The sequence below is a fragment of the Larus michahellis genome, chromosome 12 (assembly GCF_964199755.1).
Source record: "Larus michahellis chromosome 12, bLarMic1.1, whole genome shotgun sequence".
Classification (NCBI taxonomy): Eukaryota; Metazoa; Chordata; class Aves; order Charadriiformes; family Laridae; genus Larus; species Larus michahellis.
The window spans coordinates 16233069-16367159 of record NC_133907.1 but is presented as its reverse complement, the minus strand read 5'-3'; the positions used below and the strand labels follow the sequence as shown (position 1 = coordinate 16367159).

The 134091-nt window shown below is 55.9% G+C and overlaps 8 protein-coding genes across 15 annotated transcripts; 7 read left to right on the top strand and 1 right to left on the bottom strand.

Annotated features, from left to right (window-relative positions):
- The first annotated feature begins 13957 nt into the window (after positions 1–13957).
- On the top strand, positions 13958–18753 carry SRSF6 (serine and arginine rich splicing factor 6). The gene is made up of 6 exons (XM_074604840.1): positions 13958–14262; positions 14545–14693; positions 16090–16217; positions 16449–16657; positions 17004–17093; positions 17213–18753. Exons 1-6 carry the CDS (start codon positions 14156–14158, stop codon positions 17574–17576), a joined length of 1047 nt encoding a protein of 348 aa, XP_074460941.1. The 5' UTR covers positions 13958–14155; the 3' UTR covers positions 17577–18753.
- Positions 18754–26607: 7854 nt separating this feature from the next.
- L3MBTL1 (L3MBTL histone methyl-lysine binding protein 1) lies at positions 26608–52865 on the top strand. 4 transcript variants are annotated; one of them, XM_074605076.1, is made up of 24 exons: positions 26608–26742; positions 27134–27215; positions 32023–32180; positions 32432–32594; positions 34583–34806; positions 35466–35610; positions 35734–35872; positions 36569–36692; positions 37329–37416; positions 39607–39698; positions 40334–40438; positions 41321–41456; positions 41971–42071; positions 43996–44147; positions 45112–45188; positions 45622–45707; positions 46283–46393; positions 46667–46781; positions 47037–47136; positions 48682–48879; positions 49184–49230; positions 50183–50340; positions 51181–51243; positions 52228–52865. In XM_074605076.1, exons 4-24 carry the CDS (start codon positions 32459–32461, stop codon positions 52360–52362), a joined length of 2532 nt encoding a protein of 843 aa, XP_074461177.1. In that variant the 5' UTR covers positions 26608–26742; positions 27134–27215; positions 32023–32180; positions 32432–32458; the 3' UTR covers positions 52363–52865. The 4 variants fall into 4 exon arrangements, with proteins under 4 accessions (XP_074461177.1, XP_074461178.1, XP_074461176.1 ...); XM_074605077.1 differs by lacking the exon at positions 27134–27215 and having other exon boundaries at positions 41980–42071; XM_074605075.1 differs by lacking the exon at positions 27134–27215.
- A 3867-nt stretch (positions 52866–56732) lies between these two features.
- LOC141750278 (osteoclast-associated immunoglobulin-like receptor) lies at positions 56733–59083 on the bottom strand. 2 transcript variants are annotated; one of them, XM_074605080.1, is made up of 6 exons: positions 59027–59083; positions 58750–58924; positions 58623–58658; positions 58177–58446; positions 57648–57929; positions 56733–57000 (listed from the first exon to the last, which is right to left on the bottom strand). In XM_074605080.1, exons 2-6 carry the CDS (start codon positions 58781–58783, stop codon positions 56885–56887), a joined length of 738 nt encoding a protein of 245 aa, XP_074461181.1. In that variant the 5' UTR covers positions 58784–58924; positions 59027–59083; the 3' UTR covers positions 56733–56884. The 2 variants fall into 2 exon arrangements, with proteins under 2 accessions (XP_074461181.1, XP_074461182.1); XM_074605081.1 differs by having other exon boundaries at positions 58750–58944; positions 59027–59077.
- Positions 59084–65525: 6442 nt separating this feature from the next.
- LOC141750308 (sacsin-like) lies at positions 65526–83288 on the top strand. The gene is made up of 7 exons (XM_074605192.1): positions 65526–65620; positions 65999–66086; positions 66268–66370; positions 66716–66862; positions 67223–68555; positions 68792–68880; positions 69506–83288. The coding sequence occupies exons 1-7, from the start codon at positions 65598–65600 to the stop codon at positions 79645–79647; spliced, it is 11925 nt and encodes a 3974-aa protein (XP_074461293.1). The 5' UTR covers positions 65526–65597; the 3' UTR covers positions 79648–83288.
- A 2705-nt stretch (positions 83289–85993) lies between these two features.
- On the top strand, positions 85994–103013 carry LOC141750100 (uncharacterized). Its single transcript, XM_074604682.1, has 19 exons — positions 85994–86032; positions 86498–86679; positions 86761–86866; positions 87769–87835; positions 90896–90964; positions 91144–91263; positions 93261–93412; positions 93883–94031; positions 94535–94700; positions 95043–95149; positions 95648–95779; positions 96466–96610; positions 96871–97101; positions 97337–97530; positions 98585–98712; positions 98910–99079; positions 100921–101076; positions 101503–101616; positions 102444–103013. The coding sequence occupies exons 1-19, from the start codon at positions 85994–85996 to the stop codon at positions 102483–102485; spliced, it is 2469 nt and encodes an 822-aa protein (XP_074460783.1). The 3' UTR covers positions 102486–103013.
- A 2012-nt stretch (positions 103014–105025) lies between these two features.
- Positions 105026–109975, top strand: LOC141750380 (zinc finger protein 541-like). Of its 2 annotated transcripts, none has more exons than XM_074605370.1 (7): positions 105026–105242; positions 106276–106418; positions 107374–107449; positions 107615–107703; positions 108121–108249; positions 108665–108840; positions 109375–109975. In XM_074605370.1, exons 1-7 carry the CDS (start codon positions 105074–105076, stop codon positions 109499–109501), a joined length of 909 nt encoding a protein of 302 aa, XP_074461471.1. In that variant the 5' UTR covers positions 105026–105073; the 3' UTR covers positions 109502–109975. The 2 variants fall into 2 exon arrangements, with proteins under 2 accessions (XP_074461471.1, XP_074461470.1); XM_074605369.1 differs by lacking the exon at positions 107615–107703 and adding an exon at positions 106838–106941.
- A 4771-nt stretch (positions 109976–114746) lies between these two features.
- On the top strand, positions 114747–125689 carry LOC141750192 (uncharacterized). 3 transcript variants are annotated; one of them, XR_012589603.1, is made up of 14 exons: positions 114747–115300; positions 115743–115799; positions 116270–116346; positions 116922–117087; positions 117908–118014; positions 118513–118644; positions 119571–119715; positions 119976–120206; positions 120442–120635; positions 121681–121808; positions 121879–122175; positions 123381–123533; positions 123960–124073; positions 124892–125689. XR_012589603.1 is itself a non-coding variant. In XM_074604886.1 (10 exons), exons 1-10 carry the CDS (start codon positions 115202–115204, stop codon positions 121856–121858), a joined length of 1386 nt encoding a protein of 461 aa, XP_074460987.1. In that variant the 5' UTR covers positions 114747–115201; the 3' UTR covers positions 121859–122020. The 3 variants fall into 3 exon arrangements, 1 of the variants encoding a protein (XP_074460987.1); XR_012589602.1 differs by having other exon boundaries at positions 123378–123533; XM_074604886.1 differs by lacking the exons at positions 123381–123533; positions 123960–124073; positions 124892–125689 and having other exon boundaries at positions 121681–122020.
- Positions 125690–126658: 969 nt separating this feature from the next.
- LOC141750099 (uncharacterized) lies at positions 126659–130040 on the top strand. Its single transcript, XM_074604681.1, has 5 exons — positions 126659–126951; positions 127985–128127; positions 129087–129162; positions 129328–129416; positions 129834–130040. Exons 1-5 carry the CDS (start codon positions 126783–126785, stop codon positions 130038–130040), a joined length of 684 nt encoding a protein of 227 aa, XP_074460782.1. The 5' UTR covers positions 126659–126782.
- Positions 130041–134091: the final 4051 nt, after the last annotated feature.

Sequence of the window (134091 nt, the reverse complement as noted above, 5' to 3'; positions counted from 1 at the left end):
TTTGGCGTCATCCTGGTTTGAGCGACACGGAGTTAATTTCCCGCTCAGTAATTTTACTTTGCAGTAAGGTCGCTTCTAACGCTTGGGGAAACTGCACTTTCAGAAGATTCTAGAGCCTGAATTTGTGAAAATATTTCCTCAAAGCCAGCTCCGGTGTGCGGGTTTCAAGGTCTCAGTGTTTTCGAGCCTCGCCAGGTGCGGGGATGAGGAGGAGCGAGACCCGGGCACTCGACCCAGGCTGCCAACGGGATTAGTTCATACCATGAACGCCACATGCAATATAAATTAGAAAGTTTGCTGCGTAGTTTCTCTCTCTCCCTTGATGCTGGCAGTCCAGAGAACTCCTTGCCCCGGTGCCGGAGCCCTGAGCCCTTCCCTTCCTCCCGAAGCCGCAGCGCTCGCAGTGTCCCACATTTGCTGGGAGTCCCCTGCCGGGAGTGCACGGCTTCTGCTGATGGAACGGGCTGGGTATAATCCTTGTGCATTTTATATTGATGTTGGGATCAACAGTGGGTCTTTAGTATCATTAATGTTAATTATGTTGTCTTATCCTATTAAATCTATTTATATTTCAACCCTTGGGCTTCCTTGTTTTTTCACAATCCCCCGTCCCGGGTGGGGAGGGGTCATCGGGGGATAGAATAATTGTCTAAATGACAATAAATTATTATGGGCTCTTCAAGTCATAACTGGCAGGAAGCGCGTGAGCCAGATTTGTGGAAGCAGGTTGAGATGGATCCCGGGGTGGGAGGCAAAGGGGAGTCTGAGCAGGGCACGTCCTCGTGCCTCTGCCCGAGGAGGAGTAGCTGATCTGAGGATGCTCGCAGGAGACAGCCATGGATGGAGGCGGGATGTCAGAGGAGCACCTCTGGGTCTCTGGTGAGAGCGCATTACGCAGAGCCAGGCTAATATTAGCAACCAGGCAAGCTCTTTGGCGTGGAAAGGAACGGGCAAAAAAGCAGACCAGAGAAACCAACCTGATCCCAAACCACTCCTGAAGAAGCTGACACCTCCAGTGATCCATCCACAAGAATAAACCCAGGGAAATCCCCTGGATTGCGATCGGCCTTTGAGAGACTGGATCTGTAGGCAACGACAGCAGGGACTGAATGTGTCATTGGGACGGGACAGACTGAGCGGCTGGTTTATTTCTCCTCTTTGTCCCTACACAGGGAAAATTTACTGCAGCTCAAATAACAACACAGCAATTAATTCTTCCTGCTTTCTCCGTTTGGCAAGTCACTGCAGCAGGGAAGTGATACTGACATTTCTGAAGGTCAGGAGCAGCGCTATGGGAGGAGAGAGCTCACGTCTGCCAGCTGACCATCAGGTTTCTCCTACTTACCTTCCACAGCAAACATCTTTTTGTCCTGAGGTTGTGTAGAACTGTGGGCTACGAAGTCCCAGCCCATGCCTGCTCTTCCAGCATGCTGCCGGCATCCAGGGAACCCAGAAGGAGCGCGGACAAGATCCGCAAGTGTGAATTCTTTTGCACTAGTGCCTGTGTCAAAGTGGGCCAGCCCTGCAACCGGGGCTGCTGCCGGGAGGCAGCCCAACGTGCCAGGAGCAGCACAGATTGCGGTCGCTGCCGGCCCAGCTCCCCTGGCGCCCGCGGGAGGACTCAGAGCAGGAGGCTAAATGCTTGCAAATGGGGCAGTGTCAGGTCAAACAATCTGTTTTCCATCCCCTCCCGGCAACTCCAGCATTATTAGAAGGTGCTGATGCTTCCAGATTGATAAACAAGAGCAGAGGAGCTGCAAGGGAAGGTCACTGGTAATCACATGCCAGACAGACTGATTGCTTTTCCATTCTGCCGAGTGAGGCGTTTTCCTTTTGAAGTGTCACCCTCCGGGATGAACTTTACCCTTATGTAGACTTCAGGGGTAACTTATCCCGGAGAGGGCACGTGCGGGGTCCAGGCCAGACTTGCCCAGGGGCGGGAGCGTGGGGCTGAACGCAGCCGCTCCACTCCAGCACCCACATCGCCTCAACAAATTCAGCCTTCCTTTCCCGCCGTCCCAACAGACACCTTCATGTGCCTTCAGCTCTGATGCCACCGCATCTCACCCTGCGCACTCGCCTTTTCTCCTTACGTCCCTGTGTCTGCCTGGCTGTTTCCGCCCGTGCAGCCTGTTTCATACAGGGACCATCAGCCAGGGCTGCATTAAGGGCTGGCCTGGGGCGGCTTTAAGGGCATCCTGGGAGGTCAGACTTGCTGTAAGGACTTGAAGGCTCAGATTCATCTGGCCAAGTTGCACCTAAGTCTCTTACTAGCTGCTCAAGGCTTCATTCCCCAGGACAACTGGTGGAAAACAAGTCATTTGAGAGGCTTTCAGAAGTGGGTGGTGGGTCAATTCCCCGATAAAGTTACCGGCTTCTTTATAAAGGTTGTGTCTCTGCCCGTGGTAATCAGGCCTTTCCCAGGACTCTCATGGTGATCACCAACGCAACGCCCCTGTTGAGAGAACCGCGGGAAATCTGGCTCCAGGGCTCAGCCCGGCTTATGACAGCTCCCTGTTGGAGCAGGATCGGATGCTGGATGCAGTGGGAAAACCCCTGCACCCCCACACTACCATAGATATAATGCGCGGCGAGGTCACCATAGAGGTAGCAAAAGCCTTTCAAGGTCTTCTGTGCCTCCTCATGGAAAATCTCAGATTCACCCCTGGGTTCAGCTGAAAGCCACGGATCTGCTGGCCATGGCGCCGAGGAGCCTGGGCAAGTTCTCTGGCCACTCTACACCAGCACCACCATGGTGCCGGGAGCGCAGCCAGCTCCAGCGTCTTCACACCACGTGGCAAATGCTACAGGTACTGTTGATAACCCAGGGTTTTTTTATTCTTCTGGAACAATGGATGCATTTTAGGTTTTACTGAAATGAAAAAAAAAAGGCTTATTAAATGACTCCCAAACAATCTCCTACCTAGGTTTGTACTCAGTGAAAACCAAACCACGCCTATAAACAGCCTTGTCAGCAAGGCAGCAAGTCGTGGGAAAAGGGTAAAATTAAGCCATGAATGCAAATCCATTTTGATATGAAAATCTGTAATGCCTTCAAAAGGGAAATAAACTAAAAAACCATCAACTCAATAAAATCCGGGGAGAGGCAAATTAATGAACTATGCTTACAGAGGTTACCCTTTCTTGAAAAAAATCCACAAACACGCTGATCTCGTACGCTGCGTTATTTAAAAGGTACAACAATGTTCTCGTTTCACTAGCACCTTCCATCCCAGGCTCCGTTAAGCGCAACACAAACGATCGCCCAATTGTGCAAGCGGTTACCTGTCCCTCCCAGAGTCATTCTTCCGTTTAGTTACGTGTGGCATTAAATCTCTCTCTCTCACACACATGGCACAGCCCAGAGTTGTTTTGCTGGATTTACCAGGTTAATTCTGAAGTCTGATCACGTAACGCTGTGGCAGAGAAAAATAAACTTAAGACATCTTAATTCAAAGCCAATAGATAAAACCTTCATGGAAAGCACTTTGCACTGCTGAGAATAAATCTCTATCTCTGCTCATGTATAAAGACGTAAGAATAAAGTATTTGATAATGTTTAGCCTTGCAACACGTGTGAAAGTCTTATTCATTAGATGTTTGGCTTTCAGGATGAGCAGATGAGCACCGGCTGCCAGTCTCTTGACTCGATAGAAGTGCTCTGAGGTCCTACAGAGTGAATGAATTACTCTTCCCCTCTCTGGACAGTAAGGGCCACTGCCTAAAAGCCACTGCCGAGCCCAGCCCTGCTCCCGTGTGCCAGGATGCCTCCGTTTGCCCGCCAGCCCTGCCCCGGGTGGGTGGCATCACCTCATCCACCACCACCACCGTGTTTCCTGCCTGCTCTTCCCCAACACCTCTGCTCTGCTCCCCAGATCTCCTGGAGCTGGGGCTCCTCCGTACTTCTCCAGAGCCTCCAACAGCAGGGTCCTCCCTCTCCTCTTTGGCTTCATGATGGTGCTCCAGCTGAAATCCCTGCCGGCATCACAAGGAGAGAAGAGCCTCCCACCCATCAGGCCAGCACAGTTGGGCAGACCAAAGGGCGCATGTTCAACCTCCACGTGCCACCAGTTCCATGGCAGCCCCACCAGCAGGTCAGGCGTTTTGCTGCCAAGCCTCAGCCCTCCGCTTCCTTCCAGAAACATTTTTATTCATCCTCCCTCTGCCGCAAACCCTGCTCCTTCCCTGGGGTTTGGAAGGAGCTCTGACAGGTTGCTTCTCCTAGGGAGATCATCTCTTTGAATTTCCAGCCCATAAGGATTTAGATTTTATTAATACTGTTGGGAGTGGGATTTTTAATGCTAAATAAGTTTCAGCCTGAGCCAAGGAGGCCAAGTATCATGGGCAGCATAGAGAAGGATTCACAGGAAGGATTCACAGAAGTTTAAGAGGTTTATTTTTTTTTTTTTTAAAAAAAGGGCTGTGATTAATCTCCTTAATGCAAAGAGCATTTTCTGTGACGTCAGTTTAATGAGTCAACACTTCTGCCACGGTGCTGCAAAGTCCCTCCCCTCATTCAGCTCCTGGAGTCCAGAGAATTCCTGCGTTTTATTCAGAAAAGAGGCGCTGAACCCCAGGGGGAAGGAGAATAACTGGAGAAGGGGACAAAACCCCCCCAGGATGGCATGCAGAGGGACTCAGCAAATCACCACTCTCACACCAGACTTGAGGTTTTGGAGCTCCATCCACGCCCACCTCTCAACCTGTGCCTACACCAGGCTCTTCCCAACCCCTCGCCCCGAGACCCAACGTCATTGTCTCTGCCGCCTACGAGGAGGGCTGGGAGAGCCGGGCATGAGCCCTGCCACGGGGCTGCGGGGCTGCCCGCCTCTCAAGCACAGGGACACGGGGGCCGCCTGCGGGGACAGGCAGGGCTGGGTGTGCGCGGCGGTGGCCAGGCGGTGATACCCATACGGGCCACGGGGCTGGCAGCGGCACCGGCAGCGTTGGGGATGGGCAGGGAAGTGCTTATCAGGGCGTCGCAGTGGGCTCCTTGCGCTGCGCCTCCAAAGAGCCATCCCACGGTGACAAATGTCAGCCAGGCCTGACACGAACGGAGAGCGGGTGGACAGAGGCTGGAAAGCAGACGGAGAGAAGAAAATTTGGACATAACTTGAAGGCCCCGAAGAGTCTCGTTAAGAAAACACACCTCACGGGCAGCTGTCTGAGCAGCGGAGCAGCCCGCAGCCAGCCATGAATGCAAAGGTGGAGCGGAGGCAACAGGAGGCAAAGCACTGCTACAACTCACCAGCAAGTCACCGGTGGGGTTGAAGGACAGCCAGAGCTCCCGAGAGATACCACACACCTTGCCTCAAGCTTGCTGCCTGCCCAGGTGTGGACAGAATTGGCGGCTTTTCTCAGCTCTTTAAGGTATCCAGCCCACACCGCTCCAAAGCAAACCGAGCCAGGAAAGGCTGGGACATCCCTCAGCCCTGAAACAGCCTGCCTTGACCCCAGGCACCAGCAGAGCACTCCCGGGGGTTTCCTTCACCTCACGCTCTCGGCCAGGCTGGTGTCTTGTCCGTGCACTGCCTGCGGCACGGAAGCGACAGGAGAGGCACATCCCCAGCGCTGCGCCCGGAGCAGGTCAGTGGTACAGGGCCACAGCACCACAAGCTCCTGGGTGGCTTGGCAGGCTTCTTCTCGTCTCCTCCAATCCCTCCCCTCCCTGCCTTCTCTCTTCCCCTGACACCCTCACACTGGCCCCATGGCTGTCTGCAGGCAGCAGGGCCAGCTCCAGACCCATGGCTCGGCAGAGGCATCCCGCAGGGTCCTGCCACTCCGTGGTCATAGAATCATCGAATCATAGAATGGTTTGGGTTGGAAGGGACATTAAAAGGCCATCTAGTCCAATCCCCGCAATGAGCACGGACACCCCCCACCAGCCCAGGTTGCTCCAAGCCCCGTCCAACCTGGCCTTGAACCCCTCCAGGGATGGGGCAGCCACAGCTTCTCTGGGCAACCAGGGCCAGGGTCTTACCACCCTCAGAGTGAAGAATTTCTTCCTTGTTTCTAGTCTAAATCTCCCCTTTCGGTTTAAATCTCCCTTTTCAGTTTCCCCTCTGTCCTATCACTACACTCCCTCATAAGGAGTCCCCCCGCATCTCTCCTGGAGCCCCTTTAGGGACTGGAAGGGGGTCCAAGGTCTCCCCGGAGCCTTCTCTTCTCCAGGCTGAACCCCCCCAGCTCTCTCAGCCTGTCCTCACAGCAGAGGGGCTCCAGCCCTCCCAGCATCTCCGGGGCCTCCTCTGGCCCCGCTCCAACAGCTCCGTGTCCTTCTGCTGCTGGTGGCACCAGAGCTGGAGGCACCACTGCAGGGGGGTCTCCCCAGAGCGGAGTAGAAGGTCCTCAGCCCTGCGGCTGCCATGGCTCAGGATGCTGAAATGAGGGCCGGAACTGCCTGCCAGAGAGCAGGATGGGAAAACCCGGGAAATGGGAGCAAGTTTGCCGTCTTTATATTGGTTTCTACACTCCTCTGCTGGGCAGGCAGCACAATTGCTGAATAACGTGGCAGAGAATCACAGCAGCGGGCAGGAACAAGAGCTGGCAGGAAAGGGAAAAACACCCAACAGGTTTTTAAAATGAAAATGCCAGTGAAAGAAAAATAACTTCATCCAAATTTCCCTGGGTGAAAGATCTGCCCCAGCCCTACGGCCAGCCAAACCGGAGTGTGTGCTAACATCCCCCAGCCATGGTCTGCCTGGGGGGGACAGGATCAAATCGAATTTTCATCAGGAGAATCACTGAAAGAAAAATAAGCTGGGAATCCTTACCCTGATCTTCTAGATATCTGGACATCTAGAAGAGCTGGATAGGAGGCATATAAAAAAAACGCAACTCACTCATCTTTTATATTCCCGTACGGCAGCACAGGTTGGGGATTCAGGCTTAGAAACATCCCAGGTCGCAGGTTTTTTAGTCTAAGCTCAGTCAAAGGTTTCACACGCATTCTGTGACACGTGCGTCACGGAGTGATCCCAGTTGGCAACTAAACCCCATGCAGCCCATGGCAGGATGGGGGAGAGAATCAGAAGGATAAAAGTGGGAAAACTTGTGGGCTGAGATAAAGGCAGTTTAATAGGTGGAGCAAAAGCCGTTCACGCAAGCAAAGCAAACCAAGGAATCCATTCACCGCTTCCCACGGGCAGGCGGGTGTTCAGCCATCCCCAGGACAGCAGGGCTCCATCACACGTAACGGTGACTTGGGAAGACAAATGACATCACTCCATATATCCCCCCCTTCCGTCTTCTTCCCCCAGCTTTATATACTGAGCGTGACGCCACATGGCGTGGAACATCCCTTTGGGCGGTTGGGGTCAGCTGTCCCGGCCGTGTCCCCTCCCAGCTCCTTGTGTCCCTCCAGCCCATCGCTGGCGGGGTGGGGTGAGGAGCAGAAAAGGCCTTGGCTCTGTGCAAGCCCTGCTCGGTGGTAACGAAAATATCCCCGTGTTATCAACACTGTTTTCAGCACAAATCCAGAACACAGCCCCATACTAGCTGCTATGGAGAAAATTAACTCCCTCCCAGCCAAAACCAGCACATGTTATTAACCCAGCAGTGTGCCAGCTATATCTAGGCACTCATATAGATAGATCAATTGATTTTATACAAATATACATAGGATCAACTGAAATGGCGGGCCTTTATATACAGTCTCCAAATTGAATAATACAAGAAATTTGGGTTCAAAGTGTAATTAGTGCTTTGTCTGGGCACAGAATGGATGGTCCTCCTGCGACCTTCCTCAGGGGCAGGCAGGACCTCCACCCAGAGCGGAGAGGGAATTTTTGCTGGAGTCCGTGACCGTGTAGGACATGCAATAGTCCACATAACTGAGGAGAAGAGCAAACACTTTCACAGCCCAAGGATATCCAGTTCTGCCTGCATGTGTAAGTCCGAGCCGTACAAACACCCGGGTAGACCCGTGCTGTGTGCCCCTGCTCAGATGGAGGGTCCATGGGGGAATGAAACCCACGTGCAGAATAGACGGCAAGAGAGTGAAAGCCACTAAAGCCCAGGTGTGTCCCTGCTCGGCCGCTGTCCTGAACTGGGCGCTTCAAAGGCTATGTATGTGCAAAGGGGGCCCACAAGGCATCTAAGGACATTTACTCATATTGCAAAGAAAAAAAAAAGCGGTAGGAAAAAGTCACATCCTAGCCACTACAACACAAAACCAGTCATGGTCAGTTCAGCAGTTCTCTACGTATGGTCCAAATTTTGGTCCAAAGCCCAGACTGCTGCTCGTGAGTCAGTGGCTGGCCTGACACAGCGTGGCGGCTCTGAAGGACCTGCTAAGGCACAGGAGATGAATGAGCTGCTTGAACAGCAGCTCCTGGGAGCTGTTAGCGTCTCCCGTGCCTCAGCTCACATAGATATTTGTTAGCTTGTGCTGCGACGGGACGACGACGGCTTTCAGAGCTCTCCTGTTTTAACAGGTTGGTGCAGCTGGAGGACTAAAATTCCACTGGAAATAATCCATTTAAAGCATGGTGATTTGCAGTGGCTGTCTCTGAGACAGCACTTCTTTGTCAGTTTTCTTTCTTCCCTCCATCCTATGGAAGAGAACTTTATCCCCTGCAACGCTCCTTGACCCCCAATTTTGGGGAGGAGGAGGCACGTGCGAGAAGAAGGGACCCTTGTAGGCAGGGCCTGCCAGAGAGCCACGGGGAGGCATCACGCCCTCTGGTCTCCCTCAGCCTCCGTTCCCCACAGTCAAGGTGAAGATGCAGGTACGGCCGCAGCGAAATACCCAGTGAGGACGGGTTGTCCTGCTTTGAGCGACACAGGACTAATTTATAATGCTTGGGAAAACTGCACTTTCAGAAGACTCTAGAGTCTGAATTTGCAAAAATATCTACTTTGCAGCCAGCTATGGGAGGCGGATTTCAAGGCCTCAGTGTTTTCGAGCCTCGCCAGGTGCGGGGATGAGGAGGAGCGAGACCCGGGCACTCGACCCAGGCTGCCAACAGGATTAGTTCATACCATGAACGCCACGTGCAATATAAATTAGAAAGTTTGCTGCGTAGTTTCTCTCTCTCCCTTGATGGCTGTGATCCAGAGAACTCCTTGCCCCGGTGCCGGAGCCCTGAGCCCTTCCCTTCCTCCCGAAGCCACAGCGCTCGCAATGTCCCACATTTGCTGGGAGTCCCCTGCGGGGAGTGCACGGCTTCTGCTGATGGAACGGGCTGAGCATAGTCCTTGTGTATTTTATATTGGTATCGGGATCAATACTGGTTCTTTAGTATTATCAGTGTTAATTATGTAGTCTTATTCTATTAAATCTGTTTATACGTCAACCCTCGGGTTCCCTTGTTTTCCCCAATTCCCCTTCCTGGGTGGGGAGGAGTCATGGGGTGATAGAAGAATTGTCTAAATGACAATAAATTGTTACAGGTTTCTCAATCCATAACACAGGTGTGATCACAGCAGCGGAATACCCAATGATCACAGTACCCAGATACACCTGCCAAAGCCCTGAACGGAATTTGCCCAGGTTTGGCACGTGAATCCAGACGTGCCCTCCAGTGTCAGTGCCCATGGGGTGCACACAAAGCAGCTGTGGGAAAAAGGGAGAAAACCAGCCAACCTGTCCATTTTCCCTCTTGAGCAGCACCCGAGTTCAGGACTGGCTTCTCCATCGGAGAGATGTGACGAGGACAAGGTGATGGGAGAGGGAAGTGTAAGAGAAACAGTCAGACACTTGGCAGCAGCATCCTGAGGCTCCAGTCTTACAATAAACAGCTGGTGCATAATAAATTCATAATATGCATATTTTATACTGTTTTCACGAGACACTCACATATGGCCATACCCGCTGCTGGCAAGACTGGAGAAAGAACATGAATTTCACACCGAGGGCTCCTCTGACAACAGATTATAAGAAATAATCACTAGCCAAATATTAGCCGTCAACAAGACAGACAAATTACATGTGATACTTTTTATTGGACGAACAATAAAAGACCTGTAAAAGGTTACCAGAGCTCTGCTTCATATCTCACAGATTATGATTAATTACAGACTTCAAGCCTTTGTACCGAGAGATTAGAGCCTTGCGCCCTTAGGAGGAAAAAAGATGAATTGTAATTTCTTTTTATGACGCTCCTCCCACCTTCCACTGTGGAAGTGGTTACGGAAAGACTGCAATACTTGCCTTTCTCCATTTCTCTCTTTGTCTTCAGTGCCCAGGAAAAAGCACCAAAGGTTTGAACTACAGAGTTGCGATTTCCAGTTCTGCAGCACCAGTTGATTTGGCAGATTGGGCCATAAAACTAATGCATTTGAGATGTTTATCCCAGGTTTCCAGGGGTCAGGAACACACGTCCCTCTGTGCGCGAGAAAGGCTATTGATTCAGGCTGAACCTGCCGCTGCGCGTGCGCTCATGTACGTCAGGAATAGGACTGTTAGGTCACGGGCATAGAAATAATAGGACACGACAGAGACAGGTCAGGGAAATAGCCTGGGACCACTGATCCAGAAGGATGAAGAAGATAATTGGATCTTATCTGCATCTGCTTTGAGCAACATCCACCATCCTGCCTGGACTCTTAAGAGGTGAAGTTCATCTCTGGTCACTGTGTCACTGTTTTACAGCCACTTCTTGCCTTCAAGGATTACCAACAGACCATAAGAGAAGGAGTAAGACAGGACAGGGCTAAGGCCGTTCTAGTTACAGCCAAGGCTGGTCAAGTAGGTCCCTTGGAATAGGGGGAGCCATCAATCCCCCAGGGTGGGAGAAATAGAGGAGGAAATAGAAACAACGTGAAAAATAGGCAACTGATCATGGGAGGCAAACAGTGAACGAAGCGCAGGGGTATGAGAATCAAGGATTTGAAAATGGCTTGAGGGGGCACTGGAGGAGAACTCGGAGCATGGCACCCAGTGAGGAGGCACCTTGAAGAACCTTTATCCCTCCTCAAGTATAGGAGCAGAAAAAGAAAACAAGGATGTGAGATCCTAATGTGAATCCTCCCTCACTTTCCATGTGGCCTGAGCAAATGTCTCTCTGTTGACACTTGCCAAGAGCTTTGAGATTGCCAAGAGCTCTCAGAGAGGGCCATCATATAATGGGGGCCCTTGGAAGCCTGAAAGACACACCAGACAGCGCTGGTGTATCAGTATCCCACGGAACATGGGACTTCATATCCTGTATGGTCACATCCTCTGCGTACTTCTAGAAAGCATATGAGGCGCAAGCACACGATATTTCTTTGGAGAAAGGGGCACTGCGCGTGTGGAGATACCCGCATGGCTTCTCTGTCACTGGATGTGCTCAGCACGCGTACAATGGAGAGCTGCTCTGCACGGATGCTGTACCGGTCCCGAACTTGGCGCAGGCGGCTCTGCTCACCGCATCAGCAGGACGTACTGTTGCCGGTAATGAGCCAGACCAAGCACAGACGGAATCAGGCAACCGCCTCTCCTTTCCCTTCCTAGACACAACCTTGACCCAGCGAATGCATTCCTGGTGCCATTTGTCCCCTTCCCGACCCCTCTCTCCTCGGCGCTGCTTTGTTGCTTACTCGTTTGGGGATTTTTTCCAACCCGACGTTGCTTTTGGGAGTGGGTTTGTCTCATTGCCTGACTACAGGAGGACCGACTCACTCGTTTGCTTTTGTTTGCTGCTGCTCGACTCGCCGGTGCTCAGGATGGGTCGGTCCCAGGCTCCGTTCTTTGCACGCATGAAAACAGGCCAGCAAGCGCAGGGACTGCCTGTGCTTGTTCATGCTCCGTACGGCCCTGAGCTGAACAGGCTGGTTTTCATCCATTTCTAGGGCATCGTGCGGCGATATTCTCCCCAGCAAAGGCAGCGATATAAGCACCAGCTGAGGCCTCAGAGCTCAGAGGATGCATGGACAGCGCTTCCGTCATGAAGAATTTATTTTTCCCTGGTGGAAAGGGGAAAGAAATTCCTTACACTAAGAGGCAGAGATGTTGAAATGAGTGCCATCACCTACGAGAGAGCAGCTTTTACGGGCTGTGAGGGAAGTACAGAAGTGCAAATCTTTCCGGAAAGGCAGTTATTTAAGGCTCTGATCCTGAAGAGCACCCAATTGCAGGGAAGCCCTTAAGAACAGGCTCGGCTTTCCTTCTTATCCTTGAACTTCAGCACAGGCTTACGCACTATCTTCACCGAGCACAGGATGTTTTAGCAAGCACTATCTAATTGGGTTGTTTCCAGCGAGTCTTAGCATGCAGCTCTCCTACTCCAGAGGTGCCAGCACTGACAATTTCAGATGAACGCTCATACCCAAGGTTCTTAAAATTTGGGACAGTAAATCGTTATCCTCTTATGAGAACGGGAGTGGAAAATAACAGAATATAGATGTAGTGGGGAGAGGACCTTTATGATCAGATCTTATAACCTGCAGTTATCTCAAAGAAGATACAAATTACTTAAATAATTGGATTTTTTTATATTGTAAGGTTTTGGTAGGAGAAGCCATCCCTTAATTCTGTCTACAACACTCAATGCAATGTTATTGCTGCCCATGGGAGAGGCTCAGAGGTACTATTACATTTTAGCAATAAATAGCTATAATACTTTTCCCAATTACCTGTTTCTGAGAAATCATTGGTGCTTCAGAGCTTGCTCTCTAAACACCTCGAAGCTGAAGATCATGAGTGTGAGACACATCCCAACTCTTTCAGGAGAGCTTTGATTTCAGCAGGCTCAGGGCAAGGTACAGCGTATCTTGTGCTGTTCCCCTCTGTGCCGGACGATTCAGTCTAAAAAGAACCCTTTTGAATTCTCTACACAGAGCTGACGAACACCACAGCCTGGCTAACGCTTAAATTTACTCACAAGTCAAAATATCTCCTGTTGATATTGTATGAAAAAACTACAGCAGGCCCGTAAGTTACTGACTTACCTGCGTAAGTCTTTCTAAAGCAGACAGAAAACACTGAATGAACTCATGAAATCTCCCAAGGACTGCCCACAATAATGGAAGAGAAAGAGGTCACTCATTGTCTGCTGTATTATATGAATCAAGCTTGTATTAAATGAGAAAAAAAAAAAAGAGACTCCAGAGGTTTCCCCCGCTTCTTCAACTCAAAACTCAGCAGTTGCTTCGTTACAGATTAACTCAGGGCAAAACTGAAGGCAGTGATGGTGTCTTCGGTGGGTCACGTTACCGTCATCGATGCTCACAGGACTGCAGCACGAGGCGAACACCGGCTGCTGGGAAAAATCCAGGAGCAGATGTGGCTTTTTCACCTTAAATATTTGAATTATGTAGTATACAATATAAAAAATGTTGTAAGTATTAGAATATATGTTATATATATAAAATAAATACATTTGTACATTCATAGTTTATGTCAAATATACAAATCGTGGCATACATTATGTAGTGTCACAACTTAAAGCCCAGCAGATTGAAACAGTGGTTTTATGGATATACCGGGAGGACTTCTGCAGTTCAGAACAGATATTAAAGGGAACCAGGACACAGAACTCGGGTGACTTTGGGCTGGCTTTAGGGATTGCTCCCCTGCAACCGTGCCTGGAAAGCGGCTCCGCAGAGTTCCCTGGCCGTCCCGGCCTGCGAGGAGCTCTCCCACCCCAGGGCTTTGCTCTGACTGACCCCGGCTGATGGCAGAGGGGCTGCCACCGGCCAGGCCGCCCGCCTTCCCTCTCAGAGCCCGCTCCTGCAGGCCTGGGTGAGGCGTACCCGGTGGGGGCTGACTGACAAAGCCGGTCCGCCAGCCGCCGGGCTGCGGCCAAGGGCCCGCCCTGGGCCTGCAGCCACGAGGCCGACGGCGGCAGCGGCAGCAGCGCCCCCTCGGCCGCCATGAGGCGAGTCCCCCCGCCCACGGCCGGCGCCACTGCGCATGCGCCGCGCAGCCCGCCAGCGCCCCGCGCCTGCGCGCAGGCACCCTGCCCGCCTCGCCCTCGCCCGCTCGCCCGTGCGTGCTGACGTTCGTGCCGTTACGTCCGCCACCGGCCCCGCCCCCCGCTATAAAAGCGGCGGCGGGCGGCGGGCGCCATTGTGCTGCGGAGCAGGCCGCGGCGGTGGCAGAGTCCGGGCCTGGCAGCGCCGCTCCCTTCTCGCCGCCTCTCTCTTTTTTTCCTCTCTCTCCCTCCTTCTCTCTCTCCCCCTTTCTCTTTCTTCTCCTCTCCCTCCCCCTTTCCCCCCTCCCGCCGCGGACATGCCGCGCGTCTACATCGGCCGCCTGAGCTACCACGTCCGGGAGAAGGACATCCAGCGCTTCTTCAGCGGCTATGGCCGCCTGCTCGAGGTCGACCTCAAAAACGGGTGAGCGCCGGCACGGGGCCCGCGGGCTGCCCCGCCGCCCCCTTTCCCCCACCGCCCCCGGGCCGCGCCCGCCGCCCCCTCCCTCCCCCCTTCTTTCCCTTCCTCCCTCCCTCCCTCCCCCATGTTGTCTGCCGCTGCCGCGTGGCGCCCGGCTCAAGATGGCGGCGGCGCGGGGGGAGCGGGGGCGCTGCGGCGGGGACGGCGCCCATTGTCCCGCCGCGGCTGACGGGGCCTCTCTTCTTGTCCCGTGTGTCCGTTTCAACCCCCCCCACCCCGCCCCAGTTACGGCTTCGTGGAGTTCGAGGACTCCCGAGACGCCGACGATGCCGTTTACGAGCTGAACGGCAAGGATCTGTGCGGGGAGCGGGTGATCGTGGAGCACGCCCGCGGGCCCCGCCGCGACAGGGACGGGTACAGCTACAGTAGTCGCAGTGAGTACGGGCCCGTCTTCCTGCGGGGTTACCGGGGTGCTGCGGGCGAGGGGCAGGAGGCGAGGCCGTGCCGGGGTGATGGAGGGGACGGGACCGAGTCCCCTGGGGCTGGGGGGGGGGGGGCGCGGGGGGGTGTCGCTGTCCCTGGGGGTGGGGGATGCCCGGTGCATCGCCGGGAGCAGGCTGTCTGCCGGCTTCGGTGCCGCGGGCCTTTTTTCCTGGCACCGGCGTTGCGCTCGGGTATCCCCTAAGAAACTTAGGAGGGCAAAAAATGTGAAGCGATTCCGGCTGCAAATCTGTGGCCTTCTAGAAGGGGTTTCTGGTTAATTAGAAACGATATGCTCTACTAATTTAAGGGCTCCAGTGTTCTTGGGAGCATTTCGATGAAACAGTGATGTTGCATCACTAATGTTAATGAATAAATACCGTTGCATAATTGGGGTAGAAGCGCTCAGCTGTAAACTTTCATGCGAATGGTTTCAGTTGAATATATAGAAGGGGTGGGGGGAGGTTTTCGAGATGGAATCGGTTGTACTGAGTGGGGGATACTGTAAATATTTCTATGTTCAGCTAACTCGTATAGCCTCTTAAGCTGAACTATATAGAGCTTAACGGGCCTAGTACTGTAACTAAAAGTACTAAGGTTCATCTTTTGAGTAATCTGTGGAAGCTTGGTGTTTGGGGGGGGTGGGTATCTGTCTTGAAAAAAATCAAATGTATGTTGTTTAAAATTGTTGCATGTTCAATTCAAACTTTTTAACAAGTCCTTGATGTTTCAATTTAAAAGTGACCAGTGGGGCTGAGGCTGTGTCCACTGAGGCTAAGATGACTGCCTTTCCTGATTGGCCATGGCTTTTCCATACATTGTGTGACCCTTGCCCTATGACCCTTTGGCTGACCTTACCGGAAGCCATGACGACAGCAGCCTTTTGCCATTAGACGCAGGGTGATGGTGAGGATTCCAAGGGTTAGACAAAACTGGTTAAACTGAACTAGGTGACTGTTACCTTGCGTGTTTTGTGGCCAAACCACCACCAAAAACCTCATACTGTGATGTAAGTACTTAGTGTAACTAGTAAACGTTTTTGTAAAATGTAGAAATGCATGTAATCAGTTAAGTTTTATATTTTACAATGTTCTGTAAAATAAAACTTAGCAAGGTGAATCTAATAAGGAGCAGTCACTCTCTAACAGATCTTAGGAGCACAGACTTGTAGGATTTTAGTCTGTTTGATTTGCCATTAATATAGATTATGGCAAAATTGCAAAGTTTATTGGAGGCATAGAGAAATAAAGTCCTACTCCAGTAAATATAACTGTTTAACTAACTTTTTCAGAACATTTAGTTTCCTTCATGCTAGGAGACCATCTAACTTTATTTCTTTGTACAATCAAGGTGGGGGTGGTGGCGGATATAGCAGTCGGAGACAATCTGGAAGAGATAAATACGGACCGCCTGTTCGTACAGAGTACAGACTGATTGTTGAAAACCTTTCCAGTCGCTGTAGTTGGCAGGATTTGAAAGTATGTATTAATGTTCTATCACAGAGCCTGTTGTGACTAGCGGGAAGCAATAACTTCCTTTAATATCAATGTTCACTTTGATTTAGGTGGAAGTAATTGAGAAGTATTTGTGCGTGAATGCTTATATGCAATTAATGCTTCTTGCATTTGCTCAGACTTGTCTTAAGTGAATGTTCTTGCAGAGCATAAGCACGTGGAATGCTTACGTTATTCTTCATCTACTCCCTCAAGGATTTCATGAGGCAAGCTGGTGAGGTAACTTACGCAGATGCTCACAAAGAACGTACAAACGAAGGAGTAATTGAGTTCCGATCTTACTCGGACATGAAGCGTGCCCTGGACAAACTGGATGGCACAGAGATAAATGGCAGGAAGATCAGGCTGGTTGAAGACAAGCCGCGGTCGAGCCATAGGCGATCGTACTCTGGCAGCAGGTCAAGGTAACGTTTGGGACACGTTGGTCTCTGTGTGAAGGCTACTTACACTAAGAATGGGGATGCCTGCAGTGGTTATCTTCAGTTGATACTTAGGAATAGGAGGATGCCTGGGAATGAATGTAAACGGAATTCTTTTATGTCATACAGCAAAGCCAGGTTTGAGAGTTTTTCATGTGTGAGATGTCAGAGGTAATTCAATGGTATATCGAACCTGGGTGGATTAAGAATATGTCTTCATGTGGCCATACTTGTTTTTGAGGAGTTCTTTAGCAGCTTTTCTCTGTTACATAGCATAGGAGAGCACACCAGACAAAGAATAAGCGACAAATTACATTTTTACTGCTTCTAGGTCACGGTCTAGAAGACGGTCTAGAAGCAGAAGTCGTAGGAGTAGGAGCAGCCGCAGCAGGTCCCGTAGCGTCTCCAAAAGCCGTTCCCGGTAAGTGATACGTTGTTTTCTGTTAGTACAGGAATTGCTACTTATTAATTGATAGATCTTTACAACTGCTATAAGTACAGTTCAGTTCATGCAGAATAAACTCTGTCTCTTTTTGAAAGATCCAAATCCAGGTCACGAAGCAAAGACCGCTCACGTTCCAGATCTAAAAGCAGGAAGTCTAGATCAAAGAGCAAATCGAAACCGAAGTCTGACAGGGGTTCCCGCTCGCACAGCAGATCCAAGGAGAAGTCTGAGAAGTCTCGGTCCAGATCCAGGTCCAGGTCTCGATCTCCCAAAGAAAATGGTAAAGGAGATGCTAAGTCTAAGTCCAGGTCAAGGAGCAGGTCCCGTTCCAATTCTCCGCAGCAGCAGCCATCTGCCAAGGCTCGCTCAGAGTCACCACCCAAAAGAGCTGCATCGAGGTCCCGCTCCAGATCTCGCTCAAAATCTCGCTCACGATCAAGATCTAGTTCAAGAGATTAAGACTAGAACTCTCCTCTTACATTGCACACTATTACGGAACATTTTCCTACTTGTCAGGCCATTAGTGTTATGTTAGTACTTCAGAAGTTGGTTTTCTCTCTTGCAGGAGTGAATGGCCTAACTGAGGCATAAGGGTTTAATTTGTATCCCAAATTTGAAAACATGAGATCGGATGGTGGTACAAAGCAGGAAAAGTCCCCCTTTTGTAGAAATTCAGCTAAAAGTTTGATTTTATAGCATTTCCGCAGGAGTAACTTAACTACTCTTAAGTGCAAAGTGGTTTTTATATTAAAAATAAACTGAATATAAACAGGCTTAAATCTGGGCTTTTTTGAAAGTATCATTTTTTCCTATTTTTTTTTTCATGGATTTAGAACTATGGGTATCATTAGCTTAATAGGTTACAGCTTGCTACCAAAGGCAGGATTGCCTTGCTGGGCAGGTCACATAATTCTCTGGTTCATCTTAATTTGTGGAAGCAGGCTGCAAACTATATAAACCGGTAACAATACTAGAAAGATTTTAGACCAGCAATAAACTCAAGTTGGAGCATTTGTGTTGCATCTTAACTTGCCAAAAGAACATTCCCCCCCTGCCCCCCCATACTGTGACTGTATTAAAGGTAATAAGGGTACTCGGGAACCTGTATCATACAGTATTGCTGAAAAATCCTACGTTTCAAACTTGAAAGAATGAAAGCTTTCCGACCTTTTTTTTTTTTTTTTTGCTTGAATATCAAGTGTCACTCAGTTGTCGGACACTAACGTGTCTCTTGGATGTGGTCCAAGTCACTAGTATGTTGTATGGTTTGTCAGCCTCTAAATACCTATTGGATATGAAAAGTAGGTAAAAAAAAAACAACAACTTGTCTTCCCTCCCTTTTGACTCGTTTATGTTAACGTTTTGCTTCAGACTAGGAGAACTATAATCCTATTGTGTGTAAGTCTGACCTTTATTGGAAATGTAATCTCTTGGAGCTAGAGTTCTAGTCTTAACAAAGGCTTTGCTAAACCACAGTTGCCAATTCACTTAAAATTGTGGAATAGGACTCATCCCAAAAATTCCCCTTTATAGCTAAATTGATTTTTGTAACATGCAATAGCAAACATTAGAACTGCCTTGTACTCTTTATACAACGTGTAGTTTGACTTGTATAAAATTAAATTGGTGACTCAAACTCTTGTGTTTATTGCAGTGTAATGGGATTGGTTTTCTGCCTCTCATGCTGGGGAAATCACAATTTATCCTACTTAACCTCTTTTGCTGAAGTAACTTCTTTGGTTTAGTAAGAGACGTGGGGAGCCCTTGAGCCCAGCTAGCCAGCCGAGCACCGGGTGTCCCGGCACCTTGTCCTTTCTTCCAGCGTGGCTTGGATGTGCAGCAGCGCCTCTGGTCAGAATTTAACCCAGCTGTTCAGCTGAATTGCATCAGGCACAAGGAGCACATCAAGTGCATGATCAAATGCAACCTAATGCCAACTTCTCATTCCTGGAATTGTTTTATGATCTAAAGAGTTCTCTTGAAAATTATTATTTGGTTTCTTACCATTTTCTGATCATATCTAGAAAGCTGGTTGCCTGTTGCATGCGAGTAGCTGTGCTAGTACAAGAAGGGATCCCAGGAGGAGTGAAGTTGAGCCTGATGAGCTCCCATTCCTGATGGGACCTGAGTGGAAGCGGTTACGTGGTGCGTGTTGCCATCAGATCGCATTACTGTTGCTCTTATATTGCGCGCTTCTCCATGCTGTTTCTATCCCGAGCATGGAAAAGCGGCTGTGTTTGAGCTGCTGAGCCAGGCTTCCCCGTGATTGTATAACCGTGGAGCTTCACGGATGCTTCTGGCATGACTAAATCCACAGTTCCGCGGGGTGCACTTCGAACTAAAGTTTTATTCTTTGCACCTGGAACGAGGTAGACTCCTGTGTTTAGTTAATTTGTGATAAGTAATTTAAAAAAAAAAGAAGCTGTTTTAAGGTGTGTATTAGCGTAATGACTAGTAAAAAAACCACATGCTATAGTTCCGATCGCTGCAGGCAGCACCTTCCCTGCATCGGATTGCAAAGGTGGGGGAGTGCTGGGCGCTTTCTGCAGAAGTCAGACTGCGCGAGAATAGTGTAATTCAAGTTTACAGCCCTTGTGGAAATACTCGCCTGCCTTAAACTTGACACAAAGGCATTTATGCCCCCTTGACTTTACGCAGATGATGGAGTAGGTCAAGACTTCATGGAGAACTGCTCTTCCTTGATGAGCCTCCAGGGCTTGCCAGTAAAATACGTTGCACTCCTCGAAACAGGAATTGAGCTGGTGGCTCGGTTAACCTTTATTTTTTTGCACGTGCTTGTAGGTATCAGTAATAGCTGGTTTCTAAAACCAGTTCTCAGTGCCAGGATGAGAATGGCTTGGCCTTACAGCAGCCGGTAGCCCCCCAGTCTTGGTTAGCAATGTGTAACCATGGCTTTTGCCATCTATATTCTCAGCTTCCTGATACGAGGCTCTTAATGGTTATGTTTGAAGTCATCTTTATTCATGAATTACTTACAGGGAGGGCTTAGATGGGATTTAATCAATTTGCCTGTAACTCCTTTAAATATTGAAGATTTCTTTTTCTGTTTCTGGCGCCACATGCAATGTCTCCCTTGGCTGCTCTGCAAGAGAGAAACGGCCCTTGCCTGTGTGAATGAAGCAGGAATTCCTTGGCATGGCTTGCATCCTTCTGGATTTGTTTGCCCTGGAAAGCGAGTGGGATTTCAGTAGTGCCAGCTACCGAGCCAGTGCAGCTCAGCGCGCGGCTTGCGATAACTCTTTATAAAGAACTCACCAACAAAACCCAAACACCGTCAGCCCTCTGGTTCTGGCAGTGCTTTTTTTTTTTTTTTTTTTTTTTTTTTTTTAATGAGTGAAAGACTCAGTCTGGTGTGGATTTGTGATCACAAATGGGATTATTTCTGAGCTCTCTTGTAGGTGTTAGGAAAGTGCGGCTTGGATGGGTGTCTTGAGCTCCGTAGAAGAGTGAAAGCCCGCGGACGGCTTGCGTGGGCGCTGCGCTTTGCAGCTCTTGCGTGGGCTTTGCGCTGGCCCGCAGCAGTAGCAATAGTCGGTGGCAAAACCGTCTGGCGTTGCCATCATCTCAAGTTTTTAACCTAACTGTGGAGCCATCTTTTCAGAGATGTGCTTTAGTATTAGGCATCCCGACTCTCCTTTTCTGCATTTGGTATGGAAAATATAAATTTGTTCTTAAAAAGACAAAGAAAGAAATACGCCTTCTCGTCAAAAGTGGAGTGCAGGATTGACTTAAAATGTTAGTGTCCCGTAGCAAATTGTGAAGGAGAAATCAACAGTAACATTTAAAAAAAAGCAAAACTTAGAATCTGGGGCTGTGTTTGGAGTCTGTTCCCAGCCTTTTCCTGTATTTAAAAAAGCATCCCTCCCTGTACGTTGGTGTTCGACAGAAATGCAAGTTCTGTCCTTAAATCAGTGATGCCTGTGAGGTAAAATACCTGCTTTAAAGTTAGATGGTGCAAACACCTTTTCGCCTTTAGCGTGTCTCACTTCAACCCCGGCAGACGGTGGGCGAGTGTTTCTGCATCGCTGGGGTGGCGAGTCCAGGGTGCTTTTCCTGAAGCCGCCTGGAGCCTTGGAAGCAAATTGGAGTCTTCCTTGGACAGCAGTGGCACTGGCTGTCACACCCAAATGGGGAAAGCTGGGATGAACCAAAGTTCACTCTTGCTCAGAATTTCTGCGTGACCCGTCATTTGTGCGCTTGGAACTTAATCTCCTTGACTGCCCCTGCCAGGAGGTCATAAAAGAGAATTCTTTTTCTCAGCTCAAAAAGGTGTTTTCTTCCATGCGGTGGCTTCTAGCCCAGCGCTTTGAGGGGGAAGAGCCGAATCCCTAATGCCGCTGGTCTGGTGAGGAAGCAAGCTGCAAAACGGGATTGTTCCTGACCTAGGTGGGTGACTGGCTCCAGCCCTGAAGCGTGACACGGGCAGTGCTTTGGGGCCTGGGGGCTACCGTGAGCATCTGGCTGGCGAGGATGGCAATTTGCCAGCCCACAGAGCCAGTGAGGGGGGCAGATGAAGAGAGATGGTTACCTCCTCCGATGCCGCGGCCCAGAAACGCTTGCTTTAGCTTTTGCCTCCGCAGCGTGGGGTTTTTGGAAGCCGGTAACACCGCTATTCGAGCCCCTGCAAGTGGTTCTGCGTCAGCGAGTCCCTGTGCCGCTGTGAAGAACAGCACGCTCCAATAGGCAGGTGGACAGGCCTGTTTCAGGCCGAGCGTAGGGAAATCGCTGCTTAAAAAAGAGCAGGAGGTGGACTAAGAGGAGGATTTAAAATGTGCTGTCACAAGACAGGCCTTTTGAAAGGGCCATTGCCGTTGCGTCACGAAGGGAAAGCGGGTACAGCGTGTCGGTTCGCTGTAAGGAAGAGCGCAACTTTTGTGTTTGATGCACGCCAAAAGACGTGTCTCACCTAGCGATATTGCTGTGCTTGGGGCAAAGCTGTGAGGGGGTAGAATAGACAACACTCCTTGTTTCTACTATAACATTTCTACCTCTTAAATGTTGCGGTTTTCAAGCCCATTTACAACGGGGAGATTACTCTGTCCCAAACAGGATTTGTAACCCTCTTTGTGGGAGGGGCATTTAAAGCATGATTTTTGGGTTTATTCTTCACACATGGAGTAGCTTGAACTGTTTCCAGTTCGTGCTCACACCTGGCTCAGGCTGGGATTGTAACAGCCGCGGCGCAATGACCTAAATCAAAGAGCAAAAGTAGGAATTTGGCTCAGGAGCCTGGAAATCCCCAAAATTTAGCTGAGCTGCCATTCGGTACGTCCTTGAGAGATGATGCAAAATGCCGTGGTCGTTTGAAAGATGCGTAGTGCAAACGTTCATCAGAAGGTAAAGTTCCCGCGACGAAATTGGCAGGTCTTTGCCGCGTTTCTCGTGCGCTTTGTAACTGTCTATTTAATGGGAATAGGAATGCATTACTTGGAAAGGTGAGAAGCAAAACTACCAGAAATGTTGCTTTGCGTAGTGGTGGCTATTAACGGTTCAAGAATTTTAACTCTCTGTTCTTGGTTTCATGATGGTATCTGTTAACGTTGCGCTGGGCCCTTTTCCCCCCATGTTTGGTTTTGTGGTTAGGTGGAAAGAATCAAATGGCTCTTAACTCTCACAGCTTCTTCACGCATTATTATTTTTGCTAAATGTGGATGCGGGTGGCAGAAGGGAAGTTGCAGCTGTTTCATAATCCAATAAAAAATCGAAATAAACTGCTCTGAAGTGGCTCATAAACTCCGACCCTTTTAGCTACATCTGTCAAGAACGTGTCTAAGTCGGTTGGGTGAACGTAGGTGCTCTCCTCTGTAAGAGGGAATGGATCGCAGCAGTTGGTATGATCCGCTCCGCTGACAAAGTAGTGGCATCGGGAAGGCGTCTGCAGCCAGCGCGTGCTTCGGGATGTACTCCACAACCGTTCCTACTAATACTCTTAAGTTTTGGGCATGACTCTGGCTGCTTCTCTGTGATTCTCCAACTCAAGGGCTACATCCTCCTCCTTTTGTTCACAGAGACTGACTTCTGCGGGGTGGTCTGCTTCAGTTTCGAATCTCTCAATTACTCGTTCTTAAAAATCAGTATTTTTACTCCTTTTCAAAGCAAAAGCTTAAGTTTTGCAGCAATGTTTTGCCTTTGGGGAAGAACTGGGCGAGTTCAGTCCAAAATACTGCAAACAGCAGAGGGAGAGCTCTGCGGGTGACGGCGGGGTTGGGGGTGCCGGGAAGACGCAGCCTGTGCTCTCTTGTGGATGGAGCTGTGGGAGGAATGAACTTGGGGAAATTTATTGCCGGTGCGTGCAGCTCCCGGGAACAGGGTTATCCTGTAAACGTGAATAAGAAAAGTTAGTGCCGTTAAGTCAGTCGGTGTAAAACAGGTCACATCTCACCTGCTTGGTGTAATCACGACGTACAGTTGCACCCGGCCGAAGAGCAATGTTTCTCCTAGAAATGGGTGAAGTGCAAAAAGCTTTCCCCTGCGCAACGTTTCTTCCTGGTTCTGCTCGGTGTCGGCAGCAGAGGAAAATACAGCAGATCGTCTCTCGTGGTGCCAGTGGTGCCCAGTGATGCTGTACAATGAACGGGGAGGGGGGGGCAACGGCGGGGTGCGGCAGCTGCCCTGGGGCGGCACCTCCTCTTCTGCTCAGCTCTTCGTCACGGACGTGCCACCCAGCCGGGAGCAAGCGCTGGCTATCTGGGGAGACAGGAGAAAACATTTGGAAAGAGCCTCTCCATTTGCCTCGTCCGGTTCTGTTTGCTGACAACTAAAAATCATTGCTCTTTGAGCTGAAAGGGTTAACCCACCACTGCCATAATTCAGGTGTCACCTATGTGTGTTTGACTACCCAGAGCAGAACTGTTTGGTCGTTCCCCGTACACGAAAACCCCCTAGAGAGCAGGAAAGGGAGGCACGGAATTGCAGTCACTTGCCCAGCGGGAATAAAAGCTAGGGATGCCGCTTTGTACTTCGAGCTTAGTCCTCTTGCTTCATGTTTTGTAAGGTCTCTTTCGGGTCAAATGAGCGTGGGACGTGACTGTGGGGGAGGACAGGAACGGCGGGCACAGCCACCCTGTGAACAGCAGAATGCGCGGGGAGGAACCCTGGCCTGACGCGTGCCAGAGCATCTCTCGGAGAGCACAGCCCTGCTGCAGCCCGCGCTGGTAAGGTCTAGTGGTATTCGTGGCAGAGCGGAGTCAGAATAAATTAAATAATGAAAGCACTACTAAGTAAATAAACAAAAGTTCATAGAATCACAAAAGAGCTCAAGTTGGAAGGGACCCGAAAGGATCATCGAGCCCAGCTCCCTGCTCCTCACAGGACTACCTGAAACCAAACCCTACGACTGAGAGCATCGTCCAGACGCTCCCTGAGCTCTGACAGGATCGGTGCTGCGACCCCTTCCCTGGGGAGCCTGTTCCAGGGACTGACCACCCCCTCAGTGAAGAACCTTTTCCTCATGTCCAGCCTGGACTTCCCCTGACGCAGCTTCATTCCATTCCCTCGTGCCCCGTCGCTGGTCACCAGAGAGAGGAGATCGGCGCCTCCCCTCCGCTGTCCCCCTCGAGGAAGGCGCAGGCTGCCATGGGGACACCCCTCAGCCTGCTCTTCTCCAGGCCGAGCGTGCCAAGCGACCTCAGCGGCTCCTCCTAAGTCTTGCCCTCGAGACCTTTCACCGTCTCGGTCACCCTCCTCTGGACACACTCCAATAGTTCCATGTCCTTCTTCTATTGAGGTGCCCCAAACCGCGCTCCGAGCTGGCGGTGGGGCCGCTCCAGTGCGGTGCAGAGCGGGACAGTCGCCTCCCTCGCCCGGCTGGCGATGCTCTCCAGCCTCTCGTCCCCCGGTTTGTATGTGTAAATTAAGATGCATTACAACAGAGATCGCGGAAATGGAAGTTAAGGCACAGGAGGGAGAAATGGTCTGGTATCACATCAGCCAGAGGGCTTGCTCAGAAGCCACAGATGCCACCTCTTCTTTGCCATTCCCCAGGAATTCCTGATTCTGAATTCATAATTTTTTTTATGGCAAACATAGCCGGGAACAGGGAACCGATGGGAGAAGGTGAATCCCGGGTTGCTTTTCAGGTATCCGAGTTTCACTCTGCTCCTGATTCGAACCTATCTGAAGCCCCCACTACAGCATAAAAGGGTTTATACGGGAAGGCCTTTTCCCATACTGTGCCACCAAAGGTTTATTTGAAAAGTGTGAAGGCGGCGGCAGCAGCAAAGGAAATTCCTGTTAGTTACTTCCTGATTGTCAGGAACTAATTGCTTCATCAGAGTCGACTTCAACTTTTTTTCACGTATTAAAAATTGTTGGGAGTACAAAACTCAAGGGGATAAAAAACTGGCAGGTCCTTACACTAGAAACACAAAACTGCCCTCCCCGAAGCAAGAGTGGCCCTGGCCCTGGGCTGGCTCCGGCAGGGTCCCGAGCTGGCCATGGGGCGAGCGGCCCCTCGCCTCTCCCCGGCCGCCCGACAGGCACCGAGTGCTGTTCTCAGCTGCTTTTTGTTCCTTGTGCTTCCAGCCTTGGCTCCTTCCACTCCCACCTTCCGCAGGTAAGTGGGACCGACATTGCGGAAGTGTCTAAAAGGCACGTTCCTCGTGTGGCCATAAAAATACCAACTGGGTGGCAGGTAAAGCTGCCCCAGGTTTTGAAGCACAGCGCAGGAGCAAGTCCTGCCTTTCCTCCGGAGGACTAGTTGGAGCGATCCTCTCGCTTCCCGCAGATCCTGGGGAGTCGTGTCCGTGTTCTCTGGTTGTTCCTTGAGCCTGAGAGGCTGCTCCACCTTCGCCGGGTCAGCCCGTGCCTGTCCCTGTCGGAGAGGGCCCGGAGAGACGGTGTGGTCTCCGGGGAGCCAGTTTAGGCTGCTGAGGAGAGGAGGACATGTCGTCATCCCCCCGACCTCCCTCCGAGGGGGATTAGGTTAATATCAGTGATTTTAGAGAAAAAGCAGCTTCTGGCTTTCAATCCCCACACACACACATCCCCATCCCATCTAACCCCAGAGAGAAAAAAGCAGTGGAAAAGGGTGTTTCAGCCAGTGTGGGCAGCGAGGACACTGGCACCCCGCAGCCCGGCCTGTCCCGGGGTGACCGGTGCCACCGGGGGCTCCTCAGCGCGGCGGCGACAAGCCCAGGCCGGGGCGAGGAGTGTGTGTGTGGGGGGGGGCGGCCCCGGGGGCCCGGCCTGGGGGGGGTGGGGTGTGGGGGGGTGGTGGTAGTGTCCGCGGCGTCGCCATGGCGACCCCCCCCAATCCCCGCCAGGCAGCTCCCCGAAATCCTGCGGCGGGATTAAACCACCGCCACTGCGGCGTGGAGGCACCCGCGGGTTGCCATGGCGACGGCGCTCATTAAGTGCATTGCATTTTCACCCTGCCCAATTACCGCCCGCCCCCCCCCTCCCCGCACACACCCGCGCCCCGCCCGGCGCGGCCCCGCTCCCTCCCCCGCCAGCCCCGGGCCGGGCCGGGCCGGGCCGTGCGGGCGCCGCCGCGGCCCAGCCGTACCGCGGGGCTCCGCGCAGCGCAGGCCGGGCCGGGCCGCCCCCGCTGCGCCTCGCAGACAGCGCCCCGGCCGGGCCCCCGCCGCCGGGCCCCGCCGCTCAGGTAAGGAGCGCGGCCGGGCGGGCGCTGCCCCGGCCCCGGGGGCCGCCTCCCCGCCTCGGAGGCGAGGCCCGGGACGGGTGAGCGGGGCCGCGGCCTTGCCGGGGTGGGGTGGCCGCTCCGCGCCGCCCCCTGCAGCCGGGGCGGCCCCGGGCCCGGTGGGGGAGGGACGCTCCGCCATCGCCGCCTTTTATCGAAAGCCAGCTCGGGCCGGGGCAGGGCGGCCCGGGCCCGGCGGGGTGCTGGGGGGCGGCCGGGAGCGGAGCGGGCCGGGGGCTGCCCGCCCGGTGCCCCGCGGGGGGCGGCGGGGCGGCTGCGGGTCCATTTAGGGATGGAACGCTGATGTGCAGCAAAGTGGTTTGTGTTTGTTTGTTTTTTTTTTTTTCCTCTCAAGGCAACCACTGTGCCCAAAAGTGGGAAGATAGCTTACTAAAAAAGAAAAAAAAAAATAAAAACAAAAAGAAATGGAGGTGCAGGTGCGTATCTTCTTTGAAGTAGTCCCTCCCTGGAGGGGTTCAAGGCCAGGTTGGACGGGGCTTGGAGCAACCTGGGCTGGTGGGAGGTGTCCCTGCCCAGGGCAGGGGGGTGGAACGAGATGATCTTTAAGGTCCCTTCCCACCCAAACCGTTCTGTGATATGTTCTGTACTGGTGTGGCTGCAGGTCCCGCTGGGCTGGCTGGTCCCAGCTCCGTGTGTGTGGCACGAGGCCCTGCCCAGGCATGACCCAGCGGTGTCCAGCAGAGACAGGGAACGGGACTGTTCTTCCCTAGCTTTCCCAAGGGATCCTCTCTGGGGGACACAGAGGTTGGAAGCCCCTTCCAGGGTGGCCACCTGACCTTCCTTCTGGTGTTTCTCAAACACCGCGTGAGCACATGCTGTCCTGGAGGCTGACAATGACACCGCTGCCGTCCTTGCAAGGGTCCTGCAGCATGGCGGGCATTAGTCCAGCTTAGTAGGACATGCAACACACAGCCCAGGCTACGGAGAGGATGCTCCATGTGATCTAGGACAGGTTCTGGATTTATTTCTTCATTAGTTGTTAAAGACCGGGCATTTTGAAATATTTCGGAGTCATGTATTAATCCTCTTTGGATGTTTCTGCCTGCTTATAAGTGTAACTTGTACTTGTGGAAAAATACCCTGTGTTATGCCCTAACTCTGTGCGGGGCTGGGTGCTGCAGCAGGGCTGGCGCTCCCGAGAGGCAGTGGCTTATAGCAGCAGAGCGGAAGGTGGGATGCGGGTGTCCCCTTTGTTGCCCCTCTCAGTGGTGGCTGGGGGTCTGCGCTCTGTCGGAGCTGCCCAGGCTTCAGGCTGCCTTCTGGCTTCAGCCTTGAACTTCGGTGGTGTCACCTTGAGCCATTTGGGGTGGCACATGGATCACCGGTAACTGCTCATTCTCCCCATGTGCGGGTCTGAGCAGATCCACAGGCCCAAGAGCAAGTCCCGGTGTCAGTGATGCTCCTGGGGGAGGTAGGTGACACCCAGCCTGAATGTCTCAGCTTTGATAGCTGTGTCTGAACCTAAAGCTGAAGGCAGCTTGCTGCTGTCTTGCCCTTCTCTCACCGATCTCTATCTTCACGGAATCTATTTGCTATTTTGAAACGTGCAACACGAACAGCTTCTTACTGCATGGAAGGACGTTTCATCCTGTTTTGAGATATTGATAAATCCCGTGGTCCATTCCAAACCTCACCCCAGGCTGCAGCAGAACCTAGGAGGGCTTTGTGGCTCCTGATTTATTCCAGAGGAGGCATTGCCTCCTGGGTTTAAAGCAACAGTCAGAGTTGGAAGGGCAGAGGTGTGTGTGCTTGCCTTTCTCTGCTGGGCCACCTACCTGTGCAATGGGTGTTACTGAGTGTGCTCCTGTGTGTATGTGGAGCAAATACTTTCTGCTGTGCCGATAGCCTGCCCTGGGCAATGCCAGAAGATGGGAAGATCCAAGGGAGCAGCTCGCAGTCCATCGTGTCTCTGCAGTGCTCTGGTGTACCACTTGCAGTTTTAGCATGATCCCTGTTGGTGCTTTTTCTTAAAGGCTCAATTTTGCTGCTGGAGGTAATTAATAATCCATACCTCAGCTGTTGTTAAGGATGAGGAAGTTCTCTGTTATAGCTGAGGAAATTCCTGAAAAAATAATTTGCAGAATCACAGGGTGGTTGAGGTTGGAGGCACCTCTGGTGATCACCTCGTCCAACCCCCCGCTCCATCAGGGCCGCCCAGAGCCAGCTGCCCAGCACCGTGTCCAGGAGCCTTTTGAGTATCTCCATGGATGGAGCCTCCACCACCTCCCTGTGCACCCTGTGCCAGTGCTCCGTCACCCTGACAGCGGAAAAGTGTTCCCTGGTGTTCAGAGGGACCCTCGGTTTGTGCCCATGGCCTCTGGTCCTGTCCCTGGGTACCACCGGGAAAAGCCTGGCTCCGTCCTCTCTGCACCCCCCCTCCAGGGGACGAGCTCCCCCGGCGCCTGCTCTGCTCCAGGCTGAACAGCCCCAGCTCTCTCAGCCTCTCCTCGTAGCAGAGACGCTCCAGTCCCTTCATCACCTTCGCTGGACTCTCTCCAGTCTGTCCCTGTCTCTCTCGTACTGGGGAGCGCAGCGCCCGACCCAGCACTTCAGGGGTGGCCTCAGCGGTGCTGAGCGGAGGGGAAGGATCACCTCCCTCCACCAGCTGGGACACTGCTCCTAAGGCAGCCTGGGACACCCTTTGCCGCCTTTGCTGGCTCATGGTCAACCTGGTGGCACCAGGACCCCCAGGGCCTTTTCCATCAAGCTTTATCTTTCCAGCTGGGTGGCCTCCAGCATATCCCAGTGCAGATTTCAGGAATATTTAGAAATCTGAGAAGCCACAAAGTCAACAAACATGTTAATATTGTTTGAAATACAGTTATTTGCAGCCAATTTTTTGATGAAAAGAAACACATTTTGACCAGACTGTACTTTCTAACGTGCTGATGGGGCTGTACAGCATCTCTGTGCTGGGAGCTGCTTTTCTCCGTGCTCCTCTATGGCCTGTTGCACACAGCATATCCCTCCTCTTTCCAAACAGAGGATCATTCCCTGGCTTTGCCATGGTTTTGCGAGGGGGCGGGTGTGAAACTGTGGCAGAGTTTGAGGCTTGTGTGTATGGCAATTGTAGAAATGCTTGCTTTCCAAGCGCCTGTGCCGCTGGTCCGAAGCACTGGTGTGCCAACACCCAACGTTTCTTGTTTGATGAACTAGAAACTTTGCGAGCAGCAGAACCAGTGAAGCCCGGTTGCCTTAAGTTGTGTGTTTCGCGTCCAGTTGCCTTTGCACGTGTGAATACGTGTGTGGATCAGCTGTCCCCAGCCGCGGTCTGGTGCTCGGGAGGTTCAACCTGTGCCCTCTCCTGCAAGGTGAGGGGTGATGCGGGGACCCCGTTCTCTGTCCAGGTCCTTGGTTTCCCAACTTGAAAGTTTTGCTTTAGTTCTTCTAGTTTAAGGAATAGCGCCGCAATCTCTAGTCCAAATTCATTCTGTTCAGCCTGAACTCACAAGGCCCAGGAGAACCAGTCTCAACAGCATCGTCAGGCAGCCCCACAAGGCTTGGGAGAGCGTTTGACGCGTGATAATTACTGCTGGTTATTTCCTGTGCAATTATTTACTATTGTATTTATGTCATAGGCTGCTGTACAGAGATGAGTTTGAGCATCACCCAGCTTTGGCACTGGATCTAGTTATTCCTCTTCCTTTCTAGGCACTTCCAGTCCCAAGTTCTCTTTAAATAAAAAATAAAAAAATAAAAAAAAAGCCGACAGCTCCCACAAGATGAGGAGTTGTACTTGAAACATTTGACCCGAGTGAGGAGTCAAGGATAAATATCAGATTTAAGTGCCTAAGAAAGCAGATAGGTTCCTAGGTGGTATTAGGAAGCAGCGAGACAGGTTGGCTTGCCCAATTCGTTTTGGCTTTCAGTTGGAGTCTGGTGTTCAGCTGAGTTACTCATTTCCTTCAGTTCTCCTGACAATTAACAGTGTGTTTCTGACGTTGCACCTGGAGGGCCTTAAAGTTCCGTACTATTTGTCAGTTGAACATCAGGTATTTCTGATCAGAAACCTGGCAGCACTGTAAGAGAGAGGAAGAAGTAGAGCACACTGTCCCACCCTTTACCCGTTGGTTGTAACACCTTGATATTAATGTGTCAGGTTTTAAAATTCCAGACTTTAGCTTTTGTAGCCAAATTCTTATTTAACCGTGCTTCACTGAAACGGTTATCCCGTTTCCCACATGGCTGTCTTCTCTTTCAAATTCACATCGCATCAAAAGCACCCAAGACGTGAGCGTGGTCCCCTGCTTAGCCCCATAGCGGCCCTGCCTCCATCCTGGTGGCAAGTGCTTTGAAGAGGGTGTGGGAAACAGGGCAGGTCCAAAATCCTTCCCCAGCCCAGTGTCCTCAGACTCCAGCAGTCTCTGGGACACTCAGACCATCATTTTCAGTGGGCATGGAGAAATCTGCCTTCCCTGAGTGCATCCGATTATACTGAATCATAGAATGGTTTAGGTTGGAAGGGACCTTGAAGATCATCTATTTCCACCCCCATGCCCTGGGTAGGGACACCTCAAAGCCCTGTCCAACCTGGCGTCGAACACCTCTGTGGATGGGGCATCCACAGCTTCTCAGGGTAACCAGTGTCTCACCACCCTTACGGTGAAAAACTGCTGGTTTCCTGCTTAGCTCTGTGTGTCCATTGCGTTTTTCATGAGGGCAGGAGCGGCACCGAGCGCCCTCCCTCGCCGAGGCACCCTGGGCACCGGGAGGCAACTCTGGTCTTCCTCCCGGCTTGCAGGCAGGCCCTGGTCTGGGGACATGCTGGTGTAGGCACCATCCTGCCTGCTGGGGCACGGCAAGGGCCAGCTGCTGCCCTAGGGACAGGGAACCGAGGAAGACAGCCAGCAGGGCCACTGTGGCCAGGTCCAGCTAGGAGCTCAGGTCACCAGACAAGGTCTGAGATCAAGCCAGGACAAGCTGGCCACTCAGGTCCTGCTGCTGCCAGACAGCAGCTGGACACCAGCACTGCTGCAGCACGGTGTGGACAGGTTGAGGGTCGGCTGACGTGGGGCCCCTGGGCCCGTGGGTCCCAGAGGAGGCTGGTCAGGGCCACTAAGGCCCAGTAGTGCCCTCAGGGCCCTGACACTTTGCCTGCTCCTTGAAATTCATGGCTAAATGGGTTGAACATCACCAGTTCTGTGAGAGACTCAGCTGCATGCAGTGGACTTCATGTTCCCCACCACTACCACCCCGGTTAACTTGTGAAATTCTCTCTTACAGCCACTTAGAAGATCAGGGACCTCCATCTTCTCCAGGGTAGGATTTGACAACCCTCAGTCATAGTCTGCGTCAGAGTGGTGTAGGCCCCAGTGGGAGCCAAGAGCAGCCATCGCTTGTGGGGAACCTCCTGTGCTCAGACCATCTTATGGTGGGGCCAGGTAAGAAAAAACCCTTGGCGTTTGCAAGACTGAGCTGGGATCTCACAACAGGGGCTTTACTAGGTCATGTTGGTACCAGCTGTGACCTTCATGCAGTTCTCTCTTGGGTTCAATGGGCCTTTAGTACGTCTTACAGGGGTTTCTACTGGGAGATGGTGGAAAGGGAGGGACCATCTTCCACAGTCTCTTTCTCACTCTTTTGTCATGTTTGTACTTGTACCCAACTCGATTTCTTTCTTGCTGTCTTCCAGTGTCTCGCTCTGTGTCCAGGCAAGGGGATGGACAGCAGAGCAGAGATGGAGGTTGTGAGAAGCACGAAGGGGAATGCCGCTGGGGAGGTCAGCGTCCATGTGGTCACCACCGAGAGCACTGTGCAGAGCACCCACCTGCCAACGACTGCCTTCATCATACCAGGTATGCATGGTGGTATGCCTTCTCCCCCACATTGACACCTCACAATCCTTGTATATCTGTGCTCCTCCAAAACCTTGGCAGCACAGTGTGCTGGGTGCCTGCTTTGCAGGGCATGTGGGCTCCTGGGTTGCTGCATTATCATAGTACCGTAGGATATCTCGAGTTGGAAGGGACCCAAAAGGATCATTGAGCCCAACTCCCTGCTCCTCGCAGGACTACCTAAAACTAAACCATGTGACTAAGAGCATTGTCCAGAGTCTTCCTGAACTCTGACAGGCTTGGTACCACTCCCTGGGGTGCCTGTTCTACAGATCGACCAGAAGAACCTTTTCCTCATGTCCAACCTGGACTTCCCCTGAGGCAGCTTCATTCCATTCTCTCGTGCCCCGTCGCTGGTCACCAGAGAGAGGAGATCGGCGCCTCCCCTCCACTGTCCCCCTCGAGGAAGGCGCAGGCTGCCATGGGGACACCCCTCAGCCTGCTCTTCTCCAGGCCGAGCGTGCCAAGCGACCTCAGCGGCTCCTCCTAAGTCTTGCCCTCGAGACCTTTCACCGTCTCGGTCACCCTCCTCTGGACACACTCCAATAGTTCGATGTCCTTCTTCTATTGAGGTGCCCCAAACCGCGCTCCGAGCTGGCGGTGGGGCCGCTCCAGTGCGGTGCAGAGCGGGACAGTCGCCTCCCTTGCCCAGCTGGCACGCTGCTGACTCCTGCTCAGCTTCCATCAACCCAAACCCTCAGATCTTTCCCTGGGGCTGCTCTCCAGCCTCTGATTCCCTAGTTTGTCTGAATAACCAGGATAACCCCATCCCAGGTGCAGAATCCATCACTTGCTCTTGTTAAATATCATACAGCTGGTGATTGCCCAGCTCTCTAGCTTATCCAGATCTCTCTGTAAGGCCTCTTTACCCTCGAGGGAGTCCGCCGCTCCTCCTAATTTAGTATCATCATCAAACTTACTTAATGGACATTCAACTCCTGCATCCAGATCATTTATAAAAACATTAAAGAGCAGTGTCCCTGAAATTGAGCCTTGGGGAACCCCACTGGTGACTGGCCGCCAGCCTGATGTGCCCCTGTTTACTGTAAGTCTTTGAGTCCAACCCGTCAGCCCATTGTTCACCCAGCGTGCCAGGGACTTATCCAGCTGTATGCTGGATGTTTTGTCCAGAAGGCTGCTGTGAGAGACAGTATGAAAAGCTTTGTTAAAATCCCACACCCCCACATCTGCTGGCTTCCCTTGGTCAGCTCGATGGGTGACCTTTTCATAAAAGGAAATTAAGTTAGTTAAGCAGGACTTTCCCCTCATGAACCCATGTTGGCCATGACCAACGACTGCATTGTCTCTCAAGTGTTTTTCAGTAACTCCCAGAATAACCTTCTGCGTGATTTTACCAGGCACTGAAGTGAGACTGACAGGCCTATAACTACCAGGGTCATCCTTCTTGAAAATTGTTCTTGAAAATTGTCCTTGAAAATTGGGAGAACAATTTTCAGCCCCACTGACCAGCGTCTTTCAGGAGGTGTGTGAGCAAAGCGTGGATATATGTTAGGTGAGATCAGGGGCGTTCTGTAGCAGAAAGTCTCCCAATTTTTCCTGCTCCCGGTGCCTTCGTTCCCATTGTGGAGAAGCCCTGGGCTGCACAGCGTGTTCCTTTGAAATGTAACTAGAAGATGCAGTCCAGGAGCTCACCAGCACAATCTTGCCACATCAGGGCATCCTGGTCATGGGAACAGTCTGAGGTCAGACTGAAGTAGGAACCCTTGAATGAGGATATTGTTGGTGCCACCCTCCAGCACAAGCCATTGCTGGCTGCAGATCTTGTTGGGTCACGCTGCCTGCTTGTGGGTGCTTTAGCCCACAGCGCTGAGCTCTTGGCTGGGAAACCATCCTCTCTGTCATTTTGTGCTGCCTTTGAGCATTGTTTGCATCAGTTAAGTGTTCTGTGTATGCCTCTCGTTGTTTGTTTCCTTTCTTCCCTTCTCAAGCAAATGCCACTACCATCAATCTTCCCACGAGCACCTTAGAAATTCAGCGATTCCCTCGGGAGCCACAGAGGAGCACAGGGGCCGAGAGGCCAGAGAGGGGAGCGGGGAGCGAGCCCATCACAGCTACTGTCATTCCCCAGATCAGCGGAGTGCAGACCTGCAGCACGGTCCGTGTGCTGGAGTGGAAAGACGGGGTGGCTACTTTGCCTGGGAGTAACCTGCGGGTAAGTGTAGCCCTGGGCCACTGTGTTTCCTCCCCAACCTTGCCACTCCCCAAAGCCACTTGTCCTTGTAAGTGGCAGTCCCCCAGCCTGTGGCAGGCAGGGACCACCAGGATGTGACATGGCCCCTGGCAGTACCCACACCCCAGCTGGAGGATCCCTCAGCTGTTCCAGCTCTGCGAGGCTCTCCTTGTGCCCCATCCTGTGTCCCTGTGTCCCTCCCATCTTGTGAACTCAGCAGAGAGAGCACACACATGGTGCCCCGAGGGGCTGCAGCACATCTGCCCTGCACAGGGACGCAGAGGGATGCCCAGAGAGGTGGTGGAGTCTCCATCTCTGGAGACATTCCAAACCTGCCTGGATGCATCCCTGTGCAGCCTGCTCTGGGTGACCCTGCCCGGGCAGGGGGGTTGGACTGGATGATCTCCAGAGGTCCTTTCCAACGCCTACTATTCTGTGATTCTGTGAGGGGCAGCAGGACAGGTGACTTTGGGGCAGTGCTTGCCTCTGTCATCGAAAGCACTGTCCTCTTGTTGGATGCACTAACGACCAGACAATGTCCCTCTCATTTTCAGAGCTCACATGTACCCACTAGCTATCAAGTTAAATTTCTATCCACCTTTTTAACTATTTTTCCTTGGTTTTTTTGTTCAATAACATAGTTTCGAATAAATGAGTATGGAACGCTGAAGGTGGTGAGTGCTGATAAGGTGCCTCCAGTGGAAGCTATAAAGGAGGGTCCCACAGAGAAAGATGGGGAGTCAGAGGTGGCACCCACCAGCAGGGACAATCCTACTGTGGCTCAGGGTAAGGGCACCATGGTGGCACTTTTGGGGTGGGTACCATCATCCAAAGCAAATGTCTCCTGCATCCTGCTCCCCTTCCTTTGCTGCACCTTGTGCCTCACTGCTCTTCTCCTCTCTGACTCAGATGTGCCAGAACAGACCAAGCTGCCACCAGCAGAAAGCATGTGCCACTGTGATACCTGTGGCCGGAGGCACGTGTCAGACGGAGCCCGGGAAGGCAGGGGCTTCTGCAGCGAGCACTGTCACCAGCAGTTCAAAGAAAGGTAAAGGAAGGGGAGTCTGCTCCATGCAGAGCCATCTCCATCCATCCGTCTGCCCTCCCTCCCCTCGTCCGCGTGCTCCAGCAAGGGATGCAAGTGCATCTGTCTCTGGCAGGTGCTGGGGACCCCACTTATTTCCCTCCTTCCTGTAGGCAGGGCGCCCTATCTGCAGAGGCGCGGGGTGAAGACTTATCCCAAGGGACAGCAGGAAGCACGGGAGCCAGACTCTCTCGTGCCCAATTTGTGGCCTCATAAACACATATCTGCTGGAGCAGGGCTGCAGCGGGAGGTTGCTGCAGTGGGTGCTTCCGGGCTGAGCAGCACTGGGAGGCGTGGGTCATGAGGGCATGTCTAGCCCCTCTGCTTACTAATGTGTGACTCCTGGGACTCGTTTTCCAGCATCTCTGTGTGACTCTGATGCAGCTTAGAGGCCTGCTACGAAACTGGATCGCTTTTGATCCATCCCTGGGTTCAGGTTTCTGACACCCGAGCGTGTGAGGGTGATTCTGGTCTGTACCCTGGTTCTAATCTCTTGCCAACTTGTGCGCTGAGAGGAGTGCATACGTTAGTCGTGGGGTATGGGAGCATGTGTGAGTAAGAATGGGGTGACAGTGATTCTCCAGCACCTACCTACTCCCTTGCTGACACCCCAGCCATTGCCACGTGCCATAGTGGTTTACTCTTCCTTCCTCTGTGCAGGTCTGTCATTGTGGAAAACTCTGCCAGCAGCACCAATGCCGCTGAAATCCTCAAGCCGGTGAAGAAACGAAAGAGGAAGGACTACCAGAGCCCTTCAGAGGAAGAATACGAATCTGAGCAAATGGTAGGAAGAGGGCAGGGAGGGCCCATGCGTGCGCGTGCCAATGTCAAGGGTGGGCCATGGGCCGCCCCTGTATGCACTGCGGGTGTGCGCAGTTCTTCTCAGTGCTATGTCAGCTATATGTCAAAGGGGTAACCTGTTGGCTGTTAATGCCAAAAAGACTTGAATGTGTGGAGCGTCAGGGCTTCTAGCCGCTTGGCTGGCTGTTTGGCATGCCGAGCGCCTTGGATTCGGCAGTGCTAGACACATCCTGATTGGGCTGTAGGTATCTAACGCTCTCAACTGCTCTCTTGAGTCTAGACCACCAAAGTAAGTGTTGAAGTAAGAGAGTGTCTGTGTGATGTGTATCCCGGGGAAGGAAGAGTGACTTTGACAAGGCAAGGAAGCTCTGCTTGCCAGCCCTGATTGTAGCCGATCCAATCCAGGTGTGATTGCTACCACTCAGCACCAAAATCCCCCTTGGGCTCCCACCATCAGATCCTCTTGCCCAGCCATTTCTGGGCCAAGCATCAGTCAAATCCTGGATGTTGCGGAGGCACAGTGTGGCCCTTGGCACCAGTGTGAGGGTACAACACAGCATAAACCTCTGTGCAGACCTCCAACATGATGGGTTTCTGTTTTGTCTGCTCTCATGACTAGGAGGAAAAGCAGGAAGAGAGGAAAAGCTCTGCAGGAGACGCTGCCATCAGCAATCCAGAGGCCAACGCGTGGAATGGGAGCCAGCACGGTATGTAGGGGCCGGGTGGGTGGTGGGGTGGGCACTCCTGCCACGGCTGTGGGCTCCCACTGCAGTGCTGCGGGGCTGGGCCAGCATTTTGGTGCTCCAGCAGAGTCAAACGCCCAGTGCAATGCGCTGGTACATGTTCCTTGAAGGCTTGTAAGCTCCTCTGCTTGCTTGATCCTGCTCTCTCTGTCTCTTTCCATTTCTCTCCTTTCCTCTCTTTCTCTCCATGGACGGGGCACCCTTACAGATACGGCTGTGTCTTCTTCAGGCATTGGGCCGTACTGTACAGTGCTTTCTGGTCCCTCCCCTTGGGAGCTGATTTTATTACATGCTCGTGGATACTGTGTTTGTTCCAAGAGGCACTGTCCTGAGCAATAACGTGGTTCTGCGCCGCATCTGGCTTTGCCCCGGCCTTTGGACAGTCTTATGGGGAACTCCCCTCAGGTGATCGGGAGCTCACAAGTTTGGGAGGTGCTCCTGTAGGTCTAGTGCCACTGAAGCCGGGTGATTTGGGGTTGTCTCATCTCTTGGGGATCTGTTCCTGGGCCATATGAGAGGAGATCTCAAATGCAGAGCTGTCGACACAAGAGGGCAAGGAGACAAGCTGAGGGGTGCAGTGTTTGCTTGTTTGGTTTTTTTTTTCCCTGCAGCGCGATGTGGGCGAGGGGGAAGGAGAACATGGGAAAATACTGCAAATAAACACTTACGGGAAATCTTTTGTCTTTGAATAGTGAATGGTCATACTCAAGGTAATTTTTAAATGAAACTGTTCCAGCTTCATACTCCTCTCCATAGCCAAATGTAGGGACAGTAACAGGGGCCAGGTGTTAACCCCTGATGTTACACTGAGTTAACCACTATTAAAAAGGGATCTCATACTCACTTGCCAGGTCCTTTTCTCTACAATATGAGTCCTGAGCATGTAACCTTCCCTGTTGCATACAAGTAAGCAGTGTTGAGCCTTGTTATTTCGGCATTTTATTTCCTCTTACTGTAGAAGTACATCATCAAACAAAATGCACAGCTGGATGCTTCAATGCAGCAGAGTCGATGTATGCTCTATCTCCAGGTGTATTTGTCATTCTCCAGAAGCGCGGAGCTTGTACTTAATGGATTCCCCAAACATGCCTTCCCCTTTTTTTCTATGTCCTAAAGAATAATAAAGGTGTTCATCACTCTTAAGTGTGAGCAAAGCATCTAGGTTAGTAACCTTGCTCATTGAAGCTCAGCTTAATTTCGTCTGTAAGTTCGTATTTTTTCCATCTTCACTTCCCCTAAGCCCATGGGAGGAAGGAGTTGGTCTGTTTTTCCCCTGCATTTCTGGCCTGCCCTACCCAAGGCTCTCTGCCATGGCTGACCTGTAGCTGTGAATTACTCGGTGCTGGATTAGGCACAGCATTCCTGGAGTCCCTTCAGGCACTACGAAGCAGGGAGAGAAAGTGGCTGGAGAGCAAGAGGCTTGGGTTGTTTCTCATGTGCCTCGGACAAGGCCTTTGTGGCTGTCCCAAAGGTGTCGAAGGCATGAAGGATCACCTCCCTGCCTATGAAGAGACCACACTATCTTCTTTTTGTGAATACCACGGGGGTAAATGCATCATCTGTAGGGCATCAGGGTGGCCCTGGTGCGCCATGGGGAGATGATGTGGTTGTCTTGGAGCAGAGCATAGCAGAGCTGGTGCCTCTGGAGTGGCGGTGGGAGGTGAGCCCACTGCTGGTTTGACTGGCCGGGAGTCCCTTGCAGCTGGGAGTGATTCCCAGACATCTGGATGGCTCCTGCTCGCTGTCCCAAATCCATCAGTGGTGTGGCCTTTTCAGATGTACTGGCTGGAGGAGGACTGGTTGCAAGAGGTGTCCTGATGCTTTGCACAGGATGGCTTGTCCCTCAGGCTCCTTGGGTGCCTTACTGGGGCGTTGTACAGCAACAGAGGACATCTAGGTCATGGGGACCTGTGTGAGAGGGGCCCTCTTGGCTCTGTCCCTCCTCAGACAGCCAGCCAGGTTTGCTGGAGAAGGGGCTCTGGTAGGATGGTGCTGAGCTTTGCAGGGATGCAGGACTGTGCGTGAGAGCAGGATGCAGCCCCAGCGGGACCCATGCACTCGCCTGCCCTCCACACTGCCCCGAGGCAGGCAGGGACGGAGGCTGGAGCGGACCCTCAGCAGCGCCTCTTGTGTGTGCGTTTGTGCTGCGCTCAGGTGCCAGTGAGGAGAAGAAAGAAGGCTGGTCTTGGGCGTCCTACTTGGAGGAGCAGAAAGCTGTCGCTGCCCCTTTAGATCTCTTCCAGGATGTGAGTTGGGATTTTCCTGTCTTTTTCCCTCTTCCATCTTCTCTTTTCTTTCCCTTTTTTTTCCCACCCCTCCTCCTTCGCCTCTCTTCCTTGCTTCCCTATGTTGCGGGGCTCTGAGCAATAAGCAAGCTCCCGTCTTCACCTGGAGGTGAAGATCAGTCAGCCTCCAGTTTTGATTTGCCCCGAGTCCCCAGCGGGGTGCTGTCCCCACTCCCAAGCGCCCCACATTTGCCTAGGACACTCCTGTGGCTCTGGCAGGGTGCTGGAGCCTTTCCAGCCTTTCCTCAAAGCCAGGTGTGGGATCTCCTGAGGCCACCTTGCTGCGCTGCACCCCTGCTCCCAGGCCTCTGACTGCCGGAGCGCAAGAGGAGCCAGGCCCATGCCCCACTCTCCCCGGCTGCAGCTGTTAGCCTGGGGACACCCTGCCCTACCAGTAGCAGGAGACGCAAACCCACAAGGAGGTGGAAGAATGTGTTTTCCTATGGGAAAAGAATTAACATTTGGACAGAATAACCTGTGGCCCACAATCTCCTGGTCCCAGCAGCTCCCATTGCCTGATGGTTGCTCCTTGGGATGCTTCTGGACCCAACTACCCGTGTCGTGTTTTTACATTGTAGTTTATTTTTTGTTTCCAGTACCAAGTAGCTTCCCAGCACAAGAATGGCTTTAAAGTGGGGATGAAGCTGGAGGGGATCGATCCGCAGCACCCATCTATGTACTTTATCCTGACAGTGGCTGAGGTAAGGCGGCTCCGGTTCCCATGTTCCTTGGTTTCTCCTTGCGTCTGCGCAGTTGGGAGGCTCCATGGGAGGGGAGGTGCTGCCAGCTGGCCCATGGAGGAGATGGGCTTTGGGCCCTCGCCTGCATGTCACTGCATGAGATGACCTCAATCAAGCAAATGGGGGGTTTCCTTCCAGTTCGTAGGGGCAGGAGACTGCTGTGGAGCAGCCGTCATGCCTCAGCCTAGTTGGTCTCTCCCTCCCCCTGACACAGCAGAGCCATGGGGGGAGAGACTGTGGTGACGGCAACAGCTTCTTATCTTTGAGCTGATGCCCCTCAGACAGGTCTGAGCCCTTGAGGTGGAGGGTGTGGAGGCATACCATTGCTCTTCCTTGTGTCTGTGGAGGCCCTCTGTCTGTGGAGCTCTCCGCTCAGCCATGTGGCAGCCGAACCATCTCCCCAGCTCCTCACAGTGCTCCTCAGGCAGCCAAGGAGATCAGCCATACAACAGTGGCTGCTCTTCTTGCTGCTGGAGAGATTTCACCAAAGGAGAATGGCATTCAGCCAAAATCCCTGCGCCAGCATCTCCTCTGGGTGCAGAAAAAGGAATCCTTGGTCTTGCTGGACCCAGCAAGGTGCCCCACTGTGGCATCTCATGCACCACCCTGAACCTCCCTTCTCAGGGCTGGCTTGTCGTGGCCTTGCACTTACCTTGTTCCATGCTGGACATCTTCTGAGACTGGCGTGTGCCTTCCGATTTGGGCACTGACCTATGATTGACCCTTGGCTGCCCTAAGTGGTACTCTGAGATTGCGTGCGGGAGGGGAGGTGCGTATGATGCTCAGCCAGGGACAGGAGGAGGTTTCCATGGTCCTTTCCTTTTCCTGCCTTCCCTCTGGTAGGTGTGCGGTTACCGGATGCGCCTCCACTTTGATGGCTACTCTGAGTGCCATGATTTCTGGCTGAATGCTGACTCCCCCGACATCCACCCCGCTGGCTGGTTTGAGGAGACGGGGCACAAACTCCAGCCACCAAAAGGTAAGGAGTTAGCGAGTCTCAGTTGGTGGGTTGAAGGAGGGGGACGAGTAGTGGGCCCCCAAATGTAGAGCTGGAGATGGGGACAGGGTGGCTCCATGAGGCCCAGGAGAGGATGCTGCTGTGCTGGGGGAGGTTCTGCACGACAACCTTTAAGGCACCCATCATGCTAAAGGTCTCTGCTTGCTCCCATTTTGGGGCAAAGCCCTGACAGCCTGGATGTCCCCGTGCCAGGTGGAAGCCAGCAGCTGTGCCCCAGGGCAGGTGAGGCTGATGCTCGCCAGGGAGGAGCTGAGCTCTGGATTTCCACTCCACTGCTAACGTTTCCTAGCACCACTTCAAAATCAGCTGTTGGGCCTAAGCCATGGGCTTTGGGTTTCCCAGGGCTGCTGTGGACCCCATCCGCCCGTGCAGGATGTGCCTGGCAGGCTGAGGGCTGATCGGGGATGGCCGGGCTCGGTCTCACGACCTCCTGGTTCCTCTCTGTGAACTCGCTGCTCTCATTTCTCTTCCTGAGGGGTTGTAGGTTATAAGGAAGAAGAATTCAGCTGGACAAACTACCTGAAGATAACAAAGGCTCAGGCAGCTCCTAAGCACCTCTTCATGGTCCGAAACACTGTGAGTAGCAGCTTGTCCTTCCTGCCAGAGCCTGCAGGTTCGTACAATCATAGAATCATTTTGGTTGGAAGAGACCTTTAAGATGATCAAGTCCAACTATTAACCTAGCACTGCCAAGTTATCACTAAATCATGTCCCATAGGTTCTCAAGGTATCGCTCATTACCTGCGAAAAGAGACTGACCCCCCCTCATTACCCCCTCCTTTCAGGCGGTTGTAGAGAGCAAGAAGGTCTCCCCTCAGCCTCCAGGTTGAACACCCCCAGCTCCCTCAGCCGCCCCTCACAAGACTTGTGCTCCAGACCCCTCACCAGCTCCGTTGCCCTTCTCGGGACACGCTCCAGCACCTCAATGTCTTTCTTGTGGTGAAGGGCCCAAAACTGGACACAGCGCTCAAGGTGGGATCTCACCAGTGGTGGGGGGGACGATCACTTCCCTAGTCCTGCTGGCCACACTATTGCTGACACAGGCCAGGATGCTGTTGGCCTTCTCGGCCACCTGGGCACACCGCTGGCTCATATTCAGCCAGCACTCAACCAACACCCCCAGGTCCTTTTCTGCCAGGCAGCTCTCCAGCCGCTCTGCCCCCAGCCTGTAGCATCCATGGGGTTGTTGTGACCCAAGTGCAGGACCCAGCACTTGGCCTTGTTGAACTTCACACCATTGGCCTCAGCCCATCGGTCCAGCCTGTCCAGATCCCCCTGCAGAGCCATCCTGCCCTCAATCAGATCAACGCTCCCACCCAGCTTCTTGTCGTCTGGGAACTTACTGAGGGTCCCCTCATCCAAATTGTTGATAAAGATATTAAAGAGAACTGGGCCCAATACTGAGCCCTGGGGAACACCACTTGTAGCAACTGCCAACTGGATTTAACTCCATTTGTAGCCCTCCAGCCATTTTTTTTACCCAGCGATGCGTACACCCATCCAAGCCAGTTTCAGGTGTGACTTCCTCCCCTCCAGCTGAGCAGAATGCCTCCATCAGGGCTGAGCTTTTTTCTGTCTACCCCATGCTTCTCAAGTCACAGTGCAGAATGATGAGATGTGGCATGCTTTGCCGCTGAGGATCTGTAGCCAGGACATTAGTTTGGTGTGCCCAAAAATTGAGGTTGGTCTGATTCACTGTTTCATCCAGGTCAGTCTCATGGACAGTTAAATATATTGCAAAAGTACTGGTGAGGAGAAGTAACCGCTACTCTCAGTTATTTTGCCAAAACCTCTCAGTTAATGATTCTTAAATATAAGTCTTTTGTCTCTGTTTTGTATCCTCATTGTTTCTGCCTCTGCCTTTATTTTTCATACGGCAGCTTGGGTACAGAAAGTGGGAATACAGCGGAGCTCAAAATGCTGATGGTTTCCTTGTCAGCTGCAGAGGAAACTCAACCTACTGATAAATCAGCCTCTCTGAGTTATTTATTGTGTCTAAACCCTCCTGTTCATTGCTGCAACAATCCCACTAGTGTTGTGACCCAGCCTTTTGCACAGATTTTGTGTCCAAGAAATCAAGGCAAGGTAGGATGAAGAGCCCCATCCCAGCTCCTCCTCCCAAGCCTAGGGCTTTGTTAGCTGCTAATACTGGAGGAGCGTGACCGCGAAGAAGTGTTTTGTGGCAAAATGTGAATCAGTGTAGGTTGGAGGCTGTTTTTCTCTTGGGGGTTACTACTTATAGAAGGTCCTGAGGGTCTGAAGATTTCTTTTCCTCTTTCTTTGCATGGCCAAGCTGGGTTGCGTGCCCTCTGCCTCTTTTCTTATATGCACAGCAGGGCACTGCCCTTCTGGGATCTTAAGTGGTCCTGGGCCTGCCTGGAGGCCAGGGAGGATCTGGTTTTGGGAGGGTTTGGGCAGGTCCCTCCTTGCAGCAAGGGAAGTGGTGAGGAGGGTGCTGGGCCCGCGGCTCCGAAAGAAACCTGCCCCTCTCTCCTCCCAGCACGAGGCTTCCCCAGGCTTCGAGGTGGGAATGAAGCTCGAAGCTGTGGACCGCATGAACCCTTCCCTCATCTGTGTTGCCACAGTGACTGACGTGGTCGACAATCGCTTTTTGGTGCACTTTGACAACTGGGATGATACTTACGACTACTGGTGAGTGCACAGAGGCTCCTGGGTGCCAGTGCTGGGGAGACACCCTGCTGGTGCCTCAGCAAGAGTGACGGGGTGCTCGCGAAAGTGTGGGATGATCCCAGCATGCTGCTGCAGACAGGCCACCAGTGGTCCCGTGGGGCAGAGGGTCGCCTCCCTGTGCTGGGGGACAAACCTTTACCTGTTCCATGTCACCTTCTGGGAAATTGCCATGGCCCTATAGTTAATGTGGAGCAGAGACAGATGTGATCACCCTGAAACCCACCTAGGGGACAGGGCCACCTGCGATGCAGAGACTGAAGGTCTGATCTTAAAAGTAGCTCCTGGGTCTGTCGCAGGGGATTGTGGCCGGGGTGGGGAGGTGTCCCAGTTAAAGCTAGTTAAAGCCAATTAAAATGGCCAGTTAGCACAATCAGGGTCCTGAGAGCAATTCTGTTTTCTTTGTGGCTGGAACCCTCTGACCTTCTCTTACTTCTTGCCCTGAGGAGCTATGGGGCTGCAGTGGTTTCTGTCCCCAACTGCTCCTCTCTCACTGGTGCTGGGCAGCTGCCTGCTCTGTCCCAGGGCAGAGCTGTGAAGCAGCAGCACCTGAGTGTGCTGTGACCTTCTGGAAGCTGTGACCAGGACATGAGCCCCCCCGGATTGCTCAGGTCTCACCTCTCGGAGCTCTGAAAGGCACAGCCTGTCTCCCCGCTCACGGCAAAGGATTGCTGTTCCCCTGGGCACCTCTGCGGAAGGGCTTGCACGGGGGGCGCGTTCGTGTCCTGCCCCTCTGAGCTGGAGTTCCCCTGCTCTAGCCCTTCCCTTGCCAGGGCCCGTGGTTCCCTGGGTCACTCAGGGACAGGAGTGCTGTAGAAGAACTTGGCTTCAGCAGGGGCTTTTGCCCCGGGCCCCCTCAGCCTGCGCTGCCTGGTGGTGATGAGCCGGGTGTCTCAGCCCTGTGTAAGAGTTCGGGTGTGTTTTCCAGGTGTGACCCCAGCAGTCCGTACATCCACCCAGTTGGATGGTGTCAGGAGCACGGCAAACCCCTCACACCTCCTCAAGGTGAGTCAGTGGCCCGGGAGCACAGCCTTCGCTGGCAAGTCCCTTTGGGGACAGGCTTCCCAAAGTGGCATGGGGATTCAGGGGGTTCATTCACCATGCAAGCCCAGGTGGTTTCCTTCAGCAAGGCCACAGCCAGGGAGGCAGCACGCTCCTGACAAGGCTCCTGTACATGTGTTCAGGTGCATCATAGTGGTTGTGTCGGGCCAAGTGGAGACACGAGGAGGACCCAAGCTGTCTGTGCAGGCCCAGATCTTTCTGCTTCCTGTACCCTGGATTTCAAGGTCCATGAGAAAATAGTAGTACTCCTTGAGGTCTCTTAGGCTCCCGTGTGTGTGGCGCAGACTTGCTTGGTCCTTCAAGGCAGTAGGACATTCTAGGGTACTTGCCATCTTCCTGCAAGGGCGTCTCACCTTCTGCATCTTGCCCTTTTTAGATTATCCTGATCCTGACAACTTCACCTGGGAAAAGTACTTAAAGGAAACCGGAGCATCTGCTGTCCCGGCTTGGGCCTTTAAAGTGGTGAGTGCCACATCATCTGCTCCACTGTGCCTGGGCAGGAATTCAGGTTTTCTCTGTTGTCAGGTCTTTGCTTTTATGAAAAGTCAATTGATGTTCAGTATGCTCCGGCCACAGGCCCGGGGTTCGGATCTACACTCAAGGTTCAGAAGTCAGGGCTATCCTGGGCAAATAGTTCAAAACTGGGAAAAATGGGAAGTATGACCATCCCCTCAGCTAGACAGGAGCTGGATGATGGGGACCTGTTTAGGCTTACTTGATAGTTGTCGTTTCCAACTGCAATAACATCAGCTGTGTCCAGCCAAGCCTGGCTGCAATATAGATCCCCAGAATATGTCTCTTAGCGACTTTCTTCCCTTGGGCACCGCTTTCCCATCTTGTTAAAACACGGCTCACATCCGGGAGGCCTGTCCCCACTCTCTCCTGTTGCCACTGTGAGCTGGGATGGCTCTTACCCAGACAGGCCGGGGCTGGGAGCTGGGCTTCAGGAGCACACGCTGCTGGGAAAGCTGCCGAGTGGCACAGGAGCCCGAAGCACGTCCCTGTTCTGTGCTAACCTGGGTTCTTCCTGGCCCCAGCGCCCACCCCATGGCTTCCTGGTCAACATGAAGCTGGAAGCAGTGGACAGGAGGACTCCTTCCTTCATCCGAGTGGCCAGTGTGGAGGACGTGGAAGATCACAGGATAAAGGTGAGTGCTGAAGTCTCGGTGCTGAGCCTGTGTCCAGGCACTGTGCTGGCTTGCTCCTGCACTTCCCAGCTCACTGCCAGTTGTAGAGGCAAAGTGTGTGGAGGTCTGTGGAAGCACACCATGTGGAGGATGGCAGGTCCCAGTGCCAGGTTCCCGGAGTGGACCAGATCCTTGTGCTGCAGTTCATCTCTACCCTGCTGCTTGGAGGGCTCCAGAGCTCCTCAGGGAGGTGCCCTGAGGCTTGAAGTGTGACCTTTCTACTTGTCTCCCTAGATCCATTTTGATGGCTGGAGCCACGTCTATGATTTCTGGATTGATGCGGATCATCCAGACATCCACCCCATAGGCTGGTGCTCAAAAACTGGACACCCACTGCAGCCTCCTCTCAGTAAGTCCTGCGCCTGGGTCAGTCCCTCATACCAGGGGCAAAACATGCCAGGTCCCTACTGCCACCATCACCTGCCCATGCGCAGAAATGGGAAGGCATGTGCTGGCTGAGGATGGGCAGGGAGGAAGGGCTTTTCTGTGGAGTTATCAGTTGGAAAAGGTGTCCGTGTTTGGTGCAGGCAGGGACCCTAGAGCCCTGACTCTGCCTGGGGCTACAGCCGTGACAGTCTCTCTCCTGTTTCTCCTCCTTGTCTAGGGCCAAAGGAACCAGCCTCCTCCGCTCATGGGGGCTGCCCAACCCTGGGCTGCAAGAGCATCCCTCACACCAAGAGCTCCAAGTACAGCTTTCACCACAGGTGAGCTCCCAGCACAGCTCAGAGGGGCACAGCTTCCCTCTGGCCCTTCCTCCGCTCCTCCACACCCGCCACCCCCACCAGCAGCCACCTCTTCCCTGCACCCACCCCACGCCTGGCTCTTCCCCCTGCTTCGGGGCAGCCCTTGCTCTCCCCAGGCCAGGCCCCAAGGTGGCCCAGAGCCTGTGGCTAGTGTAACTCCTGTGAGTTCCTACCCTGCGCCTGTCCTGCAGCACCCAGAGCCCCTGGGGGTGCCCTACGTGCTCATCTACCTGTGGGGACATGTGGGCTGTGTAGGGGACAGTGCCTCTAAGTTGCTGTTCACTGATACCGGCTTCGAGGGCAATGTTCCTCCTGCCCCTCTTGGATGCCCTTCACTGTGAGGTTGTGAGCTGGGAAGGCCCGAGAAGGAACAGTGCGTCTCCCCCATCTCAGTCAGTCACTTGCGTCACCTTTTCCAGCAGAAACCGGGCACGGTGTAGTGCCGACCCCAGCACGGCAGGCTGGCATCCAGAGAAGCGAGTATGGTGGAGCATCTGCGAGGATGGGGAAGGCAGGTCTGGCTCCCAGGGGTTTCTCTGCTGGCCACACTTGTCACACTTGCTTCCTCCTCGCTCTGAGGCTAGTCTGGATGCCTGCGAGGGCAAGGAAGGGAAGATGGAGACTCTGTGAACCCGTGATGTGCTTCATCAGCACTGCTCTGGTGACTTGGACAGTGTCGCTGTGACAGCAGCAGAGGTGGGATGGGTGTTTGTAGAAATAGTGTGGCCAGCAGGACTAGGGGAGTGATGGTCCCCCTGTACTGGGCACTGGTGAGGCCCCACCTTGAGCGCTGTGTCCAGTTTTGGGCCCCTCATTACAGGAAAGATATTGAGGGGCTGGAGCGTGTCCAGAGAAGGGCAACGGAGCTGGTGAGGGGTCTGGAGCGCAAGTCTCATGAGGAGCGGCTGAGGGAGCTGGGGGTGTTCAGCCTGGAGAAGAGGAGGCTGAGGGGAGACCTTCTCGCTCTCTCCAACTCCCTGAAAGGAGAGTGTAATGAGGGGGGGTCAGTCTCTTCTCCCAAGTAGCGGGCAATAGGACAAGAGGAAACGGCCTCAAGTTGCACCAGGGGAGGTTTAGATTGGATATTAGGAAAAAATTTCTTCGCCAAAAAGCTTATCAAGGTTTGGAATGGGTTGCATGGGGAAGTGGTTGAGTCGCCATCCCTGGAGGTATTTAGAAGATGGGTAGTCGCGGTGCTGAGGGACATGGGTGAGTAGTAACATGGCAGTGCTGGGTTAACGGTTGGACTTGATGATCTTAAAGGTCTCTTCCAACCAAAACGATTCTATGATTCTGTTCTATACCTGGAGGGTATCTAGACCTGGGTGTGCCCTGCCCGTGCACCCAGCGTCCTCACCCCTGGAATTTGTTCAGCACATCTTTACTGTGCTTTTCATGGCCAAGGCTATGGCTTCCTGTGCTCAGGAACGGAAGGGCGGACCTGATGGCTTGCCTCCCGTGCTGCTCTGAGCTGGGTCCGACGCTTGCCTCCCCTCTGTTCTCTAGGAAGTGCCCCACACCGGGTTGCGACGGGTCAGGACACGTGACTGGGAGATTCACGGCCCATTACTGCCTCTCAGGGTGCCCGCTGGCAGAGAAGAACCAGGGCAGGCTTAAGGCGGACTTGTCTGACACAGAGGCCTCAACTCGCAAGAGGAACCTGATTGGCTTCCCTCAGCGAAAGAAATCTCGGCACCATGGGAGGTAGGGACAAACCCCGTGAGCCCCGTGCAGCAGCGCAGGGCCCCTGTGCCATGACTTCTGTCCCTGGGAGGGATGGCCAAGCCAGAGAGGCTCCTTGACCGCGGGGGAGCACAGTTGCTGGCAGCTGGCGTTTGTCCTTCCGGCTCTGTTGGGCACCTCTCTTGGTTCTTCTTACCATGTTTTATATCTTTAGCTGTCAACCCTTTGGGTCAGGGTCCGAGAGGTAATCCTTGCTCCCGCTGCCAAGGCATTGCCCTCGGGCCAGTCCCAACCCAGTTGGAAATTAGTCTTCCTGTCTCTTTAGAGGGCGACCTCCAAAGTACCGGAAGATCCAGCAGGAAGACTTCCAGAGTAAGTGCCATCCTCTGCCGCGGTGTCATCCCAGGGGCAAGGCTGGAGGAACTGGGGTGGTGGCTGCTTGAGGCAGGTCTCCCTTGGCTCACTCGGTCAGACCTCACGCAGGTGAGCACCAGTGAGGAGCTTGTGGTCAACTACCAAAGTTGTGAAGAACGTCCCTGCCTCTTCCCAGAGCTCTGCTAGGACCCTTGTCATGTCTCTTGGTTTATGTCTGTGAATCCTTGAGTGCGTTAGGGCAGAGAATTCAGATCCCCTCTCTGTGGTAGTGTGTTTTCCCTGGCACTTTGTCCTCTTCAGGCAGGGGTGCTGTGCCTTCATCCTGTGGCTGCCGTACCCCGAAACATCAGTGTGGTTGTGAAGTGCCAAATTATTGCTGCAGCCCAGAGTTTCCTTGGCATTTAGTTCTGATGACTGACGTAAGACGAAGACTGACATTTATTTCAGCCAGTATCTGTTTTACCGTGGGCGGTCCCGCTGCCTACCCCAGCGCTGGGGGTGAATGATGAGGATCTCTTTTTGGGAGCCATCCTTGACTACTTGGAGCAGCGAGCAAGGGAAAAGCTTTGTTAAAAATGTGAAATGAATGGAATGATGTGCCATGGGATGGCATTCTGATGTGAAATTTGACATTGAAATCTAGTTCAGTACGGAAAATGAAAGACTGAAGGTGGTGAGAACAAGGCAAAACCAAGCTTGTCTCTAAACATCTTCCCCCGTCATCCCCAATCCCACCAAACTGAAGACTTGGATACACTTATGTCCTATTAATTCAAGGGACAACAACTAGCTCTGGATTCCTGGACCCATGAGACTATCTGCTGCCAGTCCTGGGCCCTCCCCAAGACTTGTGGGATGGGATGGGATGGGATGGGATGGGATGGGATGGGATGGGATGGGATGTTCTCATCCTTCTACCTTGTATCGCATCTTGCTTTTTTATTGCCAGCTATTTCTTCAGACAATATGCACCAGTCGCTCTTCATGTCTGCCCTGTCTGCCCACCCCGACCGCTCCCTGTCGCTCTGCTGGGAGCAGCACTGCAAACTCCTGCCGGGGGTGGCTGGCATCACAGCAACTACGGTGGCCAAGTGGACCATTGATGAGGTAAGATGGTTTTGAAGGCCGTGTGCTGGCTCCTAACCCACTGGCATGGCTGGGAGCACTCTTCCTGGCTGTGCAGCACCATGGTACATGCACCAGGCACGGAGGTATTCCAGTGGCGACTTCCCTGGGCTAGTGAGAAGGCAGTCTGCTGGACACACTTGTAAGGCCCTCTGGGGACAACTGCCAGACATGAGCCCTGATGGCAGCTTCTGGGAAGTATGTGCAGAACTACCAGGTTCTTGCTTGGCTTGAATGTGGCACTAGCCCAGGGCAGGCAGGTGAAGGCAAACAGCAGAATCTTCATTTAGCATGTTCCAGTTTTCCAAATAAATCAGTTTCGTCTTTGCCATGTTAAAAAAAAATTAAACCATAGACTCTGCAGATAAGAACTCACTCCACTGTTTCTTTAAAAAAAGAAATTTTTACCTCAAATTCTTCATTCACTTTCTTGAGCATCTGTGATGGCCCCTCTTAAGGCCTGGGTAGCTGGACCTCTGGCACCAGCCCCAGCAGCCAGCCCTGCCTGATCTCCCCATTACCCTCCTGTGTGCCCCTCTCCTGCCCCCACCCCTCACTGGGAAGCATCTCGCTGTGCTGGAGGTGGCTTGTTGGAGATGAAGCTGCTGTAGCATTTGCTGCTGTGGGGCTGGAGGAGGCCAGCGCCTGTGCCCTGGTCCGAGGGTGGTCTCTAGGCATGGGAGGGTGCTGCAACTGCAGCCTGTGCCCTGACAGCCACGCCGTTACCTTACAGGGTGCAAAGTGCGTCTCTGGAAGCGAGGATGTGGGCTCACGGGAGGTCTCCTTGCTTCTGTCTTGACATTTTTCTCTGTTTGTTCCAAGGTCTTTAGCTTTGTTCAGACTCTGACGGGTTGCGAGGACCAAGCCAAGCTCTTCAAGGATGAGGTGAGAAGGGCTGGAGGGTTGAGTGCAGCTGGCCAAGGACAGCTGTTTGCCAACGGGGTAAGGAGGAATGGGCTAGTGGCCTTCCTGTAGCGGCTTGCCACTGAATGCGGAGAGCATGTCCAGCACCTGGCAGCGATCCCACCCTGCAGCCCTGGGGGCAGCAGCCCCACTGCATTCGAGTGTCTGCCCGTGCAGATACGGCGGCAGGAGGGGAGATGCCGACCCCCAGGGAGCTGTGCTGCCCCCTTCTCCCGGCGCGGGTGAGCGAGGGCCCCTCTGCGGAGGCCGGGAGCGGGGAGCCAGGGGGAGGATGATACTGCAGCCTTAATAGCACCATCACCTCCTGAGGGAAGCAGCTTGCTCCTCACCTGTTCATCCGTCCCCACCTGCATCCTCTCACCGGCACAGCGGTTCGGTGGCGTTGCTGTCTGTCAGCCAGGTTCATTGTTTTTAGACTGCTCTGTGGGCAGACGCGCGGAGGGGCTGCTTTCCAGCATGGGGGGTACGCCCGGGGCAGGCTGATGCTGGGGACGGCGAGCGTCCCAGCCTGTTAGTAAATGACCCCTGCGCTTTAAGGGTGCTCAGGCAGGCGAAGCTGAGCTGGGGTCAGCTTCCATGTGTGCCGGGACCTGGAGCTGGGAATGGGCAGGTGTTTGCCCAGAGCGGGTTGCCCGCTGGCCGTGTGCTGTGCCCGTTGTGCTCTGGCACAGAAGCCCAGGCCAGCTGCAGTGCGAACTCGTGGGGCAGCCCTGGGAAGGGCCTTTCCCTTTCTCTACCCTGTTCCTGGGCACGCCAGCTCCCAGCTCTGGTTTATCTGGGACAGCATGGGAGTGCTGTGGGTGCCCCTGACTGGGATCATCTGTGGTCCCTGGCTGAGGGTGAAGGCGACTGTGCATGTCCCCAGGTTCTGGCCGTGCTGGCTGTCCCTAGGAAGCCACAGCCTGGGTTTTCGGTGACTTCCTTTGTCCCTGCTCTCCTCTCCAGATGATCGATGGCGAGGCGTTCCTCTTGCTGACGCAGGCTGACATCGTGAAGATTATGAGTGTCAAGCTGGGCCCAGCACTCAAGATCTACAATGCCATCCTCATGTTCAAGAATGCTGATGACACCTTAAAGTGACTTTTCTTGGCCCGATCGGGACCCTCCCTCAGCACCGGTGCTGCCAAACTGTCTGGTCAGGACAGAGATTCCCCCCGACCGACCGCAGCTTGTCATGTCCTGCTCATGTCCCCTCGGGTGCCGCATCTCCTCCCTCCCACCAGTCCATCTCCCATCCTCTCCGCTCCCCTCCACACTGCCCTTCTCCTCCGGCGCTGGCTACAGGCTGACCCCAAGCCTCGGGGGTGGCTGCAGGGACAGAGGGTGGACGTGGGACCAGCCTGTCTTCACGTGACAGCTGTCCCCCATGTCCTGCTGTGACCGCACTGCTGTGGGGGTTGTGTTGAGGGCCAGGGGAGCAGTGTGGCGGCTGGGGGCTGACACCACTACTCAATTCACCCAGATAAGGGAAGGGACTGGCTGCCTGCGCACGTGCTTGCACCCGTTTAAAGGCTGGTCTTGGCTTTGCTCAGCAGCTGAGAGAGATCTATTTTTTTTTTTTTTTTTTTTTTTTTTTCCTGTGATGTGTTCCTCTGGGGGGGGGCTTGTGTTAACATCGTTTCCAAGGGATGCTCCTCAAGGAGCTTCTGCTCGCTTTGCCTTTTTCTCTGAGTTCCTTTGACTTTCCCTTTTAAGGCCAGATGATGACTTTGCTTTGCCCCTTCACCGCACTGGGAACCAGTGGCCGACCTCTTGTCCCTTCCAGGGACCAATGTGTCCTGGCTGCTGCTCTGCCCACGGCCAGCATCTGCGCTTTATCTGCAGCAGCCCCAGGGCCCCGCGGGGCCAGGGCTGGGTGGATGCAGAACAAGCTCCATTTCCTCTTCCTCTGGGAGGAAGGATGCTTGGTTAACTTCTTCCCCTTGCAGCAATTAAAAAATCCTCTGCAAAGGAGAGTCAGACCCTCTTTGGTCCACGTATTAGGAGGAAGGCCCTTTCTAGAGCGGAGACAGCTTCCAAGGACAAGAAACATCCATTCCTCTGCAGGCGGATTCACAGCTCGCTTCCGAAGGCATTCCGGAGTTGGCTGACTCGATCCTGCCAAGCCGCCTTCTCCCCCTTTTTTGCCCTGGCGAGTCCCCCAGGTTTTGCTGCCAGAAGAGCAGGATCTTTCGCTGTCCCTGGATTCCTTACCTGCAGAGCTAAAGGAAATTCAGCAGTTAACTGTTTTGGAGGTTTTTTTCTGTCCTTTTAGTAACAGAGCACCTTTTCAACAAGGGTGCAGGCACTTCGGGAATGCCCATGTAACGCTGTCCCCCGTAATGGAGGAGAGGCCGAGTAGGCTAGGACATGCCAACATGCCTGGGGGCTGCTGGCAGAGTCCCTGGCAGCTTCTGAGAGTCCCTGTGTCCCCTGGCAGCACCCGTGCTCCCCTCGCCGTGGTGTGTCCCCGTCCCGTGCCGCCTGCCGTGGGTGCTGTTGGAGCAGCGGTGTGGCAGTGCAGGGCTGGAGGGCGGCCACCTGCCCCCAGGGCTCTCCACCGTCTGCAGCGATGTGATCTGAGTCCCATGTCCGCTTTCTTTCCCGTTCCCAAGAATGACATATCAGTAGCAAAACAATTTTTCCCCCTTTCCCAGTGCCCAAAGACAGGGATGAAGGGATCTGAGCGAGTGCACCAGCAATGCGTCTTGGAGCAGCACTGCCTTGGGAGCCGCTGTCACACCTGAGTCAATCTGTTCTAGGCTTCCCATGGAAATGTAGCATTTTGACTCTTTCTTATTGAATATTTGGGGTCACATTTGACCCGCTCTTGAAATGTCTGCTGCTTGCTCTTCACGCAGGACTTGCAATTAGTCCGTCTATTTGTTTTCTCAGTGCTTGGGTTTGATTTAGGCAGCTCTCCGTCTCCTTTCCTGTTTTTATTTTCTTCTGTCTCTTCAAGCACTGCAACGTGGGCAGCTGTGGAGAGAGGGGCAGTGGGTAGGAACGCCACGTCCCTGGGTCCCACAGCCACTCTCCGGGTTACCCTTGATCCGCAGTGAATGGTCCTGAAGTTGGTCTCTTCAGTTGATGGGGAGTCTCTTCGGGGCCACGGTGTGCTGGGGGAGAAGAGGAGCCCTGGGACCTTCAGCTGTGAGACTCTGCGCGACCGGTGCTGAGACCTCTCCAGGCGTGATCTGGAATGGAACGGCTCCTCTGTGGCTCTTGATACCCTTGCACGGGACATGGTTATTGAGCTTGTGAGGAAACATCTTAACGAAGGCGTTCTGTTCTTGTCTGCTCCATTCCCTCGTGCTAAGTCATTCCTCCTCTTGGGCAGGGGACCGAGCACTGCCCCGGCTGCCAGGAGAGGAGTTGCCACCCAGGGGTCAGATCTGAAACTAGCGTGAAGGACGGAGAGCCTTGTGAGAGCGGCGGTGGTGGTGAGCTCAGAAGATCCCTGCTGAAGGGGAAGAGGAGCCATGGCTGGCCCACAGGCCTGGGTACGGCCAGCACCATGGGCTCTTGCTCTGCAGTTGGGTGCAGTCAAGCCGTGCTCTGCCTGGGCACCAGCAAAATGGGCAGAGGGGCATGATTCAGACTGTGCCAGCCACGGGCAGCAGCGGGAAGCTGTGGCCACGGGCTACTCCTCCTCTGGGCTCTTTCGACTGCCAAGAGAGCAGAGGGCAGGACTGCCAAGGTGCTCCCCCTTGGCTGTGGCGCGGGGCTGGAGCCTGGGTCTCTGCTGGATGCAGGAAAACCAGCCCCACTGGAAGGGTGATGGGAGACACGAGGGTCTCTGTCACACGCACTTAGTGGTTCCATGAGCATCGGTTCCTCAGCCTCTCGGGCTGACTCAGCCGCTGGGGTACAAAGCTTCTGGATTCATCTGGGTTGAGAGAGTTAACGGGGTTTGCAGGTGGTCAAGGGCTATTTACTGTTAAAACTTCTAACCTTCTCCTTGTTTTCCTTTCGAACCAAACCCGACCCAAAGCATTGTGTGTGTACGTGTGGATGGGTGTTTGTGGAAATACCACAGCGCCTATTTCCTCTACTGTTGGTGTGTCGCTGTTTTAATGTGGTGGTTTCTGTGGCTGTGGAGGCGGCAGGTTCTGGTCCCAGGCAGGGTCTCGGGTGCTGTGTCCTCTGCGAGCAGAAGTTGTCTCTGGTCCCAGCAGGGAAACCAGGAGAAGGAAGGATTGCTGCACCCTTGACCTTGCAGGTCCTCCGTCTCCACAGAGTATTGTTTGGGAGTCCCCCCTCAGGGAGCATCAAGGGCAGCTGTGACCAAGGCAGAAGCACCAAAGTTTTTCATCCTTTCCCTGTTGCCTGACCAAACTCCTCCCGGGGATGTCCACCGCTGTGTCACTAGGAAGCTGGAGAGGACAATGGGGCTGTGTCTGGCCCACAGGTTCCTCTCTGGGGTCTTTCTGAGAGACGTGACTGCAGCCAAAATTTCGAAGTCAATGAAGAATTTTTCAAGTCAAATGTTTTTTTGGAGTGGAGGCCCCCAAGCCTGCGCAGGTGTCGTTCCTGCCCCTGCTGCTGCAGATGGTGTTGGCAGGGCTTAGCGGGAGCTGTGGGAGATGTCCCACCACGCGCTCCAGCCTCGGGCACGGAGTGTCTTCTGGGGCGGCTGGTCCGCAGGTGACTCTGGGGGCGTGGGAGCAGCCGGAGCCTCTCAGGAAGGTGTTTCTTCCTCCTCGTGGAAAACAGGAGGTGGTGTGCGCAAGGTCGAAGTCTCCGTTTCTGTGAGAGCAGCCAGCCTGGAGCTCAGCGAGGAGGACGGCCATGCCTGCCTCGCCGGAGCGCAGCTGCCTGCCGCTGCCATCCTCCGGTGATTCCCGCGTCCATCACAAGCACTTTTAGTAAAGAAAAACCCTCCGAATTGTCTAGGAGAGCTGGGGGCAGCTGCTGCCTGCGGAGGCAGATCTGGGGACGCGAGTGCAATGAGGGGCGTTGGAGAAGAGGAGGCAGCGTGAGGACGATGTGACTCGGCCGCTTCCGTTCCTCACTCCGTGCCCTCCGGAGGGGACCCCGCGGTGCAGAGGAGAGGGAACGACCTGGGGGCTGCAGCCGGGCTCCCTTCCTCCAATCCCCCCCTTCACCTGGGGCCTGAGGCTCGCCCGGCCTCGGGGGGCAGAAAAGGACGGGGCGGGGGGGGGGGGAGGGGGCGTGTTTTGGAAGGAGCGTTACGATAACAAAAGCTTTTTTGCACTTTCATTCATTTTGCACTCGTTTTTAATTTCTTTATTCTGCGTTTTTTGATATTCGCACCTCCTCTTTGTGTTTTCATAACAAGAATACTTTTGTTGTAGCCGGTGAAGCTATTCTGGAACTTTGTGTCCTGAGTATACAGAGGTTTAAAGGTCCTGTATATATAAATTTATACCTGCATAAAAGTAAATTTATATATATAGGTCACGGTGTGATGTGTTTCGTCAGTGTTTTAAAATAATAAACGAATGTGAGCAATGGAAGGCTGCGGCTGGAGACTGGTTATTCAGCCCCGCTGCCTCCCCCGGGGATGGGTGCTTGTCCCTGCTGGGGACAGAAGGACACGGACACGGGTGGGGGGAACGGGGCACAGGCCGAGGAGGAAGGGGGGGCTCTGCGCCCCCTCCTAGCGGGGCCCCGTCGTGCGGCGGGGGGTGCACATGGCCTCGGCCATGATGAGCCCCAGCAGCAGCAGGACCCCGGCCCCCAGCACCAGGCGCACCACGTTGTTCCAGGTGTAATCTGCAGGGGACAGGAAAGGACAGTCACCGAGGGGGGGCCCTGGGAGGAGCCCCCCCCAGAGCTCCCGGACGGACCAAAAGAGTCCCATGGGGGCAACAGGGGACCCAAGGGGACGTGGGAGTCCCAGGGCAAACAGACACGTGGGGAAGGGGACACGCTGGGGAGCTCCTGGGCTAAGGAGGGATAAAGGGAAGTTCAAAGGGAGCCCCAGGGGCTCCTGCTGGATCTACCTCCCACGTCCCAGGCCCCTGGGACACCCCCTACCCACAGTCTCTGACCCGTCACCCCACGCAGTGGTACCGAAGCCAGGGAGGAGGACAGGAACATGGAGCTGGCCCTCATCCGCCACTGCCAGCCAGCCCCTGCCGCTGGGCTGCAATGCGACGTACAACTGTCCTGGGGCTGGCGGGTGTCCCCTCACCCTTGGCCCCCCGCTGGTAGCCTAGCAGCCCTGGGTCTATAGGGCATCTGTAGGGGCTCTGAGGAGCTGGCAAGGCTCAAACGCATCTGGAGGAAACTGTAACCCTCTGCTTGGCCCCCAATTACAGCCGCTTTCTTTCACCACATCCTCCTGCCTAGCTCTCTCAGGACATGACAGATGCCAGGGAGGAAGAGAAGAGTAGGCTGTGGGTGGGGGGACATCTCACCTCTTACCACCAAATCCAGGGTCTTGCTGACAGCAGACCATTCGAACGAAACATTCCTGGCGAAACACTGGCAGCTGTAGCGGCCCTCATTGCCTTTATGCACGTGGGAGAGTTTGCAATCTTCGTCCTTGGGGATAAATTTGAATTCTTTGACCCAGCCCTCCAGGTAGAGGAAACAGCCAGCGTTGGGGTGTGCGATGGTGCAACGGAAAACCACGTCTGCTCCTGCAGCCACATTGTGCCCAGGCAGGACAGAGAGGACAGGTTCGGGGAGACGGAACTCTGTGGGGAGAGGAGAGGGCACGAGGAGGTGTGCAGGGCTTTGACACGGTGCCAGCAGCCACTGGGATCTCCGTGACCCCACCACCTGGGTCAAGCAGAGATGAAGACGGTCCCCACCTCTCCAAGCCAGGGAAGAGGGGAAAAACCCTGCCCACCCTGTGGACGGGGAAGCCAAGTGGCTACGTGCCTCCCGGTGTGCCCATGTGGCGTCTGACCCCACGTGAAGAGGTAACAGCATATCCCTCACCTTGCACCCGGATTTCCACGGTTTCGCTGTGAGCCAGCACAGCGCCTCCATCCCGGTACTGGCAGCTGTAGCCACCTGCGTCCTTTTGGGTGGCATTGGAGATGGAGAACTCAGCCCTGCTGTCGTGCAGCTCCAAGGTACGGACCCGGCGGCCACCCTTGTACAGATCAAATTCCCCTTTGTCACACTGGCAACTGCAGCAGATGGTGGTGGAGCCTCCCGGTGGGATCACCCCAGCCGGCTTCTGGAAGATGGAGATGGTGGGGGCACCTGCGCAGGGAGAGAGATGCTGCCAGACGGGGAGGCCCCAGCGCCCGGCTGCCCTGGGTTTGCCACCTCCACGCAAGGGCAGGTTTTATTCTGTGGGGCTGGGGAAGAACCCTGGGAGATGGACGGGGGCCCAGAGATGTGTCCAAACTCCCCATCCACCGCCTCATAATACTCACTCGGTGTAGCCTTGCTCTGTGCCACCAGCCAAGCACCTGCAGGAGAAACAGCCATGTAGCGTTTCTGTGGAGTCTCCGGACACCTCATGTCCCCCCTCCAGGAGCCCATACAGCCTCTGGCACTCACCAAAGGCCAGCACCTGGGTCACGGGCAGCATCATCTGCCTCTTGGCTCTCTCCGTCCTCGGCTCAAGCAGGGTTTCTTCAGAGGAAGGCGTTGGCCGGAGGCGCTGAGCAGCCGTGTGGCTTCCTGTGGGTTGCCTCGTTGACACAAGCCACCTTCTGTCCCACGGCCTGGGATTCTGCAGACACAATTACAGGCCTGGGATGGTTGAACTGGAACCAGAATGTCCCAGTCACCTGCCCAGGTCACCATGATGACCAGGTCTTAGGATCCCACGGACCTTAGGAGAGGAGCTATCGAGGCTTTTTGTTTCTCTTCCTCGCCTCTGGTCACTTGATGGGGAAACGGCTTCCTCTCAGCCCTTGCGAAACAGGGTGAAGTTCTGCAACTGGGGTGGGGAGAAGGGACAGCACAAGGTTCCTCTCGAATCTTGGTGAGAAAACTGCAACAAGTGGTATCATAAACTAGCTGCGTTAATAAGACAGGATAAAAGGGGGACTATAGATAGCAAGTAAATCTTCCATCCCTTCAGAGGCTGGGCACCCCACTTCCCTGGCAGCACCGAGGGACCCCGCGTAGATTTTCCAGCGGCATGGAGGGGAAATCCCGGCTGCGCAAATCCCATCTGTGGAGATGTGCCCAGCATCCGAAGGGACGTAAGATTTACTTCCTCTTTTTTATTCCGTGCCATTAAAGCAGACATTTCACTACTCCATTTGTTGTCAGGCCTTCCTCACCGAGGTCCAGGAAGACCTCTGCACTGTGTCGTGCCCCCTCGTCCCGCCCAGAAACACTGCATGGTGCCCCCGCCGCAGCGCAGAGCAGCTGGTGGAGGACCCTGAGTCCGGGCACAGGCGATGTCCAGGCTGCCTCTTCCCCACGGCTGTGGGGCAGGTTTGGCAGCTCCACAGAGTGGCATAGGAGGGAAGTAACTTGGTGTCCCTTTTGGCCTCCTCAGGGACTGTTTCATCCCACCTGACCAGTAGTGTCTTTCACTGGAGGAGCAACATCTCCTGCCTGCAGGTCTGGATCCACCCCACAGGGCTGGCCCCATTCCTCATCCATCCAAGCCTCCCCACTCCCGTGCTGGAGCAACGGCGAGGTCCTCACCCCACATAACTGCTCGCTTCCACCACACCTGGGGCCTGGCCTCCAACCTCCTCAGCTGCCATCTAGTCTGGGTGGTGTAGACAGAGCTCCCTTTGGCAATAACGAAGGGTTAATTAAACAGGGGAAGTCGCTTGCACCTTTGGGTGATGCGGGAGCAAGGAGAGCAGGGAAAAGATGGGTTGTGGGACTGGAACTGTGTAGGAGAGGTGGCAGCTTGTCCAGGGATCTCACATGGCTGAAGGCTGAGGACTTGGGGTCCTGGTGGATGAAAAGCTGGACATGAGCCAACAGTGTGCACTTGCAGCCCAGAAGGCCAATCGCATCCTGGGCTGCATCAAAAGAAGCGTGGCCAGCAGGTCCAGAGAGGGGATTCTGCCCCTCTCCTCTGCCCTGGTGAGACCCCACCTGCAGTGCTGTGTCCAGCTCTGGAGCCCTCAGCACAAGAAGGACATGGGCCTGTTGGAGCGGGTTCAGAGGAGGGCCACGAAGATGATCCGAGGGCTGGAGCCCCTCTGCTGTGAGGACAGGCTGAGAGAGTTGGGGGGGTTCAGCCTGGAGGAGAGAAGGCTCCAGGGAGACCTTATAGCGGCCTTCCAGTCCCTGAAGGGGGCTACAAGAAAGCTGGGGAGGGGCTGTTTGCAAGGGCACGTAGCGACAGGACGAGGGACAATGGTTTAAACTCGAGCAGGGCAGGGTTAGATCAGACATTAGGAAGAAGTTCTTTACACTGAGGGTGGTGAGAGACTGGCCCAGGTTGCCCAGAGAGGGGGTGGAGGCCCCATCCCTGGAGACATCCAAGGCCAGGCTGGATGAGGCACTGAGCGACCTGATCGAGTTGAAGATGTCCCTGCTGAGTGCAGGGGGGTGGGACTAGATGGCCTTTAGAGGTCCCTTCCAGCCCAACCCATTCTATGATTCTATGGGTCTGTCTCCAGCTCCCCGCCCTCCCGCAAGCTGCAGGCGGGCGCCTCCTGCCCTCTTGTGGCTCTGCTCAGCCCCTGCCGCGACTGGCCCCCGCAGGGACAAAACGGCAGCGCTCCGGGGGAGGCAGAGGGTGTTTATGTGGCTGGATTTCAGGGGAAAAAGGAGAAGCGGCCACTGGACTCCTGCAGGGCTCTCAGCTGCCCCATGTGGTCCCCCCTAGACCCTCCCTACCCTTTTCTTTCTTCCCTCTTCAGCCTTTTTGGGCTCCCTTGGAGACGTCACGGGGTAGAAGTTTTGCAGCAGGGTGCCTTCTCCTTTGGTGGGGCACCTCTTCTGGCCCCGTCTCCTGCCTTAACCTCCCTTTGCCTCCCCCAGTTCTTGGCATCTCCTTGGACAATCCCCCTTCGGGCCCATTCATCCCAACAGCCCCCGCTCTCCACACTGGGCTGAGGGACACCAAGCTGCTCCGGCCTCACCAGCGCCCAGGGGAGAAGAACCCCCCCCCCCGGCTGACCTTGCTGGCTACCGCCTGGCTAACGCAGTCCGGGACAGAGCTGGCGGCACTGCCACGGGGCTCCCCCATGGGCACGTTGGACTCCTGGTCCCCCCCTCTGCAGAGCCTTTTCTCACATCCCCCAACTGGAGACCTGCCTCCGGGGGGCAAGCCCAGGGCACGGGACCACGGGAAGAGCTTTGCCCTCCGTCACCACTGTTAGGGGTTGTTGCATCCAGCGGCCGGAGAGGAGAGAGGCGAGGCCGCCCCAGCTCCAGACCCCCAGGTCCACCCAGCTGTGGAGCCGACGGCGTGTTTCCAGCAGGCAGATGTGCCCATAGGACACAGGTACGGGCACATGGGCACATCCAGCCCCGCAGATCGGTCCGGAGCACTCCCACAAACAGCACCTCCCCCCCCCCGCCTGATCATGATGTACTCCTTATTTTACCCCCTGAGGCGATTTTGAGCTCATCTTGAGGGCTATCTGTTGTTTAGCCTAAATAAGCAAGTTTTAATTAGAATAAATTACTTAGGATTATAATGCAGTGTGATTTGGGCTGTTTTCTTAGCTTTACGGAGCAGGAGCAGCTGGATTTGCTGAAGCCCCAACAGAGGTATTTTTCTTAGTAATTTTCCTAGCAGCTGGTACAGTGCTGGGTTTAGTCTTTCAGCACGGGAAAGTGTTTTGATATCACGCTGATGTTTTGGTGATGTTTTTCCCAAGTCCAGGACTCTTCAGTTCCCCGTGTTCTGCCAGGGAGTGCAGCTGCACAAGGAGTACGGACCAGAAGACACGGAGGCTGCAGCCCTTGCCGTAAACTGCAGATCAACCTGTGTCTTTCCCTGGACATAGGAAAAGGATCCAATTAGGTGTTAGAAGAGCCCAGACCAAAAATCCCCATTGGACTAGAAGACGCGTGGACAGCATGTGAAGGGCACGTGTGGCACGGCCGTGTGGGTCACGAGGGCACCAGTGCCCAGGGATTCCTTTGTTCGGGGTCCCTCTTTTCGGAGGCACCCAGCCCGGGCTCTTCTTGCTGCCATACCTTCCAATTAAATTAATTGTTTTATGAAATCCAACGCCTGAGACTCTGCTGCGGGAAACCGAGGGTTCAGCCTGAAGGAGGAGGAAGCGCCCGGGAGCGAGTGTGTGTGTGTGTGCGCGACGCCGTGACTGGTGTGTGAGTGCTCGGGCAGCAGCTCCTCCTTTAGCAGCTTAAATATCAAAAGCTGTAACGAACAATGCTTGGGCAGAATCCAGTGTGGTTCCACAGGGAGTCCTGCGTTGCAAGACCACGCATTGCACCGGCCCCAAAGCACCGATCCTGCGAGCGCGGGTTCATCCCCGAGCACCAGCTCCGCTGACCAATGGCGGCCCCTCAGCGAGTGCGTCACACGTTGGCTAGAAGACAAGTCTGCCGGCTTTCTACCTCATCAGGGAGGGAAGTTTCGTTTCCCGGCAGGAGTCAAAATCCCTGCATTCCTGCTCCCAACCAGTTTAACCCTTTCTGCAGCTGGGCATCCTCACCTTCCGTGCCAGATCATTCCTTGGTCACAAGTTACCGTTGCTGAGCAGTTACACCTGTCATAGAATCATGGAATCACAGAATAGTTTGGGTGGGAAGGGACCTTAAAGATCATCTCATTCCACCCCCCTGCCCCGGGCAGGGACACCTCCCACCAGCCCAGGTTGCTCCAAGCCCCGTCCAGCCTGGCCTTGAACCCCTCCAGGGATGGGGCAGCCACAGCTTCTCTGGGCAGCCTGGGCCAGGGGCTCACCCCCCTCACAGCACACAATTTGGTTTCTCTGTGCTCCACGTGCCTGCAGATGAGCTTTGTATCGCATAGTGTGATAGCCAGTTCCAGGGGCCATTGGATTCCCAGCGGGACACCCGGCTCCATCCTTCTGGCGCAGCAGCAGGCTCGTGACCCACTATCCACCTGGCTGGCCAGCGGATCCTGGCAGTCCTGGGGGGACCCATCTCCATCCCTGCACAGCAGGAACATCACATCCCAGCACTGGCACGTGTAGGAGATGCTCATGGCTGTCCCCAGTCTCACCACAGCTCTGAGGCTCATGGGGATGAAGAGCTCGGGAAAGAGTGGCTCTGCATGTAGATGGAGTGAAGCCATGAAGCACTGACCTGCACGCTACCCCCCCGGGTTCCCTGTCCCTCCCAGCCTTGCCCTTAGCATTGATGTTCCCCTGTAATGTCTCCCCAAGGAATCCATGGACACTCACGGGGGTGCTGCCCTGCCTGAGCAGCCAGCGCCCTGTAGTGAGATGGTAAAGAGACAGAGGGATGGATGGATGGAGGGAGGGAGGGAGGGAGGGAAGGAAAAGGGTCTGTGAGGCCCTAGTCCGAGATAGTTGCCCTCCACAAACGTACATCCTGGTCCCACGTCATCCTGGACTCATGTCTGGCTCCCACCTGTTGCCCCACATACGTCTTCTTCCCTCCCCACCCTTGACACATGTTTTATCCCACATTCCCCACCTGGACACATGCCTGGTGTGGCGGTGTGCTCTCCCCTTTTCACCCTTTTCCCCCTTCCCCCCCCCCGGCTGCTGCTCAAGCCATCAGTGGGAGGTGTGATGAGTTGCACCTGGACTTTGGGGGCAGGCTGGCAACACAGACAAAACCCTGTCTGCAGTGGGGACGTGACTATTTCGCTCCCCTGCGAATACGACTGTAGGTCAATTCTCTTACTCCATAAATAGTGGGCAGCCCAGGAGCCCTTTGAGCTCTCCCTCACGGCAGCGCGCCAGCATCTCCCCGTGAGCAGGGACACTCGCTTAAGGCTCTTCTCCTCGAGGCTGAGAGATTCCTTGCCGCAACAGATCCTCGGTAAGTGACTAGTAGCATGCTAAACTTTGAAATCTTAGCTAAGGGATATAAGGATTGACTGTGCACAAACTGTTGACCAAGTCTGGGACTAGGGTTGGGTCCAGCCGCACCCAGACTCCTCTTGGAGAAGGAGTTTAGAAAGCCAGGGGTCCTTTCTGAACCTTGACTCAACGGGAGGGTCTCCCTGGCAGCTCTCTCTGACCCTGGCCTCTGGGCAGTAAATAACCAAGCGTACCACCTTGCCATCGAATCTTGTAAAACACTGTCGCATTCACTGCTAACTTTGTTAAATCAGGGTTTTATATTGATAAATATTTCGCCACTTCTTTCTTATGAGCGAAGTGAATCACTCCGCCCGTGACACCTGGTCCTACCTCACCTCGGAAACCGCTATGGACGGCCATAGGCCCATCTCAGTGCCCAGCTGAGTTCACAACATGGATCCTTGCTGGCCCCATACCTCACCAGGCCTTCTGTCCTTAACCACCCCCAGGCTCAAGACAGGGACAGCCCATGTCCTTTTTTCCCCAGTGCCTATGTCCCTGGAGACGCCTTTTTCAGTGTCCTCCAGGTCCTCGTATCCTCCCATTCCCTCTGTTCCCACACAGTTCTTGTGACAGGGGATGTCCTCAGCTGCCTGTCCATGGTGACATGCCACGTACGATCTACCGGATCCACCAGGCAGGGACATGCTCCTAGGCACTGACCTTTTTGAAGGAGTCAGGTGGGTCCATGGTCACCCAGAATCTCCTTTTGACCAGGGGCATGGGGAGTTGGAAGAGACCTGCTAAGCCTTCCCTCTCATCAATCCCACCACAGCCCTTCAACCCATGGCCGTGTTCCCATATACACCCCACCCCACAGCAATCCCATCCGACGGACATGTCCCAGAGTCCCCCCCTACTCCATGGCTATGTCCCACATGTACCCACCACATCCTCCCTGCTCCCACATGTACCCACCACATCCTCCCACATACATGCTCCACATCCTCCCTGCTCCTTTTCCCTGTCTCCATGTTCTCCCCACTCCGCTGCCATGTCCTCTGCACCCCCCTCCGTCTAGCACATCCCAGCGTCTCCCTGACCCATAGCGATCCCACCCCACAGCTACATCTCCATGTCCCCGTACGCCGTAGTGATGTGCCCCTGCTCGTGGGGATCCCACCCCATAGCTACGTCCCATGTATCTCCGTCACCCCATAGCCGTATACCTACGGCTCCCACCCCATCGCCGTGGCCACCTGCACCACAGCCATACCCCAAGGGACCCCATCCCACTGCCATGGTCTTACACCCTTTTTTGGGTTAAAAAAAAGAGCTGAGAGGCTGAGGCGTGTGCAGCCGAGAAACGAAACTGCCGGCTCATGGGGGCGGGGCCAGGGCCCCCGCGCTGCTGAAGAGGACCCGGGTGGGTGTCGGCGCAGCAGCTCCTCACCAGGGACCCAGGTGTCCCCCCCTGCAGTGTCCGTCATGGCCCTCAAGCAGCCCAATGTGTGAGTGGGGAGGGGGCACCAGGATGTTACTGGGGTTTTATGGAGGGACATGGGGGGTTCCAGGGTTCACTGGGGGCTCAGGGGTTACTGGGGAGACCCGAAGGGTTACTGAGGGAGGTGGGGATTATGGGGGGGGCTCAGGGCTTGCAGGGGGGTGTATGGGGAAGTTTCAGGGCTGCTGGAAGGTCCCAGGAAGGTATGGGGGTCTTGGGGAGGTGGGGGGCGGTCCTTGGAGGTGGTTGTTTCAGTGGGTCCCGGGAGGAGATAGCGTTCTGGACCCCAGAAGGAGGGGGACATCCTGGGGGATTTGAGGAGGGCATGGGGGTCCCGGTTACCCATGGAGACCAGGCCCCCCTGACCCTTCTCTCTGCTATGCAGGGAGGCCTTCTGCCAGCGAGCACCCACCTTCCTTGACTACCTGCACAACGTCCTGCAGAAGTACCCCGACGGGGGGCAGATCTTCAAGGTGAGACCCCGGGGAACCCAGCCGCCTGGGCTCTCTTGCCCAGCTGGGCAGACAGGCTGCTGGGGAGGGTGGTGGTCCTTGCCCAGCACCAGCCTCTGGACCTTGATGGGAGAGCGGGTTGGTGGTTTTCTCTGGGGGCTGGGGGGGACCCAGGTGTCCAGGCGCTGATCCCTGAATGCAGGAGCTGGTGCAGAATGCGGACGATGCTGGTGCTAACGAGGTCGTGCTCGTGTCCGATGAGCGGGAGTTCGACGTCACCAGAGGGGGACTGAAGGGCACCCAGGGTGAGAGGCGCTGCGGGCACTGGGAGTGACTGGGCAAAGCGCAGGGGTGGCACTGACAGATACTGGGAGGGATTGGGGGGTACTGGTGAAGAATTGCAGAGGGATGAGAGTGGACTGGGAAAACTGAAACCAATGAGGTGTTCTGGGGTGTGTCGGGGACACTGATGGTACTGGGAGGACTCAGTGGTATTGGGGGCACTGAGGGGGATTTTGTGGGACTGGAGGGGGGACTGAGAGGGTGGGGTCCATCCCCAGGTCCATCAGGGGATGAGGGGCTGAGTGCGGGTGGCAAACCCCCCCCTCCATATCCCAAGTCTCCCTTAACCCACGGTCTGGATCCCCTAGGCCCAGCCCTCCTGGCCTACAATGACGCCCCAATGTCCCCCCGGGACTGGACAGGGCTCATGCGCCCAGGGGTGTCGCACAAGCGGGAGGACCCCAGCACTGTGGGACGCTTCGGCCTGGGCTTCACCTCTGTCTATCACCTGACCGGTAAGGAAGCACTGGGGGCCTCCACTGGGATTGAACTGGGGACGTGGTTTGTACTGGAGGCACTGAACTACGGGTGCTGGGGAGTACTGGGGGGCACTGAGGGGGTGAAAAGTGGAGGGCTGTGACTGAAGCGAGGAAAACTGGAGCACCGGGAGGCTGGGGGGCAAAGGAGGGCAGGGCTGCAGGGGTAAACTGAGGAAGGACTGATGAATAACGATTAAGCTTGGGATCACGGGAGGCACTGGGGAGCTGAACTTGAGGGTACTGGGTGGGCACTTGGGCCACTGGTGGGTTCAGATGGTCTGGGGAGGCAGTGGTGGCCATGCCATCCCTGTGGCCTCATGGTTCCCATGTCCCCAGACCTGCCAGGTGTGCTGAGCCCCCCATCCTTGGGAGTGCTGGACCCCGAATGCCAGGTGCTGTCAGATGCCGGTGGCCGCTGGGACATCTCTGCAGCCCAGGACTTTCCTGGTCTTTTCGAGCCCTTCTGGGCTGGGCTGGAAGCTGTGGGACAGCACCGTGGCTCTGCCCAGGGCACCCTCTTCCGCTTCCCCCTCCGCCGGCACCCCTCAGGAATCGCTGCAGGGGTCTCCGATCCTGAGCGTCTCCGTAGCCTCCTCCAGGCCTTCCTCACCGAGGCCCCTCTTGCCCTCCTCTTCCTTCGCCATGTCCGCCGTGTGGCCCTGCACCGCGTGGCCCCTGATGGGGTCCAGACCCTCATGGGGACCCTTGTGGCATCCCCTCAGCCTCTCCCTATCCCAGGCCCATCAGGGGATGAGGGGCTGAGTCTGGCGTGGTGCCTGATGGCCCTGCACAGGGATGGGGGGCGGGACGGGAGTGAGTGGCTGGTGGCCACAGGCAGAGCCACGGAGGGGCCGGCAGTGGCGCTGGGCGCAGGGCTGGGGTGCTGCCCCGAGCTAAGCCTGGCGCACCCCCTCCGTGGGCCCTGCCGAGGCCGGCTGTGCTGCTTCCTACCCCTGCCAGCCACAGACGAGACGGTCACAGAGCTGCCCCTCCATGCCAGCGCCCCCTTCGCCCTCTCCGACGACCGCCGCCACCTCCGCTGGCCTGAGGAGGGTGAGGAGGGCGAGAAGGGTGCCCGCTGGAACGCCCTGCTGCTCCTTGGCCTCCTGCCGCGGGTCTACAGGCACATGGCTGCCGTGGCCGCGGCTCTGCCTGGGGCAGACGCCTACAGCATCTGGCCAGACCCCGAGCGCACGCCGAGCTCTGGCCGCATCCGCACTTTGGTGACCCATGTCTGCCAGGAGCTGGCAGCTGCCCGCACCCTGGCGCCAGCCACAGAGAGTGTCACAAGGTGGCTGCGGGCCCCTGAGGCCCTGCTGCTGCCGGAGGCCGCGGGGGACATGGCCACACAGCGGGTGCTCCGGGCCTTGCTGGTGGCAGCTGGGGAGCCGGTGGTCGAGGTCCCAGCCCATGTCCGGAGGGCGCTGGCTTTGGGGATGGCGGAGGGCGTGCGGGAGGCCACGGCCGGCCACGTGCGGGAGGTGCTGCGGCGCCATGGGGACGCAGGCCTCCCAGCTGCCGACCGGCTCTCCCTGCTGCGCTACGTGGCCGGGGATGGGTGCCATGCTGACCTGCGGGGTCTCCCCCTCCTGCCTCGCGCCAACGGGACCTTTGTGGCCTTTGGGACTGCGTCAGACATTGTCTACGTGGACACGTCCGACTGCCCCAGGTGAGTCCGCGGCCCCAAGTGACCCCATTCCCTGTGGGACTGGGCAGGTGAGCCGGCTGCCCATGGCACAGCTCCTGCTCTTGGGCTGAAAGGGGGGGCCAGGGTTGAACCTGGACATGCGGGCACCTCACCGCCCTCCTCCTCTCCCCTGGTTTCACCGAGTGGGAGCTGAGCCAGGAAGCTGCCTGCCCCCTGTTACCTCTCTAGTCCCCCAGCACCTCCATTTGTTCCCACAGGGAACTCCTGCCTGGCCTGGCCGGGTCCTTCCTGCCCTCGGACCTGGAGCCAGGCTTGGACAGCCTCCTGCGAGGCATCGCCAAGGCAGGTAAGAGACAGGGGTGCCTGGGCCACCTTTGGGTCCCCTAATCTCCCTCAACCCCAACAGCCCTAGGCCCCCTTGTACATCCTTGGGCTCCTCTGCAGCGCCAATGTGCCCCTGTACCAGGCTGATACTCCCTGTACACACCTGGGGTCCCTGGTCCCTGTCTGATGCCCCCCTCTGGGCTGCCCCCATCCGTTCAACAGCACTGTAGATCCCAAGTCTCACCGCCTCTCTCCGGTTTGGGGTGCGTTGTCTGAGCTCAGGGCCACCTCTCCTACCCTGCATCTCCCCGTGTCTCTGGGGACTCCCCTGTCCTTGCTGTTTTTCCCACGTTCCCTTATTCCCTCCGTGCTCCCTTGGATCCTGGGTCTCCCTGTGTTCCCCATCTGAGGACCTCTGTGCCCCCTAATACCGGTCCCCCCAACACCTCTTTCCCTTCCAGATCTCCTCTGTCCCCACCAATGTGGGGTTCCCCTGTTCCTCCTATTCAGGCTATCCACTGTCCCTCCAGAGCCCAGGTCCTCCCACCCCCCTGCAGATCTCAGGTTCTTTCCCCCAAATCCTGGGATCCCCTGCCAGGTCCCGGGTCCCACATACTCCTCATCCAGCCTCTGCCTCTCGTACACAGGTCTCTTCCCCAACCTGGTTGTGCTGGACCCAGCCGTGACTGCCCAGACCCTACGCTTGGCTCTGCCCTCCACCTGGACGTCCCAATCTTCAACCCCAGTGACCTGGTACCCAGCTGAAGGCCCCCCGCAGCCCCCAGCCTCCTGGTTCTCAGCCCTGTGGCAATTCCTGGCTCACCACGTGGAAGACCTGGGCCCTCTGGAGGGGCTCCCTCTCATCCCTCTGTCCGCACTGGATGCCCCTAGCATCCGTCTGGCTCCACTGATACCCCAGTCTGGACTTATCTTCCAGGCATGGGAGGACCAGTGCCTGCCACCTGCTGTGACCTCTGTCCTGGAAGCCCTGGGTTGCCCAGTGGTGCCACCAGGCACGTGGCACCGCTGCCTGTCCCGCTATGTCCTGCCTCCATCCCCCCTCAATGCCTTGCGGGCCCTTGGCAGGCAGGAGACTGCAGTTGTGGCCTCCCGCCTGGCCACACTGCCTGCTGCGGATGTGGACACCCTCCGGCTCTATGTGGCAGACATCCCATCCCTGACAGAGCAGGATAGGGCCACACTGGCTGCCCTGCCCCTCTTCAGCCCACTGCCCTGCTTGGCCACCCCGCAGCCCACGGAACTGGTACCGGCTGGTGACACCCCGGCGCTGGAGCCACAGCTGGAGCTGCCCAGAGAGGTGGTGCTGCCAAAGGCCATGTTGCAGTGCCGGGATGAAGTTGACCGGCGGCTCCTGGAGAGGCTCCAGAGGTCCTTCATCGGTGCAGCCCACGTGGCGCTGGAGGCCATCAGAGCCGTGGCCTGTGGTGCCTATGCAGGGCGAGCGGCGGAGACAGAGGCTCTGCTGCTCTGGGTGCTGCAGCACGGAGACATCCTCTTTGCACAGAGTCCCCCGCTCCTCCAAGCCTGCAGCACGCTGGCCTTCCTGGAGACCCCCAAGGGCCCTAGGTGTCCGCGGGACCTCTACGACCCCTGTGAGAGCACCTTGCAGGCACTGCTGGGCCCTGAGCACTTTCCTCCTGCCGCCTTCTGCAGTCCACCTGTCCTCCGTGCCTTGAGAGCCCTGGGCTTGCGGCACGGCAAGGGGTGCCTGTTGCCTTTGGACATCCTAGAGGCTGCAGCAAGTGTCAGTCAGGGTGACGCAGCGGCTCTGGACAGGGCACAGGCACTGATCAAGGTCTGCAACTGCCCCAAGACACTGGCTGGCTTCAGCAGTGCAGAGCTTAGGCAGCTCCAGGCCCTACCATGGGTACCTCATTCCAAGTGCACTGGAAAGCCAGACCGGCCCTTCCTGCCCCCCAAGGAGCTGCGGTCTGCCCAGTACCAGCCGCTTGTGGGGCTGGCCATGCACCTGACTGACGCCTTTGTGCCAGAGGCAGAGAAGAAACTGGGACTGAGCCAGACCCCGCCACCCGAGAGAGTGTGGGAGCAGCTGAGACAGCTGGCAGGATGCAGGGACATGGGTGAGGTGGGTCCCGCACTCCAGCCCGTCTACTGGCACATGCAGGAAAACCTGAAGACCTTTGGGGCTGCCCCAGATGATGCTGTGGTGTGGACCGGGAATGGGTTTGCCCTGCCGTGTGATGCTGTGCTGGGCTGTCCTGAGGAGCTGGAGCTGGGGACACTGGTGCCCCAGGTGCCCCCTGACTTTCTGCCCTACAGCTGCCTCTTCAGGGCCTGGGGAGTGGAGGCGAGGGTGAGTGAGGAGAGGGCGGTTGCAGCCCTGCGCTGCCTGGGGCAGGACATAGATGCACGCAGCTCCAGAGCTGGCACTGCAGCAGAGCTACAGGTGGCTGTAGCTGTCCTGGAGTGGCTTAAGAGCCGGGGGCACCAGGGCGAGGGCACGGTGCCAGTTCCCGTGAGGGTCCCGGAAGGCTCGGGATTTGCCCTCCGTCCAGCAGCTTCTACTGTGTACCTGGACATGGAGCTGGAGGCAGAGGAGGATGTTCAGGAGGTGGTGCATGAGGCAGTGCCATCCACCACAGCCATATTCCTCGGCACGGAGCTGCTCAGTACGCGGGTGCTGGGGCCGGAGCCATTCACAGCCTGCGGCCCCTCAGAGCCCATCACCTTACGGCTTCGCAACATTCTCCGGGAGTATGGTGAGGAAGGTGACATCTTCACAGAGATCGTCCAGAATGCAGAGGATGCTGGAGCCACTGTGTGCCGCTTCCTCCTGGACCGCCGATGCTGCAGAAAGGCCAACTCTGGGCTGCTAGACCCCGGCATGGCTGCCTGCCATGGCCCAGCTCTCTGGGCCTACAACAATGCCTTGTTCACAGAGGATGACTTCCATAACATCACACGGGTTGGGGCTGCTACGAAGGAGGGCCAGGCAGGCCAGATTGGACGCTTTGGGCTGGGCTTCAGCTCTGTCTACCGTGTCACAGATGTGCCAGCAGTGCTGAGTGGGGAGACACTGCTCATCTTTGATCCCAATGGCACCCATCTGAGCAAGCACATGCCCAGGGCTGGCAGCCCTGGCATCCGCCTGGACTTTTCCAGACGACCACGCATCCTCCGTGCCTTTGCTGAGCAGTTCTGGCCTTACCATGGTATCTTTGGGTGCCGCCTGCCTGAGCCGGGACCCTTCCCAGGGAGCCTTTTCCGCCTGCCTTTCCGCACTGAAGAGGAAGCTGTGACATCACAGATTTGCTCAGAGGCCTTTGGTACAGAGCGCATCAAGTCCCTTGGCACCGGCTTCCTTGGCTCTAACCGGCTCCTGCTGCTCTTCCTGCGGAAGGTGAGGGAGATGTCCCTGGAGGTGCTGCCAGACACGGCCACCTCTGTGGAGGAGACCGTGCCTCTGGCCATGCTGCGGCGAAAGGAGATCCGAGACTTGGGAGCCCCTGGGGACCCCTCAAGCTGGGCAGCCCTCGAGCAGCTCACAGCCTGTGAGGAGACATCCAAGACCACATGGCACTACCTAGTTTTGGTGTGCCAGGATGATGGGGAGTTGCTGGAACTGTTTCACCGGAACACACAGGCAGGGCTCCACCCTCTGCCTCCCATGGCTGGTGTGGCCCTTCCCCTTGCCCGAACTGCAGATGGCAAGTGGATGCCACATCCGGATGCTGAGGAGGGGCAAGTCTTCTGCCACCTTCCCATGCCAATTGCCTCAGGGCTGCCAATCCACGTGCATGGAGCCTTCAGCATCCTCTCAAACCGCAAGGGGCTGTGGGACACAGCGGAGCAGGGTGAGTGGAACCGGGTGCTGCTCCGCAGTGCCGTGCCAGCTGCCTGGATCCGGGCGCTGGACCACCTCCGCACCATGCATGAGGGAGGTGAGTTGGAGAGCTATGAATATCATGTCTTCTGGCCGGACATTAACACCGCCCGTTACCCCTTTACGGAGGCTGTGACTGGTTTCTACCAGGCTTTGGCAGCCAGGAATGGCCCCAGGCTCTTTTCGGATGGCTGCTCATGGTGCTCACTGCAGGACGCCCGCTTCCTGCACCAGGCTGTGATCAGACACCCCACTCTGGGTGCCATAGCGAGGCGTGTCTTTGCCACCACCCTGCCCCATCCCCTGTTACCTGTGGCATTGCCAGAGCAGGTGCGGAGGGGCCTGGGGAAGGCAGTGGATGCTGGCACCTATGACTGGCCCCGCTTTTACTGCGAGCTTGTGCTTCCCAACTTGGAAGACCTCTCTGTTGTTGACCGGGATGCACTGCTTCTCCATGCGTTGGATATGTCCCACGATGATGTGAACAAAGTGCTGCAGACAGTGCCCTGCATTCCTGCCACCCCTCATGGCCAGCTGCAGCTCATCAGTTACCTGGTGCATCCCAGAGGCCGCGCTGCCTCTCTCTATGACCCTAAGGATGGGCGCTTCCCCACTGGGGATGCCTTCCTTTCCCCGGAAAGACTAAGCCAACTGGAGAGGCTGGGCATGGCTAAGGACACAATGACCCTGCCAGAGCTGCTGGAGCGGGCAAAGACAGTGCAGCTTCTCTGGACCGAGGACCATGCCCAGGGCTGCTGGAGGGCTGCTTGCATCCTTCATCTGCTTCGGGATGCAGTGGAGGAGAGGGTGAACAACACCATGCAGGCAGCTTTCCAGACTGTGCCCTTCCTCCCTGGTACACTGCCCACTGGTGAACATGTGCTCTTGCCAGCTGCCCAGCTCTACCATCACCTCAATGCCCCTCTAGTGGGACTCATCCACCCTATTTTGGCTCCTCAAGCGCTGGGAAAAAACTTCAGCCTCCCCAAGGATGTTGCATCCTTCTTGGGGCTGGACCGTCAGCCGCCAGCAGCTACAGTCCTTGAGCAGCTGCATGCACTGAGCTGCAGTTCCAACGCTCTCCCTTTGGAGAACCTGCAGACCAGCACCGACCGCTGCTACATGTACCTGGACGTGCTGCTCCAGGGAGATCGCTCCATCTGGGGTGAGGTGGCTTCTGCAGCATCCCAAGGGGAGCCCTTCATCTTGGTGGGCTCCCGCTTTCTGCCGGTCATGGCTGTGGCTGAGAAGTTGTCGTTTGAGGCTGCCCCGTATCTTCACCAGCTCCCAGAGCAGTACCGGTCCTACAGCCATCTCTGGGAGTGTGTGGGGCTGCGCCACACATTCACATGGGATGATTATGCCCAAGCGCTCTGCAGCCTGGCGAAGATGCATGCTGGAGAGCCACTGCCTGCCACGGAGCTGGCTCTGGCCTTGCGGCTGGTGTCTTGTGGCTTGATGGCAGATGACAAAGAGCCGGATGCCTACCAGGCCCAGCAACTCTTTCTGCCTGACCAGGAGGGCGTTTTGCGTCCACAAGACAAGCTCCACTTCAACGATACGCCGTGGGTGCCATTGGACAGAGATGTCCCGCTGTGCCATGAAAAGCTGTCCCGACACACGGCCCTGCGCTGTGGGGTGCCTACCACACGTCACTGGGCACTGGAGAGGATCCAGCTGCCCACTGCAGATCTCAGCCTCTGGGCAAAGCCGTTTGGTGCCCATGAAGACTTGCCTACACGTCTGAAGAACATATTGGCTGAGTACCCAGCATGCGCTCGTGATATGGTGACAGAGTTGCTCCAGAATGCGGACGATGCTGGTGCGCAGCTTGTACACTTTGTGTGGGACCGCCGGCAGCACCCAGTGCGTACCACTTTCAGTGAGAACTGGAACAACCTGCAGGGCCCTGCCCTCTGCATCTACAGTGACAGCCCCTTCCAGCAGCAGGACATTGAAGGCATTCAGCGTCTGGGGGTGGGTAGCAAGCAAGGCCGGCAGGATGTGACAGGCAAATATGGCCTTGGCTTCAACACTGTCTTCCACTTTACTGACTGCCCAGCCTTCCTTACTGGAGACAGTGCCCTGTGTGTCTTTGATCCCCATCAATGCTACGTGCCCATAGCCACAACGGAAAGTCCTGGTGGGATGTTCGCTGTCAACCCTGAATTCAAGAGGAACTTTCCGGACATTTATGGCACCTTCCTGCCCTCCCTCTTCAACCTGAACCAGGGTGTCCTTTTCCGGCTGCCCCTGCGCACTGCAACTGGGGCTGCCACCTCCAGGGTGTCTGACCTGGTCGTGCGGGACCAAGACATCAGGGACATGGAGACAGAACTGGCTGAGAAAGGTGAGGACTTGGTGCTCTTCCTCCGGCACCTCCGCACCGTGGTTTTCTCTGAGATCCCCCCACACGGGAAGCAGCTGTTGGAGAAGCTGCGGGTGACCACAGAGCTGTCAGATGGCGATGCAGAGCTGAGACGGGATTTTCAAGCGAGATTGAGCCAAGGCACGGATGGGAACAGCCCCATCTCTGTCTCCTATATCGTGACAGTCAAAACCAGCAAGGCCAGGGACAGTACCGTGTGGAGGGTGGTCTCCCAAATTGGCGTTCAGGAGGGGGCTGAGGAGTCTCCAGTGCGTGGGCGGCTGCCCTATGGGGCTGTGGCTGGCTGCCTGACGCCATTGGGCTTACACAAAGTCATGGGCAAAGCTTTCTGCACCCTCCCACTGCCACTGACCACAGGGCTGCCTGTACACATCAACGCCAACTTCTCTGTGGATGCGGCCAGACGCAATCTCCGCCAGGACAAAGGCAGCACAGAGGCAGCCTGGAATTGCTTCTTGCTCCGGCACTTAGTGACTCCGCTGTACTGTGCCTTTCTCACCAGGCAGTGGGAAGCCCTGGGGCCTGAAGGACTCCAGTTCAAGCGCCTGGAGGACTGCCAGCTGCGCCTGGTCTCTCGCTACCTCCGTTTCTTCCCTGCTGTGGGAAAGGGCACTGTGACACCTGCCTTTCAGGACATGGTGAGGGGTGTCTATAGGCGCCTCAGTCACGCACGCCTGCCCCTGGTGCCTGTGTACCGTGTGCAGCCCCCTGGCAGCACGGTGACGATCACCTGGGCATCTCCAGGTGGAAGGGATGTGCTAACAGAGCCATACTTCCTCACGGCGAAGCCTGAGTTAGAGCTCCAGGAGGTGCTGCAGCGCCTGAACATGAACCTGGTGCCAGCATTCACCAACCTGCAGGAGATCTATGAGGAGTTCATTGCAGCCCAGGTGGGAGCTGTAGCCTTTCAGCCGGCCTCTCTCCGGCGCTTCCTCAAGGCCCTGGCACTCCCCGTGCCCTGTGTGCTGGCTGAGACACCCCTGTGGACCCCAGAGAGCTGCTCCGTCCTGTTGAAACACTGCCTGGAGCCCAGAGATGTAGCCAAGGAAGAACTGGAAGGCCTGCCCTTGCTGGCCACAGAAGATGGCCGCCTGAATGCCCTCAGCATCCACCACCCAGTCTTTCAGAACACCTTTGCCCACCTCTTCCCCCGCCACTGCCACCTCTTTGCCCACAAGTTCCTTTCTTATTTGACCCCACCTTGCTTTGTGAAGAAGCTCAGCCTCCTGGAGGCCGAACCGTTCATCCGGGAGGCACTGGGCCAGCTGAACTGGACCCCAGAAGGGGAGAAGTGGCTCAAGGACCTGTGGCAGTTCTTCAGCACTGTGGTCCACACAGATGCAAAGACTGAAGAGGATTTGGAGGTGAACATGAAGTCATTCATAGATCGTTTCCAGCATATGGCAGTGCTGCCTGTTCAGGGTGGTAAGACAGACTTGAAGCCTTTACTGCCACTCTCCTTCCTCCCCAAAGTTCTTTTTCAGTGTGCGACGGATGTGGACAAGGTACTGCACAAACTGGGCATCCCTGTGCTCCGGCAGTCCCTGCTGCCTTCTAGCTTTGCCCTATTCCGCCTGAAGACAAGGACACTGCAGGCCACAGAGCCCAGGGCTGTTCTCGCTCAGCTGGCGGACACCAGAGATTGTCTCCACTGGAAGGACTTAACAAAGCGGGATGTGACTTGCCTGCTGCGCTTTGTGCAGGGAAAACTGGATTCGGTGGGACTGGATCAGCTCCGGCTCCTGCCTCTCTTTCAGAAGTATGGTGGGGACTATGTGGCTGTGGCACCCTACCGCGACGTGCTGTTGCTCAGAAGCCAGTGCCCAGAACTGACCCAGGGTGCACAAGCCCTGTACAGCCTGGAGAAGGACATATTGCTGCTCACAGCAGACGAGATCCACCAGGACCTGGCCAAGGATTTCCATTGGAAGATCACAGATGACCGGCAGCTCTTCAAGACTCTGGTGCTGCCTCGGCTGTCCCAGCTCACAGCGCAACAGCATATGGAAGCTCTGCGCTTGTTCTTTGCCCTGCAGACCACCCATGACGATGAGTTCACAGAAGATGTTGTGGCAGCTTTTAAGACTGTGGCCTTTATACCCGATGCCAGTGGCGTGCTGCGCCTGGCCTCCTACTTCTACAACAACACAACCTCCTTCCGCACTCTGCGGCTCCAACACCGCTTTGTGCCCGAGTCTTTCTTTGTGGAGCTACATTGCAAGCAGAAAGCTGTTATGGACTTCCTGCGTGAGGTAGGTGTCCGCACCAGCCTCTCTGTGGAGGATTTTGTGGCACTGGCCCAGGAGATAGATCATGAAGCCACTCAGGCCAGGTGCCACGCTGCAGATCTGCTGGTGCGACAGCAGGAGATGCTGCAGACACTGTTGGGTGACACACTTCCCTTGTCAGAGAATTTCCTGCAGCAAATTGCCTCAATCCGCTTCCTGCCTCCACTGGACATTCCCCCAAATTTGATGAAACTCCACCCCCCTTTCGCAGCCTGCACTAAGCCCGTAGCCCTGAAGGGCAGTGTTTACTACTGCCAAGAAGATGTGGCTGAGCTCCTGTGGACAACAGCCACCATCCTGCCGGAGTCCTTGGCACTCAAGAAGAACCTCCTGAAGGCCATAGGAGTCCTTGTAGAGATCCCCACCGCCCTGGTGGTGGCCAACCTGGTGCAGGTGTGCAGGGCAGCCTGCCAGACGCAACAGCAGGTGAAGACACGGGCCAGCGTGCTCCGGAAGGTGTACAACTTCTTGCAGTCCCATCTGAAGGAGGTGGACACAGGGCGCCTCGCTAAGCTGCCTGTGGTGCTGGCCAAGTCAGGGAAAATGACCGTGCCACGGCAAGTGGTGCTATCGCTGCCGGACGAGGCTGATTTTTACCCCTATCTCCTCAAGCCTCACCCCTGCGTAACTGCCTATGCAGATCTCCTGCGACACCTTGGGGTGGTCCTGCTCCCCACACCGAGTCACTACAGCTACGTCCTGGCCCAAATCCACCAGGAGAGCCATGTCAGCGGGACCCTCAATCCTACCCAGAAGAAGACAGCCCTGCTGGCCACACGGCATTTCTTCCGGCTGCTGCGGGATGCCACGGAGCCCCCTGACTTCTCCGCTGTGTCTGAGCTGTACTTGCTGAGCACTGCTGACCGCCTAGAGCCATCCCACAGGCTGTACTTCAATGACTGCGTGTCTTCAAGTACCTCTAGGGCCTTGGAGAAGACCTTTGTGTTTATGGCTGAGCTGCCGGAGTCCAGGTGTAACACCTGGTGGCTGCTGCAAAGGCTACCGCAGCACCTGCGGCCTCAGGCCCTCTCAGAGGTGACAGAGCAGCAGCTGGAGGAGGGCAGTCTGCGACCATGTCGCTACGGCTCTCGCTGCCCCGCGCAGAGGCGTCTGCAGACCCTTCTGGTATCACCGTGGTTTAGGATGGGGCTGGAGGCCCTGCTCCAGTGGCAGAGCCACAGGTCTATGATGAGAATGGAGGGGGATTGTGGCTTTACAGGGGAGCAGCTGCAAGTGCAGTGCTGTGAGGTCATCCGCACTGTGCTGGTCCACCGTGGTGCAAGGGTGGAGGGCAGCTCCCAGCCACGGGTCATCCACGTGTGCCTCGCTGGTGGTGCCCAGAGACTCCTCTACATGCGGCATGCAGATACGGTGCTGAACCGGCACCAGCTGAGGGTCCTGGAGACGCTAGCACAGGAGATCAATGTCATCCTGGGTGGACAGCTGGAGGCTCCCGCCTTGTCAGTGCTGCGTGAAATGCTGGTCTGCCAGAAGGCACAGGACCTGGCCGTTGTTCTGGAGGAGAACAATGTGCCACTGGTGGGTGATGCACCAGAGACAGAGGAGGTCATGGCACCGGTGCTGGAGCCAAAGCTGGGGAAGAGGCTGCAGGAGGAGGCTGTGGCAAAGGGCAAGCTGGGGAAGGACCGCCACAGCCTGGTGCCAGGGGTGAATGGCAACAGCCCGGCAACCCTGGGGCAGCTGTGTGCTGTCGAGCGGCCAAAGCGGTGCCTCTACCTGCAGCACGACACTGCGAGCACCGCCCAGCACCACTGCTGGGGACAGGAAGGCCATGGCTCCTGTTTGTGCAATGAGGAGGCCATGACCCTGACTCCATCCATCCCAGAGGCGCAGCGGTGGCTGCGGCAGGCCAAGAGTGACCTGCAGGCAGCCCACAATGATATCAGATGCTGCTGTCCCAACTGGGTCCTCTTCAAAGTGCATCAGGCCCTGGAGAAGGCGCTGGTGGCTGCCGTACTTTGCCATGATGAGGCCTTTGAGGCTCCAATGGAGCTGGTGGGGCTGGCCCAATGGCTGGAGGCAGTGGAGCCAAAGCTGAGAGGCCTGGCAGAGGAGGTGGAGGCGTTGCACGGCTGTGGCGTGGATGGCAAGGCCACACAGTACCCAAGTCACCACCCCTTCCCCGTCATCCCCAGCGAGGCCTTCCACAACGTGGATGAGGAGGAGCTACTGAAGCGGGTGCAAGAAGTGCTGGGGAGGCTGCAGGACTATGTGGACAGAATGTGAGGATGTCCCCAGAGATGAGGCACTGGCAGCTGAGCCACGGCACCACCATGGACCCGCCAGAGACCCACCGTGGACCTGTCTAACCTCACCGTGGACTTGCCATAGACCTGCCACAGGCAATTTCAAACTGTCCAGCCCTGCAGCCGGGCTGGACTAAGGCAGGAAGGTTTTGGGTCCAGATAGGGGCCCTAGGCCACTGAAAGTCGTGGAGTAGCATCTACCATTGACATGCCTTGAGAGCAGGGGAAATAAAGTACCATAATAATAAATGTTGCGGTGCTGGTAGACCTTTCACCAACAGTGTGGTCAGGGGACACGGAGAAGTCGTGGGCGACTGGGGATGTGTGGCATGTGAAGGTGGCGATGATGGGATTTAGAGGACTCCGGTGGGTTGACCTTGGCTAGCCAGCAGGTGCCCAGCAAGCCACTCTATCACTGCCCCTCTTTGACAGGACGGGGGGAGAAAATAGGATGAAAATCTCATGGGTCATAGTAAGGACAGGGAGATCACTCACCTATTACTGTCACAGGCAAAACAGACTCGGCTTGGGGAAATTAACTTAATTTATTGCCAATTAAACAGAGTAGAAATAAGAACAAAGCTAAAACCACCTGCCCCCACCCCTCCTTTCTTCCTCAGCTCAACTTCACACACGACTCTTCTACCTCCTCTCCCCGAGCAGCGTAGGGGGATGGAGAATGTGGGTTGAGGTCAGCTCATGGCACTTTATCTCTGCAGCTCCTTCCTCCTCATGCTGTTCCCCGGCTCCAGAGTGGGGTCCCTCCCATGGGAGACAGTCCGGCACTAACTTCTCCAGTCTGGGTCCTTCCCATGGGCTCCAGTTCTTCAAGAGCTGCTCCGGCATGGGTCCTTCACACGGGGTGCATTCCTTCAGGAACACGACTGCTCCAGCGTGGGCCCCCCCACGGGGCCACAGGTCCTGACAGAAAACCTGATCCTGCGTGGACTTCTCTCCACAGGCTGCAGCCCCTGCCAGGAGCCTGCTTCAGTGTGGGCTTTTCATGGCCTGCAGCTCCCTTCAGGGCTTCTCCAGCTGCTGTGGTGGGGGGTCCTACATGGGCTACAGGGCGGCAACCTGTGTCACCATGGTCTTCACCAGGCGCTACAGGGGAATCTGTGCTCCACCACCTGGAGCACCTCCTCCCCTCCCTTCTTCACTGGCCTTGGTGTCTGCAGAGTTGTTCCTCTCACATATTCTCACCCCTCCCTCCCAGCTGCTGTTGCACAGCAGTTTTTACCCCTTCTTAAACAATATCACAGAGGTGCTACCGACATTGCTGATCGGGTCAGCTTTGGCCAGCGGCAGATCCATCTTGAAGCCAGCTGCAACTGTCTCCAGCCAACATGGGGGCAGCTTCTGGTGTCTTCTCACAGAAGCCACTCCTTCTGTGAGCAGCCCTGCCGCTACCAAAACATTGCCACAGAAGCCAAATACAAGGATGACGAGGTGATGTCAAGGGGAGCACGGGGCACTCAAGAGGCAGGTGAAGTAGCAAGAGGAGCCCAAAGTTCCGACAGGCTGGAATCATTGCCATAGGCCCGGAGGCCATCGCCAAAGCCAAAGTTTGATTGTGTTGGTATTTTGACGTGAAACATCATGATAGGGATCACAGGGGTTGCCAAGCTGCCATGGCATCATCTCCCGGTGTTGAGTGGTCCCTGCCATGAGGTCAAAAGGCAGTTCCTGGGGAGACCAGATCCTCTAGTTGGGCCAAGACTACACAACCAGGATGCCATCACTCAGTGCCGAAGGCTCCCTGTCAGGCACCCTGACTCTTGCGCAGTTGTAAAAGGAGGAGGCTTACGTGCCTTCAAGGCTAGAAAGACTGAGACCATAATTCCTGTTTCTCTTGTCTGTGTCTCTCCCTTATGGGGAGTGTGGGGTGCAAGCAGAAGCGGAGGTCAGACGTGACAGCAGTGGGCAACATGTCTGTGAACTTGTGGGGACCCTAGAAATGAGGGGTGGCTCAAATTAGGAAGATGCAGTGCTGCCGTTCCGTGGGGCCCTCTGCCCCAGGGGCACCAGGATTCTATAAGCAGGACAGACGTTAAGGCTGCGGCTTCCCATTGAGGTTGGTGTGGGAACATGGAAGCTGGGGTTCTCCACAGGGTCCATCACAGGATACCTCTGTGGGTACCCGTGCCCTGGGCTTTGGGTTCTCCTGCCAGCTGGGTGGGAACCTTGAAGTTAGAGCAGGAAGAGGGTGCTTTGATCCTGCATGCCTTTGTCCTCCTATGGGTAAGAGGAAAGTGTGAGGTTGAAGGAGTCCTCAGCGCCTGGGTCCTCCTCTAGCTGGCAGGGAGGAAGTTCCTTGTGTCCTGGATATTTGGTTGCTTCTGCAGTTTGTGGACTAAGTGTCTAGTGGAAAGAGAAGGGCGAGGTGCCTGCAAACCTGGACACCTGCGTTTGTCAGCCGTTTGTGGAAGTAAAGTCCAGGAGTTAGAGCAGAGAGCATGTCCTGATGCCTTGGTTGCCTGTGTTCTTCCCAGGGCTCTGGAAGTCTGGGTCCTCTTCTAGCTGATCAGCGAGCTGCACCTCCCTCTGACAAATGCGTGTTCTGAGTAGCATCATAAGAGTAGTGGCTAATAGGCCATTTGAGAAGATCCTGAGAAGCATGCAGTTGTTATACTGGAGAAGCGTTGAGAACCCCCTGCCGCAGCGGAGGGGATGCTCACCTGAAAATCCAGTTGCTGCTCTTCCTGGCTGCTCTCTGGGGAGCCCTCTCTCCTTAGAATCATAGAATCATCCAGGTGGGAAGGGACCTTTAAGATCATCAAGTCCAACCATCAGTCTAACTCTGCCAAGTTACCGCTAAACCGTGTCTCTCAGCACCACATCTCCACATCTTGTAAACACCTCCAGGGATGGTGACTCAATCGCTTCCCCAGGCAGCCTGTTCCAAAGCGCGATAACCCTTTTGGTGAAGAAATTTTTCCTAATATCCCATCTAAACCTGCCCTGGTGCAATTTGAGGCCATTTCATTTCCTCTCATCCTATGGCTTGTTACTTGTGAGAAGAGACTGATCCCCCCTGGCTACCCCCTCCTTTCAGGGAGTTGTGGGGAGCGAGAAGGTCTCCCCTCAGCCTCCGTTTCTCCAGGCTGAACACGCCCAGCTCCCTCAGCCGCTCCCCATGAGACTGGTGCTCCAGACCCCTCACCAGCTCGGTGCTCTTCCTTGGGTGCACTCCAACACCTCAATGTCTTTCCTGTCGTGAGGGGCCCAAAACTGGCCACAGTGTTTGAGTTGGGCTGTGGGACAGTAATGGCAGATCGGCGAGGAGGATTGTAAATACACTCCAGTGACTCGCACCTCGGGTGCTGGGAAACACATATGTCACACTCTATCCCACCTTACCCGGCTGCTTGAGAATCCTGCCCTGTTTAAGAAGGTCAAAGCACAGTGGGGACATTATGCCTGCTTGGACCCTTGACGTACGGGCAAGAACAGGGAGTCGGAGCGCTCTCGCTTTCTCGCTCTCTTGCTAACAAGGCCTGTCTCGCTAATGAGGACTCTCTCGCTCTGCGGTACCTGTGTCCCCTGCTTGCGTGCCTCTGCCCGGGTGCTGCTGCGGAGATTCCCCTATCCGGGAGGTATCAAGATTAAATTTGTTCTTTGCCTTTCATCCGTGGTTTTGTGGTTGTTCCTGTGTCCTGTCTGCATGGGCTCACACAGCGGCCTCGCCAGTGCCGAGTACAGCGGGACCATCGCTGCCCTGGTCCTGCTGGCCACACTATTGCAACTGACGTGGCAACAGTTAGCCAGAGCTGCTGGGCCAGGGGAACATCTGCCGTGCCGGGATGAGTGAGGGAACTGTGCTCCGCACAGCCTGAACGGCCCGTTCCCTGTGAGCACGTGTGATGGACTTTTCAAACTCAATACCTTCCAAGTCGGAAGGGATTTTAGTGGAAAAAGAGGGGGAAGAGGGGATGCAAAGGTGTTCCCTGTTGTCTTCCAGCCTTTGAACAGATTACAGGACAAGTATGGTGGAGGGGGTGAGCGCCCCTGGTACTGAGGAGGGTGCTTGGCCATTGCCCCCAGGTCTCCACTTAGTGCACTCCTGGTCTGAAAAGACACGGTTGTGCCTTATCAAGTGGATCTGCCAAAGAAGAAAACCACGAGGACAGCACAACACTACGTAAGGTCTTCGGGCCACCCCCAGGATCCTCAAAACCAATCAGCAAAGGTTTCACTTCTGGTGCCAGAGCCCTGTCCCGAGCAGGCACCCGACTGGTGTTCACGGAACAGCGGAGGTGGCACCACCTGAAAGAAAAGACTCGCTCCAAACACAGCTCTGAGGTCTTGGCAGGCTCTTGGTAACAGCGTCAGCTGCAGCGAGAGCAGCGCTGACAAGAAATCAAGGCAAATCTTGCTACTGGTGGATTTTTCTACAAACTGCCTTTTCCCTCTCTTTCCCAAGGCTCTCTGCAGCTGTATTACACCCACTTCCAGGTAGAAGGAGCCTGTAAGAGCCACTGTAAACTCTACTGTCTGCCTTTTCACAAAGCTTGGTGCTGCAGAAATACCCCAGTCCCATACACTATATACACACCATTGATCCGGAGCCGGGCATTACAGCAGATAAGAAAGGCCTAAACATAAGCAGAATTTTTTGAAAAGAATGCCCAGGATTGCCCGCTCTAAAAACTGCTGCTGGGTGGGTTGGTGGGGTTCGACAAGATGAAGAGCTCCTCAGGACCTTTTGGAGGACTTCTAGACCCCTGCGGTCCTTTGTCAATGTCGGAGAGCGTACATCTCAAAACTGTTGCAAGGGGAAGCCGAGGGTTTGGTCTGTGTCCTTACCAGGAGTATCAACGCTAGCGTGCTTCAGATCCCACGTCAGAGAAAACAAGGGTCTGGGACTGGTGAAAATATTGTTGGTGGGGCAGAATTTGGAACGTCGTCCCTTGGCTCAATAAGACCCAAGGGATTTCCAACAACTAGGAGGGACTCTGACAGCTGGCTGTATGAGAGGGAATATGACACGACCCGGAAAGCAGGAGCCGGGGTCTCCCTCGAGCTGTGCCAGCGCAAACGGCCTTGGGCTGCGCTGGAAGGGACCTGCCCAGGCCCTGGGAATTCCCGATGCTGCAGCCGTGGGCAAGGGCTGCTCACCTGCCCCCGCGCTGCCCGGCCTCCGAGGGTCCCAGCGTCGTCAGAGCCCACGCAGAGGGCATGGCCCGTCCCAGCAGAGCTGGGTGCTCTCGAGGAGCTGCCTTGGCTCAGGTGCCACCAGCAGGAAAGGCTCCAGCCCTGCCCACAGACTGCCATGACCCTCTTGGCGTCAGCAGGAGCTGTCGATTGCTTTTCGGAGTTGTAGCCGGGTTTGCTGTGGGGCTTTGCCTTTGGGTCTATGTTATGGCTGCTCACCTCCAAACCCGTAAGAGCTGTTGTACGATGAGAGCGTAAGGAATGGAGGAGGGTGAGGGGTGGGCGGCTCAAAGGCCTGCAGGGCGCTGCCTGGAGCCTGGGCTGGCACTTGCACGTGAGGACGGGCTGGGTTTTTCCTTGGCATTTCCATCCGTCCAGACCTCTTTGGGAAGGACGGGCACCACTTGCCCCCGCGTCCCACAGACAGGCTGCAACGCCTTGGGTAAAACCCGCTTGTTAAATAGCCAACAAACTGCCTTCCACCAGTTTCCGTGAGCATTCCTGCCCTGGCAATAACCCACCAGGACTGTCAAGGGCTGTCGTAACTCCATCTGCTGCCGTGGCAGAGATGGGCAATGCTCTTCCTGCCTTAGAGCTGGAGGGGGCACAAGCATCCCGGGGAGCCCTGCCACACACCATGGTCTCAACTGGTGTGCTGGTCACTGGCGAAAGGTCCCTGGGTACTGGTGAGCACCGCGTGCTGTACAGATGCAGAGCGAGAGCAGAGACCAGACAGGGATGGCCATGAGATGTGAGGTGAACATCAGCTCCTGCAGGAAATAGCTGGAGAGGAACTTTTCTGTGGGGCGTGTGTGACTGCCAGGCATGAGGGGATGGTCAGGAAGAGCCGCTGAAGACAGGAATGAAGTGTAATGTGTTGGGATTCTTAACTTTGGGGGGCACCTATGTATGTATAAAGCTGCCCCCCGCTTTAAGGGGGCTCGTCCCCGTCCGCACTGTGCAGTTGTCACTGGGGCTCCCGTTGCCATGGCCCGTGTTCCATCTGCAACTGCCAGTGCCCGGCGACGGGCACAACTCAGCCCTGCTCACCTACTGCCCACGCAGCCCTTCTGCCCTGCTCCTGGTGCCTCGGACCCAGAACCCAGCCCTTCCCCTGTGCACTTCTCCCGAAACCTCATTCCTCGTCTGTGTGCTGCCATCTCGGTGGCATCATGAAAGCCCAGGGAAAGAAGACGCTTGCGCTGGCAGAGGTATGGCCCCACTCCCCGGAGCTGGGCACCCCGCAGTGGTGGGGGGGCCGGCAGCTTGGCTCGCCCTCTCCCCCCACCCCTGCAAGGCCAGGGGCTGGCAGAAGCCCTTCTGGGCTGCTCATGCCCTGCTGGGATGCAGCATCCCTGCGCCGGGGGGACACGTCCCCACACACAGCCCAGGCTGCCCCGGGCTGGTGCCGCAGGGATGCTCGGCGGGAGCAGGCGGGTGCTGGCCGGAGCCTGAGCCGGTGCCTGCGCTGCCCCTTTCCAGGCTGGAGCCGTGGGAGCTGAGCCCTGCCAGCGGAGCAGCACCGAGCCCAAAGGCCGCCTGCACCGAGTAAGGAGCTTCTGGGCGCCAGGGCAGGCGCGGGGCCAGGGTCTATGCGGGGGGCGCCGGGGACTGTGCCCAGAGCCCCGTGGGGCAGGGAGCAGGGCTGCTCACCCCTGCCCTCTCTGCTCCGCCAGATCCACAGGACCGTGCCACACTCCAAGCTGCTGAAGGAGAGGAAGAAGAGGAGCCTCCAGCTGCAGGCGCTGGGGCGTCAGTGTTGGTGGGTGCTGGTGGCCAAGGAGCCACTCAGGTCCAGCCAGTTCCTGCTGGAGCCCCATGGCCCCACTGCTCTCCCCGGGCAGCAAGAGGGGCAGGGGTGCGGAGACCCCCATCCCACAGGTCCACTGGGCTGGCCAGGGCAGGACCAATGCCCTTTTCTGCTTGCCTTTCGGCTTAGGATGTGCCAGACTGCGCTGGAGGCTGCAGAGGCGGCTGCCAGGAGTGTGGGGACGGAGGAAGAGATGGCGATGGAGGTGGATGTGGCTGAGGAGGAGGAGATGGAGGTGGATGTGGAGGAGGAGGAGGCGATGGATGTGGACCCGCCATCAGGAGGACAGGCACGTGCTCGCCATGCGCTGCCCGCAGGGAGGGAGGGTCTCCTGCCACCGGGATGGGGCTGGGGCTGGGCTGGGTGGTCCCCGCTGCAGGGACACGGCGTCCGCTGCCCTTCTGCTGGCGGCACAATGGCCCCCACCGCGCTGCCCTGAGCCCCCGTCCGGTTTGGGCCGGGAGCGATTCCTTAGGGCCGGGACAGGCAAGTGTAAGCCCGAGCCCAGGCGGGGCTCAGCGCTGGCGGCAGAGTCCCGCTGTCCCCAGCGTGTCCCAGGGCTGTGGCCATGGAACGCCCGTCGGGGCAAAGCCCGACCCGAAGCAGCTGCTGCCGCTGAGCCGGCTCGGGAAGCCCCAGCTCTGCTGGGTGAGGCGCTGCTCGTTAGCCAAACGGCCGTGCCGCTGGCTTTTCTTCCAGGGGCAGCAGGCGTGCGGAGGCCAGACCAAGAGCAGATCAAGGAAGAGGAAGTGTTGTAAATACTTGTCTACAGTTTGTTAATAGTTTTGGTGTTTGTTAATAGTTTTGTTAGTTGTTAATATTTTTGTTAGTTGTTCAGAGTTGTTGAGTTGTAAGAGTTGTTACTGGTTGTTAAGAGTTGTAGGTAGTTGTGTTGTTGTTAATAAAGAGTTGTGTTCCTGTTTTTCACCCCCAAGCTCTGTGTGCATTTCTTGGGAGCCGCGGCCTTTGCAGAGTTGTGGTTCCAGTGTCTCGGGGATGGCGGCGCTGGAAGCGGCTGGGGGTGGTGGCACGGCCGCCCCGGGGGTCCCTGTGCACAGATGGGATGCGGCTGATGAAAGGGACGTCCCTGGGCACCAGCGGGGTTCATGGGCTGCTGGGGAGTGGGGTCCCCAACAGCAAAGGGGTCCCCAGCCAAGCACGGACTCTGCCATGACCGACCCCTGCCATGATGCCATCAAAGCAGGCAGGAAACCTGCTGCTGCCTTGCTGCTGGAGGGAAAGGAAAGGGAGGGACGGGGCACAAGCCAGGATGGGGCTGCAGAGCTGCAAAATGCAAACTGATCAGCCGAGGGCCATGACATCCTTGGGAATGGCTGGTACAAGGATGAGGGGAGAAGGTTTTGGAGCTGCAGGGGCTGATGTTTAATGGTGTGAACCTCCCCACGCTCAGGTCTTTGCTTCTGGTCCTGCCGTGCTTTACCCGGGGCCGTGCCCAGAGCCGAAGCCCGGAGCAAAGCCCTCCTTGCCCTCCGGCATTCCTGCTGCTGGCAGCGGCCCCGGGCCCTGGTCCCCACTCGGGGCGAGCCGTGGAGGGGGCAGCGCAGGCTGCGGGGGGCTTTGGGGAGAGGGAGCTGGTGCAGGGGTGCGGTGGGCGCAGGGTGTCGGGGTGCGGGGAGCCGTGGGTGCCGGCAGAGTGGCGAGGGGGGGCGATGCCGTGCGGGCCGGGGTTGCGGGATGCGGGGAGCCGCGGGGGGCCGGGCCTGCGGAGGGGCCGCTGCCTGGGGTGCGGAGTCGGGGGGCGATGCGGGGTCCCCTCTCTCCGTGTGGCTGGGTCGGGGCTGTGTGTGTGTGTCCGGTGGGTGTCGGCTGGCGGAGCCGAGCTGTCCGTGCCCCCCCGGCTGTCAAGGCTCCCCTGGACACAGGGGCTTCAGCCAGGGACTCGCAGGTGTCCGGGCTGTCCCAGGGTCAGGCGCTGCAGGGAGCAGCCTGCACCCGGTCTCCACTCGGATCCTGCTGCCCAAAGCCATCCTTCTCCCTCCCCCCCCGCATGCTGAGACCCTTCCTGCGAGAGCTTTCCTCCTTGTGGCTTGAGTTGAGCTCCCCCCTGGTGTTGGTGAGTTTGTAGCGAGTGCCCCAAGATGATGGTGTTGGGAGGGCATTAACTCCAGCAGAGCTGTAATAATCCCAGATGAGCTGGGTAAGGAGGGTGGTGTTGGGCGGGTTTGGGGAAAGGTCTGCTTAAAGAGCAATCGAGCAGAAGGGGCAAGGTGGGGGGCAAGTGGGAAGTCAGCAATAAAATGTTTGCGGGGATGACTGGGGGCATCTTTTTGTGCCCGGCAGTGAGTTGTGGGGAGCGCAAAGGAGTTTCAAGGAACTGCGGGGAGCGATGAAGGGAAAGCCCCGGTGCCTTGGCTCGGAGGAAAGGTGCCAGGGCAAGGCGGGGGCCGAGTGCCCAGTGGGTCAGGCTTCCCAAGCTGCTGCCGAGCCCCCCGCGGGCTGGGAGGGGAAGGCATCGCCCTCAGCGGTGGGGTGGAGGCTGTGGGACGCGCTCCTTGGTGCCAGCCCCGCTGGCTGGCATGTGTCAGGGCTGAGGCGGGCGGGGGACAACCGGGATGGGGCGGGGGGTGGCGGCAGGGGGGGGTCTCAACAAGCCGGGACGAGGTGCCAGTGCCGCTGCCGAGGCAAGCGGAGGGTCCTCAGCCCTGCCGCCTGCCCCAGCCAAAATATGGAACTTTGGTTGTTGCCAGAAGGGGAAAACACTTCAGCAAAACTCTTTTGCTCAAGGAGAATGGAAAACATACTACTGCTCGTTTTTTGAAAATGTCTTTATTTGGTGCTTGCATTCTTCTGCCAGCAAAATGCCGATGGGAGGTTGTCTGTGACCTGCTCTTTATTGCCCCTTCTCCACGGGACAGGCTGGCTCGGGATGAAAATTCTCTCTGGGCTGAGGCCCCAGAGATGCAGAATCCCCCCCAGGTTGGTGTCGGGAGTGGGGTTGCTGCCCACTGGCGAAAGGAGGAGGTGAGGGGGGAGGAGGAGGGATGAGCACTCTCACCGTTGGCTGGGGAAAGGACTTGTTTAGTTTTTGCTCACAGGTGCAGGAATGAAGAGTTTTGGTGCCCCCGCAGCAGCCCTGGCCGGCAAAGGGCTGAGATAAGGGGCAGAGCCCCGACTGCGCTGCAGAGCCGGGGGTCCCAGGCTCATCCACCAGCGCAGCAGGAGCTTTGCTTCGCCAGGTCCAGTTCTCCCGACCCTGCTCTGCACGGGCTGCTCGCCCCCACGGGCTGCTCAGGGGAGGGGTTTAAGGCTGCAGAAGGTGGGTTCGCTCCGAGTCCTGCCAAACGGCAGAGAGCTGCTGATTCCTGGGTGTAGTGTCCCCTGACAGGAGAGGTCAAGAAGGGGACCCTTTCCACTGCACAAGGAATGCAGAAAGTGTAGGCAGCCCTACAGGGAGGCCCCAAGGGTCCTTGTGCCCATCACCTGTTACTGGGAACCACTGAAAAGAGCCTGTCTCCATCCTCTTTAAACCCACCCTTTAGATACTTTGCAACATTAATAAGGTCTCCCCTCGGCCTTCTCTTCTCCAGGCTAAAGAGTCCCAGCTCTCTCAGCCTTTCCTCATAAGGGAGATGCTCCAATGCCTCCATCGTCTTTCTTGCCCTACGCTGGACTCTCTCCGGCAGTTCCCTGTCTCTTGAACTGGGGAGCCCAGAACTGGACACAGTATTCCAGTTGTGGCCTCACCAGTGCAGAGTAGAGGGGGAGAATGACCTCCCTGGACCTGCTGGCCACACTCTTCCCTATGCAGCCCAGAATTCCGTTGGCTGCCTTGGCGACAAGGGCACATTGCTTGCTCATGGATAATTTACTGGTCTTCCTCCCTGTCTGCTCGTTTTCTGGGACTTGGGGATGGCCTTCTCCTGAGCTTTTAGGAGTTCCTCCTTGAAGTGAGACCAGCCTTCCTGGGCACCTTTGCCCTTCAGGACTGTCCCCCAAGGGACACTCTCAACCATGTTCCTAAGCAGGCCAAAGTTTGCCCTTCGGAAACCTTCGGGAACCGCTCTTGGGAAACGTCTAAATTATCCCTGGCACCCTCAGAGACACCCCACTCCCCCAAGGAGTCAGACAAGGAGTCAGACAGCTGAAGGTGGGGGGGTTGAGGTAGGAGGCAGCTTTCAACCCGTTTTAAGCTGTGCTCCTGAAGCGGTGTTTGTGAAGATGGTTATGGGCTTGGAGGGGCTTGGTTTGTGGATTTGTTTGGCCTTAAGTGTATTACCCTTCAGGGTAACGCTTTCTGTGGCAGCTGGAAACAGTCCTTCTTGTACACCAAACCCAACCCCGTATTTGGAAGGGGCATTTCGGCTGCTGCAACGTGCGTTTTCTTCCCTGGGTGACACTCGGCCCCAAACATACACAGCCTTTCACTTTGGCACATTCTTGTCCCCCTGGCTGAAAGATTCTGTATTTTCACGGGTTGAATGCTTCCTCAGCCCACCACAGGCCATAATGACTGTGCCTTTACAGACCACTTCCCTTGCTCACTGCTTTCAGATTTGAGCATCGAAGCCATGGAGGGAGCAGGAGAGCAGCAGCTGGATGTAGAGCACAACCTGTTTAAGCAGCGGTGGGATAAAGGTGGCAATCGCGTGACTCCAGGGGCCGAGAGACACGGTAAGGCGCTCTTCTGCCTTTCTTGGGCGGATGCTCTGGTCGTCCTGCCATCACTGTGTGCCTGGTTTGGCTTTCACGGGAACAAGGGACAGCTGACGAGCATTTAAACACCTTTAAGGTGTTTAAAACTGAAACACCTTAAGGTTGAACCTTAAACACGTTTAAGGCACGCAAGTCTATGAAACGTGCAGATCAGTCCGACTGCTTTTATACTGGCTACTTTTGCGGGGCAAATCTTTGCCTAGTCCCTCTGAAATCATGACAAGGGCTCATGGATGCATTTCAGGAATAAAGCTCCCAAGTTAATGGTCTTTGACGACTAGAAAGGAAGCAGCTGTTCTGGCCAAGCTTGGCTTTGGTTGTATCTTTAAATCACAGTGGGCTGACAAATGGGATGACCTGGTTAGAGGAAAGAGCCTCTCCCCAGGGAAGGTTCTGGCGACTCAAGCCTTGAAGCCTAACCTTGCCCCTTACTGCAGGTACTTTGTGTGTGTTCATGCAGACCTGAGAAATATATTGTAGTTGACTTATTGGTTACAAGTTGTAGGAAGTGGCCCTTGGCTACGTGACCCTCTCCTCTACCCTTTCTACCTGTTCTGACTCACCCTCGTTCTTCGACACAAACCAGAGAGGATTCTGGCAAAGTGTTGCAGTCTAACAGGAATACTGTCCTGACTTCTCCTTTCCAAAACGTGATCTCCTGACTACCTTTTCTGGGAGACAGCGTCATTCTGTGTGTCAGCATAAAGGGAATTTGTTGGTTTGCATCACTTGGATGTAACTTTCTGGTGTTGAAGCTGAAAGGCAAGAGCTGAATGATGGGGAGGTACGAGGATTTCTCCCGTTGTCGCGGGAGTGTGGTGATAGTGCTCTCGCTGCGGTGTCCCTTGGCAGCCTTTCTCTATTCCCAGGAGAGACGAGGCCGGGGGGCAAAGGGGACTGAGCCCCGTTTGTCGTGTTTCCCCCCTCAGCCCATGAAATAGCGCTGTATTCCCGGGGTCCCTTGCCCTGGAACTCGGAAGCTTTCCCTCCCGCCCCGGCTTCCCCGTTGCCTGCTGGCGGCCCGGGCCCTTCGCGCCGCCCGTCGGGGAGGACAAGGTCCGGGAGCTCCCCCCGGGCACGTCGGCGTTTCGCCCCGGGCCGGGCCCCCCGCTCCCGCGGCAGCCCGGGCCGAAGCCGCAGCCTCCGGCAGAGGCTCCGGCGCTGCCGCCGCCTTCCCCGGGCGACGGCCCGTCCCCGCGGCCCCGGCTCTCGCCCGCCGTCTCGGGGCCCCCCCGACACGCGGCTCGCGGGGACCGTTTCCCCCCGCTCCCGCCCCCAGCGTCGGCCGGGGCCGGTAACGGTCTCCGAGCGGAGCCGGCCGGAGCGAACCGCGGCCGGAGCGGCCTCTTCCCCCGCGGCAGCCCCGCAGCCCGCAGGAAAGCGCCGCCGCAGAGCGGCCCCGAGCGAGCCCGTCCCTCCCGCCCCGCGGCTCCCGGCGGCGCCCGACAGGCGGCGGAGCCCGGCCGGCGGCGGAGCCCGGCCGGCGAGCGGGGGCATGGCGGCGCCGGGCCCGGCCTCCCTGCAGCGCCGGCTGCAGAGCTCGCAGGAGGCGCGGCACCGGCAAGCGGTGCTGGTGCGGAAGCTGCAGGCGAAGGTGAGGAGCGGGGGCGCCTGCCCGGGGGGAGCTCCCCGAGGCCGGGCCGGGGTGCCCGCGCCGTCCGCGGACGGGACTCGGCGGCGGAGCCCTCGGGGGGCGAAGGCGCGGCCCCGGCGGGGTCCTGCCCGGGCCCTGCCCTGCGCTGCCGCGGGCGGGACGGCGCCGAGCCCGGAGCTCGGGGGAGGGAGGGAGGGAGGCCCCGGGAGCCGTCCCGTCCCGCCCCGTCCCGTCCCGTCCCGTCCCGTCGGCGGTCACCCCCGAGCCGCTCGCCGGGGCTTGGCCGGGCTCGGGGGAAGCGAAGCTTCCCGGTCCCGAAGGGACTCGGTGTCGGAGCGGCAGCGCCGTGGCGCGGGCTGAGCTCGGGCTGCAGAGAGCGAGAGAAAAGCCGGTGCCGGAGGAGCCGGGTCCGTCCCCGGCTGCAGTCGCTCATCTTCATGCCGTGTCTGCGCCCAGGTCCTGCAGTACCGGACCCGCTGCCGAGAGCTGGAGCAGCAGCTGGAAGCAGGAGCGGTGAGTGCGCAGGGCGCGAACTGAAGAGAGCGGCCGGAGCGTTCGGGAGCGAAAAAGCTCCCCGAGCCATGGCAGGGGAAAGCGAGATTGTGCTCCCGGAGGGTTTCAAGAAGCGCTGCGAGTTTGCCCGCCCCTGTTCTGCCCAGTTGCCGCTCTCAGAGCAGCCAGCAGTCCCAGAAATGCAGGATTGGAGTTGTGTGCGGGAGTGCTTTATTGGCGGGGAGCGTTTCGTCCTGGGTCTCGGGAGAGGGCTTTGCTGCCTGTTCTGGGGCTGTCTCCGAAATAGAATGGGTGGACAGACAGTGTTTTGGAAGGCGAGAATGCTGGCGTCGGGCAGAGAGAGCTGGCTCTGTGCTTTTCGTTCTGCTTGCCGGCTAAAGCAGATCTAGGAAAGAAAGGGTGGGAGCGTAGGAGAGCATTCCTGGGCTTCAGGTGGAAGAATTGGACCAACCATTCGCTTTCTTCTTCAGGGATGCCTCCCAGGCAGGTGGGAAGGCACGGAGGCCCTGGAGAAAGCCCTGCTTGAGGTGAAAGAGGAGCAGCAAAGGTACAAGGAAGAAGCGTTCCCTCCTACTCGGTATCCTGGATGCTCACGGCAGGGAGGGAAAACCTGTCAGTGGTAGGCAGTCTCCGCAAGGGAAGTGTTGGGGCAAGCCCTTTGGAAAGGAGAGAGGTGCACAACCTGTTCTGTGGGGCAGTAATAGTGGTGTGTGCTGACCGCTTCTGTTTGGAGCGGGGCGTTCCTGCGGGTGAGCTCCAAGGGTCCCTTTCCAGCCTAAACGCTGCCCTGGAGCAGTAGGTGAGGGACTGGGGGCAACGCTAGAGAAAGGTGATGCGTCCAGTGATGAGGCAGCACAAAGGGGAGGCAGCCGTCGACTGTGGGCATCGTCCGAGTTGCAGAGGAAGGGGAAACCCAGCCTCTAGGTGGAAATGGAAGGCTTAAAGCAAGGAGAAGCACGTCAGTTGGCCATGACCCAGAGATCTTAGTTCATCCTAGAAAGCGCTTTTCCTGCCTCTCAGTTTGAGAACAAAGTCAGTGTTGGGGGAGCCGGGAAATCCCGGGGATGCTGCTTGTGGATAGGGGTTGTTCAGAGACCTCATGGCTGTTCCTCCCTTTGCAAGGTGCGAGGATCTGGCCGAAGCGAACAGTCTGCTGCGGGAGCACCTGGAGAAAGCGAAAGAGGTGAATTCAGCCCTCAAAGAAGATGTTGGAAAGCTGACAGTGGATTGGATGAGGGCGCGGGAGGAGCTGGAAGCGAAGGAGCGCGAATGGCGCCAGGAACGTGAGGTGAGGCTCAGCTGTGGGAATGTCAGAGGTGGTGCCAGCGTGGCATGAGAACGCGTTTTGTTTCTGGCCCAGAGAACTTGCTGTGAGAAGGTTGTGGCTCTGTTGAGGATGTGTTGGTGTTGACGAGCAGAAGAGAGGGGTTGTCGCGGATGGAGCGATAGACTTCACTCCTAAGAGAGAAGCAGCAATATATTTATTGATATAAACCAATGATTTGACCAAGTCGATAGTAGACGCGACAGTTTTAAGGGGGTGCTATAGCAAGGTCCACTTGGTTTTTTACTGCTCATACAGTGATGGCAGACGCTGAACTGGCATTTCTTTTTGTCTTTGCGTCTGTAGCTCTATGAGAACTACTTCAGGGGTGACCGTGACCGTCTGCTCGGGCTGTGGCATCAGATGGTCACCTTCCGCCGTCATTTCCTGGAAATGAAGACTGCCACGAACCGGTGAGTAGAAGTTGAGGCCCGATCTCTGGCAGAAAAGATGTACGTTCCCTTCACACCTCTCTGAGGTTCCTTTCTCACAGTTGCCTTCTACACAAACAAGAGCAGCGTAGCCGTGAGAGTGTCTGCTGCTGGTGTCAGCAGGCGACTTCAGACTCTGGGTTACTGTCAGCCATTTATCTTCCTGGATGATGAACCTTCCTTAATGCGTCGAGCGTGCCTTGGTTCTTGTGTTCTTTGTGCTTTTTTGTTACGCCGTTTTAGGCTTATTCTTCCTCCACCTTCCTGAAAAGTTTATTATGTGGCTGTTGTCGTGAGCCTCTGAGCAGTCGCTCGCCAAGGTGTGTCCTGACCCCAGAGTGTCAGGGGAATGATTTGTCCCCAGCCGAGATGTCATCTTTCCTGGCAGCTTTTCCTCTTTGCGCCATTACGTGCGTGAGAAGCGAGTCAGCTGATAGAGACGGTGGTGTGAACGTTGGCTCTTCCTTTGTTCTTCTGCAGAGATTTGTCAGAGCTGAAGGCAGAGCAAATGAGGCTTTCTGGGTCTGTAATGGCAAACTGCTCCCGTCTAAACTGCAGCGTGATGTCCTTCCAAGCCAAGAGGGAGCTGGAGAAGAAGGAGCTTCAGGACAGGTAAAGGTGTTTTAAACTTTGCTGTTAGCACCGTTCTCTTCTGGGGCTGCTTCTTGCATTCATAGATGGGCTGTGTTCACATTGCAAACACACCCGTTCTGCACAGCCTTGTTTCTGTCCCGAGTCAAACGGTTGCCTTCAACAGAAAGGACGGCAAAAATCGTCTGACTGCCAGAAGCTCCTCTGGGTAAGACCAGACTGGCAAAGAGGTGGCGTATTCCAGTGCTTTTGCTGTGAACTGGTTCTTGGTGAGCAAGCGAGAGCAGCCTAAAGAGAGCTCTGTCTCTGGTACAGCCCTTTTGCTCCCCGGGGCGGTGCTAGAGGAGTTGGCAGGAATTTGCCCAGCACCATCCTAAGCACTGTAGCACCTCTGTGCTGACAGTTCCTTGCGAGACTGAGTGCAGAAGGCCTTTGGGGCAAGAAGGGCCATTTTGCAACATGCAGCGTATTAACCGGGACCCTCCTCTGATCCCATGATCATTGGATTGGACATTCATAGCCGTCTGGCCGCTCATGACAAAGAGCGATGCAGCTCTAGTCAGGAAATGCCGGTGGTGTTTAGGTGTAGGTCCAAAGCCGTTGGAAATCATTCCAACTGCCGTATCTGGGACACAGTATGTGCTCCTGGTTTTGGAAACGAGAATGTTTTTACATTGACAACTTGTTTGTCTTTCCCCTTCTCACAGACTGAAGGACGTAGTGGCACTCGAAGACAAACACTGCGTGTTACAGCATGAGTTGGTAGTTGCGAGAGAGGCGCTGGAGGAATCGCACCTTCAGAGGGATGTGCTGAAGGAAGAGAAGCGTGAGCTTAGAGTGGCCCTGGAGAAGGTATGGCCACCTTGTGATAGCAAGACCAGCACAGATGCTTTTTTCGTGTCAGTAGAGGCCAGGGAACGTGCTGTTCTCCTCCTTGGGAAATGGTGATGAGACCACGCAGGCTCCTTGGGGTAGTTTGTGGGCACGTGCTTATTGGGAGCGCTGACCTGGGAGTATGTCAGCGAGACGCAGGGGATGTGGAGTTGCTGCTCTCCTCTTCTTCAGAGTAAGTCTTGCTGTATTTAATTTCCTCTGTGCTTCTGTGATTGCAGCTGGAGCAAGAGAATGAGGCTCTGTTGTGTAAAGTGGATGAGACGGAGAGAGCAAAGATCTCTGCCCAGGAGAAGCTGAGCTTGTGTGAAAGAACAAAGAGCGAGCTCTGTGCAGAGAAAGGCCACCTGGAGCAGCTGCTGAAGAAAGCAGAGGAGCAACAAGAGGAGCTGCGGGTAGAGCTGGGGGTCCTGGCAGAGGAGAAGGAAGAAGCCCAAGAGAAACTCCTTGAGGTGAGACCAAAGACCTGGTGCTTCTGGGTGGGCATGTGGCTGCTTGGCTGGGTGAAGCTGTGCGTGTTGGCCTCCTTTTTGGCTTCTGGTAAGTTGCAGAGAGAGGACTGCATCCACGACTCTACTGTTCTCCCGTGTGGCAAAAGCAGCAAACTGTGTAGCTCTGGAGCCTTTGTCTGGGGCAAAAGCCAGGGCTGCACGCAAGGACTCTCACTGCCTTTTGTCCCGCTTCCAGGTTTCCCGCCAGCAAGAGTCGTCTCGCAGTGGCCTGGAGCAGTTGCGCCAGGAGTCCTCTCGCCAAGGGCACGCGCTGGCCGAGGTGTGCGCAGAGAAGGAATTGCTGGTGCGGGAGAAGGCTGCCCTGGAGGTGCGACTGGCAGCCCTGGAGCGGGAGAGACAAGGCCTTTCGGAGCAGCTGGCAGAGGCCAGGTAAGGGCAGGGAGGAGACCCTGGGCAGGACGTTCTTTAATGTCTGTAATGGTAAAGGTGACAGTGGTTCCACGGGGATCGATTGCATCCTGTGTGCTTTTCACATGTTTTCGCTTCCATGGACAGAAAATGGAAGAATTCCAATTCAAGCAAAAAAAAAAAAAGTCTACCTTGATTTGAAGGTTATTTTTCTGACAGCTGAAGCTGGCAAAGCTCTCCTGAGCGTTGGGCTCATGTTTATGCCCCCTTACGTGTTCCTCTGTGACGTCCACAGCAAGCCGAGTGGGCTCTGAACGGAGCCATAATTAAACCACGCAGACGTTTCCCAGAACGTGAAGTTTCTCTCTGGTCTTGGATTCTTGTTCTGTGCATTTGAACATCGATCTTTCCTTGTCACGTAGTTTGAGGTGGGATCTTCAGAATTGACGGCTATTGCTTATGGAGGTTGTGAGCAGGACGCTGCCCTTCGGGAGAAGCCAGAGGCTCCTGCAGAAAATGTGGAGGGCCTTCTGTTTCTAAGCTAACTGGTGTTAGTATGGTGCAGGAGCTAGAGCTGGTGACACCAGCAGCAGGGAACCCTCTCTTGAATTCTCGCCAGCCTTCAGGGGTTCCTGCCCATCACTGATGTCTGTTAAAATGGACATAGTTACTTTGGCCTGCCAGAGACTGGTGTAATCGGAACTGTGTGCTTGTTCTCCTTCTTGAAGATACGTCCTCCGTTGTCCATCCAAGTTTTGCTTGCTGGCACAGGCTTGGTGGGCGCAGCTACCCGTGTGTCGTGGATCAGACCCCAGCAAGTGAAGATTTGGCTATTGCAGTCCAATTCGGCTGGGCTTTCTGTGTGCTGCCAGGTGACAAGGGAAGCCTGGCCATCCCCTGGCAGGGGCCCGCATTGCTATTTGGAAGGGCAGAAATAGGCTCTCTGTGTAGGAGTTTCCACGCGAGCCTTTTTCCGTAGGCAGGGGTAGGGATCTTGCACCGCTTCTTCCTGGAACAACTCCCTGTGGGTGTCAGGAGCAAGCAGCTCCTTTCTCTCTGTATTCACGATTTGCAGGTCAGGGAAGGAGACCCTGGAATGCAGCCTGTTGGAGGCTCAGCAGCACTTGTCTGAGCTGGAGATCAGCAGGAGTCATCTCGAAACCCAGCTCCACGCGGTGGCGCAGGCCAAGGAGGTGATCCAAGGTGAGAGCCTCCCGTTTCTGGTGATCCCGTGCCTGGGGAAGGTGGTATGAAAGCAGCTCTCTGTCCGCAGTGCTTCTGAGGAGTGAAGGAGCTGGAGACAGACCCCTCCTCCACGGAAGCTCAAAGGGCGTAAGGTCAGTAAAGTCAGAGCCGCTGTTTGTGCAGACTCTGACTCTTGCCATTTGTCGTGTTTGCAGGGGAAGTGAAGTGCCTTCAGTGGGAGCTGGAAGCGGAGAGGTCTCTCCTGAAGCGGGAACGGCAAAACATGGCGCAAGAGCTCCTGCAGAAAGAAGAGCAGCATACCGACACCCTCAAAGTTCGGGAGGCCGACCACCAAGGGGAGATAAACAAGCTCCTGCAAGACGTGGTAGGAAACACTATGCTTCTGAATGCTTCAAGCCAGCTTTGTGGGCTGGCTTTAGGAGAAGAACAGCCTGAGCGTGGGAAATGGCAGCAATGGTCTGTCCCGGGCGACACGGTGCCGGGCCAGGCAGCAGAGCCAGTGGCTCGTCCTGGAAGGAGCGTGGAGACCCCCAGGACTCTGGTGGGACAGTAAATGCAGGCACGGGTTGCGTGTGGGCGTAAGAGGAGTTCAACAGAAGGTTGGGTGGTCCCCAGCCAAAGCACGGCAGCAAAGGGCTGGGATCTTAGCAGCCTCCCGCCCGCCATGGAGTAGACTCCTAACGCTGCTGCCAGCTGCAGGCGGGGGAACTTTGTTCCTTCCTTTCTGTCCTTTGGCGGCTGACAGAGGTGTTGGAGCAGACGGAACAGGCCCCTTGTTCCTGGTACTGGCGTTCGCGGCCTGTCTTGTGAGGAGGGCACGAGGGTCTGGTCCCTTTCTGACCCTGCAGTCCGTCTGCACCTTTTCCTTGATGAAAAGGGAGCCGAGCTGTGACAATGGAGGCTGTGAGCCTACGCTGTTCTGAGGAGCTTGGCTGAGACTTCATCAAATGACTGAATGGTTTGGGTTGGAAGAGACCTTAAAGAGCTTCTAGTTCCTACCCCTATGCCAGTGGGACACCTCCCACTGGACCAGGTTGCTCCAAGCCCCGTCCAACCTGGCCTTGAACCCCTCCAGGGATGGGGCAGCCACAGCTTCTCCGGGCAACCTGGGCCAGCGTCTCACCGCTCTCACAGCAAAGACTTTCTTCCTAATATCTCATCTCAGTCTCCCTTCTTTCAGTCTAAAACCGTTTCCCCTGAGCCCCTTTAGGGACTGGAAGGGGCTCTAAGGTCTCCCCGGGGCCTGCTCTTCTCCGGGCTGAACCCCCCCAGCTCTCTCAGCCTGTCCTCACAGCAGAGGGGCTCCAGCCCTCCCAGCATCTCTGTGGCCTCCTCTGTCCCCGCTCCAACAGGTCCGTGTGCTGATATTCATGGCCCCAGAGCTGGAGGCAGCACTGCAGGGGTTCTCCCCAGAGCAGAGCAGAGCAGAGGGGCAGAATCCCCTCCCTCGCTCTGCTGGCCACGCTACTGGGGATGCAGCCCAGGATACGGGGGGCTTTCTGGGCTGCAAGTGCACGTTGCCGGCTCTCATGGACCATCACCCCCAAGTCCTTCTGCTCAGGGCTCTCTCAATCCATTCTCTGCCCAGCCTGTGTTTGTGCTTGGGCCGAGAAGAAAATGTTTGCTAGTAATTCACCATTCAGCTGCTCAAACGCTTTCCGTCAAGCCCAGAACTAATGAAAGAACTACGCAGCTTGCCGTTAAAATGAATGCGAGTCCAAGAGCTGTGCGTGGGTGATTGGTTCTCTCCTATCTAGGCAAGATGAAGCAATGTGTGGCGGTTGGGATTTGGCCTGGAAAGGGCACAGTTGACCAAGCGAATGTACTAAACGTAGTAGAATTTTGTAAGGATGGCTGAACAGCAGCGACACTGATGGTGCTTAGAGGAGGCTTTCAGAGATGGAGACTCCTGAGGTCCAGCTTTTCCAGGGTATTAGAGAGAATGGAAATGGTACCGTTGGCTGGTGGGGTTGAAGGCTTCATTGCGCTTTCAGGGTGTTCTTTTGGCGCAGGGATTTCTCCGAGGTGATGTGGAGGAGGGCCCCTGGGAAGGGAGAGTGTTGTTTTGGGCTGTGGGCCGGGAGGAGGAGGAGAAGGGACGTAGCACTGTCCTTTCCTCCATGGTCACTCTCCGCGATGTGTTGACTCTGGCCCTTCTCTCCTTTCTGTGGCACCACTCCCATCATCTGCTCTCTGAATGCCCAGCAGGCGATTGCAGAAGGGCAGCGGCTGTCCTGGCTCTCGGAGAAGAGACTCCTGTCGCAGCGGCTGGAACGTCTGCAGCGAGCAGTTGCAAGGCTGGACCAGGAGAAGACGGAGCTGAAGCAATACAGTGCTGAGCTCAGGAGGACTCTGGAGGAGGTAGACCAGGCTTTCGCTGCCTCTGCGCAGCATCACGGTCCTCTGGAAGACACCGCATTTCCAGAGGCAGCACTGTGGAGTCCTGGGCTTGTTTCCTTCCCTCTCCCACTGTCCCCTGTGGCCACACGCTTTTGTCTTTTCTCTCTCTTCTGGCACCCCGTTGCCTTCGCAAATGCACGTTCACTGCGGTACCAGCCTTCTTGCCCCAGTGTCCCCATACACACCCACTGGACACTCTTGTGTCAGGAACTCTTTCCTCCTGCTCGCTCTCTTCCGTGGGCTGCTTGGAGTGCTTTTTGGCCCCAGCGTTCTGTGGTGCAATTCACAGTCTCTGAGCAGCCATCTCCTTGCCAGGATGTCCAGAGGTCCTTTTGCTCCTTGTGTGGTGGCAGCTTTCTGTGACCCTTTCTCCTATCCAACGTGCAGGTGGAACGTGAACGGAGGAGGCTGAGGAGATATTGCAGAGGTCGGGCGCTGCCAGATGCAGGCGGATCTTCTCTCTCCGAGTCTGACCAGCACAAGATGCTGGCGTCTCAGCAGGTGAGACCAGGATCTTACTTGGTGGGAGGAGGCTCTGGCCAGATGGAGGAACGATGGCAGCAGCCCCCCAGTATAGACCGGGTGAGGAGCAGGAAAGCTCTCATCCAGAGCCGCTGTGGCTGTGCTGATGGGCACAGCTCTGCACGATGCTGTGGCCCGAGTTTTGTTTGGCCATCAGGAAGGGAGGCCGGCAGGCGGTGGGAATACCCAGTCAGACGCGTCCCTTGGCCATGGCCAGACAGCATCGTTCCCCGAGGTCTGGTCTCTGTGGTGCCTGTGGGTCAGGCAGGGTGGGAGAGGGATTGGAGGAAACTCAGAAAACGGAATGGATGGGAAATAGAGAATAGTCTAAGGACGTTCCCCTTGAGTCTTGCTCGTCTTGTTGAGCTTTCCCATTTTCCCTTTTCACGCGCTAGCTGTCACGTTTTCAAGGCAGATGAGAGCAGAAGAGTTCCTCAGTGCCTTGTGTAACCAGTAACTCTCCTGCTGAGGAAAAAGCCTGTGGCAGTAAGGTGGCAGTAGCCCCAGTCTCTCCCTTGGAAAGGGGAGTTGGGTGACTTAATCCTGTAGGAACCTCTCTCTCTCATATCCATGGGATGTCTCGGGGTTGTACGTGTGAATGGTGAGCCAGAGAGAAAGTCAACGTGTTGATAGTGTGAGGTGAGGCCAGGGTGACTCTGGGAGCCTGTGACTTCCATTCCCCGAAGAGCAAGTGTTTGTCGGGGCTGGCGTTAGAGGGTGCGTCTTCCCCGAGAGCCGGTACCGTGGAGCTAGGGCTGGTCCTACCAGCGTGGGCTTGTCTGAGCTCGGCCTTTGGCCTCTTTCAGGTGTCCCTTCCGCAGACGCAGCTGGCGCAAGACGGAAAATAGAAGCGGGACTGGATTGAGTGCTGTGCAAAGACCGGCCAGGAACTTGAAGACCTTGAAGGCCAAAGCTGCTGCTCCGGTGGCAGAGACTCGGGAGCTGCGCTGAACCTTGTCCTGCCGCGGAGCAGCTGCAGCATCGCGGGGTTCCCGTCTTGGGCCCTTCCCTGGACTGTGTTTGTTTTCCTGCGGGCAGGGGGGGTGCATTTGTTCTGTTTAGATTTTGCAGCATGTGCTAGTGATAGTGGGGGTTTATGTTTTTGTACTAAAAGCCATTTTGTACTATTTCTGAAGGGAAAAGGGAGAGGGGTTTTTACCTTTTTTGTAATAAAAACCATTTTGTACTGTTTCTGAAGGAAAGGGGGAGTGGGGTTTTTACCTTTTTTGTAGTAAAAGCCATTTTGTACTGTTTCTGAAGGAAAGGGGGAGTGGGGTTTTTACCTTTTTGTAATAAAAGCCATTTTGTACTGTTTCTGAAGGAAAGGGGGAGTGGGGTTTTTACCTTTTTTGTAGTAAAAGACATTTTGTACTGTTTCTGAAGGAAAAAGAGAGTGGGGTTTTTACCTTTTTGTAATAAAAGCCATTTTGTACTGTTTCTGAAGGAAAGGGGGAGAGGGGTTTTTACCTTTTTGTAATAAACGCCATTTTGTACTGTTTCTGAAGGAAAGGGGGAGTGGGGTTTTTACCTTTTTTGTAATAAACACCATTTTGTACTGTTTCTGAAGGAAAAAGAGAGTGCTTGGTACATTCATGGGTCGGGAAAAGGTTAGAGTAGGGACGTCAAAAGAATATGGTTAAAAAGTTCCAGGAGCGCTTTGTATAGAATTGTAGTAGAACTTTGATGGAGTTTGAGCTGAACTCCTGAAATTAAACCTTAATTGGCCTAATTAGGGGGATCTCCCAAACCGTTCCAAACTGGGACTTGAATGCATGTGTCTGATGAGGGCTGGTAAGGGAACTGTAGCTCACTCATGGGCTGTATCTCATCACTGTGAACCTGGGACTGTCGGAAACGTGTGGTGTGCTGGCTGTTGTTAAACGCCCGGCCCCCGATTCTGCAGAACTGAAATAAAGCCAAATATCTCGACTCAGTGTGTTGATTGGTTTTTGCCCAGCGGGTGAAGAACCCTGATTTAGGGCCATCTCCTCCGGCCCTGGTTTTTCCCATTCCCTGCTTGCAGCTCCCTTTGGGTGAGCCCTGGCACCGGCTGCTCGAACCTGCTCCGCTGCACCGTTCTGGGCCTCCACAATAGAGCTGCCTCCCCGCTGCGCAGCGAGGAGACCCAAAGGCCATGTGGCAGAGCGGTCCCCAGGGGGAGACGCCACCGTCCGTCCCCAGAGCGGCGGGAACGAGGGTTTTGTGCAGGGCTGCTTGCTCTGAGGAGAAAGAGCCCTGGAGAAAGGATCTCGACACAAGGACCGCCAGAACCCCGGCTCAGCAGAGCTGGAGCAGCCCCTCCGATAGCCCGGCCACAAAGCTTCCCGAAGGAGACAAAAGCTGGGTCTTTGCCTGACCCAGGCTGTGGGAGGGAGGAAGAAGAGGGAGAACATTGCAGGGAAGATGCTCAGACACAGTATGGCCTGGCTGGAAGGAAGGAAGGCACAAGCAAAGACGTGGGAGTAAACTCTTTATTGCAACGCAAGCGGGTGAGGTCTGTGTCTGCTGCCCAGGGGCTCTACACCTCGCTTGCCGCACACCTCCTCAGGTCATGGGCCACAAGCCTTCCCGCGAACCCCCTCCTTTCTGACGCGGGCGGCTGGGGCTCGCCTCCGACAGGCTTTACACGCAGTGATCTGCGCCGGGCTCCTGTCTGGGCAGGGGGCTTGGGACCTGCTGGAGGGACGGGCTGTCGGGACCACTGCGCGCCCATGGAGGGGAGGGCGTCCTTAGCGGGACAGCACGGCTTTCCCTCTCGTGGTGCGCGTGGTTTTGTGACGCGCCTTCCAAAACTCAGTTCGGGGGACAGGGCAGGCCCACATTGACAGAACCGCTCCGACGCAGAGTCGACCGTGCAACGTGACCTGGTGCTCACACTCAAAGTGCTGCCTAAAGGTGTCTCAGAGTCAGCATCGCTACCGACCCTCCTGACCAGCTTGGCCTCTTCCCGTCCCCACTCGTATTGGGAGAAGATGTGGCCTTCCTCCAGATCTGCTTTCGCTCTTCTGCGTCGCCCTGATTTCAGCGAGATCTTGGAGCTCTTGGGTGCGGGTGGGCAAGCTGGTCTTTTCCCCGCCACACCGCCTGGCCCGAAACGGCAGATCGAACACTGAGGGTGATGAAATTCTATTCTTTAAAAAAGCAGTTCAACTTCCTCCTGTTAATTTTCCACCCCTTTATCTCCATATTGTTTTTTTCCACTTTTCGGCTTTCCCGCCGGCCCCCCCCAATAACCGTGGTCGGGTGGTTTTATACTGAAAAAGGTCGCCATCGGGTGTTTTTGCGGGGAGCGATGGCGCACAGCAAGGAAGGAGCAGCAGGTAAAGGGAAAGGGAATCCTTGAGCGCTTGTTATTTAACAGCAGTTCTTGTTATTTTCTTTCAGAGAGAAACCATTTGGATTGGAGTTGGGATGCGAAGGACTTGGAGGCCAGAAAATGCACCCCAGTCCCTCGCTGGTGCCCAGAAACCATCGCCGGAGGCCGCAGGAGATGGAAAGCGTCCCTCCAAAGCCGAGATGCCTTCAGGGGGACGTCGCGGTGGCTCTGCCGGCTGATTGCCTTCTCGGTACCGTCCACGAGAAGGAATTTTCCAGCAGGGAAGGAGGTGGGTGGCGATTTTAGTGACTTTTTTTAGTGTATTTAGAGAAAACTCCCTTGCTGGAATGGCTTCTGTGAGCCACTGGTCAGCAGTTCAGCAGCTCAGCTAATCCCCCCAATTCTATTCGACTAAGACGGCAGGAATGGGCTTGGTGGTAATGAACGCTAATGGTAACGGAGTTGGTAAAGGTTCCAGGGGCCTGTTGGTGGAATTTCTGGGAAACAGGTAACCTGTTCATCACTTTGGAGTTGCGATTTAAGTTCCTCCTAAAGCCACGACCTGATTTGATTGTGCGAGTTTGGGGTAAAAGCTGAAGGTAAGCATTAAAAACGCACAGTTCAAAAGAGTTGAGGATGGCGAGGAAGGCTAAAGGCTGGTCCTGGTTAAATGATTTTCCTCTCGGGCGTTTTTTTTTGCTACCTTCCGGGCAGAATTGCAAGGGGGTTTGGGTGTTTTGTCTGATGAAACAGTAAAACGGGCGCCCAGCCGTGGGAAGAAAAGCAGAGTGTGGGAAAAGGGGGGACGAGGGAAGTGCCGTTGAGGAGTGGGCGTGTGGTTGGTGCAAGGCCCGGTGTGTGCAGGCCCTGGCAGTTGCCATTGAGCTTCTGCTGGTGGCTCGGCCAGTCGTCAAGGGTGGGTTTTTTGGGGCAAAGTTGGCCAGAAATGTGCGGAAATGCCCGGCCAAGCGCTGTCACGGAGCGTTGCCGGCCTCCTGCGTTCTACACAACATTCCGAAGCACTTGGTGCTCGGCGGTGGTGGCTCTTGCAGCTCACTGCTCTTCTCAGAGCAAACCTGACCACTTGGGAGAGGTTTTGAGGAGGAAGAAACCCCCAATTTTCTTGCCCGATGGGGCCCAAGAGGCCTCAGGAGGCAGAACGGTACCGTGGTGGTGCTGGAGAAGTTGTTAGAGGAGAGCGATTAGCGCTTTCCTGGGAAATAGGGGCCGTCTTTCTTACAGCTCCTCCCGTATGCGCGCGTTTCTGCTGCCGGAGCTGTTCCCCGCTCGCCTTCCTCACCTCCTCTTCCTCACGCTTTCAGGCGCATCAACATTGGAAGCCAATTCCAAGCGGAGCTTCCAGACCTCCAGGACCCAGCCCGTTTGGAAGAGGAGGAAGAGGGAGCGTCGCTGGTGTGGAAGCCCTGGGGCGACGTGGAAACCAACCCGGAGACGCAGGAGAAAGGTTTGGTTTTGTTTCCTACCGCTTTTCTTCCACTTTGACCCCAGCCAGGGATAGGAGGGGTTGAAAATGCCACCTTTTTGGGCTTGTCTCCCTCCTTTTCTTGCCCGCGTTCCCGTTGGAGGGAAGGAGATGGCTGGGTTTTGGTGGGAGAGGGACTAAAGACTAACGGGCGACGCTCTCGGCAGTGTCTTGCATGAAAAAGGGGCGTTTGGAGCCCTCCCAGCTCATGTGCGGCGCCCTCGGGAGAGGGGAGGTTTCTCTCTGAGCTTTTAAATAGAGCTCTTTGGGTACCGGACTTCTTTCTCTGGCTTTTCCTCGTCTGCGGTCTCTGCTGCGCTCGTCCTGTTTTCCCTCCCTCTCCTCTGGCCCCTTTTCTGGAGGAAAACGTGACTTTTTGTGGGTTTTCGTTGCGTTTGTAGTTAGAAACCTGCTCCATTTGGCGTCTCCCAAGGGCGGGCCGGGGGGCCGGGTCAACGCGGAGCTGGCTCTGCATTGCCTGCACGAGGCTCAAGGCGACGTGCTGGTAAGAAGCGGCAATTTCTAATGAAGAACGGACTTTGTTCCTGCTTTGAGCTGGGAGTCGCTCCGAGTTTTCTATTGCGCGGGCGGGAGTCTCTTTGCCGAAGGCTCAGGAGGTTCTTGGATGTTGCCTGTCGCGGCGTTAATGTGTCGTGGGCTTCCCGAGCCCTCTCCTGGTGCATCACTAAGAGTTGGTTTTGATTCTGGGAGGATTTGGAGAATAGAATTACTCCCGAATGAAGGGATATTGGCTAAAACCTGAGGTGTGTCCTCGATGAGCCCCGAGCGGGTCTGCTTTGCTCCCTCTTCTTGGAAGAAGGGATTTAACACCCCTGGGCTGGGCGTCTGCTGGGGCGTGGCCAGGAGGAGGGAGAATTTCCCTTTTGGCTCCTCCTCCGGAGGAATTTAACTCTTTTTTCCCTATGAAATCTGGCAGGAGGCGGCGGAGATGCTGCGTGCTGGGCCGCCTCGGAGACCCGAGTCCCATCCCCTGGCTGATTATCATTACACAGGTAAAGGAGGAGAACAGCTCCCGCCGTTCCCTTTGCTCTGATTGAATTGAGGCTTCCAAATGTTCTTTTGGGGTGGGGAAAAGAGTAGTTCTAATCCCTTTCCGGGGCTTTTGGAGGCGGGGGATGCCTATTGTAATAGTTTGGCTGTCGCTGGTTAATTCCTAGGCTCGGATACTTGGACACCGGTGGAGGAGCAATTGTTTAAAGAGGCTTTTTACCTGCATAAGAAGAATTTTTGCCTCATACAGAAGCAGGTAAAGCCGTTAGAGGGAGGCACAGCTCGTTAGCGTGGGCAATTTCAACCCAGAAAGTCGTATTTTGAGTTGCGTGTTGGAATGCTGTTCTTAGGACCCTTCTTCATGCTAAAAAACCACCGGTACGAGACAAGTTTTTGCCCTCATGTGTGATGGCAAGGGACTATTTAATCTCTCTGGGAGAAAATAGCAGAGATATTAAAAGAATAATGACAGTTTTTGTTGTGAAACGGAGAATTCTGCCCTGAAAACGCTTCTTGACGGCGTTTTTCAGCAGGTGAAGGTTTCTTTTCTGTCCGACCTCCCCTGGACGTTGCGTTGCGAGAAGCGCAGGAGAGACTCCTGGTCGATCTGCCCCTTGGGTATTTTACTGCCGTGTTTCCCTTATTAAGTGGCTCCTGGTTTTCCTCCCGGCAGATCCAGACTAAAAGCGTGTCTCAGTGTGTTGAATATTATTACACCTGGAAGAAGAAAACCCGTTTTGGCTGCACTCGGCCTCGCCTGACGCAGAAGAAGCGCCCGAGACGCCCGGAGGAGGAGGAAGAGGTAGAAAAGCTGCTGGGGGAGGGATTTTTGTGCCAGCTTCCGCTCCTCCATGAAGCCATCTGGGAAAACATTCCTTAAAAACCAGCGGATTTGGTTCACAGAAATATTTGTAACTTTGTGGTGGTAGAAACGGGGTGACGGTGTCGCTTCGGTGCTTCGGAAGTCCACGTTTTCAACCCGTTGGGATCGATTTTTGCGTCAGAAAGCGCTGTTCTGCTTCAAATAGAGAACTGATAGGGTTTTTCTTTCAAGGTCTGGTCCTCCCAGAGGAATTAAAGTGGTTTTTTTCGACTGTTTCTTGTTCAGAGTCCACCCGGGCAGGGTTGGGCTGATAAAACGCGGTACCTCCGGCGCAAAACATCCAATTCCTTTGCCGCCCGCGGCTGTTTCAAGCTATTTTTTACCTGATTTACAGGCCCTTTGGAGCGCAAAGAAGAGGCGGCGCATCATCCCCAAGGAAAATCCAAAGCTGGGGAGTCAGGAAGAGAACCCCTGCAACGGCGGCAGCTCCTCCATCAATGCCGGTGCTTCCTGGTGCTGGGACGGCGGCGCCGGAGATCCGGGATTTTTCCCCTGCGGCGAGTGTGGAAGGTCAGCTCTTCCTTTTCCTTCTCAAAAGCGGCTGTTTTGGGGCTCAAAAAGCAGCCGTGGGGGCAGCGGGGGAGGGCAGCTGGAGGATTCCCCTTGCCCCGGGGCCGCTTGGCGGTTTTCATTGACTTTCAGCCCCCAAAAATGTGTGTTTTCGGAGTCGGGGAGACCCTCCACCGAGCCCTGAGGTTCAGAGCGGTGGCCCTCCCTTGCGCAAGAATCCCGGCGCTTCTCCTTTTTGACCAAAAAAGCCTCAAGTTCCGTGAGGATTTGCGGCCTGAGGCTTCCCCGCTCCACTCGCTCGCGCCGAGCAAAATGCCTCGCGTTTCAATTCAGCCTCATTTTAAGCGATGGCCCAATTAATTCTAATATGTTAATCGCCCACGATCTGCCCTGTTGAACCACCGACGTCAGAAACTCTGTCGTACCACGCAGCAAAGCGTAAGAGTTCCCAAAAGGAGGAATAACGGAGCTTGGTCTCACAAATTTACAAAAACGGCCAAAGACTTAAAAATGCCTTTCTTTTCTAACTTTCAGGGTGTTTGAGAAGATCCAGGGGAGAAACGCCCACATGAGATTCCATCGCCCAAAGCTGATGTTTAAAAGGGCCCCGGGAGCTCTTCTAAAGGGTGGCGAAGCCACAAAAGCCCCCGCATTCCGCTGACCTCCTCCCATAACACCTGGGAACTGACACCAAACCAACCCCGAGGCCAGTTTTTACCATTTTTCTTCAAACCCCCCAGCTTTTTCTCCGCATCCGGGCAGCGGCTGGGCTTTGAGGATTCAAGAAGACGCGGTCGCCCCCGCTCTAAAAAGAGAGGGAATGGGGGAAATGGCCCCAAAAGGGTCATCCTATTTAACAACGTGTTTCCCTGCTGGTGGTGCGCAGCGTTTAAGATCTGGACTGCAGCGCCCTTTTGGTAGAGATAAGGTTAGTTTTCGTGTGTGGATTTGTGTTGTAAATACTTGTCTACAGTTTGTTAATAGTTTTGGTGTTTGTTAATAGTTTTGTTAGTTGTTAATATTTTTGTTAGTTGTTCAGAGTTGTAAAGAGTTGTAAGAGTTGTTACTGGTTGTTAAGAGTTGTAGGTAGTTGTGTTGTTGTTAATAAAGAGTTGTGTTCCTGTTTTTCACACCCAAGCTCTGTGTGCATTTCTTGGGAGCCGCGGCCTTTGCAGAGTTGTGGTTCCAGTGTCTCGGGGATGGCGGCGCTGGAAGCGGCTGGGGGTGGTGGCACGGCCACGCCGGGGGTCCCTGTGCACAGATGGGATGCGGCTGATGAAAGGGACGGCCCTGGGCACCAGCGGGGTTCATGGGCTGCTGGGGAGTGGGGTCCCCAACAGCAAAGGGGTCCCCAGCCAAGCATGGACTCTGCCATGACCGACCCCTGCCATGATGCCATCAAAGCAGGCAGGAAACCTGCTGCTGCCCTTGCTGCTGGAGGGAAAGGAAAGGGAGGGACGGGGCACAAGCCAGGATGGGGCTGCAGAGCTGCAAAATGCAAACTGATCAGCCGAGGGCCATGACATCCTTGGGAATGGCTGGTACAAGGATGAGGGGAGAAGGTTTTGGAGCTGCAGGGGCTGATGTTTAATGGTGTGAACCTCCCCACGCTCGGGTCTTTGCTTCTGGTCCTGCCGTGCTTTACCCGGGGCCGTGCCCAGAGCCGAAGCCCGGAGCAAAGCCCTCCTTGCCCTCCGGCATTCCTGCTGCTGGCAGCGGCCCCGGGCCCCGGTCCCCACTCGGGGCGAGCCGTGGAGGGGGCAGCGCAGGCTGCGGGGGGCTTTGGGGAGAGGGAGCTGGTGCAGGGGTGCGGTGGGCGCAGGGTGTCGGGGTGGGGGGAGCCGTGGGTGCCGGCAGAGTGGCGAGGGGGGGCGATGCCGTGCGGGCCGGGGGTGCGGGATGCGGGGAGCCGCGGGGGGCCGGGGCTGCGGAGGGGCCGCTGCCTGGGGTGCGGAGTCGGGGGGCGATGCGGGGTCCCCTCTCTCCGTGTGGCTGGGTCGGGGCTGTGTGTGTGTGTCCGGTGGGTGTCGGCTGGCGGAGCCGAGCTGTCCGTGCCCCCCCGGCTGTCAAGGCTCCCCTGGACACAGGGGCTTCAGCCAGGGACTCGCAGGTGTCCGGGCTGTCCCAGGGTCAGGCGCTGCAGGGAGCAGCCTGCACCCGGTCTCCACTCGGATGCTGCTGCCCAAAGCCATCCTTCTCCCTCTCCCCCCGCATGCTGAGACCCTTCCTGCGAGAGCTTTCCTCCTTGTGGCTTGAGTTGAGCTCCCCCCTGGTGTTGGTGAGTTTGTAGCGAGTGCCCCGAGATGATGGTGTTGGGAGGGCATTAACTTCAGCAGAGCTGTAATAATCCCAGATGAGCTGGGTAAGGAGGGTGGTGTTGGGCGGGTTTGGGGAAAGGTCTGCTTAAAGAGCAATCGAGCAGAAGGGGCAAGGTGGGGGGCAAGTGGGAAGTCAGCAATAAAATGTTTGCGGGGATGACTGGGGGCATCTTTTTGTGCCCGGCAGTGAGTTGTGGGGAGCGCAAAGGAGTTTCAAGGAACTGCAGGGAGCGATGAAGGGAAAGCCCCGGTGCCTTGGCTCGGAGGAAAGGTGCCAGGGCAAGGCGGGGGCTGAGTGCCCAGTGGGTCAGGCTTCCCAAGCTGCTGCCGAGCCCCCCGCGGGCTGGGAGGGGAAGGCATCGCCCTCAGCGGTGGGGTGGAGGCTGTGGGACGCGCTCCTTGGTGCCAGCCCCGCTGGCTGGCATGTGTCAGGGCTGAGGCGGGCGGGGGACAACCGGGATGGGGCGGGGGGTGGCGGCAGGGGGGGGTCTCAACAAGCCGGGACGAGGTGCCAGTGCCGCTGCCGAGGCAAGTGGAGGGTCCTCAGCCCTGCTGCCTGCCCCAGCCAAAATATGGAACTTTGGTTGTTGCCAGAAGGGGAAAACACTTCAGCAAAACTCTTTTGCTCAAGGAGAATGGAAAACATAGTACTGCTCGTTTTTTGAAAATGTCTTTATTTGGTGCTTGCATTCTTCTGCCAGCAAACATGCCGATGGGAGGTTGTCTGTGTCCTGCTCTTTATTGCCCCTTCTCCACGGGACAGGCTGGCTCGGGATGAAAATTCTCTCTGGGCTGAGGCCCCGGAGATGCAGAATCCCCCCCAGGTTGGTGTCGGGAGTGGGGTTGCTGCCCACTGGCGAAAGGAGGAGGTGAGGGGGGAGGAGGAGGGATGAGCACTCTCACCGTTGGCTGGGGAAAGGACTTGTTTATTTTTTGCTCACAGGTGCAGGAATGAAGAGTTTTGGTGCCCCCGCAGCAGCCCTGGCCGGCAAAGGGCTGAGATAAGGGGCAGAGCCCCGACTGCGCTGCAGAGCCGGGGGTCCCAGGCTCATCCACCAGCGCAGCAGGAGCTTTGCTTCGCCAGGTCCAGTTCTCCCAACCCTGCTCTGCACGGGCTGCTCGCCCCCACGGGCTGCTCAGGGGAGGGGTTTAAGGCTGCAGAAGGTGGGTTCGCTCCGAGTCCTGCCAAACGGCAGAGAGCTGCTGATTCCTGGGTGTAGTGTCCCCTGACAGGAGAGGTCAAGAAGGGGACCCTTTCCACTGCACAAGGAATGCAGAAAGTGTAGGCAGCCCTACAGGGAGGCCCCAAGGGTCCTTGTGCCCATCACCTGTTACTGGGAACCACTGAAAAGAGGCTGTCTCCATCCTCTTTAAACCCACCCTTTAGATACTTGGCAACATTAATAAGGTCTCCCCTCGGCCTTCTCTTCTCCAGGCTAAAGAGTCCCAGCTCTCTCAGCCTTTCCTCATAAGGGAGATGCTCCAATGCCTCCATCGTCTTTGTTGCCCTACGCTGGACTCTCTCCGGCAGTTCCCTGTCCCTCTTGAACCGGGGAGCCCAGAACTGGACACAGTATTCCAGTTGTGGCCTCACCAGTGCAGAGTAGAGGGGGAGAATGACCTCCCTGGACCTGCTGGCCACACTCTTCCCTATGCAGCCCAGAATTCCGTTGGCCGCCTTGGCGACAAGGGCACATTCCTTGCTCATGGATAATTTACTGGTCTTCTTCCCTGTCTGCTCGTTTTCTGGGACTTGGGGATGGCCTTCTCCTGAGCTTTTAAGAGTTCCTCCTTGAAGTGAGACCAGCCTTCCTGGGCACCTTTGCCCTTCAGGACTGTCCCCCAAGGGACACTCTCAACCATGCTCCTAAGCAGGCCAAAGTTTGCCCTTCGGGAACCGCTCTCGGGAAACGTCTAAATTATCCCTGGCACCCTCAGAGACACCCCACTCCCACAAGGAGTCAGACAAGGAGTCAGACAGCTGAAGGTGGGGGGGTTGAGGTAGGAGGCAGCTTTCAACCAGTTTTAAGCTGTGTTCCTGAAGCGGTGTTTGTGAAGATGGTTATGGGCTTGGAGGGGCTTGGTTTGTGGATTTGTTTGGCCTTAAGTGTATTACCCTTCAGGGTAACGCTTTCTGTGGCAGCTGGAAACAGTCCTTCTTGTACACCAAACCCAACCCCGTATTTGGAAGGGGCATTTCGGCTGCTGCAACGTGCGTTTTCTTCCCTGGGTGACACTCGGCCCGAAGCATACACAGCCTTTCACTTTGGCACATTCTTGTCCCCCTGGCTGAAAGATTCTGTATTTTCACGGGTTGAATGCGTCCTCAGCCCACCACAGGCCATAATGACTGTGCCTTTACAGACCACTTCCCTTGCTCACTGCTTTCAGATTTGAGCATCGAAGCCATGGAGGGAGCAGGAGAGCAGCAGCTGGATGTAGAGCACAACCTGTTTAAGCAGCGGTGGGATAAAGGTGGCAATCGCGTGACTCCAGGGGCTGAGAGACACGGTAAGGCGCTCTTCTGCCTGTCTTGGGCGGATGCTCTGGTCGTCCTGCCATCACTGTGTGCCTGGTTTGGCTTTCACGGGAACAAGGGACAGCTGACGAGCATTTAAACCCCTTTAAGGTGTTTAAAACTGAAACACCTTAAGGTTGAACCTTAAACACGTTTAAGGCACGCAAGTCTATGAAACGTGCAGATCAGTCCGACTGCTTTGATACTGGCTACTTTTGCGGGGCAAATCTTTGCCTAGTCCCTCTGACATTATGACAAGGGCTCATGGATGCATTTCAGGAATAAAGCTCCCAAGTTAATGGTCTTTGACGACTAGAAAGGAAGCAGCTGTTCTGGCCAAGCTTGGCTTTGGTTGTATCTTTAAATCACAGTGGGCTGACAAATGGGATGACCTGGTTAGAGGAAAGAGCCTCTCCCCAGGGAAGGTTCTGGCGACTCAAGCCTTGAAGCCTAAACTTAGCCCCTTACTGCAGGCACTTTGTGTGTGTTCATGCAGACCTGAGAAATATATTGTAGTTGACTTATCGGTTACAAGTTGTAGGAAGTGGCCCTTGGCTACGTGACCCTCTCCTCTACCCTTTCTACCTGTTCTGACTCACCCTCGTTCTTCGACACAAACCAGAGAGGATTCTGGCACAGTGTTGCAGTCTAACAGGAATACTGTCCTGACTTCTCCTTTCCAAAACGTGATCTCCTGACTACCTTTTCTGGGAGACAGCGTCATTCTGTGTGTCAGCATAAAGGGAATTTGTTGGTTTGCATCACTTGGATGTAACTTTCTGGTGTTGAAGCTGAAAGGCTAAACTAAGGCAAGAGCTGAATGATGGGGAGGTACGAGGATTTCTCCCGTTGTCGCGGGAGTGTGGTGATAGTGCTCTCGCTGCGGTGTCCCTTGGCAGCCTTTCTCTATTCCCAGGAGAGACGAGGCCGGGGGGCAAAGGGGACTGAGCCCCGTTTGTCGTGTTTCCCCCCTCAGCCCACGAAATAGCGCTGTATTCCCGGGGTCCCTTGCCCTGGAACTCGGAAGCTTTCCCTCCCGCCCCGGCTTCCCCGTTCCCTGCTGGCGGCCCGGGCCCTTCGCGCCGCCCGTCGGGGAGGACAAGGTCCGGGAGCTCCCCCCGGGCACGTCGGCGTTTCGCCCCGGGCCGGGCCCCCCGCTCCCGCGGCAGCCCGGGCCGAAGCCGCAGCCTCCGGCAGAGGCTCCGGCGCTGCCGCCGCCTTCCCCGGGCGACGGCCCGTCCCCGCGGCCCCGGCTCTCGCCCGCCGTCTCGGGGCCCCCCCGACACGCGGCTCGCGGGGACCGTTTCCCCCCGCTCCCGCCCCCAGCGTCGGCCGGGGCCGGTAACGGTCTCCGAGCGGAGCCGGCCGGAGCGAACCGCGGCCGGAGCGGCCTCTTCCCCCGCGGCAGCCCCGCAGCCCGCAGGAAAGCGCCGCCGCAGAGCGGCCCCGAGCGAGCCCGTCCCTCCCGCCCCGCGGCTCCCGGCGGCGCCCGTCAGGCGGCGGAGCCCGGCCGGCGAGCGGGGGCATGGCGGCGCCGGGCCCGGCCTCCCTGCAGCGCCGGCTGCAGAGCTCGCAGGAGGCGCGGCACCGGCAAGCGGTGCTGGTGCGGAAGCTGCAGGCGAAGGTGAGGAGCGGGGGCGCCTGCCCGGGGGGAGCTCCCCGAGGCCGGGCCGGGGTGCCCGCGCCGTCCGCGGACGGGACTCGGCGGCGGAGCCCTCGGGGGGCGAAGGCGCGGCCCCGGCGGGGTCCTGCCCGGGCCCTGCCCTGCGCTGCCGCGGGCGGGACGGCGCCGAGCCCGGAGCTCGGGGGAGGGAGGGAGGCCCCGGGAGCCGTCCCGTCCCGTCCCGTCCCGTCCCGTCGGCGGTCACCCCCGAGCCGCTCGCCGGGGCTTGGCCGGGCTCGGGGGAAGCGAAGCTTCCCGGTCCCGAAGGGACTCGGTGTCGGAGCGGCAGCGCCGTGGCGCGGGCTGAGCTCGGGCTGCAGAGAGCGAGAGAAAAGCCGGTGCCGGAGGAGCCGGGTCCGTCCCCGGCTGCAGTCGCTCATCTTCATGCCGTGTCTGCGCCCAGGTCCTGCAGTACCGGACCCGCTGCCGAGAGCTGGAGCAGCAGCTGGAAGCAGGAGCGGTGAGTGCGCAGGGCGCGAACTGAAGAGAGCGGCCGGAGCGTTCGGGAGCGAAAAAGCTCCCCGAGCCATGGCAGGGGAAAGCGAGATTGTGCTCCCGGAGGGTTTCAAGAAGCGCTGCGAGTTTGCCCGCCCCTGTTCTGCCCAGTTGCCGCTCTCAGAGCAGCCAGCAGTCCCAGAAATGCAGGATTGGAGTTGTGTGCGGGAGTGCTTTATTGGCGGGGAGCGTTTCGTCCTGGGTCTCGGGAGAGGGCTTTGCTGCCTGTTCTAGGGCTGTCTCTGAAATAGAATGGGTGGACAGACAGTGTTTTGGAAGGCGAGAATGCTGGCGTCGGGCAGAGAGAGCTGGCTCTGTGCTTTTCGTTCGGCTTGCCGGCTAAAGCAGAGCTAGGAAAGAAAGGGTGGGAGCGTAGGAGAGCATTCCTGGGCTTCAGGTGGAAGAATTGGACTAACCATTTGCTTTCTTCTTCAGGGATGCCTCCCAGGCAGGTGGGAAGGCACGGAGGCCCTGGAGAAAGCCCTGCTTGAGGTGAAAGAGGAGCAGCAAAGGTACAAGGAAGAAGCGTTCCCTCCTACTCAGTATCCTGGATGCTCACGGCAGGGAGGGAAAACCTGTCAGTGGTAGGCAGTCTCCGCAAGGGAAGTGTTGGGGCAAGCCCTTTGGAAAGGAGAGAGGTGCACAACCTGTTCTGTGGGGCAGTAATAGTGGTGTGTGCTGACCGCTTCTGTTTGGAGCGGGGCGTTCCTGCGGGTGAGCTCCAAGGGTCCCTTTCCAGCCTAAACGCTGCCCTGGTGCAGTAGGTGAGGGGCTGGGGGCAACGCTAGAGAAAGGTGATGCGTCCAGTGATGAGGCAGCACGAAGGGGAGGCAGCCGTCGACTGTGGGCATCGTCCGAGTTGCAGAGGAAGGGGAAACCCAACCTGTAGGTGGAAATGGAAGGCTTAAAGCAAGGAGAAGCGAACGAGTTGGCCATCAGCGAGAGATCTTAGTTCATCCTAGAAAGCGCTTTTCCTGCCTCTCAGTTTGAGACCAAAGTCAGTGTTGGGGGAGCCGGGAAATCCCGGGGATGCTGCTTGTGGATAGGGGTTGTTCAGTGACCTCATGGCTGTTCCTCCCTTTGCAAGGTGCGAGGATCTGGCCGAAGCGAACAGTCTGCTGCGGGAGCACCTGGAGAAAGCGAAAGAGGTGAATTCAGCCCTCAAAGAAGATGTTGGAAAGCTGACGGTGGATTGGATGAGGGCGCGGGAGGAGCTGGAAGCGAAGGAGCGCGAATGGCGCCAGGAACGTGAGGTGAGGCTCAGCTGCGGGAATGTCAGAGGTGGTGCCAGCGTGGCATGAGAACGCGTTTTGTTTCTGGCCCAGAGAACTTGCTGTGAGAAGGTTGTGGCTCGGTTGAGGATGTGTTGGTGTTGACGAGCAGAAGAGAGGGGTTGTCGCGGATGGAGCGATAGACTTCACTCCTAAGAGAGAAGCAGCAATATATTTATTGATATAAACCAATGATTTGACCAAGTCGATAGCAGATGCGACAGTTTTAAGAGGGTGCTGGGGGAGTGTCAGCAAATCGTGGTGACGGAAGAGGCCCACCTGCTGTGGCCGTGCTGCTCGGTCCTGTAGGCAAATGCTTGCTGCTGCTGGACGCTGTAGGGCAGCGACACAGGAGTGCTCGTCTTTTTGATGGTTCTTAAATCTCCGTCTAGAGCTGTGAGAGCAGAGAGGTCTGTGTGTTTTGAGATTCAGAGCAGCCAAGGGAAGAAGAAGACAGGCCTCCGTCACCGCTAGCAAATGGGACGGTGGTCTTGGAGGGGCTTGTCTTTGTCTTCCTCCACCAAGAGTGTGAGACAGCTCTGCAAGGCGAGGTGCTGACTCGGGGTCAGCTTGCTTTGCTGATGTCCCCTCCTGCAGGAGAAGGGTGGATGTTGCCTTCTTTGAAGGCAGGTGGCAGGTCTGCTGGGGCTGCTTCTGTGGTGCCTCTTCAGTCCTTGGTGCCCTGTCGGAATAGTTATTCAAGGAGAGCTGGCGATGGTGGTTGTGCTCTCTGCAAGCTGAAAGACTCGTACAGTGATGGCGGAGGCTGAACTGGCATTTCTTTTTGTCTTTGCATCTGTAGCTCTATGAGAACTACTTCAGGGGTGACCGTGACCGTCTGCTCGGTCTGTGGCATCAGATGGTCGCCTTCCGCCGTCATTTCCTGGAAATGAAGACTGCCACGAACCGGTGAGTAGAAGTTGAGGCCCGATCTCTGGCAGAAAAGATGTACCTTCCCTTCACACCTCTCTGAGGTTCCTTTCTCACAGTTGCCTTCTACACAAACAAGAGCAGCGTAGCCGTGAGAGTGTCGGCTGCTGGTGTCAGCAGGCGACTTCAGACTCTGGGTTACTGTCAGCCATTTATCTTCCTGGATGATGAACCTTCCTTAATGCGTCGAGCGTGCCTTGGTTCTTGTGTTCTTTGTGCTTTTTTGTTACGCCGTTTTAGGCTTATTCTTCCTCCACCTTCCTGAAAAGTTTATTATGTGGCTGTTGTCGTGAGCCTCTGAGCAGTCGCTCGCCAAGGTGTGTCCTGACCCCAGAGTGTCAGGGGAATGATTTGTCCCCAGCCGAGATGTCATCTTTCCTGGCAGCTTTTCCTCTTTGCGCCATTACGTGCGTGAGAAGCGAGTCAGCTGATAGAGACGGTGGTGTGAACGTTGGCTCTTCCTTTGTTCTTCTGCAGAGATTTGTCAGAGCTGAAGGCAGAGCAAGTGAGGCTTTCTGGGTCTGTAATGGCAAACTGCTCCCGTCTAAACTCCAGCGTGATGTCCTTCCAAGCCAAGGGGGAGCTGGAGAAGAAGGAGCTTCAGGACAGGTAAAGGTGTTTTAAACTTTGCTGTTAGCACCGTTCTCTTCTGGGGCTGCCTCTTGCATTCATAGATGGGCTGTGTTCACATTGCAAACACACCCGTTCTGCACAGCCTTGTTTCTGTCCCGAGTCAAACGGTTGCCTTCAACAGAAAGGACGGCAAAAATCGTCTGACTGCCAGAAGCTCCTCTGGGTAAGACCAGACTGGCAAAGAGGTGGCGTATTCCAGTGCTTTTGCTGTGAACTGGTTCTTGGTGAGCAAGCGAGAGCAGCCTAAAGAGAGCTCTGTCTCTGGTACAGCCCTTTTGCTCCCCGGGGCGGTGCTAGAGGAGTTGGCAGGAATTTGCCCGGCACCATCCTAAGCACTGTAGCACCTCTGTGCTGACAGTTCCTTGCGAGACTGAGTGCAGAAGGCCTTTGGGGCAAGAAGGGCCATTTTGCAACATGCAGCGTATTAACCGGGACCCTCCTGTGATCCCATGGTCATTGGATTGGACATTCATAGCCGTCTCCCCAGACAGCTTGCAGGGCCTTGGATTCATTCACTGCAGAAGGCAAAAGTAGTTGTGGGAGTCGTAGTCTGGACTTTCAAAGTCTGTTTTAGCCCAAGAAGAACTTGTGCAAGGCTTGTATCCAACGTATGAAAGAGGAGAGAGAGAACTAAGAGGCAGGAAGCTGTTGCCAGTACCTGAACGTTTTGGAAACGTTCTGTGATGTCTGGAAGCTTGATTTACTTTCTCAATGAGGAACGTTTCATCCATGACAAAGAGCGATGCAGCTCTAGTCAGGAAAAGCCGGTGGTGTTTAGGTGTAGGTCCAAAGCCGTTGGAAATCATTCCAACTGCCGTATCTGGGACACAGTATGTGCTCCTGGTTTTGGAAACGAGAATGTTTTTACATTGACAACTTGTTTGTCTTTCCCCTTCTCACAGACTGAAGGACTTAGTGGCACTCGAAGACAAACACTGCGTGTTACAGCATGAGTTGGTAGTTGCGAGGGAGGCGCTGGAGGAATCGCACCTTGAGAGGGATGTGCTGAAGGAAGAGAAGCGTGAGCTTAGAGTGGCCCTGGAGAAGGTATGGCCACCTTGTGATAGCAAGACCAGCACAGATGCTTTTTTCGTGTCAGTAGAGGCCAGGGAACGTGCTGTTCTCCTCCTTGGGAAATGGTGATGAGACCACGCAGGCTCCTTGGGGTAGTTTGTCGGCACGTGCTTATTGGGAGCGCTGACCTGGGAGTATGTCAGCGAGACGCAGGGGATGTGGAGTTGCTGCTCTCCTCTTCTTCAGAGTAAGTCTTGCTGTATTTGATTTCCTCTGTGCTTCTGTGATTGCAGCTGGAGCAAGAGAATGAGGCTCTGTTGTGTAAAGTGGATGAGACGGAGAGAGCAAAGATCTCTGCCCAGGAGAAGCTGAGCTTGTGTGAAAGAACAAAGAGCGAGCTCTGTGCAGAGAAAGGCCACCTGGAGCAGCTGCTGAAGAAAGCAGAGGAGCAACAAGAGGAGCTGCGGGTAGAGCTGGGCATCCTGGCAGAGGAGAAGGAAGAAGCCCAAGAGAAACTCCTTGAGGTGAGACCAAAGACCTGGTGCTTCTGGGTGGGCATGTGGCTGCTTGGCTGGGTGAAGCTGTGCGTGTTGGCCTCCTTTTTGGCTTCTGGTAAGTTGCAGAGAGAGGACTGCATCCACGACTCTACTGTTCTCCCGTGTGGCAAAAGCAGCAAACTGTGTAGCTCTGGAGCCTTTGTCTGGGGCAAAAGCCAGGGCTGCACGCAAGGACTCTCACTGCATTTTGTCCCGCTTCCAGGTTTCCCGCCAGCAAGAGTCGTCTCGCAGTGGCCTGGAGCAGTTGCGCCAGGAGTCCTCTCGCCAAGGGCACGCGCTGGCCGAGGTGTGCGCAGAGAAGGAGTTGCTGGTGCGGGAGAAGGCTGCCCTGGAGGTGCGACTGGCAGCCCTGGAGCGGGAGAGACAAGGCCTTTCGGAGCAGCTGGCAGAGGCCAGGTAAGGGCAGGGAGGAGACCCTGGGCAGGACGTTCTTTAATGTCTGTAATGGTAAAGGTGACAGTGGTTCCACGGGGATTGATTGCATCCAGTGTGCTTTTCACATGTTTTCGCTTCCATGGAGAGAAAATGGAAGAATTTCAAGCAAAAAAAAAGTCTACCTTGATTTGAAGGTTATTTTTCTGACAGCTGAAGCTGGCAAAGCTCTCCTGAGCGTTGGGCTCATGTTTATGCCCCCTTACGTGTTCCTCTGTGACGTCCACAGCAAGCCGAGTGGGCTCTGAACGGAGCCATAATTAAACCACGCAGACGTTTCCCAGAACGTGAAGTTTCTCTCTGGTCTTGGATTCTTGTTCTGTGCATTTGAACATCGATCTTTCCTTGTCACGTAGTTTGAGGTGGGATCTTCAGAATTGACGGCTATTGCTTATGGAGGTTGTGAGCAGGACGCTGCCCTTCGGGAGAAGCCAGAGGCTCCTGCAGAAAATGTGGAGGGCCTTCTGTTTCTAAGCTAACTGGTGTTAGTGTGGTGCAGGAGCTAGAGCTGGTGACACCAGCAGCAGGGAACCCTCTCTTGAATTCTCGCCAGCCTTCAGGGGTTCCTGCCCATCACTGATGTCTGTTAAAATGGACATAGTTACTTTGGCCTGCCAGAGACTGGTGTAATCGGAACTGTGTGCTTGTTCTCCTTCTTGAAGATACGTCCTCCGTTGTCCATCCAAGTTTTGCTTGCTGGCACAGGCTTGGTGGGCGCAGCTACCCGTGTGTCGTGGATCAGACCCCAGCAAGTGAAGATTTGGCTATTGCAGTCCAATTCGGCTGGGCTTTCTGTGTGCTGCCAGGTGACAAGGGAAGCCTGGCCATCCCCTGGCAGGGGCCCGCATTGCTATTTGGAAGGGCAGAAATAGGCTGTCTGTGTAGGAGTTTCCACGCGAGCCTTTTTCCGTAGGCAGGGGTAGGGATCTTGCACCGCTTCTTCCTGGAACAACTCCCTGTGGGTGTCAGGAGCAAGCAGCTCCTTTCTCTCTGTATTCACGATTTGCAGGTCAGGGAAGGAGACCCTGGAATGCAGCCTGTTGGAGGCTCAGCAGCACTTGTCTGAGCTGGAGATCAGCAGGAGTCATCTCGAAACCCAGCTCCACGCGGTGGCGCAGGCCAAGGAGGTGATCCAAGGTGAGAGCCTCCCGTTTCTGGTGACCCCGTGCCTGGGGAAGGTGGTATGAAAGCAGCTCTCTGTCCGCAGTGCTTCTGAGGAGTGAAGGAGCTGGAGACAGACCCCTCCTCCACGGAAACTCAAAGGGCGTAAGGTCAGTAAAGTCAGAGCCGCTGTTTGTGCAGACTCTGACTCTTGCCATTTGTCGTGTTTGCAGGGGAAGTGAAGTGCCTTCAGTGGGAGCTGGAAGCAGAGAGGTCTCTCCTGAAGCGGGAACGGCAAAACATGGCGCAAGAGCTCCTGCAGAAAGAGCAGCAGCATACCGACACCCTCAAAGTTCGGGAGGCCGACCACCAAGGGGAGATAAACAAGCTCCTGCAAGACGTGGTAGGAAACACTATGCTTCTGAATGCTTCAAGCCAGCTTTGTGGGCTGGCTTTAGGAGAAGAACAGCCTGAGCGTGTGAAATGGCAGCAATGGTCTGTCCCGGGCGACACGGTGCCGGGCCAGGCAGCAGAGCCAGTGGCTCGTCCTCGAAGGAGCGTGGAGACCCCAGGACTCTGGTGGGACAGTAAATGCAGGCACGGGTTGCGTGTGGGTGTAAGAGGAGTTCAACAGAAGGTTGGGTGGTCCCCAGCCAAAGCACGGCAGCAAAGGGCTGGGATCTTAGCAGCCTCCCGCCCGCCATGGAGTAGACTCCTAACGCTGCTGCCAGCTGCAGGCGGGGGAACTTTGTTCCTTCCTTTCTGTCCTTTGGCGGCTGACAGAGGTGTTGGAGCAGACGGAACAGGCCCCTTGTTCCTGGTACTGGCGTTCGCGGCCTGTCTTGTGAGGAGGGCACGAGGGTCTGGTCCCTTTCTGACCCTGCAGTCCGTCTGCACCTTTTCCTTGATGAAAAGGGAGCCGAGCTGTGACAATGGAGGCTGTGAGCCTACGCTGTTCTGAGGAGCTTGGCTGAGACTTCTTGTTTGTGTTTGTGCTTGGGCCGAGGAGAAAATGTTTGCTAGTAATTCACCATTCAGCTGCTCAAACGCTTTCCGTCAAGCCCAGAACTAATGAAAGAACTACGCAGCTTGCCGTTAAAATGAATGCGAGTCCAAGAGCTGTGCGTGGGTGATTGGTTCTCTCCTATCTAGGCAAGATGAAGCAATGTGTGGCGGTTGGGATTTGGCCTGGAAAGGAAAGGGCACAGTTGAGCAAGCGAATGTACTAAACGTAGTAGAATTTTGTAAGGATGGCTGAACAGCAGCGACACTGATGGTGCTTAGAGGAGGCTTTCAGAGATGGAGACTCCTGAGGTCCAGCTTTCCCAGGGTATTAGAGAGAATGGAAATGGTACCGTTGGCTGGTGAGGTTGAAGGCTTCATTGCGCTTTCAGGGTGTTCTTTTGGCGCAGGGATTTCTCCGAGGTGATGTGGAGGAGGGCCCCTGGGAAGGGAGAGTGTTGTTTTGGGCTGTGGGCCGGGAGGAGGAGGAGAAGGGACGTAGCACTGTCCTTTCCTCCATGGTCACTCTCCGCGATGTGTTGACTCTGGCCCTTCTCTCCTTTCTGTGGCACCACTCCCATCATCTGCTCTCTGAATGCCCAGCAGGCGATTGCAGAAGGGCAGCGGCTGTCCTGGCTCTCGGAGAAGAGACTCCTGTCGCAGCGGCTGGAACGTCTGCAGCGAGCAGTTGCAAGGCTGGACCGGGAGAAGACGGAGCTGAAGCAATACAGTGCTGAGCTCAGGAGGACTCTGGAGGAGGTAGACCAAGCTTTCGCTGCCTCTGCGCAGCATCACGGTCCTCTGGAAGACACCGCATTTCCAGAGGCAGCACTGTGGAGTCCTGGGCTTGTTTCCTTCCCTCTCCCACTGTCCCCTGTGGCCACACGCTTTTGTCTTTTCTCTCTCTTCTGGCACCCCGTTGCCTTCGCAAATGCACGTTCACTGCGGTACCAGCCTTCTTGCCCCAGTGTCCCCATACACACCCACTGGACACTCTTGTGTCAGGAACTCTTTCCTCCTGCTCGCTCTCTTCCGTGGGCTGCTTGGAGTGCTTTTTGGCCCCAGCGTTCTGTGGTGCAATTCACAGTCTCTGAGCAGCCATCTCCTTGCCAGGATGTCCAGAGGTCCTTTTGCTCCTTGTGTGGTGGCAGCTTTCTGTGACCCTTTCTCCTACCCAACGTGCAGGTGGAACGTGAACGGAGGAGGCTGAGGAGATATTGCAGAGGTCGGGCGCTGCCAGATGCAGGCGGATCTTCTCTCTCCGAGTCTGACCAGCACAAGATGCTGGCGTCTCAGCAGGTGAGACCAGGATCTTACTTGGTGGGAGGAGGCTCTGGCCAGATGGAGGAACGATGGCAGCAGCCCCCCAGTATAGACCGGGTGAGGAGCAGGAAAGCTCTCATCCAGAGCCGCTGTGGCTGTGCTGATGGGCACAGCTCTGCACGATGCTGTGGCCCGAGTTTTGTTTGGCCATCAGGAAGGGAGGCCGGCAGGCGGTGGGAATACCCAGTCAGACGCGTCCCTTGGCCATGGCCAGACAGCATCGTTCCCCGAGGTCTGGTCTCTGTGGGTCAGGCAGGGTGGGAGAGGGATTGGAGGAAACTCAGAAAACGGAATGGATGGGAAATAGAGAATAGTCTAAGGACGTTCCCCTTGAGTCTTGCTCGTCTTGTTGAGCTTTCCCATTTTCCCTTTTCACGCGCTAGCTGTCACGTTTTCAAGGCAGATGAGAGCAGAAGAGTTCCTCAGTGCCTTGTGTAACCAGTAACTCTCCTGCTGAGGAAAAAGCCTGTGGCAGTAAGGTGGCAGTAGCCCCAGTCTCTCCCTTGGAAAGGGGAGTTGGGTGACTTAATCCTGTAGGAACCTCTCTCTCTCATATCCATGGGATGTCTCGGGGTTGTACGTGTGAATGGTGAGCCAGAGAGAAAGTCAACGTGTTGATAGTGTGAGGTGAGGCCAGGGTGACTCTGGGAGCCTGTGACTTCCATTCCCCGAAGAGCAAGTGTTTGTCGGGGCTGGCGTTAGAGGGTGCGTCTTCCCCGAGAGCCGGTACCGTGGAGCTAGGGCTGGTCCTACCAGCGTGGGCTTGTCTGAGCTCGGCCTTTGGCCTCTTTCAGGTGTCCCTTCCGCAGACGCAGCTGGCGCAAGACGGAAAATAGAAGCGGGACTGGATTGAGTGCTGTGCAAAGACCGGCCAGGAACTTGAAGACCTTGAAGGCCAAAGCTGCTGCTCCGGTGGCAGAGACTCGGGAGCTGCGCTGAACCTTGTCCTGCCGCGGAGCAGCTGCAGCATCGCGGGGTTCCCGTCTTGGGCCCTTCCCTGGACTGTGTTTGTTTTCCTGCGGGCAGGGGGGGTGCATTTGTTCTGTTTAGATTTTGCAGCATGTGCTAGTGATAGTGGGGGTTTATGTTTCTGTACTAAAAACCATTTTGTACTATTTCTGAAGGGAAAAGGGAGAGGGGTTTTTATGTTTTTGTAATAAAAGCCATTTTGTACTGTTTCTGAAGGAAAGGGGGAGTGGGCTTTTTACCTTTTTTGTAATAAAAGCCATTTTGTACTGTTTCTTGAAGGAAAAGGAGAGTGCTTGGTACATTCATGGGTCAGGAAAAGGTTAGAGTAGGGATGTCAAAAGAATATGGTTAAAAAGTTCCAGGAGCGCTTTGTATAGAATTGTAGTAGAACTTTGATGGAGCTTGAGCTGAACTCCTGAAATTAAACCTTAATTGGCCTAATTAGGGGGATCTCCCAAACCGTTCCAAACTTGGACTTGAATGCATGTGTCTGATGAGGGCTGGTAAGGGAACTGTAGCTCACCCATGGGCTGTATCTCATCACTGTGAACCTGGGACTGTCGGAAACGTGTGGTGTGCTGGCTGTTGTTAAAGGCCCGGCCCCCGATTCTGCAGAACTGAAATAAAGCCAAATATCTCGACTCAGTGTGTTGATTGGTTTTTGCCCAGCGGGTGAAGAACCCTGATTTAGGGCCATCTCCTCCGGCCCTGGTTTTTCCCATTCCCTGCTTGCAGCTCCCTTTGGGTGAGCCCTGGCACCGGCTGCTCGAACCTGCTCCGCTGCACCGTTCTGGGCCTCCACAATAGAGCTGCCTCCCCGCTGCGCAGCGAGGAGACCCAAAGGCCATGTGGCAGAGCGGTCCCCAGGGGGAGACGCCAGCGTCCGTCCCCGGAGCGGCGGGAACAAGGGTTTTGTGCAGGGCTGCTTGCTCTGAGGAGAAAGAGCCCTGGAGAAAGGATCTCGACACAAGGACGGCCAGAACCCCGGCTCAGCAGAGCTGGAGCAGCCCCTCCGATAGCCCGGCCACAAAGCTTCCCAAAGGAGACAAAAGCTGGGTCTTCGCCTGACCCAGGCTGTGGGAGGGAGGAAGAAGAGGGAAAACATTGCAGGGAAGATGCTCAGACACAGTATGGCCTGGCTGGAAGGAAGGAAGGCACAAGCAAAGACGTGGGAGTAAACTCTTTATTGCAATACGAGGGGGTAAGGTCTGTGTCTGCTGCCCAGGGGCTCTACACCTCGCTTGCCGCACATCTCCTCCCTCGGCACTCTGCGTGGCTGCACGTCGCCTTCCTGCCCGTGCCCACCCCAGCACCCTGCGCAGGCTCAGCTCCGAGCCCCGTAGTCCTTTCCCCGCCACAGCACCTGGCCCGAAACGGCAGATCGAACACTGAGGGTGATGAAATTCTATTCTTTAAAAAAGCAGTTCAACTTCCTCCCATTAATTTTCCACCCCTTTATCTCCATATTGTTTTTTCTCCACTTTTTGGCTTTCCCGCCACCCCCCTCCAATAACCGCGGTCGGGTGGTTTTCTACCGAAAAAGGTCGCCATCGGGTGTTTTTGCGGGGAGCGATGGCGCACAGCAAGGAAGGAGCAGCAGGTCAAGGGAAAGGGAATCCTTGAGCGCTTGTTAGTTAACAGCAGTTCTCGTTATTTTCTTTCAGAGAGAAACAATTTGGATTGGAGTTGGGATGCGAAGGACTTGGAGGCCAGAAAATGCACCCCAGTCCCTCGCTGGTGCCCAGAAACCATCGCCGGAGGCCGCAGGAGATGGAAAGCGTCCCTCCAAAGCCGAGATGCCTTCAGGGGGACGTCGCGGTGGCTCTGCCGGCTGATTGCCTTCTCGGTACCGTCCACGAGAAGGAATTTGGCAGCAGGGAAGGAGGTGGGTGGCGATTTTAGTGATTTTTTTGAGTGTATTTAGAGAAAACTCCCTTGCTGGAATGGCTTCTGTGAGCCACTGGTCAGCAGTTCAGCAGCTCAGCTAATCCCCCCAATTCTATTCGACTAAGACGGCAGGAATGGGCTTGGTGGTAATGAACGCTAATGGTAACGGAGTTGGTAAAGGTTCCAGGGGCCTGTTGGTGGAATTTCTGGGAAACAGGTAACCTGTTAATCACTTTGGAGTTGCGATGTAGGTTCCTCCTAAAGCCGCGACCTGATTTGATTGTGCAAGTTTGGGGTAAAAACTGAAGGTAAGCATTAAAAACGCGCAATTCAAAAGAGTTGAGGATGGCGAGGAAGGCTAAAGGCTGGTCTTGTTGGAACAATTTTTCTCTCGGGCTTTTTTTTTTGCTACCTTCCGGGCAGAATTGCAAGGGGTTTTGGGTGTTTTGGCTGATGAAACAGTAAAATGGGCGCCCAGCCGTGGGAAGAAGAGCAGAGTGTGGGGAAAAGCGGGGACGAGGGAAGTGCCGTTGAGGAGTGGGCATGTGGTTGGTGCAAGGCCCGGTGTGTGCAGGCCCTGGCAGTTGCCATTGAGCTTCTGCTGGTGGCTCGGCCAGTCATCAAGGATGGGTTTTTTGGGGCAAAGTTGGCCAGAAATGTGCGGAAATGCCCGGCCAAGTGCTGTCACGGAGCGTTGCCGGCCTCCCGCGTTCTACACAACATTCCGAAGCACTTGGTGCTCGGCGGTGGTGGCTCTTGCAGCTCGCTGCTCTTCTCAGAGCAAACCTGACCACTTGGGAGAGGTTTGAGGAGGAAGAAACCCCCAGTTTTCTTGCCCGATGGGGCCCAAGAGGACTCAGGAGGCAGAACGGTACCGTGGTGGTGCTGCAGAAGTTGTTAGAGGAGAGCGATTAGCGCTTTCCTGGGAAATAGGGGCCGTCTTTCTTACAGCTTCTCCCGTATGCGCGCGTTTCTCCTGCCGGAGCTGTTCCCCGCTCGCCTTCCTCACCTCCTCTTCCTCACGCTTTCAGGCGCATCAACATTGGAAGCCAATTCCAAGCGGAGCTTCCAGACCTCCAGGACCCATCCCGTTTGGAAGAGGAGGAAGAGGGAGCGTCGCTGGTGTGGAAGCCCTGGGGCGACGTGGAAACCAACCCGGAGACGCAGGAGAAAGGTGTTTGGCTTTTTTTTTTTCCTACCGCTTTTCTTCCACTTTGACCCCAGCCAGGGATAGGAGGGGTTGAAAATGCCACCTTTTTGGTGGGCCATCCTTTTCTTGCCCGCGTTCCCGTTGGAGGGAAGGAGATGGCTGGGTTTTGGTGGGAGAGGGACTAAAGACTAACGGGCAACGCTCTCGGCAGCGTCTTGCATGAAAAAGGGGCGTTTGGAGCCCTCCCAGCTCATGTGCGGCGCCCTCGGGAGAGGGGAGGTTTCTCTCCGAGCTTTTAAATAGAGCTCTTTGGGGTACCGGACTTCTTTCTCTAGCTTTTCCTCGTCTGCGGTCTCTGCTGCGCTCGTCCTGTTTTCCCTCCCTCTCCTCTGGCCCCTTTTCTGGAGGAAAACGTGACTTTTTGTGGGTTTTTGTTGCGTTTGTAGTTAGAAACCTGCTCCATTTGGCGTCTCCCAAGGGCGGGCCGGGGGGCCGGGTCAACACGGAGCTGGCTCTGCATTGCCTGCACGAGGCTCAAGGCGACGTGCTGGTAAGAAGCGGCAATTTCTAATGAAGAACGGACTTTGTTCCTGCTTTGAGCTGGGAGTCGCTCCGAGTTTCCTATTGCGCGGGCGGGAGTCTCTTTGCCGGAGGCGCAGCAGGTTTTTGGATGTTGCCTGTCACGGCGTTAATGTGTCGTGGGCTTCCCGAGCCCTCTCCTGGTGCATCGCTAAGAGTTGGTTTTGATTCTGGGAGGATTTGGAGAATAGAATTACTCCCGAATGAAGGGATATTGGCTAAAACCCGAGGTGTGTCCTCGATGAGCCCCGAGCGGGTCTGCTTTGCTCCCCCTTCTTCGAAGAAGGATTTTAACACCCCTGGGCTGGGCGTCTGCTGGGGCGTGGCCAGGAGGAGGGAGAATTTCCCTTTTGGCTCCTCCTCCGGAGGAATTTAACTCTTTTTTTCCCTATGAAATCTGGCAGGAGGCGGCGGAGATGCTGGGTGCTGGGCCGCCTCGGAGACCCGAGTCCCATCCCCTGGCTGATTATCATTACACAGGTAAAGGAGGAGAACAGCTCCCGCCGTTCCCTTTGCTCTGATTGAATTGAGGCTTCCAAATGTTCTTTTGGGGTGGGGAAAAGAGTAGTTCTAATCCCTTTCCGGGGCTTTTGGAGGCGGGGGATGCCTATTGTAATAGTTTGGCTGTCGCTGGTTAATTCCTAGGCTCGGATACTTGGACACCGGTGGAGGAGCAATTGTTTAAAGAGGCTTTTTACCTCCATAAGAAGAATTTTCGCCTCATACAGAAGCAGGTAAAGCCGTTAGAGGGAGGCGCAGCTCGTTAGCGTGGGCAGTTTCAACCCAGAAAGTCGTATTTTGAGTTGCGTGTTGGAATGCTGTTCTTAGGACGCTTCTTCATGCTAAAAAACCACCGGTACGAGACAAGTTTTTGCCCTCATGTGTGATGGCAAGGGACTATTTAATCTCTCTGGGAGAAAATAGCAGAGATATTAAAAGAATAACGACAGTTTGTGTGGTGAAACGGAGAATTGTGCCCTGAAAACGCTTCTTGATGGCGTTTTTCAGCAGGTGAAGGTTTCTTTTCTGTCCGAGCTCCCCCGGACGTTGCGTTGCGAGAAGCGCAGGAGAGACTCCTGGTCGATCTGCCCCTTGGGTATTTTACTGCCGCGTTTCCCTTATGAAATGGCTCCTGGTTTTCCTCCCGGCAGATCCAGACTAAAAGCGTGTCTCAGTGTGTTGAATATTATTACACCTGGAAGAAGAAAACCCGTTTTGGCTGCACTCGGCCTCGCCTGACGCAGAAGAAGCGCCCGAGACGCCCGGAGGAGGAGGAAGAGGTAGAAAAGCTGCTGGGGGAGGGATTTTTGTGCCAGCTTCCGCTCCTCCATGAAGCCATCTGGGAAAACATTCCTTAAAAAACAGCGGATTTGGTTCACAGAAATATTTGTAACTTTGTGGTGGTAGAAACGGGGTGACGGTGTCGCTTCGGTGCTTCGGAATTCCACGTTTTCAACCTGTTGGGATCGATTTTTGCGTCAGAAAGCGCTGTTCTGCTTCAAATAGAGAACTGATAGGGTTTTTCTTTCAAGGTCTGGTCCTCCCAGAGGAATTAAAGTGGTTTTTTTTGACTGTTTCTTGTTCAGAGTCCACCCGGGCAGGGTTGGGCTGATAAAATGTGGTACCTCCGGCGCAAAAAATCCAATTCCTTTGCCGCCCGCGGCTGTTTCAAGCTATTTTTTACCTGATTTACAGGCCCTTTGGAGCGCAAAGAAGAGGTGGCGCATCACCCCCAAGGAAAATCCAAAGTTGGGGAGACAGGAAGAGAACCCCTGCAACGGCAGCAGCTCCTCCATCAATGCCGGTGCTTCCTGGTGCTGGGACGGCGGTGCCGGAGATCCGGGATTTTTCCCCTGCGGCGAGTGTGGAAGGTCAGCTCTTCCTTTTCCTTCTCAAAAGCGGCTGTTTTGGGGCTCAAAAAGCAGCCATGGGGGCAGCGGGGGAGGGCAGCTGGAGGATTCCCCTTGCCCCGGGGCCGCTTGGCGGTTTTCATTGACTTTCAGCCCCCAAAAATGTGTGTTTTCGGAGTCGGGGAGACCCTCCACCGAGCCCTGAGGTTCAGAGCGGTGGCCCTCCCTTGCGCAAGAATCCCGGCGCTTCTCCTTTTTGACCAAAAAAGCCTCAAGTTCCGTGAGGATTTGGGGCCTGAGGCTTCCCCGCTCCACTCGCTCGCGCCGAGCAAAATGCCTCGCGTTTCAATTCAGCCTCATTTTAAGTGATGGCCCAATTAATTCTAATATGTTAATCGCCCACGATCTGTCCTGTTGAACCACCGACGTCGGAAACTCTGTCGTACCACACAGCAAAGCGTAAGAGTTCCCAAAAGGAGGAATAACGGAGCTTGGTCTCACAAATTTACAAAAACGGCCAAAGACTTAAAAATGCCTTTCTTTTCTAACTTTCAGGGTGTTTGAGAAGATCCAGGGGAGAAACACCCACATGAGATTCCATCGCCCAAAGGATGATGTTTAAAAGGGCCCCGGGAGCTCTTCTAAAGGGTGGCGAAGCCACAAAAGCCCCCGCATTCCGCTGACCTCCTCCCATAACACCTGGGAACTGACACCAAACCAACCCCGAGGCCAGTTTTTACCATTTTTCTTCAAACCCCCCAGCTTTTTCTCCGCATCCGGGCAGCGGCTGGGCTTTGAGGATTCAAGAAGACGCGGTCGCCCCCGCTCTAAAAAGAGAGGGAATGGGGGAAATGGCCCCAAAAGGGTCATCCTATTTAACAACGTGTTTCCCTGCTGGTGGTGCGCAGCGTTTAAGATCTGGACTGCAGCGCCCTTTTGGTAGAGATAAGGTTAGTTTTCGTGTGTGGATTTGTGTTGTAAATACTTGTCCACAGTTTGTTAATAGTTTTGTTGTTTGTTAATAGTTTTGTTGTTTGTTAATATTTTTGTTAGTTGTTCAGAGTTGTAAAGAGTTGTAAGAGTTGTTACTGGTTGTTAAGAGTTGTAGGTAGTTGTGTTGTTGTTAATAAAGAGTTGTGTTCCTGTTTTTCACACCCAAGCTCTGTGTGCATTTCTTGGGAGCCGCGGCCTTTGCAGAGTTGTGGTTCCAGTGTCTCGGGGATGGCGGCGCTGGAGGCGGCTGGGGGTGGTGGCACGGCCACCCCGGGGGTCCCTGTGCACAGATGGGGTGCGGCTGATGAAAGGGACGTCCCTGGGCACCAGCGGGGTTCATGGGCTGCTGGGGAGTGGGGTCCCCAACAGCAAAGGGGTCCCCAGCCAAGCACGGACTCTGCCATGACCGACCCCTGCCATGATGCCATCAAAGCAGGCAGGAAACCTGCTGCTGCCTTGCTGCTGGAGGGAAAGGAAAGGGAGGGACGGGGCACAAGCCAGGATGGGGCTGCAGAGCTGCAAAATGCAAACTGATCAGCCGAGGGCCATGGCATCCTTGGGAATGGCTGGTACAAGGATGAGGGGAGAAGGTTTTGGAGCTGCAGGGGCTGATGTTTAATGGTGTGAACCTCCCCACGCTCAGGTCTTTGCTTCTGGTGCTGCCGTGCTTTACCCGGGGCCGTGCCCAGAGCCGAAGCCCGGAGCAAAGCCCTCCTTGCCCTCCGGCATTCCTGCTGCTGGCAGCGGCCCCGGGCCCTGGTCCCCACTCGGGGCGAGCCGTGGAGGGGGCAGCGCAGGCTGCGGGGGGCTTTGGGGAGAGGGAGCTGGTGCAGGGGTGCGGTGGGCGCAGGGTGTCGGGGTGCGGGGAGCCGTGGGTGCCGGCAGAGTGGCGAGGGGGGCGATGCCGTGCGGGCCGGGGGTGCGGGATGCGGGGAGCCGCGGGGGGCCGGGGCTGCGGGCACGGGGCTGCCCCCGGGCGCTCGGGAGCCGCGGCCCCGCCCGCCCCCTCATCACCCGCGCCTCATTAGCGCCTCATTAGCGGCGGCCGGGGCGTGGTGCCCTCCCCGCGGAGGCGGTCGGGGAGCGCTGCCGGCCATGGGGGTTGCGGGCGGCGGCGCCCCGCCGTGCTGCTCCTGTCCCTGGGGGAGGCTGCCCGGGCGGGGGTCGGGCTGTGGGGGCCGGGCTGCGGAGGGGCCGCTGCCTGGGGTGCGGAGTCGGGGGGCGATGCGGGGTCCCCTCTCTCCGTGTGGCTGGGTCGGGGCTGTGTGTGTGTGTCCGGTGGGTGTCGGCTGGCGGAGCCGAGCTGTCCGTGCCCCCCCGGCTGTCAAGGCTCCCCTGGACACAGGGGCTTCAGCCAGGGACTCGCAGGTGTCCGGGCTGTCCCAGGGTCAGGCGCTGCAGGGAGCAGCCTGCACCCGGTCTCCACTCGGATCCTGCTGCCCAAAGCCATCCTTCTCCCTCCCCCCCCGCATGCTGAGACCCTTCCTGCGAGAGCTTTCCTCCTTGTGGCTTGAGTTGAGCTCCCCCCTGGTGTTGGTGAGTTTGTAGCGAGTGCCCCAAGATGATGGTGTTGGGAGGGCATTAACTTCAGCAGAGCTGTAATAATCCCAGATGAGCTGGGTAAGGAGGGTGGTGTTGGGCGGGTTTGGGGAAAGGTCTGCTTAAAGAGCAATCGAGCAGAAGGGGCAAGGTGGGGGGCAAGTGGGAAGTCAGCAATAAAATGTTTGCGGGGATGACTGGGGGCATCTTTTTGTGCCCGGCAGTGAGTTGTGGGGAGCGCAAAGGAGTTTCAAGGAACTGCAGGGAGCGATGAAGGGAAAGCCCCGGTGCCTTGGCTCGGAGGAAAGGTGCCAGGGCAAGGCGGGGGCCGAGTGCCCGGTGGGTCAGGCTTCCCAAGCTGCTGCCGAGCCCCCCGCGGGCTGGGAGGGGAAGGCATCGCCCTCAGCGGTGGGGTGGAGGCTGTGGGACGCGCTCCTTGGTGCCAGCCCCGCTGGCTGGCATGTGTCAGGGCTGAGGCGGGCGGGGGGCAGCAAACTGTTTCTTTTGCCAGCAAAATGCCGATGGGAGGTTGTCTGTGACCTGCTCTTTATTGCCCCTTCTCCACGGGACAGGCTGGCTCGGGATGAAAATTCTCTCTGGGCTGAGGCCCCAGAGATGCAGAATCCCCCCCAGGTTGGTGTCGGGAGTGGGGTTGCTGCCCACTGGCGGAAAGGAGGAGGTGAGGGGGGAGGAGGAGGGATGAGCACTCTCACCGTTGGCTGGGGAAAGGACTTGTTTATTTTTTGCTCACAGGTGCAGGAATGAAGAGTTTTGGTGCCCCCGCAGCAGCCCTGGCCGGCAAAGGGCTGAGATAAGGGGCAGAGCCCCGACTGCGCTGCAGAGCCGGGGGTCCCAGGCTCATCCACCAGCGCAGCAGGAGCTTTGCTTCGCCAGGTCCAGTTCTCCCGACCCTGCTCTGCACGGGCTGCTCGCCCCCACGGGCTGCTCAGGGGAGGGGTTTAAGGCTGCAGAAGGTGGGTTCGCTCCGAGTCCTGCCAAACGGCAGAGAGCTGCTGATTCCTGGGTG

Excerpts from the sequence above, each read along its gene's own strand:
- LOC141750100 (XM_074604682.1), top strand. The coding sequence starts at position 85,994 with ATGAAAGCCCAGGGAAAGAAGACGCTTGCGCTGGCAGAG. Across the intron at positions 86,033-86,497 it reads AGACGCTTGCGCTGGCAGAG|ATCCACAGGACCGTGCCACA; the intron begins GTATGGCCCCAC and ends CTGCTCCGCCAG. Across the intron at positions 97,102-97,336 it reads CCCAAGAGAAACTCCTTGAG|GTTTCCCGCCAGCAAGAGTC; the intron begins GTGAGACCAAAG and ends TCCCGCTTCCAG.
- L3MBTL1 (XM_074605075.1), top strand. The coding sequence starts at position 32,459 with ATGGACAGCAGAGCAGAGATGGAGGTTGTGAGAAGCACGAAGGGGAAT. Across the intron at positions 41,457-41,970 it reads CAAACTCCAGCCACCAAAAG|GGGTTGTAGGTTATAAGGAA; the intron begins GTAAGGAGTTAG and ends TCTCTTCCTGAG. Across the intron at positions 50,341-51,180 it reads CCAAGTGGACCATTGATGAG|GTCTTTAGCTTTGTTCAGAC; the intron begins GTAAGATGGTTT and ends GTTTGTTCCAAG.
- LOC141750278 (XM_074605080.1), bottom strand. The coding sequence starts at position 58,783 with ATGATGCTGCCCGTGACCCAGGTGCTGGCCTTTG. Across the intron at positions 58,659-58,749 it reads GACCCAGGTGCTGGCCTTTG|GTGCTTGGCTGGTGGCACAG; the intron begins GTGAGTGCCAGA and ends TTTCTCCTGCAG. Across the intron at positions 57,001-57,647 it reads CCTGGATTTGGTGGTAAGAG|ATTACACCTGGAACAACGTG; the intron begins GTGAGATGTCCC and ends TGTCCCCTGCAG.
- LOC141750308 (XM_074605192.1), top strand. The coding sequence starts at position 65,598 with ATGGCCCTCAAGCAGCCCAATGT. Across the intron at positions 65,621-65,998 it reads GCCCTCAAGCAGCCCAATGT|GGAGGCCTTCTGCCAGCGAG; the intron begins GTGAGTGGGGAG and ends TCTGCTATGCAG. Across the intron at positions 68,881-69,505 it reads GCGAGGCATCGCCAAGGCAG|GTCTCTTCCCCAACCTGGTT; the intron begins GTAAGAGACAGG and ends TCTCGTACACAG.
- LOC141750192 (XM_074604886.1), top strand. The coding sequence starts at position 115,202 with ATGGCGGCGCCGGGCCCGGCCTCCCTGCAGCGCCGGCTGCAGAGCTCG. Across the intron at positions 118,015-118,512 it reads ATGAAGACTGCCACGAACCG|AGATTTGTCAGAGCTGAAGG; the intron begins GTGAGTAGAAGT and ends GTTCTTCTGCAG. Across the intron at positions 118,645-119,570 it reads AAGAAGGAGCTTCAGGACAG|ACTGAAGGACTTAGTGGCAC; the intron begins GTAAAGGTGTTT and ends CCCTTCTCACAG.
- LOC141750099 (XM_074604681.1), top strand. The coding sequence starts at position 126,783 with ATGCACCCCAGTCCCTCGCTGGTGCCCAGAAACCATCGCCGGAGGCCG. Across the intron at positions 126,952-127,984 it reads ATTTGGCAGCAGGGAAGGAG|GCGCATCAACATTGGAAGCC; the intron begins GTGGGTGGCGAT and ends TCACGCTTTCAG. Across the intron at positions 128,128-129,086 it reads CCCGGAGACGCAGGAGAAAG|GAGGCGGCGGAGATGCTGGG; the intron begins GTGTTTGGCTTT and ends GAAATCTGGCAG.
- LOC141750380 (XM_074605369.1), top strand. The coding sequence starts at position 105,074 with ATGCACCCCAGTCCCTCGCTGGTGCCCAGAAACCATCGCCGGAGGCCG. Across the intron at positions 106,419-106,837 it reads CCCGGAGACGCAGGAGAAAG|TTAGAAACCTGCTCCATTTG; the intron begins GTTTGGTTTTGT and ends TTGCGTTTGTAG. Across the intron at positions 108,841-109,374 it reads CCCTGCGGCGAGTGTGGAAG|GGTGTTTGAGAAGATCCAGG; the intron begins GTCAGCTCTTCC and ends TCTAACTTTCAG.
- SRSF6 (XM_074604840.1), top strand. The coding sequence starts at position 14,156 with ATGCCGCGCGTCTACATCGGCCGCCTGAGCTACCACGTCCGGGAGAAG. Across the intron at positions 14,694-16,089 it reads GTACAGCTACAGTAGTCGCA|GTGGGGGTGGTGGCGGATAT; the intron begins GTGAGTACGGGC and ends TGTACAATCAAG. Across the intron at positions 16,218-16,448 it reads GTAGTTGGCAGGATTTGAAA|GATTTCATGAGGCAAGCTGG; the intron begins GTATGTATTAAT and ends TACTCCCTCAAG.